General features: G+C 42.9%; 3 protein-coding genes across 4 annotated transcripts; 2 read left to right on the top strand and 1 right to left on the bottom strand.

Annotated features, from left to right (window-relative positions):
- Positions 1 to 32,043: 32,043 nt before the first annotated feature.
- On the top strand, positions 32,044 to 34,868 carry LOC147623110 (uncharacterized). Its single transcript, XM_086821172.1, has one exon. It carries the CDS (start codon positions 32,656 to 32,658, stop codon positions 34,666 to 34,668), a length of 2,013 nt encoding a protein of 670 aa, XP_086677298.1. The 5' UTR covers positions 32,044 to 32,655; the 3' UTR covers positions 34,669 to 34,868.
- Positions 34,869 to 39,064: 4,196 nt separating this feature from the next.
- Positions 39,065 to 99,240, bottom strand: DRL1 (KTI12-like, chromatin associated protein). Of its 2 annotated transcripts, none has more exons than XM_086821170.1 (9): positions 98,885 to 99,240; positions 98,677 to 98,780; positions 68,191 to 68,247; positions 67,968 to 68,053; positions 40,247 to 40,332; positions 40,030 to 40,142; positions 39,896 to 39,946; positions 39,704 to 39,790; positions 39,065 to 39,603 (listed from the first exon to the last, which is right to left on the bottom strand). In XM_086821170.1, exons 1-9 carry the CDS (start codon positions 99,030 to 99,032, stop codon positions 39,433 to 39,435), a joined length of 903 nt encoding a protein of 300 aa, XP_086677296.1. In that variant the 5' UTR covers positions 99,033 to 99,240; the 3' UTR covers positions 39,065 to 39,432. The 2 variants fall into 2 exon arrangements, with proteins under 2 accessions (XP_086677296.1, XP_086677297.1); XM_086821171.1 differs by having other exon boundaries at positions 40,030 to 40,139; positions 98,885 to 99,239.
- Positions 76,701 to 86,727, top strand: LOC147623109 (uncharacterized). The gene is made up of 5 exons (XM_086820971.1): positions 76,701 to 76,790; positions 77,210 to 77,482; positions 85,481 to 85,531; positions 85,652 to 85,703; positions 86,129 to 86,727. The coding sequence occupies exons 1-5, from the start codon at positions 76,701 to 76,703 to the stop codon at positions 86,716 to 86,718; spliced, it is 1,056 nt and encodes a 351-aa protein (XP_086677097.1). The 3' UTR covers positions 86,719 to 86,727.
- Positions 99,241 to 144,179: the final 44,939 nt, after the last annotated feature.

Genomic DNA, 144,179 nt, shown 5'->3' with positions numbered 1-144,179 from the left:
ACAAGATGGGCCACAAGTATGTGTGATTGATTTAGAGGGGGTGAGTGATATGGGTGATTCCAACAGTGATGTTGCTTCTGAAGCTGGTTGCCAAGGTTCTTTGGATTTGGGTTATTCTAGAATGCTAACAGGGTGTTCCAACAATAAACAGGGTGATGCTATGTCATCAGTGTCAGGGTTACCTTGCAACCACATTTGTGAGCAACAATCTCGAGCTTGGAAGCCTGTTTATGATGATGATTTGGAGAGGGAAATTGAATCTGTCTTTTTGGATCATACAGGGTTCAATGACATACAGATTCAAGGGTACTCGGGTGAGGGACCCATAAATCTAAGCCCATCTGCAGACAGGTATCAAGAAATACTGGGAGATAACATGTAGGATATGCAAAGTGTGGTCACAGAGCCTCATGAGGCTGCATATGAGCAACCAAATGGATATAGCTATGGGGGTATGAATGTTCATGATAATCAACATGTGGGATTGCAAGATGATAATGGCTTCAATGCGATTGATCTTGAATTGGATGCTATCCTAGATGACGCATTGGATGATTTCATGATATATAATAGATCCCCATCAGCTTTGGGCTCTTCTATGCTTGATGCTAGTCAACTGTCGGTTGCAAGTGAGGATGTGCAGGTGTTATGTAAGCCAAATGATTGTGATGAGATTGGTTCAGATCTGAAGGCTATTCTCGATGATGCCTTGTTGGACTTTGTATGTGTTGATGGTGTGGATGCTTTGCATACTTTGCAACGGCCTAAAGAAGAGGTATATAATAGCATAGAGGAAGCCAATGAAGACCATGCTTTTCCGTCTTTGGATGAGAAGAATGAATGTTTGTCAGTGGGTGAGCTGGATCCGGGCACGGTAGATTTGGATGGGATGTTACCAAGTGTGTGTTCCATGCTGTTAATGCAGTTGTTACTTGGTGTGGCCATACAATATGTGGTGCAAAGGCTTCAAACATGGCCTGAGGAAAATTTTGAAGCAAATCATTTTGAAGAGCATCCCACTTTGAATGATGAGGGTAATTATGCATATGCAGGGAATCTAAGTGAGGATAGGGCTTCATATGAGCAAAGGGTATGGCACATGTGCCAAAAGCGATTGGTATTTGATCCAGGTGGGAAAGCATAACCATTCAGATGTGATTGCTAAGATATAAATATCTTGCAGGCTAGGGGGTAGGTTAAGATGTCATGCTATGTTTCAACAAAGGATAATCCCTTGTGAGTGGCACTATGTATATTCTTCTACTGTTTCATGTTTACTAGGGTGATACCAATTGGGTCAGGTTTGACAGGATTTAAGACACCTAGTTGGATGCTTGTACATATACCAATGTTGGTGTGCAAATAATGCATGGACACTGAATTCCAGGACCTGTGTGGCACATACCAGAGGATGTGCAGGTTTAGAGGGGGTGGATGTCGTGCCACGGCACGTCTATGGTGTGAAACCATGCATGTGAGGCCATTAAATGCAAATCTAGATGCATGGGATTAAGTGCCTGTGTACATATGGGATGTATGGCGTGTGGAGGGTTTTGCTTTTGAGGGCGTCATGGATGCGGCAATCAAGCTAGGGACTTTGATGGAGTGTATGTGCAGGGACAATGATGAAATTCTGGGAACGCAGGCCTGTCCGGAACGAAGGTCGGCTGGTGATGATATTAGCTGCTCGGATGTCTGGATATGTGTATGCGTCTCCAAGAGAAGCGAGCATTCAAGGTTGCTATTTGAAGAGGCATGAGGTGCATGGGCAAATAAAGATGAAGTGGCCAAGGAAAGCATGGGCATTGGTGTGAAAAGAGATGTTATGGTGGCCATTTTTCAAATAAATAAAAATAAATAAAATAAAATAAGAAATGAACGTGCCCTCCTGAAAAGTTGGCGTGGAGCTTTACGTAGCCGCCAGCTCTGGAAATCCAGAAGCTTGGCGAGGCTGGCGAGTCGGAGAAGGGGCCGCCTAGAGATGAAACCGCCGGGGGGGGGGGGGTAGAAAAAAGGGGGACGCTTGCTGAAAGTCGGGGGTGTGCAGGAAAAGAAAAGATGTGTGTGTGAGCCGCCTGGTGTATAAAGGGCTGGCGTTACAGTGTGGGGAAAAGGGCCTTACGGAGGCACTGTAGGCAATCAGAAAAGAGGCCAGAGTTGTCTACAGGGAAGAATTAATTGATTGTGTGCGGCAAAGCACTTGGTACAGGGTGTTTCTATTTTCCAAATGGAAGCAGAGGGGCATGTTTGCAACATGCATGTGGATCGTTCAACTGCTGTTAATGCTGGGTGATAGAGATGCCCTCTTAGTTTTGTTCCAGAATACTACGAAACCTTGGCATCATACTACTTGCAACATCAATTGCAGTCCATTACACAATTAGAAGACACTGACACACAGATACGCACGGAACAGACATCAAGTGATCTCTTGAAGCAGTTAAAGACGGCGCTCTGAGAAAGGGCCGGGCTGGTAATACTGTGGGCCGGTGGGGGTGCATTAAGGAGAGGCAGCGGGGGTGCGCTGCTTTGAGAGCTGGCTGGAGGCTCTGATGGGCTTGCAGAGAGGAGGCGTGGAAGAAAAAGGCCAGTCGCCTTGCGTGAGCAGAGGAGAGTGACTGGGGAGGCCAGGCAACCTCAGCAGGCAACTGACGGGCGCTACAGCTGCTGCAGAAGAAAAGAGGTATAGTGGTATGAGCCGCCGCTTTGAGAGCTGCTGGGGGCATTCAGAGAGAGGAAGCAACCACAAGGCGCAGGAAGAAGCTGACGGGCTATGCAGGGTGCAGTGAAGGGAACTCTTTGAACAGCTACAAAAAAAATAATAACCAGAGGGGCGCTTTGAATTGATAGAGGTGTGTGTGCAGTTTTGGGGGGGGGGCTAGAGAGTCTGGCAGAGAAGGGCTGTCCCGGGTTGATGTGGAAGTGCTGAGGGTGGGACAGCTTACCCAACCATGTGGTTTTTATGCGATGCTTTCATGGGATCAAAATCATATGATTTGCTATATTTTGTTGGTGTGAAGCTTGGAATCTAACTCTTGGCAAATATTGTTGATGTGTCTATGATCCAAGGAATGCAAAGAGAATGCATAAGCCTTGAAGGCTCAGTATTGTGAATATGATGTGATGGTTCATAAAGTTGAGGTCCTATGTTTATGACATGTTATGATGATGTCAGCCTTGTCTTTGATATGAACTATGGTGCCAATGCTGGCCGTGAATCTTGGATGTATATACCTATGAGATGTTTTTCTGGGGTTTGATGTGTTGAGTTTAATGAATCAAGCTATGTTAATGCCAGTTTTTGGCTTGGATCATGAGGCTTTCGTTTGCTTTGACTACCCATGTATGGCTGAGTCTTAAATTTATGATGGTTCTAGCTTTTGCTGGTGATGCCCCTTGAAGTTCAACCACTTACTCTCACAGCCAGAAGTCCCGCACTTTCCCAGCAACACCGCCCACGTCGCGACAACGTGCTCGAGAGAGTTGCAGGGAAGAAAGCCTACAGCTTCCTGGATGGATTCTCTGGATATAACCCAGTGTTGACCGATCCAAAAGATAAAAACAAAACAACCTTTGCAACCAAATGGGGAGCTTATGCATACCGTGTCGTCATACCCTTTAGGCTAAGCAATGCCCGCGGCACCTTCTAGCATCTAATGTACACAGCCTACAAGAAGTATCTCTAGAAATTCCTTGAAGTTTTCATGGATGACCTTTGTGCTAATTCCATGTGGAAAGCACACATCCAATGTTTACGGAAGGTGCTAGAGAGATGTAGGCTCTACTGTATCTCCTGAGAAAACTGAGCCCAAACTCCTTGAGCTTTACTTCTGCACCATTTGCCTAAATCTACTCCAACATGATATCTTATCAATGAGCCCCTCTCCCAAGCCACATTCTCATATGTCCTCACCAAGCTCCCCCTCCACTCCATCTCCCTCTTGGCCCTCTTTTTCTTTCAAGGCCAACTTTCTTTCACACACCCCACCATCTTTTTTGATCTCCCTGCCCATCCCCTCTAAGCTAATCTTGTGAGCTGGACCTATCTTCTTCGCTTTGTGCAACCCATGGAGCAAACCGACCCCATCGACCTCGCAGTCCCAGGTGGGCTATTATGCCCTTATCCATACTCCTACCCCCTGCACCATCGATGCCCTCCGCTACCTCCATCGCACCGACCTAGGATGTTGTCTATGCTGCCTACAAGCTTCCACCACATACACTCGAGGGCCTCCTCATTCTTTACCAATGATGCCATCTTCAGCTGGAGATCATCCAGGCCACGGGGATCATCTAGTTTGATGACTCCCACGTGGACTTCCCCATGGAGTTCACCCCCCAAGAAGCCGTTGACGCCCGCACCTTCTTCCACTCCAAAAGCCTCGATAACACCTCCTCCAAAGATGACCACAGCGCTCTGATAGCAACGGAGGAGCCCCGGGCAATGGCCCCTCAGCAACCCCCACCCTCATCCCCCCTGCATCAACTCCCTCCTCCCAACCCATCTCACCCCAGCACAAGCACCCAACCCCCACTACCCTTACCCCTACCTAGTGTGAGGTGAAAAAAAGAAAGAAATACCTGCCTCTATAGCCCTTCCACCTCGCAAACTTGGAATAACACACACGAACGGGGGCACCACCAGCCACCACCGGCTGGAACAATTCTCTCACTCACCACCCAACCCACGCCAGACAGACAGCCCAAAACAGGGGCACCATAAACCAAGACAAACACCCAGCTTTATATTCCCAGATCAAAACATTTCATACAAGCTTCTCCCGACACAGAAGCCTACTCACACAACCCACAACAAAACACTCAGGCCTGTCAGCCGAGGATACACCACATCCCTGATCACCACAACACTCGCCTGCCTGCTGTACCAACCACACCAGAATGAACCCGGTCACTCTCGCTCCAGAAGGCGCCCACACCAGCTAACCCTCGAGTCCTCTGCGACCCATCACCTCTGCATGTGTCGTCAGCAGCAGCCACACCATCATCTCTCTCTCAATCTCTGTGCTGATCCTCTGTCAGCTCGCAAACCCAGGCAGCTTATCTGCCTTGCTACCGGCCCACCACCAAGCAGCAACACTTCTCTGTCTCTGCCTTCACTCGGCACCCTGCTCTCTGTCCACAGCCCTGTCTCCTAGGCGGCCCACACCAGCCAACCTGTCAACCTTCGACCACACTCTGTCAGTGCTTGACCAGCTACCTTGCAGCTCTTCGACGGCTTCCACACGGCCCATGTCCACTTCTTCACACGCTGCACTCCACGCTGCCAGCACCTCTACGCTGCACTTCTCAACTGCTCTCTGCTGCGCCAATGACCAGGCTACCAGCCCGTCCACGCACTCTTCAACACTGTCGACCAGCTATCTTGCGCCAACACAGCAGCGCCCCTGGCCAAGGCTCCATGCTGCTTGCACACGCTAGCCCACGTCCACTTCTTCACACGGGAGGGTCTCCAGCACTTCTGCAGCCCATCACCACTAGACCAGCTGCGCATCACCAATATCGCATCTGCAGCAGCCCGTCGCTTGCAGCAACTCGTCGCCCAAGAAGCCCCCCATCTGCAATACGGCGACCTCCTACACTTTCCTGCAGCACACGCCGCCTTCACCACCTTCGACCGGCTTCCAGAATGCAGTGTTGGCAGCACAATATAGTTCCACGCCAGCTTCTTGCTTTTTTTGCCATAAATTATATATATATTTCATTTTTACCTAGGAGATGGCCACTTCAACCTTTTCACACTCATATGTCCATGGCCACATTGGCCCCATTACCTCTGCATGCCCATGCTCCATACGCTTTCTAAATGCAACCCACAATCCTTGGGGACACGTACACAAACAAGCAACCGAGTGCTGATATCAACTCGAGCTGACCACGTTCCGGATCGGCCTCACGACAAAACCATCCACAAAATCACTCTGCACACGCATTCAAAGCCAACCTCTGCACACAAGCCATGCACACGTATATACACTGACCAAAAAGACGTCTCAGAAAAACGCCTGACATACTTTGCCACCCCCCCCATCTGCTAGAGCATTCATGCTCAGCAGCATTCAGCATAGTCCAATAATCATCCACCAGGATCAAAAGGGAACATCTCCTCACCATCCCATTCCCCAGCATCCATCAAACACCAAGGCTGCATCACTGCACACCAAACATCAACCACACGTATCACAAAATCATCCACGTCCACTTCATCCACAACTAACCTCCCCGTCTTCAAAACCTGTGGCATCCCAGCATTTAGCATCCCATCCATCAACACCAATGAAGGCCAGCTTCCAGCATCTTGACCCTTCTGCACACCAAGATCCGCATCCTCTCCAATGGGAGTGTCCACCAGCACTTCCAGCTCCTGCAATTCAGGCATCTCTTCACAACCATTCAGTTCAACTGGTTCAGAATCTTTGTTTTCCAGGGACTTTGCCTTTAGCATCTCAGCAATCCGTAAGGTAGCTTTAGCTACATTCTCGACCATATCAGCATCCATCTCCACCTCTGGCTCCTGTTCATCCAGGCTAGCAATATCCCAAATATCATCCTCAGGCACAATCCTCTCATCACAACGCTCTTCATTAGCCAAATCCTCATGCATACCTTCTTCAGTGTTGCCAACCCCCCTGGTATTATCGTCCAAAGACTCCCCAGCACCTAATCCATCCGATGGAACAACATCCATTTCATTCATCGCCGCAGGTACCATACCATCATCCAGCTGTCCCAGAAAATCCATAATAATAGGATCTTCCTCCACTCTCTCCACATCCGCATCACAAACCATCTTCACTTCATCAGAAGTCTCTACCCCATCCTCCACCCTTTCTGTATCCAGCAAAAAACCATCTTCAAAGTAACCTGTATCCAGCTTCTCTTCCTTCTTATCATCAGCCAATCCCAAGGCATCATCCTCTTTCCTTCCCTGTGCATGCATATTCTCCAGATCACTGTCATGTACAGCCACAACCTCCAAATCCAAAGAAGAATCCACTGGCAACTTCTCATCTGCACTTTGCTCCTTTACCTGGTTTTCATCCACCTGCACATGCTTTTCAAACTTTGGAAAAAAATCAGAAGGCAAATAGAACATACCCCTTTGCACCTGTCTCGGCCTTTGAGGCTCCTGTCTCATCAAACTTTGCATAGGACTCTTGTCCACCTCAACCAAATTCACCCGCTTATCCCTCACAGACACAACACCTTCATACGGATAAATACCCATCTCCATCTGCTTCAAAACCTTGCCTTCCTTTTCCCTAGCAATGCTAACAGCATCATCAAATGACCTGGGATTTTTCAACTCAACCCTGACCCTCAAATGGGGTAACAAACCATCAATAAACAAGCTCTTCTTCAAAAACATTGGAGGAACTCCCTGCTTCAATGTCACACACCACTTACCCCACAAACATGTAAATACCTTCACAAAATCATCCAGTGATTGCCCATGTACCTGCTTCAAGACGCTCAGCTCCTGCCAAAGCACACCAGAATCCTCCACTTGCTGAAATCGCTCCAAAAGCCCTTCTTTTAACCTGTCCAAGGTCAAAACACCAGTATCCCGTGCTTCAAAACCCTTCAGCCAGCTTCGGGCATCTCCCTTCAAGAAAATCCTTATCAGCCTCAGAACCTGCTCTTCATCTGTCACATGGTTGCTAATGCATGCCAACTCCATCTGCTCCAAGAAATCAACCACATCTTCACCCTTCCTGCCATGAAACTCAGGATAAGACCACATCATGACAAACCGGTATCAATCCCTGAGTTCTCCTCAGCGGAACACACGCCTTTCTAGGCAAAGAACAACGCCAGAGCTATCCTCAGTCACACTATACCAGAAAGAGCCACTCCTCAGTGGAACAATCCAAGAGCAATCCTCAGTGGGGGCACCAGAAGGATGTGAGGTGAAAAAAAGAAAGAAATACCTGCCTCTATAGCCCTTCCACCTCGCAAACTTGGAATAACACACACGAACGGGGGCACCACCAGCCACCGGCTGGAACAATTCTCTCACTCACCACCCAACCCACGCCAGACAGACAGCCCAAAACAGGGGCACCATAAACCAAGACAAACACCCAGCTTTATATTCCCAGATCAAAACATTTCATACAAGCTTCTCCCGACACAGAAGCCTACTCACACAACCCACAACAAAACACTCAGGCCTGTCAGCCGAGGATACACCACATCCCTGATCACCACAACACTCGCCTGCCTGCTGTACCAACCACACCAGAATGAACCCGGTCACTCTCGCTCCAGAAGGCGCCCACACCAGCTAACCCTCGAGTCCTCTGCGACCCATCACCTCTGCATGTGTCGTCAGCAGCAGCCACACCATCATCTCTCTCTCAATCTCTGTGCTGATCCTCTGTCAGCTCGCAAACCCAGGCAGCTTATCTGCCTTGCTACCGGCCCACCACCAAGCAGCAACACTTCTCTGTCTCTGCCTTCACTCGGCACCCTGCTCTCTGTCCACAGCCCTGTCTCCTAGGCGGCCCACACCAGCCAACCTGTCAACCTTCGACCACACTCTGTCAGTGCTTGACCAGCTACCTTGCAGCTCTTCGACGGCTTCCACACGGCCCACGTCCACTTCTTCACACGCTGCACTCCACGCTGCCAGCACCTCTACGCTGCACTTCTCAACTGCTCTCTGCTGCGCCAATGACCAGGCTACCAGCCCATCCACGCACTCTTCAACACTGTCGACCAGCTATCTTGCGCCAACACAGCAGCGCCCCTGGCCAAGGCTCCATGCTGCTTGCACACGCTAGCCCACGTCCACTTCTTCACACGGGAGGGTCTCCAGCACTTCTGCAGCCCATCACCACTAGACCAGCTACGCATCACCAATATCGCATCTGCAGCAGCCCGTCGCCTGCAGCAACTCGTCGCCCAAGAAGCCCCCCATCTGCAATACGGCGACCTCCTACACTTTCCTGCAGCACACGCCGCCTTCACCACCTTCGACCGGCTTCCAGAATGCAGTGTTGGCAGCACAATATAGTTCCACGCCAGCTTCTTGCTTTTTTTGCCATAAATTATATATATATTTCATTTTTACCTAGGAGATGGCCACTTCAACCTTTTCACACTCATATGTCCATGGCCACATTGGCCCCATTACCTCTGCATGCCCATGCTCCATACGCTTTCTAAATGCAACCCACAATCCTTGGGGACACGTACACAAACAAGCAACCGAGTGCTGATATCAACTCGAGCTGACCACGTTCCGGATCGGCCTCACGACAAAACCATCCACAAAATCACTCTGCACACGCATTCAAAGCCAACCTCTGCACACAAGCCATGCACACGTATATACACTGACCAAAAAGACGTCTCAGAAAAACGCCTGACACCTAGCACCACCAAACTTTCTCTATTCCCCTCACGATCCTCTACACCTCCTCACCTCACCTCCCCACTCCGCCTCCATCACCAACTCCTCCCATCTCCACTTAGGCCTTCCCATACCCCTTAAAGACATTCCCTCAACATTGACAAGGCCTCTCCCTCTATTTATTGCAACCCTCGCCATGCTTGCCTCATCATCATCCACCTTCATCAACCTCCCCTCGACATCCCTTTCCCCACACCTTTGGCGGAAGGAGAAATCCCCCCGCCCCCACCGTAAGAGTAGGACAATGTGGAACTCTCCCTGAACCCCCTCAACTAGTGCGATCCATTAGATTGCATGAAATGTGAGCAAGTAATAAACATCCTGCTTGGTTGATAACTCCAGGAGGCTCCCATCGCTAGGGTGATCGACTGCACATGGACATCCATGTCCTATGGCCCTACCTTGACGCCAAACATAATAGGTGGAAGCGCGAGCACCCCCTCGTCAACATGGAGGCTACCATAGACCCCTCGTTTGCTGATGCTTTCTCCATCATGTTCAAACTCATGGACGAGTAGCTAGCCTGACGTCATCCCTTCCTCCTCAAACCCTTCATCTAGGAACAATACTACAAGGCGTTGCGTCAACTAAGCATCGATCCAACCTATCTGCGCATCTGCCTTGCTGCCGCGCCGGCTAGGCTTGGGACCTTTTTCATCAAGAGTAAGCAAAGAACCCTAAGCTTCACTACAACTTCCCTTGGTTCGCTCCTCCGACGGCCTAGAATCCTTGCACACTGAGGACACCATGCTCAAATGCATACATGCCTTCATTGACAGATATAAGCAAGTGCCAAATCCTATAGTGGTGGCCACTATCTGGTTTTTTCACCTCATTATCACTCTCTTGGAAACATTCTCGGACTGGTGCCACTACCACGAGGGCAGTTTATGAAATATGAAAAGACACAATCCTATTGTGACAATTGAGTCTTGCCTTCTCTCTCTCTCTCTCTCTCTCTCTCTCTCTCTCTCTCTCTCTCTCTCTCTCTCATTTATGGTTGTATGCTTATGTTTGTGAATGACTACTTGCTTGATTGTGGTGTATGCATGGAGTGGATGGTGCTAGTCTAATCTTCTCTTCTCTTCTCCCTTCTCTTGTCTCCCTCTCAAGATCCCTCTTGCATTCACATTGGCACTGAGTGGAGGTGGAGTTTTCCATAGCTCCCTTCTTCCTGCTCACTACCTAGCTTGTGGATCTCCATTTGAGTGACACAAGCAGAGGTGGAGTGAGCCCTAGTGGCCTCACATTGGGGAGTTAACCCTCATTAGGGTTGGCTAAGTGCTAGACTCCGAATCGACCCTTGCATGGCATCATTGTCTTCTTCTCTCCCTCTCTTGTACAAGGTAGCATGTTTTGGCTAACACATACAAAACAAGGCTTGCTTTTCCACTTTTACAAAAATAACTCAAGCACTAAAGCTTGTTCACACACTAAGTGTAAAATAACCAAAATTCCTCTAACACATGCCAGTAAAATAGCAACGCCATGCATGCATAAATAATATATACAATCATTTGACAAATGGCCAACAAAATAACCCATATGAAATAATAATAATCCGAGATGATATAGAAAAGATCCTCTATGTGCAACACACGCACTACTCATCACCTATCTCATAAATGTAAACACATTAGTTGTTCAAATTAATTGCTATCACAACAATTAATCCCAATATGAAACATTGGCAAAAAAATGGCCCATGATCCTTCACGATACACTCAAGGATGCCCTAGATTGGTCTCTCACGAATCATCTCATTCCATAAAAAAATGGCCCATGATTTTGTAGCTCCCTCCAGTACTTCCAAAATTGACACTCAGCGCACCACAGGCAGGTCGAGCTTATTAGACATGTAGCCAAAACTTCCAAGTGCCATATCCTCTAGCAATATCAAGAGCTCAAGAGCTAAGATGCATAGATCCGGGAAGAGCACCAAAATCTTAGCCATTCCCAATAACTACTTTAGGGTGCCCATGAGAAGAATGCCCAGCTCAAAGCCAAGCTCAAGAAAGCCACACGTGAAATCCATTGGCTTTAGAATGAGCTCATATGGTAGCCACCTAGAGGGAGCGTGCATAAATAATATATACAATCATTTGACGAATGGCCAACAAGATAACCCATATGAAATAATAATAATCCGAGATGATATAGAAAAGATCCTCTATGTGCAACACACGCACTACTCATCATCACCTATCTCATAATGTAAACACATTAGTTGTTCAAATCAATTGCTATCACAACAATTAATCCTAATATGAAACGTTGGCAAAAAAAATGGCCCATGATCCTTCACGATACACTCAAGGATGCCCTAGATTGGTCTCTCACAAATCATCTCATTCCATAAAAAATGGCCCATGATTTTGCAGCTCCCTCCAGTACTTCGAAAATTGACACTTAGTGCACCACAGGCGGCGGGTTGAGCTTATTAGACATGTAGTCAAAACTTCCAAGTGCCATATCCTCTAGTCGCAATATCAAGAGCTCAAGAGCTGAGATACATAGATCCGGGAAGAGCACCAAAATCTTAGCCATTCCCAATAACTACTTTAGGGTGCCCATGAGAAGAATGCCCAGCTCCAAGCCAAGCTCAAGAAAGCCACACATGAAATCCATTGGCTTTAGAATGAGCTCATGTGGTAGCCACGTAGAGGGAGCGTGCATAAATAACATATACAATCATTTGACAAATGGCCAACAAAATAACACATATGAAATAATAATAATCCGAGATGATATAGAAAAGATCCTCTATGTGCAACACACGCACTACTCATCACCTATCTCATAAATGTAAACACATTAGTTGTTCAAATTAATTGCTATCACAACAATTATTCCCAATATGAAACGCTGGTTAAAAAATGCCCCATGATCCTTCACGATACACTCAAGGATGCCCTAGATTGGTCTCTCACAAATCATCTCATTCCATAAAAAATGGCCCATGATTTTGCAACTCCCTCCAGTACTTCAAAAATTGACACTCAGCACACCACAGGCGGCGGGTCGAGCTTATTAGACATGTAGCCAAAACTTCCGAGTGCCATATCCTCTAGCAATATCAAGAGCTCAAGAGCTGACATGCATAGATCCGGGAAGAGCACCAAAATCTTAGCCATTCCCAATAACTACTTTAGGGTGCCCATGAGAAGAATGCCCAGCTCCAAGCCAAGCTCAAGAAAGCCACACGTGAAATCCATTGGCTTTAGAATGAGCTCATGTGGTAGCCACCTAGAGGGAGCGTGCATAAATAATATATACAATCATTTGACAAATGGCCAACAAAATAACCCATATGAAATAATAATAATCCGAGATGATATAGAAAAGATCCTCTATGTGCAACACACACACTACTCATCACCTATCTCATAAATGTAAACACATTAGTTGTTCAAATTAATTGCTATCACAACAATTAATCCCAATATGAAATGTTGGCAAAAAAATGGCCCATGATCCTTCACGATACACTCAAGGATGCCCTAGATTGGTCTCTCACAAATCATCTCATTCCATAAAAAATGGCCCATGATTTTGCAGCTCCCTCCAGCACTTCAAAAATTGACACTCCAGTGCACCACAGGCGGGTCGAGCTTATTAGACATGTAGCCAAAACTTCTAAGTGCCATATCCTCTAGCAATATCAAGAGCTCAAGAGCTGAGATGCATAGATGTAGGAAGAGCACCAAAATCTTAGCCATTCCCAATAACTACTTTAGGGTGCCCATGAGAAGAATGCCCAGCTCAAAGCCAAGCTCAGGAAAGCCACACGTGAAATCCATTGGCTTTAGAATGAGCTCATGTGGTATCCACCTAGAGGAAGCATGCATAAATAATATATACAATCATTTGACAAATGGCCAACAAAATAACCCATATGAAATAATAATAATCCAAGATGATATAGAAAATATCCTCTATGTGCAACACACGCACTACTCATCACCTATCTCATAAATATAAACACATAAGTTGTTCAAATTAATTGCTATCACAACAATTTATCCCAATATGAAACGTTGGCAAAAAAATGGCCCATGATCCTTCATGATACACTCAAGGATGCCCTAGATTGGTCTTTCACAAATCATCTCATTCCATAAAAAATGGCCCATGATTTTGCAGCTCCCTCCAGTACTTCCAAAATTAACACTCATCGCAACATAGGCGGGCGAGCTTATTAGACATGTAGCCAAAACTTCCAAGTGCCATATCCTCTAGCAATATCAAGAGCTCAAGGGCTGAGATGCATAGATCCGGGAAGAGCACCAAAATCTTAGCCATTCCCAATAACTACTTTAGGGTGCCCATGAGAAGAATGCCCAGCTCAAAGCCAAGCTTAAGAAAGCCACACATGAAATCCATTGGCTTTAGAATGAGCTCATGTGGTAGCCACCCCTAGAGGGAGCTAGCCCACACTCACAAGTAGGATATGGATTCCCTCTAATTTCAATACAAAGCCCTAGAGACCTCCAACACTGCAAAAGCTGAGGCACATACAGCCCAAAGAGAGATGAGCTCAAACAAGCTAAAGCCTAGAGGCCTTAAAAAGATGCAGGGGAGAAGAGAGCTTGAGCTCTTGCAAGCACACACACACTCACACAAAACCTAGAAGAGAACACATAAGATGAGAGGCTGAAAATTGTTGTTCTTCTTCTTCTACAAAAGAGGTCTACAAAGGAGATAAAATGATTAACACACATACTAGAGTATATACAAGTGGTCCATAATGTGAACACGCTAAGTGGAGTGGATAGGTGTGGACTAGTCGGTGTAGTCCATTTGTAGAATCTCTAGTGAAGATATGTTGGTGCCAGCTACCAAACCCGCTAGTGATCTAAATATCGAATGGTTATGCAGGCACCTCGTGAGTGTCAGCACATGTTGAGCTTGACATCTCAACACTCGCCCTCCTCAAGCTCAACTCCAGCTCGTGAACTCCAAGCATATCTTGAAATTTGCGGAGCTTCTTAGCTCCCAAGGCCTTCTTGAAGATGTCAGCGAATTGATCCTGTGTGTTGACGTAGGCCAAGTCGATGTCGCCTACCAAGACTCTCTCCTTGATGATAAAGTGGTAATGTACCTCAATGTGTTTTGTCCACACATGGAAAATTGGGTTCCTAGCCAACTGCATACTGCTAAGATGGTCACAATATATGACAATGTTTCTCTCCACATGCAAGCCCAAATTAGCAAGTAGCTTGTGTAACCAAGCTACCTCACGCGCTACTACGTAGCTCCTCTGTACTCTGCCTCTGTACTTGACAAGGCAATTGTGGGTTGCTTCTTGCTTCTCCATGTCACAGTAGCACTCCCCAATGAAAACATAAATCCGTTGATAGATCTCCTGTCTGAGATGCTACGTGCCCACTCTGCATTTGTGTACCCATATAGCTCCAATGGTACACCTACTGCATAAAACAATGCATAGTCAACAGTGGCTCTCAAATACCAAAGTGTGCGTCACACACTGTCAAGATGTCGTTTGTGCGAAACCTACATAAACTGGCTCTCTAAGCCAACAGTGTAACTCAAATCTGGCGTGTTGATCATGGCATAGATCAAACTCCCCATAATCTTCCTGTACATAGTGGGATCCTCCAACATATAACCTACATCCGCACTAAGCTTGCATTTTGATCTAATGGCATCAAGATTGGCTTACAAAACCAACCATCCCATACTTGGACAACATGTCCAATACATATTCTCTGTGAACAGCCAAATACAATCAGGTGTGCGAATGACCTCAATGCCCAAAAAGTAGCGTAAATCTCCCAAATCCTTTATGTCAAACTTCCTTTTGAGAAGACTTTTCACATGTTCAATCTCTTCCAAGTTGTCACCCCCAACAATAAGATCATCTACGTAGAGATGGTGATGATCACAATACCCTTATCACTCTTTCGTACATACAAAGAGTGATATGCATCTGCCATATGAAAACCAATAGGGACAAGATACTCAGCAATCTTGTCATGCCATGCTCGCGGAGCTTGCTTCAGCCCATACAAGGCCTTATGAAGCTTACATACATACTCTGGGTGACCTGTATCCTCAAAACTAGGTGGTTGATCCATATACACTTCTTCTTACTTCAGCCTATACAAGGCCTTATGAAGCTTACATACATACTCTGGGTGATCTGTATCCTTAAAACCAAGTGGCTGATCTATATACACTTCTTCTTGCAAGCTGCAATGCAAGAACACATTTTTTACATCCATCTGTTGTAAAAACCAGCCTTTAACTGCAACCACCAGAATCACAGCTCTCATAGTTACCATCTTTGCAACTAGGGCAAACATCTCCTCATAATCAATCCCATGTGTTTGCATGTATCCTTTGGCTACCAATCAAGATTTGTACTTGCTTATGCTACCATTACTGTTATGTTTCACCTTATACACCCACTTACATCCAATAGCTTTCTTGCCTTCAGGCAATGGCACCAAATCCCAAGTCTCATTTCCATACAATGCATCCATCTCCTCATCCATAGCTTTCTCCTAATACACATTTCTAAATAGCCTCATCAAAACATGTGGGCTCTACAACGTGCAAAACTTTTGCCATATAAGCATAGTGATGTGCCACATAACCATTGTAAGTCAACCTCTACATAGGGTTTTTAACTCTTCCAGATCTTCGTAACTTTGCATTCATGGCTTCCAAAGCCTTCTTTACAACCAGGTATTCTCATTGTTGCTGGAATCCCAAGTTCCTCATCAAGGCTTATCTCTCCGAGCCACTACACTCTCCATCAACAAAGGAATGCCTTGCAGAAATATTAGAAATATCAGGTAGCATACCAAGGGGCTCAACCACTTTCTCTTTGCCTTCATTTGATGTACCAACTATATTTCCAGGACTAGTATTATGATGCAGCTTGCCACTCCATGGTCTATCAATAGAGCCAACACAAAAGGACTCTCCAAGTCTACTCAATGATTGTGATTGATGACTTGCATTATGTGCAAGAAGTGCACACACACGAGCACAGCTTTAGACCTTTGCCCATGCACATCACTTGCATATTTCACAACGTGCCTCATAATTTTTTCACATCTCGCAACTCGCACTTTGCACATGCATACATATCGCATCTCACGATTTGCACATGCACACATCTTGCATCTCATAGTTTGCACACCTAACCTCACTAATGAAACCCTCCAGGTACATCTTTGTAGGGGGGACCATGGTGGTGAGTGCAAGCGTGGACCATGGTATAAACCATCGCCTACCACCTTGCCCTACATCCACTTGCAAATATTGGTCCTAAACCATACAACTTAACCTCACATGCCAACTTCATAGCGCATCTTGGACCATCCACACTTCCACCTAGATAGCAACTTCACCACACCAACTTAGGTAACGCATGGACATGGTTACAATTAAAAATAGGGTATGTTAACCACTCTTTAGGTTAACATGGTTTCTCTGCCTAACCAGTGGGCACTTACCCTTTATAAGATGGTGCTAGAACATATAAAATGGTCTTACCTTATGCTTAATGTCAAATAGGGAAAGTCTACACAACATGTACTAGCTTATCATTTGTCACAGATTCATAATGGCGAACCTGCCATAAGAATTAATGACGATATCTTGGATGCATGCTTATTTAAGATTGGACATGGTGCCTGAGTAGAGTGATAAAATCTCACAATACCTTGCTTATGAATTTTTTGCAAGATCGACCATTGAATAAAGATAAGATGTGGTAGCTTATCAAGCTAGCAGCACTATAACCATCTTCTGGACAACTATACAAGTTGGGTAAAGATTATGTTCTATGGAGGTGTGTATATGAAGATGAATTTGTGTAATCCTAGAGGACGCACAGTCCAAAATCACTGGAGGACACTTCAGTGATTGGGGAAGTGACAACATAGAAGATTCTCCAAGTAGGCTTATGGTAGCCAACATTGTTTGGTGATGTGGTTGAATTTGTCAAAGGTTGTGATGAGTATCAATGATTTGATGTGCACCACATCAGAGGGACCAGATGCCCCTCACCCTAGTAATAGTCCAACAACCCTTTGAAAAATGGGAAATTGATTTTGTAGAAATCATAAGTCCTTACACACAAAGAACCCAAGCCCGCTACATAATAGTAGCCACATATTACTTTACCAAGTGAGCAGAAGAATGAAAGCTATAGCTATTAGGAAGACTTATACCACTACTAAATTTTTATATGAGCAAGTCATTTCCAAATTTGGATATTTATCATCTCATGAAAGGCTTTATGATAGTGCACATGAAGTCTTCACCCTACTTGGCCAAGCATAGAGTACAACAAGATATTATGTAGCATTCTAACAAAAATTGTTCAGGCAAGCAGAATAGATGGGGAGAGCACAAGCTTACAACGGCTCTATGGGCTTACGGAACATTGTACAAGAAGGTAGCAAGTTACACTCCATTATGATTATGGGGTTGGCGGTGATGTCCATGGAGTACATAGTTCCCAATTTGAGAATCATTGTGACAGATCGACTGTGAATGCAATGGTTGAAAGGCTTATTGATCTAGAAAAGTTGGAGAAAACCAGACTTATCCCCATGCATGGGTTGATGGTAGAAAAGCTCTAACATAAAAAATGGTTTGACCAAAAAGTCAAATACAAAGAGCTTAAGGAGTATAACTTAGTACTATTATACGAAACCATGACTAATAAATGAAAAAAAACTTAGGGGACTGGGACCTTTCTGAATCACTGAGATTACTCCATAAGGATCGGTTAGAATTGAGACCCTGGGTGGTCTTGAAAGACATGGGTACATTAATGGGAGAAAATTAAAAAATTATTATGGACCCTTGATGTAGGATATGCTAGCCCATATACATAAAAAGAAAGAGGAAAAGGAAGAATAAGATAGGATAAAAATACTTGCCCAAATGGAGCCCAAGAGGAGGCTATAGCTAGGATCAATAAAGCAAAGAATAGGTAAAACATGGCTACACTATCATCCTCCCTAGAAGATGATGGCCTGGATATTGAGCTTACAACAAGTGGTAGCACATTTAACCACAAGTCTCCAAGGTATCATTGCAATGAAATGAGGAGGCACTTGCCCATGTATTAACATAGCTAGAATCATAGGTATAAACCACTCCAGAAGCTATGGCCAAGTATGATAATCTTCTATAAAGGCACACAAGTAGAAGCCATCATGGTGCTCCTTATAGAAAAGGATTAAAGGATAACTCAACTCAAACAGTAACCAAGACAACAACTTCAGCCATATCCAGCAATGCGTAATGAACAATAATTAAAGAACCTCATAAAGCGAGCCTCGCAATAGCTTTGCTAATGGTTCCTCAGACCCCTCCATAAACCTTTACTTTTCTCTTTTCTACACTAACACTCTCATTCTTACGATATGACACTAGCATTAGTGAGGATCTAACCTAAGGTGACGTTGCATTAATACAACAGAGCTCTGATAGTGATATCAACCCCACTACAATCATGGCTATTCTCCATAATGATATATATATCTTATCTATACATATGCTATACATCCTACTATTCTTAATTTTAGACCATGGTGTAGAGTACTAATGAACTCTACAATTTTGGATGATAGAGAGTTGTTAGACCTTTATATGCCCCCTAACCTTCCCTCTGCTAACTTTGAAACCCTTTCTAACTCTTTTGCATTGTTCTAGACCCTGGGGTGGGTAGAGGCCTACGATGATACATTTACTTATCTAACTCTTCACGAAAGTAAATTATACCACCTATATGGAATCTTAAAACTTTATCAAAATATCTACAAACATCTAGAATAGATTTTGATATCAGTGGTATATGACTTTTCCGTGTTACACATTGAATATCCTATTGTTGTCTCTCAAGAGTAGTAGTTAGAACTTAATACATTTTTAAATACCACTAAGCCCCCTCCTCCCCCAAAGATTGATGATGATAAAGAGGGGGAAGGCGTGTATCTGTATACATATCCTCTACATAGGCCTCTATCTTCTAAGCTCCTCCCATCCCATGGGCAACAAGTCCCTCGGCCTTACTAACGCTAAGAGACAAAGTAACATATGATCTTATTCTATGTAACCTAACTTTCCCACTGACACTCTAGCCCACTGGCCTTGAAGCCTACAACAACAAGCTACACTAAGGAAAATCCTCAATTTGTGTAGTTGCCTACTGATGATGTTTTGTGATAGCTGTCACATACATATTATGAAGATTCAATTAGAGTTGGCTGCTAAGTCCAAATTTTTTCTTCAAAGTACTCATGCAGATGACTCCATTCCAACATTACCAATGGCAAGGGAGGGTACCTTATGGGAAACTATGGCAGTGTGTCCACCAAGTGTAGTGGCTACTCAAAGATAGACACAAGTGGAGACCAGCTAAAGATAGAAGATTTTAGAATTCAATTAGAATGGAGGAAGAAGTCCTCATCATTCCTCAATTTGGAAGCATTTACTTATGGTCAATTCTTACACAGAGATGGACCCACTATACATGCCAATCAAAACGTGGTTCACCCAAGCTACCTTTAGAGTAAAACAAAAAAGGGATTCTAATGCTTGTTATAACTTCCCACTTTTTGAGCTTGCAACTTTTGATTGCATAGAAGCTAGAGAAATGGGCTATTATTATAGATCACAGCATGGAGAAGGATCTCGGATCCAATAATAGTCACCACATCTATCATTTCTTAAATCTCATTATGGTTTTGTTGGATAAAAAATAAGATGCATTAGAAAATTTTAATAAAGAAGCACTATGCTTTGACATGAACAGGGAAATTGAAGAGCAAGGCATTTTGTATTACTATTATCGTCTTTAGGTTACGTGCATATCACTTTTGAAGAGCAAGGCATTTTGTATTACTATCATCGTCTTCGGGTTACATGTATACCACTTTTGAAGACATGATAGATACATCCTTTTAGACACCACTTCTATAAGTTGCAGCTAAGGAGAAATCATTACGGATTAAGCTGGGAGGTAGGGCATTTATGCCTTAAATGTTTTGAGGAAGGAACATACATTAGGTAGGAGGGGATGTTAACCCCATTTCAGGCTTTACAAAGGTTCTCTCTACTATCATGTAAACATCACCTAAAAAGTTGTATATATTATGAGAAAAGTTGGCAAATGACCACGCTTAGTAGATTAGGATTAAGTGTAGGTGACCAAGTGTGAACATGGAACAGTTGTATATAAGTGAATTTCTCGTAATAATGAAAAAATGCAATTTTCATTTGTGTGCCAATTAAGTTGTGCATGTCTCCTTGCTCTACCTTATTGAGAGAGAGAGAGAGTTGAGAGGAGTGTGTGATTCTTGGAGCATGTGCCTCTTTCTCATTGTGTGAAAGGGAATGAGAGTATGAGAGATGATTCCTTATAGGGAAGAGGAAAGCACAAAATCTTGGAGCTAGCAACCACCACTGGTGGAGCTTGGAGGCTATTAATCCCAAGTCGGAAGCAATGTGTCCCCTATGATAGTTACTATTTATTCCACTTTTTCTAGAATGGTAGAGTTATGGTGATGAGCTGTTTTGTAAATGAGCCATAATAGCCCTTCATCACATCTTTCTATAGTGCTTATTCCACTTTTGCTAGAATGGTAGAGTTATGGTGAATGAGCCATAACTGCCCTTCATCACATCTTTTTATGAGAATGATGGTATCTTTGGAAACAATGCAAGTTGGTAAGTCTCACCCCATGTTGAGAGGAGAGTGTGATTCTTGGAGCATGTGCCTCTTTCTCATTGTGTGAAAGGGAATGAGAGTATGAGAGATGATTCCTTATAGGGAAGAGGAAAGCACAAAATCTTGGAGCTAGCAACCACCACTGGTGGAGCTTGGAGGCTATTAATCCCAAGTCGAAAGTAATGTGAGTCCCCTATGATAGTTACTATTTATTCCACTTTTTCTAGAATGGTAGAGTTCTGGTGATGAGTTGTTTTGTAAATGAGCCATAATAGCCCTTCATCACATCTTTCTATAGTGTTTATTCCATTTTTGCTAGAATGGTAGAGTTATGGTGAATGAGCCATAACTGCCCTTCATCACATCTTTCTATGAGAATGATGGTATCTTTGGAAACAATGCAAGTTGGTAAGTCTCACCCCATGCTGAGCCACCATGTTTACTACTTTTTAAATTATTTATTGGCCCAAAGATGGCACAAAACCCTTATCTTGAGGATCCGCACAACACAATCTTCATGAACAAAGAGTCAAAGAAAGCAAAATTAAAAGAGTCAAAGAAAGTAACATGTTAGTGTTTTCACTAGACATAGCTTCTACACATGGGCACACCTTTAGCCCCATGCCCATGAATGACACATGCAAGACACACACACGTGATTTTTATTTAATACACACATAGCACCACTCTTTTAAGCACCTGCATTAAGCCTCATCACTCATAACTGTCTAGGTATATCTTTGAATGGGGGAACTATGGTGGTGGTGGCACGAGGGTAAGCGTGGCCCATTTTAATACCCATCTTAAATTAGCAAGAACCTATTGCGGCCTCGTCTTTGACCCCCCCCATTTCTTGATCCACCTTGCCTCTATTCCTAGTGCTCACTAATGCCAAATTCCTTGAGCTCTACAGCCTTGCTCCATTTGCAACTATGGACAAATCTAGCTGCCATGCATCAACAATGTAATAATCGTAACTCCCCGATAAAAAGGATGTTGTAAATGTTGAAGAAAGAAGAAAGGGAGTCACAAAAAGTAGTTGAGTAGAGAAATCTTTAAGTTGGAGGAGTACACACACACGGGAATACCTTTTGCTTGTTGCCCATGCATGTCACCTATCTATTTTACTATATGCATCACAATGTTTTCACATCTTGCATCTCATGGCACACACACACACATGGACATACAACTAACCTCGTCAACACTAACCCTCTAGGTATATATCTAAATGGGAGCACCATAGTGGGTGCATAAGCCTAGCCCATGGTACAACCCATCACCTGGAAACCCTTAGCTTTATAGGTCCCTCTATAGGTTTCTATACATACAACCTCTATTTTGACTTCATTCCCACATTTTCCATGGTCGACATATTCTCCACCCATAGAGAAGCCTAATCTCTGTAAGTATCCCATTATAATGTTGGGAAGTAATCTCATGTCAATTTTTAAGTTTGGTCGGCCTAGTGTAAAAACCAGTCACTTGTACATAAGTTATTTTTGAGACTAAGCAATGCAATAGAATACTTGTGAGCTCTTCTCTCTACTATTACTTGCTTGTGAGCTATTGGATTCATGTATGCTAGATGGATGCTTGCTTAAATAGGTTTGCTTGTAGGATTCCCTTTCTTACATTAGCTTCTTCTTCTTTCCTCTACCTTTTGTGAGACAAAACCACTATGAAAGATAATATCTATTTGCCTCCATTTAGACAAAGAGAGAAATCCCTTCACCCCATTGGCAAGGAGCATTCTGGTGTGAGAATAGAGTGAGGACATGATGGACAAGCTAGCGCACCTACATCAGGAAGTTATACTTGTGACTCCAAGGCAAGGTCCAATGACACATGCTTTGGCAAGGCTAAGGTAAGCTCTTGACTTGAACAACTGTCTCATAAACAATGCTCTAGAAGGGTAGAGGCTTAGAGCTATGGGAATAAAAAGGCAAAAACATTTGACATTGTGAAGACATAGTTATGACTATGTTCTTGAAAATATAACATACTGGAAAAACAAAACAAAAAAAGAAGGCCCGCAAAATTATACATTTGGGAGTTGGATTCGGAAGATTGTAATCAACTAAAAAAGCTTCCACATGGTGGTACTTATCGCCACATTTGTTTCATGTAAACAACAAGTTTGGGTGTTCTTTGGTATATAGCAATAGCTTCAAAGATAACATATTTGGGTGTGTATTTTATTGGTGTTTCAAAAGTAGCTAGAATTTAACAATTTTGATGACGTTTGTATTCATTGGTACATAAATAAAGAAACTGTACTGCATATTTACCATTTTATTTCAAAGTTAGAATTGTGCATGTCAACTTCGTGGACCTCACTTGGATGCATTAAATCTAATACGGTGGTCTATAAAGGTGGTATTATATACATTCCTCTAGGTCATCCTCTGACCGCAATGGGAACATTGGCCAATCACCACCATCCATCATGAAGGTGAGTGATTGGTTATTATAATCATGGAGAATAAATGATAATGATCATGAGTCTCCATCTAGGATGAAGAGATTCTCTATCTTTTTTACCATTTCTTAGATCTTATGCACATATTTAAGAATGTGGGGGAGTTCTATCTGGGAACACTTAGTTGGAGACACCACATATCCAAGAATGTATGGATTTCTATCTAGGAATAATAACATGGAGACAAAGATACTAAGGGTGTATGAGATGATTTTAAAGAGATTGAGAATATGGAATCTTTCACGTGACAGTTAATCAAATCCAAAGTGATCCTACCTAAATCCCCTTGGGTTTTATCTAGTAATACTTAGGTGGAGATAAAGATACTAAGGGTGTACAAGATGATTTGAAAGAGTTTAAGAAGATGGAACCTTTGAGACCATAGTTAATCAAATCCAAAATGATCCTGCCTAAATCCCCTTGGATTTAATCCAAGAGAGAAGAGACAAAATTGGAAAAGGAGATTGCATTCTTTTTCACTCCAACTGATCATATACATTGTCCAAAAAGTGCCTTCACAAAAAAACAACAAGCTAAGTGGTTTAAAGTCTAATGAGTGGCACAAGTTCTTATAAGTGTATATGTATTTGTAAGTTTATTTTTTCTTTATAATTACATGATTCACATAAACTAATTGCTCAATGCATGGTATGTATATGTAGTTTCTGTACTTCCTATTTTAACTAAAGATTACTTGATGGAAGACATCGTATATGCATGCAATTTAATTAAAGACTTCATGATGGAAGACATGAGGAGTTGTTCCATTTACTAGGTTAGAAAATTAGTAAGGTGATTTATTATATACTTATTAATTGCCTTAATATAGGTGTATACAAGACTTAAGAAAAGTGGTATGACATTGATCTCTTTCTTCTTGTTTGATTAGATGGATTTGTTCGAAGGAGATAAACTTGCCATCCATTGTTATGGTAAGGATTAATGTAAAAGAAGAATTGTTCTTATTTGAGAAGCACTTTTCCACAAGTATTCTAATTAAATATTGCATGATGGAAGACATGGGGAGTTGTTTCATTTACTAGGTTAGCAAATTAGTAAGGTGATTTATTACATACTAATTACCTTAATATACAGGTGTGTACAAGACTTAAGAAAAGTGGTCTCACATTGATCTCTTTCTCTTCAAAGGAGATAAACTTGAAATCCATTGTTATGGTAAGGATTAACTCAATGGAAGCATTGGGCTTATTTGAGAAACACTTTTCCTCCTCAAGTATTCTAAATATCTAGACACACCTCCTTGTATAGGTATAGTAGATAAGATTGTAATTGAAAATTATATTACATTTAATGAAATATTTATCATATCTTGATGAGCTTGCACTCCCCCCCAAGGATATGCCATGGATGGAGAAATAATTTTTTTTAAGGATTGGAGTTTGCAAGAGGATGTGATTGACATGTTAGTTTTACGTATGACACATTTGAATTAACATTAATGATACTCATCTAATTGCACTCCTTTCAATTTTTAGTCTTGTAAATTTGACGCATCACATAGAAGTATCTTTCGTGTGGAGTATATTGATGGCAAAAGAAAAACATTCGATTGTGAAGTAATGGCTAGCTTTCTACAAGATAGTTGAATGGTACAAATCTTCATACATCCGTGTTTAAATATTGTGGAATCATACAAGATATCATAGAAGTAGGGCCTAATTTACTATATTTAGACTTAATGTGTAAAGATTCAAAGTGATCTACAATGGTCTTAATGCAATAATCAACAAAGATAGAAATAAATTCTTTGCGATAGACTCAGTAGAGTTATGGACATATCTTCATGCTAATGGGGTGAAAGAAGAGCTCTTAGTGCCTAGATTGAAGCAAAAAGAGATAGCATTCATGATGGTTCTCTCTCACAAAAGACGGGGGAAGAAGAAGAAGCTTATGCAAGAGGAAAACCTATAAACAAACCTATCTAGCTTGCATCCATTAAGCATCCAACAACATCCATGCAAGAAACAAGAGAGAAGAGAAGAGCTCACAAGTATCCTATTACAAGGGAATGAGTGTTCCTTACTTATTGTAAAAATTACCTATATACAAGTGACTGTATTGTCAAACTCCAAGAGTAGGAGCAACCATTTTTGATAGTGTAAGGCTTATTAAAAAATATAATAAGGCTTGGTGATCCATAAAAAATACAATTTTGTTGGCCAAAAGATTATGTCTGACCTTTTTCATGGCATAAATCATGGCCAAACTGTTACGGTAATTAATTTATTATTGGGTGACCCAATAAGTGAAAAGAATATCTTGGGTGACCCAAGTGTGATTAAAGAATTATTTGGTTATGAGTGAATCCAACTAACTATGATGCATGTAAGAAATGTGTGAGTTTGATTGTGAGTGAATCCAATCAACTCTTTTGAATTAATTTTTGATAAAGGTGACCCTAGTTTGTTGTGAGTGAATCCAACCAGTAGTGACATATGTGAAACGTATGGTATACTCTGTGAATACGTGTGACACAAATGAAAACATTGTGAGTGAATCCGATCAACTCTAAGACATGTGTGACGCATGCCAAGATTATAGGAGTTTGATTGTGAGTGAATTCGATGAGCTTTAAGACACGTGTGATGCGTGTGAGGACATTGGGAGTGAATCCAATGTGGGAATGATTATTGTGTTTGATCACTCGTGTGTGCTGATAGTTACAACCAAGGACGATTGTCTTCTCACATGGGAGGACTATCACGGGAGTGAGGTTTTTCAGAATATTTTATCATGGGAGTGAATCTAATTAATTATGTGCGATGCATGGTTCATATATGAAGCATGGTAGTGAATGATTTCCATTTGTTAGAATTATTTTTGTGAGTGATTCCAAAGTATTTGTGATCTAACATTGTGGACTATGTTGAGTATAGATCATGAGTTTGGAACAACCAAGGTGGACATTGGACGAGATTATCTAGCCGAGCACATGTGTGCTAAATATTTGATTTTGTATGGTTTGGCCCATTGTACATATGTTGGGTAAGGTTTATTTTTCATGAGATACTTTAAAAGCATTGGACTAAGGTTCAATTTTGTAAAAAGCCCAATTTTGGAAAGCTATGCTATTTATGGCTCCAAGGGCTAAATTTATGATAATAGGATATAAATATTGCGCGTGGGAGTGGAGCCACACACGTCGGGGGGGGGGGGGGATTTCACCCAATCTTGTGTTCTTTGATCTTTATGCTCTTGAATTATGCTATGGTGTTTATGGTTTATTTCTTCTATTATTCAGTTTGTGAAATATTCAAATCTCCTTGTACCATGGTCCTGTAACACAAACCTTCTCTTTCTGTGATAGTGTAATTCATTTCTGCCTCATTGAGCTACCTAGCTACCTCCTGGTAAAACAAACAATGTAGTCTAATTTGTGTTTCCTTGATTGTGCTAGCACACACCCAATGGCAAAGTTTGGTGCATCAATGTGGTACCCGACATGTCCCATAAACCTTTATACACTCTTAAAATTTGTGGGTGATGAAAGTTCCAAAATCAACTTCACTTTGCTCTCATTTATGGAGATGCCATTTTTAGACACAATGTATCTCACAATATAATACCATCCTTGACACAAAATTGGCATTTCAACGGGTTCAAAGATATTCGATACAACCTACACCTTTGAAATACTTCTCAAGTGAGCTAGGTGGTCCTTCCACTAAGAGTGAGCACACAAGTAGTCAATTAAGACTTCCAACCACTTCTATTGATAGTCCTTGAAATCTATGCACATTAGCCTGCTCAAATGTCACAGGGGAATTTTTTAGTCCAAAGGGAATAACATGATTGGAAAACGTGCCTCCTATTGTCGTGATGAATGCGGTCTTGTGATGATCCTCAGGTGCGATAGAAACTTGTTTATAGCCAGAGAAGCCATCTAAGAAGCAATAAGCTTCTTTGCTAGCTACTCTTTCTAACACATGTGGTTCAGTATATAACATTGGGTAGTGATCTTTTCGAGTGGCCATATTGACCTTTTTCAAGTCTATACACACCCACACACCTTTTTGTTTTTCTTTAGCATAATGACAATGAATGATACCCAATTAGTGTGCTCAATTTCATAGATGAATCATGCTACAATAAGTTTGTCAATTTCCTGTTGCACAATAGCATAATATTTGTGTTTCATGTGGTAAAACCACCTTATTCTAATGCTGGTTGAGATAGGTATTCAACTCTTTGCGTAGGTCAATCCTTCATATTTATATGGATCTTTTAAAACTTGTGCAGGTCAGGTCCGATTGTATCTGTCCACCATCGGCTTTATTTACATAATCATGGAAACAAACATGCCTATCAGTTTTTCTGCCTTGTTTTGCGGATGTTGGTCGGCTTTATTTACATAATTATGGAAACAAACATGCCTATCAGTTTTTCTGCCTTGTTTTGTGGATGTTGGTGTACTACTCCACGTCATTGTTGAAGACTGTTTCTTTAAGCATGATATATCAAATGGAAGGATCTTCTTTTCCATGCGATGCGTGCAGGTGGTTGGGGGTAGCTGCATGGCTTCTCCTTTATCATCTTCATGGATTATTACCCTCCATGTGCTCCCATCTGGCAAGGTCACTTCGCTCGTCTTTGTTGTCCATTTTTCATAAGTTTAATAAGTTCAGTACACAGGAAGGCATTGATCACCTTTGAGAGCTACTCAGCGTAGTGATCAAGGCCAATGGCTTAGAGCTTCTCTTTGATTTTGGTGTCTCTAGGAACGGTCATGAATATCCATATATATTCACATCGATTACTTTTGGGTATTTACAACTCCCTGATTTTAGAGATTAGGTCCCAAGTAAGTACGCATGAAAAACCAAGAAATGGATTTTCATGGGCTTGAAAATCAAAGTTTTTCACACCAAAAATTAAGTGTTCAAATCTTGAGATTTAGGTTATGGTCGCCCCCAATTGTAAATTTGGGGTATATGTTCTCTTTTTAGAAGTAGTCATCACGGTGTGGAAAACCAAACTGGTTTTTCACAGGTATCTTCTATTGTTAGCAAGCTTTTGGTGGGTGATTTAGGGGTGCTTTAAAGACTTAATCAATAGATTGGGGAGGGTTTTAGTGTGGTTGAAGAATGAATCAATAGACTGGGGCGGCAGGGTTTCAACCAAGTGATTGTTTTTAGGGTTTTTCTTTTTGTTTTTGAGAAATACATGATGTAGGCCTTGTGAGTGGTGAGTTAGCATAGGAGAAGGGAGAGAAAGGTGCATTATGAATAGAGTATGTGAAATGAGGTGAATGTTAGGGTTGTCTGATTATAAAGGGGACGAGGGACTTCACACAAGATAATAAGGTAATAAGTATTGGGACACCAAGATAACAAAACAACAAGATAACAAGACAATAAAATTGGGAGACCATGGGAGAACCCCTATCTTGAGTGGTTAAGACTTCTCTACATCAGATAAGGGCGATAACTGTGGCAATGGAGAGCTCTAGGTACAGTAGGTGGTGGAGAGAAATATGCAGAAAGATGTTTGTAAATAGGGAAAAGAAGAAAGGACACGAGATCTTAAATAGATAGTATGAGTGCCAAGTATGGGGCGCGAATGATCTATTAATGGGGTTGGCGACATGTGTCAGGTTGTCAATAGTTTTTCCCACGTGAAAAATGTTTTTCACCCCACGAATGTGAAAAACTAGTTTTTTCATGCCAAAAAATATTATTCCGCCTTAGATATGCTACCGTAGAAACATTGGGCCTTAACATTGGTCGATATTAACGTTGGTTTTTCAAAGGATTCCTATGTTTCAAATGACATAGGGTTGTGATTGGCCCTTGTGTTAAGTAGCACTATGCTTATGTTGGTATTTCTAGCCATAGACACTTGAATACTAACCCTTGCGGAGGGCTCGATATCTAGGTCATCATCTTCCAAGGATGATAGTGTTGCCATGCTTATGGATAAGTTTTTACCGCTTTTGTCTTTTGCTTTATTGACCTTGGCGCTATAGCCTCCTCTTATGCAAGTCTTTTTATCTTGTTGTGTTCTTTCTTTTCCTCTCTCTTTTTATGGATTTGGGCTAACATGTCTTGTGTCAAGGGTCCATAATAGTTTTTCAAATTTTCACCCCATTGATGTACCCATGTGTCTCAATTTTTACTTGACCCTTGAGGAGTAATTTTAGTGATTCATCCCAATCCTCTTAGTTTTACCTTTTTTCGTTTGTTACTCCCGGTTTTGTACAACAATACTAGGTTGCCCTCTTTTAGCTCCTCATCTTTGATGTTTTGGTCAAACCATTTTTTGCAACGGAGCTTTTCTACCATCAAATCATGCATGGCGATAAGTCTGGTTCCTCCAACTTCTCTAAGTCATCAAGATTTTCAACCATTGTATTCTCCGTCAATCTCTCGTTGTTGCCTTCTTTTAGCTCCTTATATTTGACATTTTGGTAAAACCATTTTTTGTGAGACGGAGCTTTTCTACCATCAAACAATGCATGGTGATAAGTTTAGTTTCCTCCAACTTCTCTAGGTTAACAAACCTTTCAACCATTGTATTCTCTATCAATCTCTCATTGACAACGATTCTCAGACTGGGAGCTATGTACTCCCATAGGCATGGCAATAAGTTTGGCTTCCTCCAACTTCTTTAGGTCAAGAAGCCTTTCAACCATTACATTCTCCATCAATCTCTCATTGATAGCGATTCTCAGATTGGGAACTATATACTCCAGAGGCATCACTACATCAACCCTATAGGTTAACTGAAATACCGCTATCAACTTGTGCTCCCAATCCGTTTTACTAGCCTAAACAATTTTGGTCTAAATACCACATAATATCTTGTTTGTGCTTTTTGATTGGCGTTGGCTTGTGGATAGTAAGGTGAAGATTTCCCGTGCACTATCATAAAGCCTGTCTCATGAGATGATGAATCACCTTGTTGACAAAGTGGGACTTTTGGTCACTTACAATCTCCAGAGGACATCCAAATCTAGTGATGACTTGCTTGTATAAAGAGCAGCTGGCAAAGAATCTTACAACTTCGTAGATGGCTTCTCTGGATATAACCAAGCGCCTATCACACCTAAGCCTTATAAGACTACATTCACAATGATGGGAGGCACATTTGCCTATCGGGTTATGCCCTTTGGACTAACCAATGCCCCTACAACAATCTAATAGAATGTGCACAGCTTTCAAGGATTATCTACAGAAGTGGCTGGAAGTCTTCATTGTTGACGACTTATGTGTTTACTATAAGTGCAAGAACCACCTAGCTTGCTCAAGAAAAGTATTTTAAAGGTGTTGATTGTATTGAATATCTTTGAACCCATTGAAATGCCAATTTTGGATTAAGCATGGTATTATATTGGGACACATTGTGTCTAAAAATAATATCTCCACTGACGAGAGAAAAGTGAAGTTGATCTTGGAGCTTCCACCACACGAATTTTAAGGGAGAAAAATTATTTATTGGGTACTACAGAAGGTTTATAATATTCTATGCTAAGACTGCACGACCATTGTATTGACTACTTGTAGTCTTTGAATGAACCGAGGAATGTCCCTAAGCATAAAGAAGGCCTTAGCAAGTGCACCAATTTTGAGACCCCCTAATTGGGGCGTAATCTTTCATGTGTATATTGATACATCAAACTTCACCATTGGGTGTGTGCTAGCGCAACCAAGGGAGTACAAGTTAGACTACCTTGTTTGTTTTTTGATAGTAGGCAACTAAATGAGGTGTAAATGAATTACACTACCATAGAAAGAGAAGGGTTATCCATAGTATCATTAATCCTGCCGCTCAGAGAACCCAAGCCCGCCACATCATAGTAGCCATTGATTATTTCACCAAATGGCCAAAAGCTAGAGCTATGAGGTCCACTTGCTTATACTTTCATGTAGCCTCACTGTTTGCACAACTAAACACAAACATACATAGCTACAACATTCTAAGATGAAAAGGGTGTGGTTAAACATAGGCTTATGACGAACTAAACCACAATGAGAGACACCCAGATAAGTGAACAACGAATAGATATTGGCTTCTGACGAACTAAACCACAATGAGAGAGACACCCAGATAAGTGAACATCGAATAGATATGGGATTATGACGAACTAAACCACAATGAGAGACATCCAGATAAGTGAACAATGAATAGATATTCACTTATGACGAGCTAAACCACAATGAGAGACACCCAGATAAGTGAACAATGAATAGATATTGCTTAATAGAAATAAACTAAATAGCACCCACCAGCATCATGCAGATTCGTGATACGCAGAAGTAATGTAAACACATGTAACAACAATTCCGTCGCGACAGATTTGTTAGTGGAAGTAAGAAAACAGCTCTAAAGAATTCAATGTATGATTGAAATATTTCAATCATACATTGAAGAAAACAGCTCTAGAGAATTCAATGTATGATGGAAATATTTCAATACTCAAAATTTTTCAAAAAGCTCAAAATCACTACCCCCTCGTTTAACCCTCACAATGCCCTCCTAAAGGCAGGACCAAATAAGAGACATATGAGCAGGCTAACAGAGGGATGGGCATGGCGATGCTCACAACAGGTGAATTGAAAGCCATTTGCACATCCGTGTTTGAAGCTCGCCTGCTTTATTTTCGCTCCCAGGTAAAAGCTCTCCATTTCGGCTTTTTCTTAGCTTTTCCTTTCTCGCTTCAGCTCTGAGATCCCCATCGCTTTGCTCGCCTGCTTTTTTCTTGCGATCTGCTTTGGATTTGTCGAGTTCGAGATTCGTTTTGCTTTTTTCATTTTCTGGGTTTCTTTTGGTATCTTCTTGTTTCTGGTTTTCTAGGGCTTCTGCTTTTTCTAGTTTCCTAGGATTTCCTCAATCTGCTATCTGGGGTTCTTACATGTCTTTCTAGGGTTTTTATTTCTGCTTTGCAAGTGCTTCCCATATTGGTGTTTTCTGTATAGTTTCCCCTTCAGTTTTCTAGGGTTTTTACTGTAGTCTAAAGTTTATCTTTCAGTTTTCCTAGGGTCTTTCTGCTTGTCTTGCATGGCAAACATCCTTGCAATTCTGTTTGTGTTCTCTTTCCTAGCCCTAGAAGCACAGGAAAACACAGTTTACGGTTTCTATGGGATGGAATCTACCTTGTCTCAAGCTCATATTGATCCATCGGCTCAGAATGATTCCTTTCTGTCCCTGTCTCCCTCTCAGAGAAGGCTTCTTGGACAGAGTGGCTCCTTTGAGATACATAGCAAGATCAAGTCTCTTTTGTCTTTCGAAACCACGGTCCCAATCACTATAAAACTGGTAGGGTTTTCAAGTGAAGACAGGAAGCAGTTGGAGAATCAGTTCACTCACTACATTGATGTGGTAAGCAGAGATGAGAAGGTCAAAGTTGTAGGGGGGGATTCACATGAGCTTGTCGTCCGGACTAAAGCCTCTGTGATAGTTGAGCCAACGGCAAGACAACTGGCTGATACAATCTATGACGTCATTGCAAGGCAACTGGAGAAGCCATCCTCTCTTGCAAGTGCAAATCTGAAGCCAGTTGATTACACTGTGGTTGATGAGATTATCAGAGAAGACCTACCCAAACCAGTCACTTCCTACACCATTTACCTTCTGAATCTGCGAAAGCAGGCACGGTCATATGCATACTCTTACAACTGGAGGGAGCCCTCCCCTTCTTTTTCAAGATGCTTGGGGAGCATCTGGACTGGGAATGACAGGTACATCTGGGTAGATCTGGCAGCAGGCCCTGTTGAGTATGGTCCAGCTCTCTCCGGGGAAGGCCTCCTGCCACGAGGGGATGCCCATCCTCTGGCCACCCTGCACAGCAACAGGCAAGGACAGAAGGCCTTCATTGCAGACTTGGCATCTCTTGTATGGAGTGCAACACAGATGCTACTCGCCCCCCCATTGCGTGTTCCTGTGCATTTCGAGACTGATCTGGAGGTCCATTTCATCCATATTCAGGGCTCAGAACAGGAAGTGGACCTCAAAGGCTTAGATTGGGATCTTGTAGAAAGCACTTTCTCACAGGAAAGCAGAAATGGTCTGCTTCTGCATAGGCAACATTTGAAATTCCGCCACCATGTCCTCAAGATGTCTACATGTTCTGTTTGTGTGGCTGCAGTATCCCGATCCTTGCGATCCTATACATCCAGGTTTCATTTTGAGAATTATACATTGATTGTGAGTGATTACCTGGACTCCAAGCAACTGCACTGGGCACTGCGGCATTCCAAGCATGATCTGCTTACCAAAGCTGGCATTACACACTCATCTGCAGCCCGAGTTGTTCCTGTGTATGTTTTTGATCTCGATCAAGACAGGCATTTACTTCTAGATCGCTATCATCAGGCTATGGCTTTCAGGGATATGGTGATCGCAGTCCGAACAAGGTCCTCTCAAGGTGTTAGTGATTATACATGCAATGGGCGCCATGTTGTTTTGCAGAGTCGACACATGGAGCGCCCGATTGTTGGGGCACTTTTGCAGACGCTCTGGGGAGTGACTCCTACTCATCTTCGCTGGAGCACACAACACAATAGCTCCATTGTTGACTATACATGGGGTGTCGGCCAGACACCATTTGGCCCCTTTTCAGACATGCTCTCTCTGTCATTTGTGCAGAAAGATGCAGCGCCCAGAAACACTCTTTTTACCACACTGAACAATTCAGTATCCAGTGCTATAGACATGCTTCAATCTGTGAAGGCTCATGGAGGTGAACAAAAGCTGTTAGGTCCAAAAAGGCATGCAGAGTTCATGCAGAGGTGGAATGTTTTCTACTTTAAACTTGAGAAAGCCATGTCTGCAATATCCCATTTTGACTTTGACACTGCTTTGTACTTCATGAAATCATCAGACCATGATCTGCTCAGGTTGCATAGGCTTGTGTATGATTCTGCCGCTGAGCTGCAGACCACCTTGGTCTGTTTCAGGGACCCACCATTCCCCTGGAAGTCCATTGTGATATCAAGTTGTGTGCTGGGCATGGTTTTATACCTCTGGATCAAAAGAGAGAGACTCTTTTCCAGTAAGAAAAAGCGATTCTGAATAATTTGGAGGTAAAACTGTCTTCATCAGTTTCCTGGGACTGGTTTTAATCCACCTGCCTAGAACCTACAAAACTTTCAAGACAGTTGTCTTGTATTTGCAAATACTTGGCAAATGAACACTGGCTTTTAACTTAGAAAGAGACTGGGGGCAGTAGGTCTCATTCTCTGAGAAAGTAAGCTTCAACTTTGTTTTACCAACAGTTTTCTACTGATGATGTCTTGATAACCAATGTGTAGTGAAAACTTCCTAGTTTGCACAGCGTTGAATATTGTGTTGCTGAACTGCCTTTTTGGCTGGTACTGTGTGAACATACCTGCGCATAGTTGTCATTTCGTGCTGGACTTTATACATAGACATTTACAGTAATGTATTTGCATGGTATTTTGTCAACTTAATTGATTAGCTAAGATTAGTTCTAGGTGTGCTAATTAGAACACATCTATTATCTATCAATTTTGATGACAGCCAGACTTTGGTTCATTTCATTTGTAGTGGCAGTCGTCACCATGGGTAACTTTTGCAAGGAACATCTTGGTTCGTTAATACTTTGTGCAGCTGTTTCTGATTGCCATTTGGGTGTATGATCATGGGCTTCATCTGCTTATGTATTCACCTCTGTTTGGCTTCTAGAGTTGTCAGTCTTTCAAACGTCTTAAGATGAAAAGTCTTATGCTCCCATTTCAGACATTTGTGAACCTTATTTGAATTGATGTTCAGGTTTCAGGCATATGCAAGTTTCTCATGTCTAGGTGTAAATAGAGATTGGTCAGCAAAACCCTCCCAATTCTTTTCTAGTCAGCCACTGTATTTCAAAGCATTTTGGTGTCCTACTGTTAGTGATTGTTCAGTGTTACATGCGGAAGCTCTGAGATGCTTTTTTTCAGCCGTAAACACCATCTAGCACATGCTGACGCTAAAATGCAAACAGAAGGGAGAGAGAGAGAGCTGGAAATTTAGTATTTCATATGGTAACTTTTGCATGGAACATCTTGGTTCGTTAATACTTTGTGCAGCTGTTTCTGATTGCCATTTGGGTGTATGATCATGGGCTTCATCTGCTTATGTATTCACCTCTGTTTGGCTTCTAGAGTTGTCAGTCTTGCAAACGTCTTAAGATGAAAAGTCTTATGCTCCCATTTCAGACATTTGTGAACCTTATTTGAATTGATGTTCAGGTTTCAGGCATATGCAAGTTTCTCATGTCTAGGTGTAAATAGAGATTGGTCAGCAAAACCCTCCCAATTCTTTTTTAGTCAGCCACTGTATTTCAAAGCATTTTGGTGTCCTACTGTTAGTGATTGTTCAGTGTTACATGCGGAAGCTCTGAGATGCTTTTTTTCAGCCGTAAACACCATCTAGCACATGCTGACGCTAAAATGCAAACAGAAGGGAGAGAGAGAGAGCTGGAAATTTAGTATTTCATATGGTATAAAAAGGTGCATAAATCCTTGCAGCCATGGGCTGCCTTCAATGAAAGGGTATTAACCCTAATCTAGGCTCACTCTATGATCCAGCCAAGCCGAGGGGCTGAATCTTGAAAACGATTAGCACTTTGGCTATTTATAGGCCTTTTGGTGACCAAGTGAACTAGCCGATTGCTGGTCGGCCAGCTCCTAGACATAATAAATCATATGTTGCAGCCGACTTGTTCCTCCTCTTCTGTCCTACTGGTCGACAGCATCCTTGTCCTTCATTGGTCAAACCCCCTTACCAAAACAGCAAACAATGCCCCAAATTTGTGGTTCTAATCCTTCTTTATTTGGCTGCACTCTAGGATTAGTCTTGAGATTAGCATGTACATGTGTGTGCACATGACATCCCTCTATGCTAAACTTGATGACGGGATTCCAATCTGCTTCTTGGATGATTGTTATCATCCCATTCCATTCCCGCAGTCCCTCTGCCATCCTTCCTACTCTAGCAACCTTTTCGTTGAATGCCGAGCTCGGTCTCCAAATCCACTCTTAACTTTGAAGATCTATGCATCTGTTTCAACCAATCCCCAATCCGTTCTTGCCCTCTCTCTGGACACCATCTTGGTCTTCATTCCTGAGAAATGAGTCTAGCACTCTCACTTTACCCCTTGGAGGATCATCCTTCCTTCGAACCGTTGCCTGAAAGGCTTTCCCAACTCAGGGGATTGCGATCCCCTTTGGGCTTTGTGGAACACCACCAACCAACCTCCTGGGAGTTCTTCTTGGTCTTGTGTTCCTTGCCTTGGGCCTCGTACTTGTGCACTTTCTTGTACCTTGGACCTGTACACCTTCATATGGGATTGAATCAATGTTTAGCCTTGTTGAGCTTGATGCTTTGATACCAATGTTACATTCGGAAGCGCTCTGAGATGCTTCTTTTAACCCTAAACACCATCTAGAACATGCTGATGCAAAAATGCAAACAGAAGGGAGAGTAGAGAGAGAGAGAGCTGGAAATTCAATATTTCATATGGTACAAAAATGTACATACATCCTTGCAACCGTGGGCTGCCTTCAATGAAAAGGTATTAACTCTAATCTAGGCCTACTCTATGATCCAGCTAAGCCAAGGGGCTGAATCCTGAAAACGATGAGAACTTCAGCTATTTATAGGCCTTGTGGTGACCAAGTGAATTGACCCACTACTGGTCGGCCAGCTCCTGGACATAATAAATCATACACTGCAACCAACTGGTCCCTCTTCTGTGTACTAGCCGACAGCATCCATGTCCTCCATTGGTCAAACCCCCTTACCAAAACAACAAACAATACTCCAAATTCATGGTTCTAATCATTCTTTAATCCTCCTTTATCTGGCTACACTCTAGGATTAGTCCTGAGATTAGCATGTACATGTGTGTGCACATGACATTCAGCTAATATATGAAGTAACAATTTGCCTGTAACAGTCTGCTTGTTTCCGAAGTGAAAGTTGGTTTTATCTTCAATTTTGAGTCGTAGCTGTGGTCTGTAAGAGCAAGAGACGAAGTCGCAAACTACTTCACAACAATTTTTTAAAGAAGTTCAAAATATATCTTATTCAGTGGTTCCTTGTGGCACCTCCACTTCAACAATGTCCTTGGCTACCCTTACCTCCCATGCTTCTTCGTGTGATCCTTTGCTTTCATTTCTCATTCCTGCCTTGGAGCCCTTGGGCTTACTTTCTTCTAATGCAAGCTCCAACAGACAAAAGGGAATTGTGAAACTAACTGCTGAGACAATACAACCTCAAGATGAAATAATATTGCCAAAATATTCTCTGTGCATGTCACAACCATGCCTTTAAAAAGCCTTTTAGTAAAAGGTAATTTTGGCATGCTTAACCTAGACTACAAACCCAACATGATAGGAGCCCACAAGTTGACAAGTTTTCAATATTACGATTCATACATTTAGCTCATTTCTGTTTAAAGAGGATCCAAAGACTACTTAATAGTAAAATTTTAATACAACATGGTGCTACTTCCTCACAAATAGCACTCAAAGACCATGCAATTTGTATTTGTCTAGTCTCATATGCAAGGCTACATGATAATAATGCACTTGTCAAAACACCCCTAAGAAAGTGTGATGTAAGCTTTTTGTAGTTGCATAAATTTGGACTCTTCTGAGTGTTACAAAAGACTTGCGGAAAATTTTAACCAGAAACACATTATCATATCATTGGTCTCCGTCTTCATATCTACTAATTAATGTTGTGTACCACAAGCCATGTACTCTCTTCTAGAAAAGACAGAAGGCTATTCCTTATATCCTGTTAAGTATAGGGAGACTAATGGAAAATCAGTGTGTTCGAGTTTTAGTATTTTTTCGTTCTTGTGAAAACTCCAAACTTATAGGCCATCACAACCAGTGGTCTGCATCCCTAGAATCAAGTCAAGGTTGGAAAAAATTACTATGTTGTGTTAAGGCCTCTTTGAAAAGATTCATCACAATTTTGTGTGGTGACAATGTTGACCAACCTCAGGTGGGTTATTGACAAATGGGATTTTCCCTTATGCTTCATTAACTTTTAAAAGGCACTCATGCACGTGAAAGCAATCTGACTTTCAAAATGCATTGTCACTCTTGTGATTCAATAAAGAGGCTTTAAACCAAAAGCATCATTTCATAAGTAACCACAATATTCAAATCTACAAGACTGGATTCAGAAAAAGGACACTTACAAATCACTTTCGTAATTGATTGAGAACTGGATAAATTTCTAATCAAATGTATTACGAAAACAACAACAACAATGCACCTTGGGCAGCCCAATTGAAAGCTCAAGATGCAACATCTAAATATACCCCATTTGACGACAAAAACACACTAATGTACTACTTATCTACATCTATGTGCTTTAGACATCATGGCGCCAATAATCATACCACTTTCTTGCCATTAAGCAGTGTTCATATGTAGACAAAACATGTGTGTTTGTGAGTTCCAACAACAATAACTTCTCTATGAAGTTTACAAGATGTCCTCACGAGATGGGAACTGGCCTAAGTATCTTGTAGGGATACTTGCCGTTCTTTCTTTTTAGAAAACCTCTTGTTCTGCTGTGAAGTACACATGCTTCTCTTATCATTTGAACAATCCACTGGATTGCTCATTGTTGGGCCAAGACCCGTGCATAATTTCCCACACAACATTATTTTACACATGAGGTCTGTAGAGACCACAAAGACAACCCCAACCATGGAAAAATGCCACAAATCAAACACCATTGCAATCATGATGGCATAGGTTGCAACACTAACTGTTCCCTATCTTGGCATGGAAAAAAGGCCCACTTTTGCACTCATCCAGATGATGAAAGCTCCCTGTTCAAGTAATCAGCAAACATTCTCTTAGCACTTTGGGCATCCGAGGGCGGCGGGGGCCCAGAAAGACATGTTTGTCCAGCAAGTTTAATAAAGGTTCTTCTGTGTCGACGAAGTTCTGGCAGTCCAACAGCCCGTTGCATATTGATGTTCATAATGTAGCATTAAGGATTATCAATCTATATGATGCTATCGTGACAACATAGACAACTCCTCTCCAACAAAAGCAATCGAGATGGAAAAGGATATCAAAGGTATGCCTTCCCCCACATCAACTCTCCCCATGGCACCACCTAGACCTTGTGCCTGGGCTTCTACTAGAGTGCTGATAACCTCCTGCATTGCAAGGAGTTGATGTTAAAAATGATGTTCACATGGCCTCGAAGAATTAGAGGAGATTATCTGCTGAAAAGAATGCATGTCAAACTATTATATACATACTTGGGTTGCACGGTCAAGCTCATACAATGAATTTGTCTCTGAGGCACGTGCCTGTAAGACGTCTCCTTATTAGCACGACCTGTTTAGCAAATACAGGACAAAATAACTTGACAAAGGGAATAAACGCTGCACACGTTTTGAGTGGCCACAGTTGGCTGAAGAAAGGATGTTCTTCCTGCATGCTCGGTGGCACCCCTTATAAATGCAACCGCTTCTTGAACCACGGAGGTTGCCTCACTGATGTCTTCTGCATGCAGTAAAAACCAGGCACATTACTAACCATGGCAAAAGTAAAAGAGAGCCATTTAAAAGATGGGAAGTCCACCTCCAATAGCAATTTATTAGCCATACCTTCTCCAAGCTTAAGATGGAATAGTGGTGAATCCCAACGATTTCTCTTATCTGGCTCCTCAAATCGCCTCATTAAATCTTCAAATCTGCTTCACCACACAAAAGACAGACCATTTTGTGTTAACGCTGATAGTCGCATCATGCAGTTGTCTTGATTTAAATGTGCAAGTGCACTGCTTATGAATATTTATTTTTTATTTTTCCCAGAAAAAGATCCTTCTATGAGTTAAAAACAAACATCTACCCATGGGGGACTACAACCCTCCGTAGAGGTACAACCCTCCATGGAGGTGGAATGCTCAAAGAAAAGAAGGGGGTGCTCCCTCCATGTCTGGCTGCTCTTGGAGGGAGACTACATCCTGGGGGGAGGGGGGGAAAGCCTCACTAGGGCTTGTAATGCCAAGTGATATCCCCATAGTGAGGAAGGGATACTGCTCCAACTATGTAGGAAGGCCATATGGCGTACGGTCAAAGTTTCCTGCCAATCGATCTTTTTTTTTTTCCAGAAAGGAGACTTCTATTAAGTATGAAAATTTTTTACAAAATGGAGATTTCACACCAAGACAGGTGGAGATCTCAACCAATCAGGAGCCCTGTGCTGCCTTTAGGGTCCCGAGTGAAAGGACGTGAAAAAGATACCAATGTCCCACTCTCTCATAAATTGGCCGCGCTTCCTCTCCGTAGCCCTCGAAGATCCCTGGATTCTGGCCTAGGTAGCCATGATGGTGTGAATAATATCACTCCAAATCCTGCAAAGACATTGAGAAACAAGAACGGGAGTACCCTCAATGGCCTCGGTGCATCTAGCCTTCCAGATATTCCAAGCTGAGATGCTAGCAATAATCTCCCAAGAGCTGTCTAACCTCTGTGCCGGAGGGACTGTGTGTGAAAGTGGCAAATCCTGAAGACAACACTGCCGAGCAACTCCTTGCCTAACCATAATGGCCAAGCTCCTGTCAGCCCCCTCGAATCTCAGCTAAGGCCCAGACTGTGTCAACCAAATGATAGAACCAAAAGAAATGATAGCATCCCTCTTAATCCTACCAAAGAGGTGTGCAACTACAGACCAAACCCTCTGTGCTTCCCTGCATTCCCATAAACAATGGTAAACTGCCTCCGAAACTCCTGCACATCTAGGGCATGCAGGCAAGCACTAGTAACTGACCTCCACTGATTGGTGGCCAGACAACCATGAAGAGAAACCCAGATAAAGGAGGAAATCTGTGGCTTCCTATAAGAATGCCAATCTCCGCCAAAAAACCCTCTGAATGTCAGTCGAAATGCCGTAAGATTCCCAATGGGGTCTAAGAGTAGGGACACTCTGAATGTGTCCCAAGATAAGATGTCTCGCATTCCGCACCGTATAACTGAAAAAAGACATGCTTTTCAAGGGGTTACAAGCATCCTTCCACACCCACTCACCGAGGTCCCAATGCAAATGTCTGATAGGGCAGCCACCATACAACCAAAGGCTAACACTCTCTGTGATCATCCCAGGGGGGGGGGGGGCGGGGGGTCAACAAAGACGTGCTTCCTTAACCTTTAACAACTCTGACTGGACGAATCTGGGGGCCCTCAATAAGGTCCTGCACGTCACATCTCTCCATCTGTCATCCATCCTGTACAGAAAAAAAGACCGGTACATCATCCTCCCTAGGCAAGGGGAGACCCATAACCTGAAGAGGAACACCTCTCCCAAGAAAAAACCCCAAACCAAGAATGATGACGGTCTTCCAAAAATGATCCAGTAATCCAGTGGTTGGGAATGGCTGCATCAATCTGTGCAATCCTCCGACTAGAGCCTCTCAAATGCTGCGCGAGATCCAATCTCTGTACCTTGGTGAGGCTCTGAAATCTCTTCCAAGCCAACACTCTGGGGCAAAGGGTCTCCCAGCCAGCCCAAAGAATATGCATAGCTGCCCCAAGAGGCCTACCATGCACATCTAAGATCAAATCATTCCACAGAATGGACTGCCGGTTACCTTCCTCCGCTGAACGCGGGGAGATGTGTACCAAAAAACTCCTCAGGCAGTCCCAGGCCCGTAGGAGGGACCTAACCAGGGGGGATGAAGGGGAGCGGTGAGCTGCATCCGAAAAAATAAAGCGTGAGCTGAGAGTCCAGTCACCTCCATGAACAAGGACACACTTCGTGATTTGCTGCATCAGAAAGTCCTTCCACGGCTCAGTGCCTGGAAGAAAGCCCCTAACAACCAGCTTACACAGCAAAGCCTTACATTGCACCTCAGGGTCAATGATATTCAATCCCCCTTCTTGCTTAGGCCTGATAATGGTTTCCCAAGCAACTCTAGCCCTGGTGTGTGCATTTCCATCGAGCCCTGACCAAAGAAAGTTCCGAATAAGGCGACGAAGCTGGCCAATGCAGCCCTTACGAAAAATCTAGCACGAAGCGATAAACCAAGTCGTGGCTAGCAAAACTTGGTTAACCACCAAAGCTCTAGAGGCCAAGTCGAGCTTCCTCCTACTCCAGTGATGAAGTTTGCTTTTAATGCTTAAGAGCACTGGAGCAAGCTGTTGTGCAGGGGAGATGTCAACGCCCACCTGACAACCAAGGTATCTGGAAGAGCATCCTCTCTCAATCCAAGTAAAACCAACATCTGTACCCCAATTTGCAAGAGGAGAATCACTGATCCAAAAACCAACCGTCTTATGCCAATTGATAGAAGCTCCTGCTGCCAAACAAAAGACCTCCAAGGCTGTCCGGAAAGCACATAAACAAGCATGTGAAGCCTCAAGGAACAACACCGTATCATCTGCTAACTCAGAGTCCAAAAACTCAACCTGATACCCACAACACAAGGGGCAGCCCGAAGAAACTTGCTCATAACCTCAACTACAATGAGGTACAGTAAAGGGGCGAGGGGACAGCCCTGCCTCACTGAACGGGAAATCTGAAAACGCTCACCGTGCACCCCACAGGCTAAAACAGTGCTATGTGCCTCCCTGTATAGGCAAGACACACCTCTGATCCAGTTTTGGGAAAACCCCATGTGTGCCATAGTGCCCTCCAAAAAATCCCAATCCACTCTATCATAAGCTTTTTCAAAATCAAGCAAAAGAATGGCAAGAGGCTGCTGACTAGACTTTGCCCACTCGACAGCTTCCCACAAAAAAAAGATGTTATCAAATATACTCCTTCCTTGGAGGAACCCATTCTGGGTATCATGGATAGCCCTTTGGAGAATCGGCTGCAACCTTATACTCAAGGCTTTAGCTAAGATTTTATATGCAGATCCAAGGAGGGTGATGGGCCTCCATTCCTTGATGTCAGTCTTGTCCCCACTCTTGGGGATAAGGTGAATCAGCCCCTCCGTGAGGTATGGAGGCATCATACCCGACAACCACATTTCCTGAAGGGCAACAATGATAGCATCTCCAATATGATCCCAAAAAAGAATAAAGAAGGCGGGAGAAAGACCATCGTCCCCTGGGCATGAACCACTGGAAAGAGCATGCAGTACGTGAAGGAGTTCATCCTTCGAGAAAGGGGCATCCAGGGAAGAACACATAGCATCTGTAATGAGCCTGGGCATGCACTCCCAAACTTTCTGCCGTGCCACATCTCTCTGAGGGGAGGGCACCTCTGCAGTCAACAAAGACCGATAAAATTATGAAGCAATACCCCTCACCTTATCAGGCTCAATCTGAACCTCACCCTGTGGAACCTCACCCTGTGAATCCTGCAAGTACCTCACAGAATCCCTGCTATGGGAAGGCCTGTGTGCTGAAAAAAACTCTTTGTTGCATCTGCCACCCATCTGAGTCCAAAAGGCCTCGTTCACATGAAAGGCGAGCTCAGTCCTCCTGTCCATGGCCAATTGCAGCTTTGCTCTAACTGTGGTCAAGAGGTCTGTAATCCAAGTCGCATGTGGATGCTTTTCATGTTCCCTCTGAAGAGCAGAAATCCTACGCCTAATAGCTCTCTCCTTGTGCAGAGCCTCCTTCTTCTTAGACAAGGCAGTGCTATGATAATGATGGCTGGTCCTCTCAAGAGCTAGCGCAATATTATGACGAGGATCAGGACCGTCACAAGATCTCCATATCTCTCTCATCTCAAGGGAAATGTCAGCATCTAGATAAAGAGAGTCAGGGATACGGATACGGGGAGAGGCCGAGCGAGCCCCAGGCTCCCTGAGACACAAAACGACGGGGCAATGATCGGATTTGGTGGTGCCAGGCATAATAGCAATGGTGCCTCCTCTGTCCAAGGACCAATCATCCACATAAAACCTGTCCAGACGTGCAAAGATGATCTCATCCCCGCTCCTGCGGTTATGCCAAGAGAAAGATAAGGAATTTGGCCTTCTCTCGAAGTCATCCTCAGTCCAGCAATCCTTGCCAGAAAAGGAAAGCGTGAACCTCTCCCATGAGGCTCGCTCCAAAGGGTGTAAACCCCCTTCACGTCCACCCTTCTTGTCAGAAGGTTGGTCAGCCATATTAAAATCTCCTCCCACTATCCAATGATCAACCTGGGGAATGACATTTGTAATGGTGTCCCAAAAGGCCACCCTTTCACCTCTCACGTTAGGTGCATAGATATTCAAGATTCCCAATTTTTGATCCTCATGCATGATCAAGATCCATTGCGCTCTAGCAGGGATGATAACACCGTGCCTAATAACATGAGGTATAATAGATGCTGCCACTGAAATACAAACACCCCCTCTAGTCCCAACTGCCGAGGACCAGAAGGTGTGGCCAGAAAGCATCTTACCAGTTTTGCCACATTGAGATCTATCCAATTTGTGTTCCTGCAACAAAAGCACATCCATAGACCCTCCTGTAACAGAAGGGTGAAGCTGGTACTTCAGAAGGCGCTTCCCTCCACGGGTGGGAAGCCCTCCAAGGCCCTGAACATTCCATGAGACGATTCTCATGGAAGAGAAGAGGGTTTGACCCCCGATCTAAGAAGACGATGGGCAGCCTGAGGACGCCGCTCATAATGCTGGAGAATGGGAAAATCCACGCGGCAAAGTCCACTGATATGCCCTTGTCCGAGGCCCTGCACCGTGCCTACATATGTACAAGAAACCTGTTCGCCTTGCAGGGCATCAAGGGCAATGGCATCATGCTGAAAATCTTGCAATACATGATCCCCACTGTGCTGAACATCCTGCATATCGCCCCCTCCAAGTAGAGAGGACTCCACAAAGTCATCCTGATCTGAGATATCATCTCTCTGCAAAGATGCATCAGCTGACACATCCCTTTGACCAGAAACATCATCTATCTGTACATGATCTGAGGAAGCCTTCCCATCAATCGCACCAGGGGGGCGGACGTGAGAGAGAGCTCGCCACACTTGGCGGACTGAAGGACGGGAAGGAACCAAGGGAGGTGGTGCCTGAGAGGCACGCTTACGAGAACTCCTACGACCTCGAGCCCGAGGACAATCTCGAGCAAAGTGACCTTGTTGGTGACAAACCCAGCACTGATCGGGTTTACCTGCAATCTCCATACGTTGCTTCAAAGGGCCACAAGGGCCCAGAAGCAAAACATAGTCCTCAAAGAGCTCAATGTCACGGGCAAGAACCATGACCCTAGGGACAGCATCCGCCAAGGCAGTGACCACCTGGGTAGAAGATGTTGGCAAGGCGTGAAGGAGGGGCACTTGAAGAACAACCCCAATGGCCTCTAACATAGGCCAATATGCGCGAGGAAGACCTAGGAATCTGAGAGTAATCGGGCAACGGTTCCGGTCTTCCTCAACAGGGTCAAAATAGCTGGAGTAGGGAAGAAAGAATATCTTCCTCGTGCCCAATGGCAAAGGGCTGTCCTTCAAAACCTCTGAGGCTGCATCCTCAGAATCAAAATCCACTTGGAAGAAACCTCTTCCAAGCAACCTGACATCTCGAAAGTGTAGAGCGAGGTCAGAGGGAAGAGCCGCCAGGACCCAATCCCGAGCCTGGAGACGGGACGGGTGAGATCCAAAGATTCTGGCAATGAGAGTCGGTTTGGAGTCTTTCTCTATTTCGGCGTAGAGGACCGCGAGCTCGGCTTCGGAAAATACAATGGTTCGCCCGGCCGAGAGAGAATGATTAGCCATGATGATAATCGAAGAAAAAGGCCGACTTGAACCCGGATGAGGAGCAATCCGAACCAAGGGGAAGAGGAAGGCAATGAGGTGGAGGAAAGGAAAGGAGGGTGGAAAAGGGAAAAGCAAAAAGGAAATGGAAGCAAGGGGGAGATGGCTGGACACAAAGGCGAAGAGGGGCGGGGGAAGGGTAGCACAACAGGGCTAGTCTTTGGGCCGGTCCAACCACTTGCATCGTCACTTTAGACCAATCTAGCCCATTGCATTGACACTTCTTTGCCCGACACGCTGGACTAGGACGGTGTACACCACAGTGAAACACAGGGTTCATTCTAGGGCAATATGCCCTCAAGAGTTATCACAAGCTAGGGAGACGTGTGCTATGCGGCGCATGCATAGCTCACTAGTACACAGAAGACACGGATGAGCATGAACAGTAAGAATGGCGAGAACACGAGAACACAATGCACAATACACATCACACAATGTGCAATAGATAGACTCAAGTTGAAATTGTATTAGCCCACAATGATCCCCATCACAAGTGGTGCATGGTGCTCTAGTGGCCCAAGTGTCAATCCAAGTGGTTTGACCGGTCCAAAAAACTAAAATGAACTATAGAGTGGACGGTACTGGTAATGTGGGAAGTTGGCACTTTTGTCCTGTCAAAAAGTGAAGGGCCAAACAGTGACCGGCAAATAGTGGGCAGCCGGGATGGCTACAGATTGCCCACCATTAATCGATTCACTGTCCTTGGTGAATTGCAAAGAAAAGCCAATGGAGAGGATGGAGAGTATGGAGAGGCTGCCACCAACATTGAAGGGATTGTTATGAGTTCAAAATAGATATTACAACAGAGATAATGTGATCAACATGTTCAAGTATATGTACAATGAAATGAAATAAAATAAATCTATGAAATGTAACAGTAACAAAACTGAACTAGAGGCCTTCAGTGTGAGGAGGATCGGTGGAACCATTCTGCCCCATAGATGGTGGTCCACTAGTAGCTGCACTATGACTCTGGGTCGGACCGACAGCAAGGATGGCCATGAGGCCTCCAAATGCAAACTGCAAAGTCTACCTCACAGCTTGAAACTAGGCAGCCTGCTCCCAGAGAGGGGAGTTGTGCAAGATCCATATCAACAATAGCAAGGTGTGCTCTAGTAGACTGAAGCTCTACCTCCATCATGGCCGCGTGATTCTGTGATGTTGTGAGAGAGAACCTGAGAATAGCAACTTTATCACGAAGTTATGTAGTAGCTTGTGTTAGCTCCTCTTGAAGACGGGTTACTTCCTGAGAGCGTAGTTGCTAGATGGTGCTATTGGCGACTGCAACTCTCCATGTAACTTGGACCACTCCTCTGAAAGTAGGATGAAATAATCTGTCAAGTACTCAGAGTAGATGCGTGCCTCGATGGACACTGTCAAAGTTCTGCACAAGTCGTCGGGCACGTGTGGCATGTAGAAGATCCAAGGGCTGCAGAAGCCGGGTGAAGGGGAGCTCATTCCATAAGAGGTCCGGAGTGGCATCTGTAAAAGGAGATTCACGCGGATCCCGAGATGTGGATGAGGAGGCTCCAGAATCTGAAGAAGATGCCCGTGACGAGGATGGAGATGAAGATGGTTGGTGCGCAGAAAGAGCGAGGGTCTAAAACATTAGGACCTTGTACAATGATAGAACACACACAAAATGCATCATTTTATATTTTAAAACATGTTAAAACCTCAAGTTTGAAGTGTCGTGTGTTGTTGCACCTGCCAAGTCTACCGTGTCAAGGCCCAAGGTTGAAGACACAGATTCACAGTTCATTTATTCATTCAAACTTCAATGATCATTAAACAAGTGAAGATGTTTAAGTTGTAAAAATTGTAAAGCCCATGTATGTCAATTCATGCACAAGTGCTCTAAAAAGAGCTAAAATAGGAATCCAGAAGTCTATATCATTAGGCTGCTGAGCATCTAATCCTTCCTACTCTCTCTTCCATCGTAGGAGAAAAATTTTCTTAGGCCAATCCCTTCCCCTTTCAAACCCAAGAAATGGGCCTTCACAATGGTAATACTACCACCAGAGATTTTTCCGCATTTCAATTTGCCATTCTGAGAGAGCAAGAACCCAATACTTTGCTTGAAAAGTGACGTAACTTCGCATGGCATCCCTAGAGTGAGGCATTGTAAAGAGATAAGGACAAACGACGCAGCCTGGCAAACATATCCCAAATTTTGGAATCTGCTACCTCAAAAACAAGGTGCACGAGGCCTAAGGACCAAGGAAGAAAGAGTGGGCCAGCGGCACTATGTAGGTGCACTTTTTCTTTGAAGTGTACATTAGTGGCCGCTATCAGATAGGGTCCCCATCAACATGATTAAAAAATCAGGGTTAAAAAAAAACTCATACGAAACGCTTCATCCGGTTTCCAGGGTATATAACATGTATAATTGCTACTATGGTTGGGGAAGGTGATGTCAATGGTGTGGAAGGATGCACATGCCAGATACCTATGGGTCTAGCTACGCACACAGCCCTGCCGTGTACGCCAGCAACCCCTGCTTCCATCTGGACGTGCAATTTCTAGCGCCCGAGTTCCAACCAGCTGCCTACATTTTTCTGTCGCCTGTACAGTCCATCCAACACTACCGTCCGGCACTGGACTTCCATCACCGCTGTGCGCCTCTGTCAACGTCCGGCCAAAGCTCCGTTCTGGCGACACCAACCTCCACTCCGCCCTCTCCACTACCATCTGGCGCTAGACTTCCATCACCGTTGTGCCCCTCTGTCAACGTTCGGCCAAAGCTCCGTTCCGGCGGCGACACCACCACCACCCCGCCCACAAGAGAAGAGGCGGTCCCCCAGCCCCACCTGGGGCTTAGCTGGCATTTGACAGAATTGCGAAATTTTGTGTGTTTATTTCCGTCGCCATCGCCACTCCAGTAGCAGATCCGTCAAGCTGCTCCCGTCGTCATCCAGCTGCTTCGCTCCCGTCGCTTGCTGAGCTGCTCCCCGTCGCATGCTCTGATCAGGCTGCCTCCTGTACCTCCAAGGTCCATCAGACCCAGTGGATCAAATCCAAAATCACTAGGCAGGCTGCCATCCAAGTAAGCCACCCTTCGTTTTTGGAATCAAACCATAGCTGCCTGTCAGCCTTCACTGGCTTGTCGGAGGCAGCTCGCATGGCCATAGAGGAGCGCTTGGTAGAGGAGAGCACAGAGGGAGCGGCGATCTGGAGAGCCCTACCGCCCAGAAGAAAACAACAACGCCTTAGAAGCTGCAGCAACCCTTCAAAATCAAGTACCTATTCTTTGATTCAAATCAAAGGGCTTTTGTGAATTCATTGCTTCATTGCAACATTCAAGTGCAAGCAGCACTGCAAGGCAGCATTAGGGTGTAAGATTTAGGAAAAATTTGGGGATTTGTCAGATTTTGGGGATTTTCAAAATTTGGGGATTTTTTAGAAATTGCACAATTGCATTTACAGGACACAGAGAAAATTGGGGCTTTCGTGAAATCATTGCTTAATCGCAAAATTGAAGCTCATTGGTACACAAATTTTTGGGGCTTTTGTCAATTATATGCAATTGACACATAAATTAGCCCATTGGTGCTCAGAAATTAGGGGATTTTCAGCATTGCAGCCTGAAATTTGGGGCAAAACATTTGAACAAGACATTGTGGTTGTCTGGCATTGCACTCCGGTGCATTTTGGATTTTGCCTGTTGGTGCTTTTTACAACATATTTGGTTGCCCGTGTTTGCATATCTCTTGGTGAAGAGATTTGAGCAAATGGCTGGAAATACGATCGACATATTCATGGTTTTGGCCCAAAAGGACAAATTGGATGGCAGTAATTACTCCCTCTGGAGTTTCATGGTCCGAAACCTTCTTGTGGCCAATGGATTATGGGGCTATGTGTAAGGTGAAGATGTACGCCCTATTGACATAGCACCTAACACACCTGGCCATGGTGCTCAACAAGCAGCAGTACCCACTCCTTCCTCACAAGAACAGAAAAGATGGGATACTCCGAGATGCCCAAGCGATGGCTTTGATTGCTTTTTCAATAAAGCGATCAATCATGCAGCATATTCGGTCTTGTAGGACCTCACGGCGAGCTTGGAATGTACTTGAAACCATATATCATGCAAAAAATGAGGCCAAGGTTGCATTTCTCAAGAAAAATGTCATGACCCTGTGAAAGTGGAATAGCATGAGTGTCAGCATGGTGGTTGGTGAGCAAGATAAATATTTGATGATTCATATTTGGGGTGCCCGGACAAATGGTATTATGTGTGGACATCCTCAAATGTGAAGGGGGACCAAGGACTTTAATATTTTTAATGTTTTAACCTTGGGTGGCCCCTACGCATAAGTGACCCTTAGAAAATTAGATAAATTTGAGAAAGGGGACACTAGGATATTTTTGGGAAAAGGGGCAACTCCACTTTGGGAGATACACGCCTCTCTCTTGCTTTTTGTGGAGTCGTGCAAGCTACCTGCGTGGAGGAGAAGGGAAAAACACCATCGACTGGCTGCATAGAGTGTTGTTGCTGAGTTTGCTGTGTGGAAAGCAGGCCGTACAGAACACAGGCCGTACAGACCAGGTGGCTGCAGGCCATACAGAGCAGGCGGCTGGTTCAGGCGGCGCTGGTGACCAGGGTACGGACAACAGGCGGCTGCAGGTTCAGGCGACTGTTGTGCAGGTGCAGACTTGTACGGTACAGGGGCTGCAGGCGGGTACTGTACCGACATAGCAGTATGGTCATTGCCATCTGATGCAAGCTAGTCCACTGACGCAGGCTGGTACATTCCTATACGGACAAGTACAGGCAAGTACAGTCCGGTACAGTCCTATTCAGTTTTGAACAGTTGCAGGCGGCGCATCATCAGAGTACAGTCGGTGCATCAATCAGGCGGCTACAGGGAGAAAAGTACAGATAGGCTATTGCAAGTAGAGACTGGTACGGTCAGTCCCTCTGGTGCAGAACCACGCATTAAAATTGGTAAGCTCTTAACTTATCAATCTTGCCTTCTTTCCACTGGCTTATGTCTGCTGAGTTGTTTCATCTGGCCCTTTGTGAGAGGAAGGGTATGGCAGTTTGAAGGGTGGAAACAGAGATTAGACAGTGGATGTGTATTTGAGCTGAGTTTGAAACCATGTTCATGGAACAACCAGATGTGTGCTCAAGGCTGCCCTGTTGAATTGCCTTGGTTGATTAGAGAGAGTGTTGCTTTTGTGGGACACAGATCTGTGTGTGAATCCTCTGTGCTAAGAGGTCTTGAGGGCTGCCAAATTGGACATGCAGGTTTACTTTCCTGGACTGGCTTTGTTGTACTCAGTTATACATTTCATTGAATTTGAATAAAGAAATACCGAAAGGGGCGCCAAGCTTTGGGGCCAACAGGTGTCGATTTCCTTTCAGTTCTGGAGCATTCTAGCTCCTGTTAATTTGTTATTTATTTGGACTACAATTGGAAGGGTGACTGCTAGTCTACCACACTTTGGTTTCTACCAGAGGCCGGTTTCAAGGTTCCGTTGCCAGGACCCATCATCAACTTTCTTAAGGGGGTGAGCTCGTGGTTGCCTCGAGGAAAGTCATTGCTGAAAAATTCAGCAACATGTCAGACACAGAAGATGAATATTTTTATGATGAAGAGGAAGAGCAAGAGACCTCTCTTGAGAGAAATGAATCTGAGGATATTCTTGCAGGAGAAAAGGCTGCAGATGATGCACAATATGAGGATGTAACACAGCCAGAAGATATGCCTAGTAAAGAGGAAGATGATGCTAAGTTTAAAAATCGTTTGGCAGGTGTAATGGATGTGTTTATGCAGCTCACTCAAAGTGAGAAGTTTGCTGAATTTATGAGATCCCGTTCTGAGCCTAAAAAGAAGAAGAAGAAAGTGCGTTCTAAGAACCCACCTCGGGGCAATAGTGGTGCCTTCCCACAGGATCCATCTTTTGGACAGTTTCCGAACATGCAACATGCTTTTGGTGCCAACTCACAGAGTTCCTTTTTCGGACAGCCATCTATTCCTCAGCAGTCTATGCATCCAAGCTATTTTGGTGGTGGCTCTGTGTTCCACTCCATGACTGGGGGTTATCCTCAGGGAGGCATGGGTATTCCAGGGAATTTCGGAGCTAGTTTTCAGCCTGGTATGCAAGGGAATATGTATGGTGGTATGCAGTCCGGAATGCAAGGAAACATGTTTGGAGGCATGCAGCCCGGAATGCAAGGAAACATGTATGGAGGCATGCAGCCCAGTATGCATAATGGTATGTTTGGAAACATGGCTGGAATGTATGGAATGCCAGGTGTGGGAATTGGTAATGTTGACCCTATGATGGGCATGAATGCTCGGGGTAGCAATCTTGTGAAGCCAATTCCTTACGATAATCTAACGACTATGGGTAAGGCAAAGGATTATAAGGAAGGGGGAGCTGCTGTGAAATTTGACACATTCAGTGGGGTCAAAGATAAGCTAAAGGCACTTACCTTTTTACAGTAGTTTGATGCTGCTTTTTCTGGTGGTAATTACACGGAGTCCTCTAAAGTGAGAAAAGCTGCGAATTTTCTCAAGGGCAATGCATTGCAGTGGTGGTCCACTCTTCTTTTACAGGGCATAGCACCATCTACTTGGGTACAGTTTAAGCAGGTGTTCTCTTCTGTATGGCTCACATCTACTTTTGAGGTGGGTGTAATGATAGCATGGCACAAGTTGGATGCATCAAAGTGTGAAAATCTTGAGGAATTACAATAAGAAGTTTTGGGAAGCTTTACTCCCAGTTACTTCTTATCGTGCAGTGCCTTTGTCTGAGCAGGTGGAGAAGTATTGTTGTCGGCTGCCTAAGGAAGTGCATGACTATTGCATAAAGACTCGAGTAACAAATATGTCACAGATGATAGAGAATGCTATGACAGCAAATGCATTACTCACTGGGGTCTCATCTGGATTTAAAGGAAGTAAAAGCTCAAGCAAGAAATCTGAAAAGTCAGAGCATGCTTCGCGTGATGCAAAAGGGTCTACAGAGAAGCGGTATAAGAAGTTACCAATGCCCAAGAGAACTCCTGAGGAGAGACAGGCTTTGATGGATGCTCGGAAATGTTTTTACTGTACAGAGGAGGGACATATGCCTTTTAATTGTCCCAAGCGTAAGTCCCAAAAGGACTCTGACACTAAAGGGGAGCCCAAGTCTAAGAAACCAAAACCTTCTGCAAGGTTAGTTCTTGATCTTGTTGGGGAACAGCCAGGTGGTGAAGAGACTGAGTTGTGCAGGGCATGGGACAAAGTGAGAGATCAAAATGCCTTGATTTTCTTTGACACAGGTGCTAGAGCCAACTTTATTTCACCGGATTTGGCTGGCCGATTGGGGATCCGTGCAGAGGAGATGGGACCTTTGCATGAGGCTAATATGGCTTGTCCTGGGTATGCAGAACCCGTCACTCCTATTACTGGGAAGCTCAGGCTTCATGTGCAGGGTTATGTGGACAGCGAAGAGTTTTTCATCATGCCACTTGATGGATGTGATGTTTTGTTGGGTATGCCATGGTGCCATAGAGTACATGCGGTGGTGGATACATACAATAGGAAGATTACTTTGACTCATAGAGGGAAAGAACATATTTTGGATGTAAAGCTAAAAGGGGAATCTGTTCCTATTGTATCAGCTTCCGCAATTTCATCAGTAATGAAAAAGCATCTTTCCGCGTACTTGCTTTTTGTAAAGGATGCAAAAGATGATGAGTCTAAATCTAGTTTGTCTACGTTAGATAAGGACAGGACTGATTTCTTATGTGAGTTCCAAGATTGTTTTTCCGAGTCATTGCCAGGAGAACTTCCTCCGGAAAGGCCAGAAGATCATGCTATTGATCTAATCCCAGGGAGTACTCCACCAAATAGACCGCCGTACCGTGTTAGTGTAGCTCAACAAGAAGAAATTATGAGTCAAGTACAGGAGTTGTTGAATAAAGGGTTGATTCAGCCTAGCTCATCACCCTTTTGCTCACCTGTGCTCTTAGTGCAAAAGAAAAATGGTTCTTGGCGCATGTATATTGATTACAGGGCACTGAACAAGAATACCATCAAGAATCGATTCTCCATTCCAAAGATCGATGACATTTTGGACAGCTTACAGGGCTCCACAGTCTTTAGTCGGATAGACTTGAAAAGCGGGTATCATCAGATACGTATTAGACCCGAGGATGTGCATAAGACAGCATTTCGAACCACTTTTGGGTTATATGAGTTCTTGGTTATGCCCTTTGGTTTGACAAATGCACCTGCCACATTTAACAGAATGATGGACAGAATTTTCCGGCCTCATAGAGCGTTTGTGGGCACATTCTTTGATGATATGATTGTGTATTCACATACTGAGGAGGAGCATAGGAAGCATTTGGCCATTGTGTTTGAAGAACTCCGGAAGCATAGGCTGGTCATTAATGGCAAGAAGAGTGAGTTCTTCTTGAAAGAGATACACTTCTTGGGGCATATTGTGTCTAAGCATGGAGTCCGTATGGATCCTTCGAAGGTGGAAGCAATTCTTAATTGGCCAAATTTGAGGACCGTGCATGATGTACGCAGCTTTTTGGGATTGTGTTCCTATTACAGGCGGTACATACGGTATTTTGCTGAGATTGCTTCGCCTCTTCATGCCTTAACAAAGAAGGCAACTCCGTTTAGATGGGCTGATCAGGAAATTACAGCCTTTAAAAAGCTTAAAGAAAAGCTTACTTCGGATCCAGTATTGGTATTACCGGATCTCCGAAAGGCTTTTGTTGTCCAGTGTGATGCATGTGGAATAAGCATTGGGACAGTTCTCATGCAAGAAGGACATGTGATAGCCTATGAGAGTCGAATATTGCAGAATGCCGAGAAGCATTTACAGGTTTATAAGAAAGAGATGTTGGTTGTAATTCATGCTCTTTCTACATGGAAACACTATTTGCTTGGGGCTGATTTCACTGTGCAGACAGATCATCAGACCTTGCGTTATTTCCTCACGCAAACTAAACTTTCTGAGAAGCATATGCGATGGGCCAACTTTTTGTCTATGTTCCACTTCCAGATTGTGCATGTGGAAGGCAAAAAGAATGTTGTGGCAGATGCTTTGTCACGCAAGCCACAGGTCTCAACAGTTTCACTTGCTTATCATCATGAGCTTGATGAGATGAAAGAGCAATATGCCCATGATGAGGCTTTTGGAAGGCTCTATGATCAGATGTCTGAGGGTCAGCGGCATGATCATTCTACTCTCAAAGATGGGTTTTTGTTGATGCATGGTAGATTGTGTGTTACCAGGCAATTACGACTCAAGGTTATGATTGAAAGTCATGCTCCACCGTATGCAGGTCATAGAGGAATTGACGCCACGGTAAAAGCAGTTGAAACTTTCTTTTATTGGCCAACCTTGAGAAGAGATGTTGATGCTTTTGTTCGGCAATGCATCGTATGTCAAAAGGTGAAGTTTGACCGTCAAAAGACACCAGGGTTACTTCAGCCTTTACCTATTCCAGATAGACCATGGGAGAGCATTGCCATGGATTTTATATTTGATCTTCCACGGACACAAACGGGGAATGATGGCATTTGGACTATCATATGCAGGTTCAGTAAGCAGGCTCATTTCATTCCCGTGCGTAAGACGATCAAAGTTGATCATATGGTGAAGTTGTTCATGGCGAACATCTTCAAGTATCATGGCTTGCCTTCGTCTATCATTAGTGACCGTGATCCACGGATGACGAGTTTATTCTGGAGAGGGTTGTTTGATAACATGGGTACTGAAACCGACCTCTGATAGAAACCAGAGTGCGGTAGACTAGCAGTCACCCGTCCACTTGTAGTCTAGATATGAAAACAGAAAAGATTGGGGCTAGAGTGCCCAAATCTGAAAACAAAACGACACCTGTTGGCCCCAAAGCTTGGCGCTCCTTGTGGTATTTCTTTATTCAATTCCAAAAGTATGAAAGGCTGAGTACAACCAAAAAAATCAGCCAAGAGATTACACCTGTATGTCCAATCTGACGGCCCACAATACCTCTTAGCACAGAGGATCCACGTACACAGATCTGTGTCTCAAAGCAACACACTGTGCCTCCCTCTGATCAGCCAAGACCACTAAGCAGGGCAGCCATGAGCATACATCTGGCATAACTCAAGCACATGATTCAACATCTCAGCTCATACATACATGTACTGTTCAACCTCTGTCTCCACCCTTGTCAATCTGCCATACCCCTCCTCTCACAAGGGGCCAGATAGCTCAAATCTGCAACAACAGACATAAAGCAGTAGAAAGAGAGATAGATGAGCAGATGCGGAGCTTACCAAATTCAGCCCGTGTATCTGCACTGGAGGAAGTAACGGTACCAATCTGTACTTGCAGGTACTTGATTCCACAACCCTGCTTCACACGTGTGTATGTACTTGTCTGTACCCTCCTCCTTGCATCCAACTCTATGCTGTACTTGACTGTACAGATCTGAAAAACAGCACTGTACCAGTCTGTACTTGTTGGTACCTGTCCGTACAAGACTGTACGGGCTGTACCTTCAGTAACCAGAAGTAGCCGCCTGCTGTCTTGATGCTGGTCGCCCGCGCCGCCTGCAACAGATGATGCCCAGCACCTGTACTTGCTGTTGTACAGCAGACACCACCTGTACCCGACTGTACGGCCACCTGTCAGCAGTCGTACAGGTGTCTGTACCTGCTATACAGCCCCTGTCAGAGCCCACAGCCTCTGTACCTTCTCTGGCTGTCTGCGCCGCTTGCACCCAGTGAAGAAACTGCTGCAGAATACAGCAGCCGCACTGTACTTGCAGTCGTATAGTGCTGTACGGACTGAACACGTGGAGTGTACGTGCAGAGGAAAACAGCAGCCACACACCCTTCAGCAGTTGACCAGTTCTTCTCTGCTTTTCCACGCTTCTCCACAACTCCTTTTGCTCCACGTTTTTCCAAAAGCTAGAGAGAGAGAGAGGAGAGAGAAGCACACACTCCAAAAGTGGAGTTGCCCCCTCTCCATAATAATCCTAGGGCCCCCCCCACTTTAATTATTATTAAAGTTCCCTAGGGGCCACTAAGGCCTAGGGGCAACTTTAATAAAACATTAAAATTCTAATGTTCTAGTTCCCCCCTTCACACCTAGGGATGTCCACACATCATTAACTCTGTCCGAGCACCCCCCATGTGAATCATTCAATATTCTGACTCAGCAACCACCAAGCCCACACTTGTGCTGTTCCATTTTCACAAGGCCATGACAGGTACAACTCTCAAGTTTTCATCTTCATTTCATCCACAAACAGATGGTCAATCGGAAGAGGCTAATTCTACAGTGTTAGATCTTCTTAAGTGTTATGTGTCAGAGCACAAGCAACAATGGGAAAAGTATCTTCCTTTAGTGGAGTTTGCTTATAACAACACAGTCCATACCTTGACGGGCAAGGCGCCTTTTGAGATTGTGGAAGGAGGGAAGAAGGTACCACCCATTTTGCACACAAAAGATAAGATCTTTGAGGCTGATCAGTATGTGGAGAATATGGATGAAGCTTATCGGAGAGTTAAGTTGGCACTCCAAAAAACTCAGCAAAAGCAAAAGAAAGCAGCAGACCGTCACAGACGTGTATTAGAGTTTGCATTGGGTGATTGGGTTCTTTTGCGATTTGAAAAAGCTAGGCTCAAGAAGATGAAGGGTAAAGAGCGCTTATTCCCTAAGTTGAGCATGCGCTATTATGGACCTTTTCAGGTATTGGAAAAGATTGGTGAGGTGGCCTATCGCTTGAAGCTATCAGATCACTGGAGAATTCACAATGCATTTCATGTGAGTCTGCTTAGACCTTTCCGTGGGGATGTGCCTGAGGATGTATCAGATGAGGCTCAGCCGGAAGTTGAGGAACTTTATGAGGTTCTTATTCCAGAGCAGATACTGGCACATAAGGAAAGAAAGGTACGAGGTAAAGTTTCCCGTCGCTATCTTGTGAAGTTCAAGAACTATTTCCCGATGGATGCGAAGTGGATGGAGGAAGGTGACTTAACAGATTCACCTCAGGTTTTGCAGCTTTATCTCGATGCCTTTGAGTTGGAGCCGACTCTTGTTACAGCTCATTCAGGTTCAGCAGAGCATGGGTCTGGAGCATTGCCTGATGCTCAAGAGGGGGGTAGCACCTCCACTCCCTTGATACAGACATGCTCAGATGACATCTAGAGGTCGCTTGGTGCAGCTTTTGTCTCACCCGAAGGTACTGATGGCTGACAGTACATCTGTTTATGGGACTTCTATGATATATGTGTACTAGTCACATTGGATGTCGCTTGGTGCAGCTTTTGTCTCACCCGAAGGTACTGATGGCTGACAGTACATCTGTTTATGGGACTTCTATGATATATGTGTACTAGTCACATTGGATGTTGTGGTTGTGTATGGTTCACAGTGGTATACAACTTGGACTACTACTACACCATTGATTTGCAGTGAATGTTGTTACATATGTATGGCTTAGAGAGATTGGGACGCTGATCTTGTCAAATTGTACATCTCACTTTGGATATTTTGCTATATCACCAGATTGCAATCGAGGACGCTTGCCATTTTTCAAGAGGGGGGTATGTCATGACCCTGTGAAAGTGGAACAGCATGAGTGTCAGCATGGTGGTTGGTGAGCAAGATAAATATTTGATGATTCATATTTGGGGTGCCCGGACAAATGGTATTATGTGTGGACATCCTCAAATGTGAAGGGGAACCAAGGACTTTAATATTTTTAATGTTTTAACCTTGGGTGGCCCCTAAGTATAAGTGACCCTTAGAAAATTAGATAAATTTGAGAAAAGGGACCACTAGGATATTTTTGGGAAAAGGGGCAACTCCACTTTGGGAGATACACGCCTCTCTCTTCTCTCTCTCTCTCTCTCTTGCTTTTTGTGGAGTCGTGCAAGCTACCTGTGTGGAGGAGAAGGGAAAAACACCATCGACTGGCTGCATAGAGTGTTGTTGCCGGGTTTGCTGCGTGGAGAGCAGGCCGTACAGAACACAGGCCATACAGAGCAGGCGGCTGGTTCAGGCCGCGCTGGCGACCAGGGTACGGACAGCAGGCGGCTGCAGGTTCAGGCGACTGCTGTGCAGGTGCAGACCTGTACGGTACAGGGGCTGCAGGCGGGTACTATACGGACAGAGCAGTACGGTCGCTGCCATCTGACGCAGGCTGGTCCACTGAACAATCCTGTACGGACAAGTACAGGCAGGTACATTCCGGTACAGTTCTATTCAGTTTTGAACAGTTGCAGACGGCGCATCATCAGAGTACAGTCGGTGCATCAGTCAGGCGGCTACAGGGAGAAAAGTACAGACAGGCTGTTGCAAGTATAGATTGGTACGGTCAGTCCCTCTGGTGCAGAACCACGCATTAAAATTGGTAAGCTCTTAACTTATCAATCTTGCTTTCTTTCCACTGGCTTATGTCTGCTGCAGAGTTGTTTCATCTGGCCCTTTGTGAGAGGAAGGGTATGGCAGTTTGAAGGGTGGAAACAGAGATTAGACAGTGGATGTGTATTTGAGCTGAGTTTGAAACCATGTACATGGAACAGCCAGATGTGTGCTCAAGGCTGCCCTGTTGAATTGCCTTGGTTGATTAGAGAGAAGCACAGTGTGTTGCTTTTGTGGGACACAGATCTGTGTGTGAATCCTCTGTGCTAAGAGGTCTTGAGGGCTGCCAGATTGGACATGCAGGTTTACTTTCCTGGACTGGCTTTGTTGTACTCAGTTATACATTTCATTGAATTTGAATAAAGAAATACCGAAAGGGGCGCCAAGCTTTGGGGCCAACACGTGTCGATTTCCTTTCAATTCTGGAGCATTCTAGCTCCTGTTAATTTGTTATTTATTTGGACTACAATTGGAAGGGTGACTGCTAGTCTACCGCACTTTGGTTTCTACCAGCGGCCGGTTTCAAAAAAGCTTGAGAACTTGGACATGAATGAAGGTGATAGTATGGCTGATCATCTTACGAAGATCCAAGATCTTCGAGAGCAACTACTCAACATTGATGAGGTCATTTCCGAAAAGGAGCTCGTTTCCAAAACATTATCATCTTTGCCAAAAACCTACTTGAATTTCCACACATTGCTCACTCTATCTATGCGGGGTGACCTTGAACCAATCTTGCTTGAAGAGTTGGTTGGTTTGTTGCTACAGGAGGAGCAGAATCGGAAGAACAAATCTTCCAGCATGCATGGTGATGGGGCTTTTGCTGCCCAAGACAAGGACAGCCTTCACAAAAGGCTAAAAATGATGTAGGCAGCCCATAAAGAAGAGCAAATGTCACTACTGCAAGAAGCGAGATCATTACTTGAAAGAGTGTAGAAAGAGGCTCACAAAGGAGAAGAAAAAGGAAAGCGGCATCGCTATAGATTCTTCTTCATCACCTACAGGGAAAGATGATGCATCAGTAAATCTTGTGCAAGATGAGTGGACTTTCATCACTTGCAGTTATGATGCGTCTTTGGAACATCACCTCACGGAGGGATTTGTTTAAGAAGCTTATGGCTGCCCCAGAAGGCAAGCGGGTAACATGTGCAAACAATTCTTCTTATCCAGTTCAGGGTGTTGGTGAGGTGATCCTCACAACACCAGATGGTGCAGACTTATGTCTTTCAGATGTATTGTATGTGCCAGGAATTGAGAAGAACTTGTTGTCCGTCTCCTCTTTTGCTAAAAGAGGATATGCAATGAAGTTTGAGGACGACAGATGCACAGTGAAAGACTATGAAGGTGGCTATGCATTGGTCACTTCCGGCACATTGTACCATGGGTTATATCAGCTTGACAGGTTTGACAAGAGAGAGCATGATGCTCATGTGGTTACCACTCTTACACCTGCCATGCATGAGGCGGAATTGTGGCATGCCAGGTTTGGGCATGTGAATTATGGCAATTTGATGCTATTGCAAAGGCATAATATGGTACAAGATATGCCTCATGTAGAGCTGCCACCAAAACATGTATGTGAAGGGTGCATATTGGGTAAGATGCATAGAAATGCATTCCCAAAAGATGGATCAACAAGGACTGTCCAAAAATTACAACTTGTGCACAGTGATGTGTGTGGTCCTATGCGGACACCGTCTTTTGGAAAGCAGCTATACTTTGTAACCTTTATTGATGACTACTCCAGATTTGCATGGGTGTATCCCTTGAAGGCCGAATCTAATGTATTTGCATGTTTTCAACATTTTGTGGCACAAGCTGAAAATCAAACAAGTTGCAAAGTGCACACCCTCCGTACAAATCAAGGAGGAGAATCCATGTCCATTGCTTTCAAAGCATTTATGGCAAAGAAAGGCATAAAGCATCAATGCACGATGCCATATTCTCCTCAGCAAAATGATGCTGCTGAGAGAAAGAACAGGTCTTTGATGGAAATGGCTAGATGCATGGTTAAAGGCAAAGAATTGCCTCACAAATTCTGGATGGAGGCAATAATGTGTGCTACACGTGTTGTATAGATGCTCTACCAAAGCATTGAAAACCATCACGCCATATGAGGCTTGGCATGAAAGGAAACCTAAAGTTCATCACTTTAGAGTTTTTGGATGTATAGCATATGCACATGTACCTCAGCAAATGAGAGGTAAGCTTGATGACAAAGCTACTAAGTGCATATTTGTGGGTTAAAGCAGTGGCAGTAAAGGCTACCGTCTCTTTAATCCTTCCACACAAAGGATTTTGGATAGCAGAGATGTTGTATTTGCTGAAAATTCAAACCAGCCATTGGCTAAATTTTTTGGGCAGCCGCCTTCGGGCCCACAACATGTTTGAAGGACTTCTTCCATTGGGAATTGATGGCTCTACAGATCAGCCATCAACTTTGCCCAATGGACAGCATTTGGGTCCTCCAAATCAACCCATGAATGAGCTCATTACACCTCAAAATGTGGAGGAAGCAGTGGAGCAAGAGGGGACAGCAACGAGGAGGCTAGAGTTGTGACTCGTTGGCTGCTCCGTACTTACAAGAGAGCAAACTCGCAGCTCCACTTGGTAGCAGGACACGGGCTGGTTCACGTAATGTAAGAGAACACGCAGATGTTGCTTGCATGAGTACACTTTGTGATGTAGATGAGCCAAATTCATTTGAAAAGGCTCATGAGGATGAGCATTGAATACAAGCCATGCAAAATGAGATGGATTCTATCCATAAAAATAGCACTTAGGATTTGGTGGACTTGCCTGCTGGCAAGAAGCCCACTGGCACAAAGTGGATTTACAAGTTAAAAAGAAAGTCTGATGGTACCATTGACAAGTACAAGGCCAGGCTAGTTGTTAGAAGTCATCTCCTATCTATTTTTATACACCATGGCCTTTGTTGTGGGTGTGCCCGCCCTTATGAGGTGTTTTCTCATTTTTCCCCACTCTCCGTATTTTTCCCTCAATTTTCCCTATTTTTTCTATGGCTTGGGTGGCTTCCCTGTGTTGGCAGGAGGGCCTTTGTGCTGGCCGACTGTACCTTCAAGAACCCAACTCACAACAGCTGGCCGACTGAGTGTGTTTGCTGGTCGTGGAGGTTCAGGGCCAGTCGGCTGCCTTTAGCACAGGCCGACTGGGTATTTGGAGCCATATAAAATGGCCCCATGGCCCCCATTCCATTTTGTATCATTCTCGGGATCTTCTTGTGTATATAGAGCAGAGTTACACGCCTCTATCTCTCTCTCTCTTGTGCTGTGGTTTTCTGCACTACGTTTTGCTCTTGTGTTCCCAGATCTGGTCAACATCTCCGCTGCGTATTTTGACATGGTATCAGAGCCTAGGCTCTAGATAGTTCTTGGGATTTGTGTGAGCAAGAGGGGGACTGTTGTGTTGCTGATTGGTGGACTGTTTGGGACTGTTCGGGAAGAGAAGAAGCAAGAGGACGGCGGGCTGATTTGCTGGACAGCCACTTGCAAGTGTTAGTACTTCTTTGTTCCCACCCACTTTCAGAGTACATCCCCGCAATGGCAGATTTGTTAGAGATGGCTGAGAGGCACGTGAAGATCCCGACACTCCCCACGTTCCCGGTGGACGGTCAGTTGGACGGGAGCAACTACGGCATATGGAAGGTTATGATGGAATCTGTTCTGGAGTCTTACGACCTCGCTGATTTCGTCGTTGTTGGGGTTCCACGGCCGGAAGTAGAGGAAGGGGAGTTACCGTCGATCCGAAAGGACCGGGAGACTCAGACACAGATGTGGGATCGTGTCAACGCCAGGTTCCGTTCGTTTATCTTTCTCAACTGCACACCGCAGGTAATCAATCATGTAAAGCATATGACGCTAGCCAGAGGTATATGGCAGCATTTGGCCTCTCTTTACAACAGGGTATCGCCCATGAAGAGGATTTCCTTGGAAGTACAGATGCGGGTTATGAGCCCTGCAAAGTCGTCGACGATGCGGGAGCATATTAACAAGCTGCAAGCTCTTCAGCAGGAAGTTCTTCAGGCTGGGAAGGAGATATCGTCAGAGGACATGGCCATAACGTTGCTGTCACACTTGCCCTCTCAGTACTCAGCATTTTACTCGTCTTTGATTACCAGTGGTGGCAGGCTCAGCACCATCACATGGGAGGGGCTTGTGCCCATGGTCTTGGACCAGGAGGAACGATTCACGAACCCTCCTCAGGGTGGAGGTTCGTAGGCCTTAACTGGCCAACGGTCGAAAGGCCGTAACACGGGCAAAGGGAAGGCTTCGTCGAAGAAGTCTTCTGAGGAGAAGTCCGTTACTGACCGCGAGAAACTAAAGGCAGAGAGGACCTGTAATGATTGTGGCGAGAAAGGCCACTATTGGAGGCAGTGTCCCAAGCGGAAGACCGAGAAGGGTGAAGATTCCTCACCAGCAATCATGAAGACTCTGGCTTTTGTGCACCTGGAGGTGGTGGACACCGATGTTTCATTTTCTTCAGGCAAGGAGGAGATTGGAGGATTCTCTGCAACGGATACTCGGGAGTGGATTCTAGACAGTGGTGCTTCCAGGCACATGACTCCTTCCCGTTCTGATTTACAGGATCTCTGCAGGTACTCTGGTCACATTCTTACTGGGGATACATCCACTATCCTAGTTCACAGTGAGGGCAGGATGGAGATAGTTCCCGATGGCACAGGGGGCAAGCATTCCTCCCAGGTGTTGTATGTTCCGTCACTTGGTTTTCATCTGTTGTCAGTGCATCAGGTTTGCAAGACTGGCGTACGGGTGGAGTTTGATGAGCACTTTAATGCTCTCCGGGACAAAGCAATAGGCCAGGTAGTTTGGGAAGGCGGAGAGGAGAATGGAGTTTACAAGCTTTCAGCACTCTCTCTCCCAGGTCCTCAGGTTTGTGTGATGAGTGGCAGTCTGGTAATGGCCACTTAAGTGTGGATACGCTGCACGTACAGGCTTTCCAAGACCAGATGGTGGATAGCTTGCCAGTGGATGGCAGCAGTTGGCACGAACTCTCTAGTACTGATGTTGGTAGTTCTTGTGTTCGTCAGTCAAAGGAAACTGAACAAGTAACTTATGCTCTGATGTCTCATAGTATTCGGAACAAAGAAACTCCTGTAGATGAGGATGTTCTTTCCACGGGGACCTTTCGGAAAGCCAAGCAGGTGGCAGTTGATTACTTGCAGAAGGAGGTGGTTTCTCCAGGCTTTGTGGTTCCGGATTCAGAGGGGGTGGTTGACAGGTTTAAGAAGGCCTTGCGTGGTCTTCAACAGGTTTCCAAGACTTGGTTTTGCACCGTAATAGGTGTTGATCCTTGTGAGCAGTGTGATGCCTTTTTGACTCAGAAGCAGAATGGTTCATTGATCTGGTTGATGGACACCAGATTGGATGGGAGCTTCCTGATAAGGCAGTTGAGCTCATGGTTGCGGATGACTCTTTGGGAGGCAGGATTGCGTTTTCTGTGGTTTCTGCGGCATGCGAAGGATCATGGACTCTTGTACACAGGAGGGGGATTGATTGATGGAGTCCGACTCCACGGTTGGAGTGACTCGGTTTGGGGAGGAGATCCGGACACGAGGAGATCTACTTCAGGCCCAGGAGCAGTTTTACGTAGCAGTAAGAGGCAGTCATCTTTTGCCTTGTCGAGGACAGAGGTAGAGTACCAGGCTGCTTGTGATGCTGCTTGTGAGGTGGTGAGGATGCAGAGGTTGCATTGCAGGTTTGGGCTTCCACTGGAAGAACCCATGGTCATCCAGAGGCACTTTGTTCGTGAACAGATCGTTGCTGATGACATCTTGCTAGAGTTCTGTTCGACGGAGGACAGTACGATGGACCTCTTCACGAAGTCGCTATCTCAGGATTTGCTCAAGCGGCACCCCAGCTCCCTGTGGTTGGTTACACAGCCAGGAGCTGAAAGGGGGTGTTAGAAGTCATCTCCTATCTATTTTTATACACCAGGGCCTTTGTTGTGGGTGTGCCTGCCCTTATGAGGTGTTTTTTCATTTTTTCCCACTCTTCGTATTTTTCCTCCATTTTCCCTATTTTTTCTATGGCTTGGGTGGCTTCCCTGTGTTAGCAGGAGGACCTTTGTGCTGGCCGACCGTACCTTCAAGAACCCGACTCAGGACAGCTGGCCGAATGAGTGTGTTTGCTGGTCGTGGAGGTTCAGGGCCAGTCGACTGCCTTTAGCACAGGTCGACTGGGTATTTGGGGCCATATAAAATGGCCCCATGGCCCCCATTCCATTTTGTATCATTCTCGGGATCTTCTTGTGTATATAGAGCACAGTTACACCCCTCTATCTCTCTCTCTCTTGTGCTGTGGTTTTTTGCACTGCGTTTTGCTCTTGTGTTTCCAGTTCTCGTCAACATCTCCGCTGCGTATTCTGACACTAGTAGCCAAAGGATATGCCCAGCAAAAAGGCATCGACTATGATGAGACTTTCGCACCCACTTCTCGTATGGCCACAATTAGATGTGTTGTTACATTGGCTACCCATCATGGATGGAAAGTGTATCAATTGGACATAAAATCAGCTTTTCTCAATGGGAATTCGCAGGAAAAAGTGTATGTAAATCAGTCCATTGGTTTTGTGTTGCATGGTCAAGAAAACAAAGTATGCAAGCTTCGAAAAGCACTTTATGGTCTCAAACAAGCTCCTCGAGCTTGGTATGAGAAGATCCATACTTATTTGACCACGCAGGGATTTTGCAATAGTCCAACGAGCACCCTCTATGTGAAAGAGGATCATGGTACTTTGATTATGGTCATTCTTTATGTGGATGACATGTTGCTAACTAGGAATGATATGGATAAAATTTCAGCATTCAAAGCTGAATTGCAATCGTCATTTGAGATAACAGATTTGGGATTGTTGCATTATTATTTGGGCATACAATTTGTGCAGACAGTTGTTGGGATTTATGTACACCAATCAAAGTACATTTAAAAGCTGTTGCACAAATTCGGGTTTCAAGATTGTAAGCCTATATCTACTCCAATGGATCCAGGGCTGAAATTGAGCATGTATGATGTTGGAGAGCCTTTTGATACAAGTGTTTACAGCCATGCAGTGGGCTGCCTCATATATTTATGCAATACACGCCCAGATATTCAGTTTGGGGTTTCCTAGTGTAGCAAATTTATGCGCAGCCCAAGTACAAAGCATTGGCAAGCAGTAAAGCGGATCTTCTGCTATCTTCAGGGCTCCCTGGATCTTGCGTTAGTATATCCCAAGGGGGGCAGCTTGCAGTTACATGCTTACAGTGATTCAGACTGGGCTGGTGACTATGATACACAGCAGTCCATCAGTGGAAATTGTTTCTTTTTGGGACATTCATGCATATCATGGCTTAGCCAAAAGCAACCCACTGTTGCCACATCTACTTGTGAGGCTGAGTACAGGGCAGCCTTTACAGCCACAATAGATTGTGTATGGCTGAGGAGATTGACGACTAACCTTCGTGAGTGTCAGCAGACACCCACCACCATACTCACTGATAGTCAGAGTGCTATAGCCGTGGCACGAAACCCAGTGTTTCATGCACGTACTAAGCACATAGAGATTCATTATCACTATGTCAGAGAGAGGATTCATGGAGGGGAGATCACATTATCTTACTGCTCTACACAGGACAATGTTGCAGATCTGTTCACGAAGGCGTTGCCTCGAGAGAGGTTTGAAGCTTTCCGCAAAGCTTTAGGCTTACTCTCCTACAGAGAGTGATCTGCTATCAACCTTGTACATGTTCACATTGCCACTACAGGGGAGGTTTATTGGCATATATGCTATGACTCATGAGTTATGCCACATATGCTATGAGTAGCGCCACATGTGAACATGGGCTAACCAAGGGCACTTTTCTCCCTTTGGGTTTTTCCCCTTGGATATTAGGTGTGAAAGGACACCACACTTATTTGATTGTATTATGATATTGTGGAGCCAACTCCCTTGCTCCACACATCTTGTATCTATCTACTTTGAGTAGCAATCACCATCTCTCTCTCACTCACTTGAGAGCTTGCTGCTGTGTACCATCTTGGTGTGTGTGTGTGTGTGTGTGTGTGTCTTTGTTTCTCTGAAACCCTAATCCCCAACACTGAGGCCATTGTTTGGATCTTTTTAGCTTCGTCGAGATATATGTATGCCATACCTCCTCCATGGCCCATTGTCCAACTTCACAGAGACTAATGGAAAAGGCAGATATTGACAGCACTGGAAACTTACATGAGATCGTTATAAGTAGGCAACCCCTGTTCTGAGCGTGCTTTATTCCATGTCCTGCAAGTGCTCTCCTCAGCATCACAATACAACTGCCAAACCTCATGTTACTGCAAATTTTATGAAAATAGACCGAAAATACAACTAAATCAAACACTAAAATCAATGTTACAAGCTGTTTCAACCAACTACTCAGAGACTCAACTATGCTTGTTGTTTTAATGCTTACCAAACAGTAGCGAATAGCAGCTGCCCGTGCGATACACCAGAGCTCATACCTGTAGCCCTGAGGAAATGAAAATTGGTGTCGTCATTTGAAAAAAAATAACAACAAAAAATAATGTAAAGAAAAAATAATGGATTCTAAATGACATAAAGCGTATGCTGTTAAAAAAAAAGTGCAAGATATTCTGTTAAAAAAATTTGCTTTATATTGTTTTGATATAAGGCAGAGGGGTTATCACCATTACCTCTCATTCAATGCACGAGGACATATTGGCTAGGGCTAAGCTAAGGAAGGATCAAACGAACCTAAATTGAGCTAGGAATGATGACCAACTGTAGGCAGGAAAGCCTATATTTGCAAATCAAGGACGGATGCAGCAACACGAGACAAACAGCATCAGCCAAAGGAGGAGGGGACAACATAGATAGGTGCCAAAAATAACGTTCAGCTAGGACCAGCCAAAAGTCATGCAAAAGAACTAGTCAGACATGTCACATGTTGGAGCTGCAAAATACCCTTTGCATGCCGAGTTCGACACTTTCACAAGCTTCAAAATTACCTAATATTAGGTTGGACTCAAAGTGTATGCATGATGTACCAAAACCGTAACACAACAGCACAATCAACGAGCTCCCTCCCACAGAGCCTCCCCTTGGATAGCATCGCCCCCCGTTGCGTGACACAAACCCTGGTCACTAGCTGCACCAGAGCTCATGTGCTGCACTGCCCCTCCTCCCTTACGCATGCTGCTCCCATCCCTCCAGCACATGTTGAGCTGCTGCCCTTGGGTTCTTCATCCTGCTTCTCGCCTGCATGGATCTTTAGCTTCTCTGAACTCCCTGCCCTGCTGCTGTTTCAGCCCAGCGTTCTTCCTTGACTGCAGCTTGCAGCTCCCCTCTTCATCCAGCTTCAATTTCTTGCTTGAATGCTTTGCCCTTTGCTTTCCTTTCTCCGTCATTTCTTATCTTTGGATTTCTCCCTTTTGATGTGCTCTTCCACATAGTAGAAGTAATAGTACTCCATTAACCTTCAACCATCTTTGGTCCTGCCTCCAAAAATGCCCATGGCAACCACTCCCTCTACCCCAACCCAGAACACACTCAAATGCAATTCAGCAGGGGGACCTCTGGCTTATCCCTTTCAGCATTTCTTCCCTTGAAGCTATTACTTTACTGGGGAGATTCCCTAAAGGCAGAGCAGCACTCGGCAACATACAAGTGGGCCTCTTGCTCGAACAAGGGTACATTGCAAACATTCAGAATTTTAGCTTCACCACTGCTGTTTCTACTTCACGGAGGAATTTCTACTGCTGGATGCACTTAGATGTACGATTCAATGTCAAGAAACTCTGTCCGAAGCAACAAGATCAAAACAATTAGAACTTAAATCACTTGATTGTATAGACAACGGAATTGAAATATGCAACAAAAAACTGAGGCCCAACAAAGAGGATTATTGAAAGACTGAATTCAGCATTGATCGACAACTTCTGGAGGGATGCAATAGAGGAGTGATCAAATTATTGGACAAAGAAGGTGATAAAACTAATTTGGGCAATTGGACACCCATCAGTCTTCTGAATGTCTCATATTAGATTCTAGCTAAAGCCATGGCTCTTAGATTAAAAGAATGTACGAAGGAAGTAGTTAGAAGAGAACAGAAAGGCTTTATCATGGGTCACTACATTCTAGATGCAATCATAACTATATGGGACAAGAATGGATTAGCCAATCAAATCCTAACCCCACTACTATATGGGAAGGACAAGACTGGATTAACCAGTCAAACCAGACAAGCAGCTTCTTGACAAAGCATGAACTGGGCGTTGAAAGTTGATATGCTGCAACTCATTGGATTAGGCCCTTATTTCATGAACCTAGTCCGACTGCTGGTGAAGGACTCTTTAAGTCTCACGTAGACATCAATGAGCAATGGTCTCAACAACCAATAACTTTACAGAAAGAAAAGAAAGAAAGAAAGTTATGTTAAACATCTCCCAAAAACCCAATGGGTCTATAAGACCAAAGTAATACAATGCTATCCATGGTAAGTCTCATCATGGAAAAGAAAAACAAAACAAGTACAAATAATATAGCTCTATCAAAGTAGAGGCTGATACAATGATCATCATGGGGAAGTACATGGGGTATAAGCACTAGTACAAGAGAGTCTCATCATGGAGTACATGAGGATATGAAGCATGTGGGGCACATCATCCTCCAGAAGAGAGTACACCTCTCTCAAGTATGTCGAGCATGGGGTTACTGAGTATGTCCCCTTCTGTCACAGTACGTTGGGAAGGTGGCGTCATGGCAACTGGGCATGTCCTTGATCTGGAGCTGATGGGAGGATCATGGTTGTGTCCCGTGGACTTGGGACGCAGGGTACATCAAAGCGCGCAAGCCCGTTCCGAAGTGACTCCTCCGGGACGGGGTGGAGCTCTCCCTAGTAGTGGTCCATGAAGAACATCAGCCATGGGGCAATCAAGGGCAGCTGCCAAGAAGCCACCTAGGTCCACCAAGTAGGATGGCTGAGTGGAAGTAGTTTGGTGCCACTGTAGGATGTCCTGGATCTGGATCTGTAGACCAGATGTCTGCTGTGGGTGGGGGGCGCTTGGTGCGTTGTAGTATTGTTGCTCGCTCTTGTGTGACCTTATTCTCCTCATGGAGGTACAACTAAAAAGATGAAATCAGAGTGTGGTCCTTGACTTTCTAGAAGCCTCCTCGTTATCCTAATCATGAAGTGTACAACTAGAAAGATGAAATAGAAGATTCATCAAGAAGAATATTCAGCTAGGTAAGATTGTCTATAGTTTATCTTATTGTGCATTAGAAGGCCGTCAACAGCATAAATAATAGATTACATTGGAAATGGGGATCTAATTAAGAAGAAGAACTTTCCCTTCTAAGCTCAGCATTATTCTACACTAGGGGAAGTATTTCTTACGGGCGACTTCAATGCCCACACACACAGCAGACAGTGTGAGGTGTATGACTATGATGACATGGAGATCCTCCACCCTGTGGATCCAGAGGAGATAGGGGCTAGTCGGGCATCAGAGGACACTGGACCAGACAGAGGACATTATGGGGACCACTTACTAGAGTTGGTAGCCAGGCATCGTCTCGTTATTTATAACGGGATGCTACAGTGGCCGGGATCAGGAGGGCTGACATGCTTCCCACATGGGGGTCATACACGGACCGGAGGCGCGGTGGTAGACTACATTATGGGGTCTTTGGAGGCATCACAGCTTGTCACCTCATTCTCCATTCCACCTCGTCCTATTGGGGCAGATCATACATACTTGGCGTTTTCACTAGCCGGATCACCAGTATCACCAGCCCCCCACATACCCACGCCACACACTACCATCTACTTCACACATGACATGGCAGACATATACACTGGCAGAGTAGAGGATGGGCTCCTACTCATGGATCCCCTGGCACCTATGGATACCATTACAGCCCAGCTAGCATCACTCCTACACACGGCTGCATTACAGAGCTTCCCACATCGTGTACACTCAGGAGAGCCTGTGAGATCTGGGACTATGCCCCAGAACAGATGGTATGATGACGAGTGCAGAGCCCTATACTCACGGCTCCGCATACAGAGAGCCTTGGGAGCCATCACAGAGCAGGAGTCGAGGAGAGAGATGAGAAGACTTACTCGCCGCAAAAGGCGGGCCTTCGCACAGATACAGGAGCTAGAGATCTTTCATTTCTTCATGAGTAGAGATAGCCCTGTCTCATGGCGGCACTTTAGAGAGCCCCGGACACCGACACCTATTGCAGACCCACAAACATGGCACACATATGCAGAGGGCCTATACCACGCCCCACAGCAGCCACCTATACCTCAGCCACAGGAGCCTCGACCTACCACAGCTAGCTTCTTTACCCACTCGATGGTACAGGAAGCTATCCGCCGCCTACAGCATGGACGGGCCGCCAACCATATGGGCCTGCAGGGTGAGCATCTCATATATGCAGTAGATTCTTTGGCTCCTTTTCTTGCACACCTGTTTAACAGGGCACTAGCAGAGGGTTTGCCTGCGGAGTGGACGATGCACACCATTGTGCCGATTCACAAAACAGGGGATATGCTCGATCCGAGCAACTACAGGACGGTTATGGTTGGCCACGTGCTGGCCAAACTCTATGGTGCAATGTTGGAGCAAGAGCTTAGCTTATATGCTGAGCGAGCAGGTTTACGCTCATCGGGGCAGGCAGGCTTCAAGAGAGCTTTCTCTACCACTGACCATGTATTCACTTTGAGATGTATGATTGATCAGGCCAGAGTGAGGAAGAGAAAGCTCTATTGCTGCTTTGTGGATTTCCGCAAGGCATTTGACACAGTACCACGAGAGAGGCTCTTTCAAGTTTCAGCGCCTGCAGTCTCTTGGCATACCAGCAGATATGACATGGGGCATCTATGCATTATATGAGCAGGTTTTTGGGCGAGTCAGATGTCCAGGAGGTATGTCCGAGACTATTGCTAGCACCATTGGTGTGAAGCAAGGATGCCCACTTTCCCCCACGCTATTTGGGTTATACATTGATGAGGTGGCTGACTTCATTACACGGGGAGGCGGAGATGGAGTTGATTTAGCAGGTACCTCAGTACATATTATGCTTTATGCTGATGATATTGTATTAGTGTCTGAGTCTCCAGGTGGTCTACAACAGCATCTACATGCACTCGATGATTTCTGCACACAGAGGGGTCTTACTGTGAACCTTGGGAAAACCAAGGTTATGGTCTTTCATACATCGAGATAGGGCAGGAGTCGGCTGACATTCACTCTCGCAGGACGCCAGGTGGAGGTGGTGACATCATACGTGTACCTAGGGGTTACCTTCTCTGCAGAGCAACCACACGCTTCACCATGGGTTCAGCAGCCAGAGCTAGATTGACACGGGGATATGCAGCATTGGCTATGCTAGAGAGACAGTGCCACCAAGCGCATTTTCAGGAGCCTCGGACGAAGGGGTGGCTATTTGACACATTAGTCACACCGGCATTGATGTATGGAGCAGCGGTATGGGCGCCAGGCCTTGCTACCCATTGGTGGACACAGATAGAGAGACCACATGCCCTCATGATGGCACGCATGATACGCAGCAAACCGTCAGTACCTCATGACATTATCCGAGCAGAGTTTGCTCCGCCTCCTATGATGGTAGAGGCCATATTCCAGACTATATGCCTGCTAGACACATTCAGAGAGATGCCACAGGACAGATTGTCATACAGAGCTTTTGAGGCATCTAGACAGCTGGCTGAGGCAGGAGACAGAGGATCATGGTATGCACAGGTCACACATTGGTTCTCACAGCATGGCCTAGACATGGATCATCTACCACCATTCCAGTATGACGAGGATGCACCACATATCCGTCTCTCTCATAGTGAGAGGAACAGAGTATTGAGACAGGATCTATGGCAGCTCTATACACGAGACTCGAGAGACATGGATATCGCCTACATAGCCTCTTCCACCGAAGATGCTATACTACAGAGATCACTTCATGAGTATCACTGATGATGGATTTATAGAGAGGCCTAGATACATGGAGGGCTGTTTACCACACGGCTCCCGAGTGGCTATTGGTCAGCTTAGAGTTTCATCACACCGATTGGAGATTGAGACTGGCAGAGCAGCACGGATCCCCCGAGAGGAGAGGGTATGCAGATTGTGCAGAGAGGAGGTGGAGAGTGAGGAGCATTATGTATGCAGATGCAGAGCATATACAGCCATCAGAGAGAGATATCCCATTTTATTCAAAGAGCCACATTCCCTACGCCAGATCTTTGAGGCAGCAGACCAACGCATACTGGGGAGATTCATTCTAGACATACAGCGCCACAGAGAGACATCATTACAGGCTCAGACAGCTCCAGAGGGGGGACGACAGACACAGATTACTACATTTTTTCAGAGATCCATCCCACTCCTAGCCCCTACACGGCAAGGAATTACTCTCCAGAGAGCAGAGACACTCAGAGCCCGCAGGAGACAAAGGACACCTGGCTTTCGGACACCACGCCTATACCAGAGAGAGATGACAGAGATCAGAGCTCAGTTTCACAGAGAGGGTGCGGAGCGACTGGCTCGCTTCAGAGCACACCCAGCATGTTCTTCAGGGAGCTGTGGACACCCCCTTCATTGATGTATACCATTTTATACCCCCAGTATGGTACAGGATGGAGCTAGCTAGGTTGCATATCATGATTGTATACTCCATGCATATAGCTTTGCATTCTCCTAGTAGTAGAGCTCCATCCCCTTCACCACTCATTGTACTTATTGCACACCCAGATTCAGCTTTTTAGTTCAGTACTTTTTCATTTTGTTGGGATGACAGAGGATACCCCATACAGGTACACCGATTTGTCTCATAGGCCGAGTTCGGTCTTTTGGAAGACGCTAATAAAATCTTTCTTTCTTTCTTTCTTTCTTTCTTTCTCTCTCTCTCTCGCACTCTCTCTCAGCACACTAGTGCTTGTATGCTTTTGCTCTGTGCACTCTTTCATGGTATCATCGCTCCTGGTTCAGCGTTCCTCTGCTGCCCCAGATTCTCCTCAGTCTTCAGCACCTTCTTCTCTGTGTTTTTCTTCTCAGATTTGCTGCTGGTCGGCTGGTCACTTCCTGGCTCTTCTCCACTGCAGCCCGTGGTCTTCCATCATCGGTTTGACCCCTGAGACCCCCCTACACACCTGTCAGCTGCTCTGTTTCAGGGCAGCAGCATCTGTTGTGCAGCGTTTTCTCCCCTACATGTGTTCTTTGCAGAAGTTGGTGTTTTGATTTGAGGATTGGTGGCATCTGGTACCTGTGGTGGACACTTCTTCCGAGATTGTGCGTTTTTCTTCTGAGATTGAGCCCGAGCTTTTGTGATGGCTGCCCCGACTACTCTTCATATGTTCTCTGAGTCTGCAAAGTTGGATGGCTCCAACTACATTTTGTGGAAGGTGAAGGTAAAATCAGCCTTGCGTGGAGTGGATCTCTGGGATTGGCTTGTCACACCTACCAATGCCACCCCTCCCACCCTTGCTTCTGTTGGTGTGACTCAGGCACAAATTGATATTTGTGCAAGCAAATGATCGTCATGTTTTCTCTTTTTTGATGTTGAATTGTCAAGATTATGTTCTCTCTCATGTGCGTACAGCAAGTTTGGAAGGCATTTGCAGATCTTTACAAGATTAAGTCCCCGGGTCGGATTTTGTCTTTGGAAAAGCAGCTTATGAATTTGTCAATTTCTGCCTTTCCATCTTTATCTACTTTCATCTCGAAGATGAAAGATCTCCGAGACGAGCTTGCTGTTTGTGGCAAGGATATCTCTACAGAGGATACGGCTATTCGGCTTCTCTCCAAGCTTCCAAAGAGGTTTGATGCTTACTTTCAGTCTCTTGTTTCTTCTCCTCATCCTATTCTAGAACCCAGTTACTTGGGAAGAAGTTCTCCCCTCCATTATGTAGATTGAGTCTCGCTTTGAGGAGCAGACTAGCACCTCTGGTGGTTCTGATGGAGCTTGCCCGCATGAGATAAAGGGAAGAATCAATAGAAGAAAGGGAAAGGGGGTTCTAACAAGAACTCCAAGGATAACAACAAGGATAAAGACAAAGACAAAAACAAATTTTCTAAAAACAAGGACATTGAGTGTCATTACTGGGGCAAGAAAGGTCATAAATCGCCCCAATGTCACAAGAAGAAGCGGGATGAAGAAGCAAAGAACTCTACCTCTACAGAGGTGTCTCGGACCAAGAAGGATGATGGTATTCTTCTATTAGTAGGTACCCATCGTGTACTTGCTCTTGTGACTTCTCAGTCGTGGTCGTGGATTGTGGATAGCGATGCTACTGCTCACATGATGCCTCATCGGGATTGGTTCGAGGACTTTACTCCCAGGACACGTGATATCACTTTGGGTGATTCTTCTTTTGTGCCAGTTCATGGACATATCCCCATCTTTCGCTCCTCCAAGGACAAGAGGTACTTCTCTGACGTTCTGTACAGTCCAGATTTGGCATTTAATATTTTGTCAGTGAGTGCTCTTAAAGCTCAGGGTGCGGAGGTGATCTTCTCTCGTTATGAGATTACCATTCATGATAAGGAGACTGGTAGCATCTTGGCTCAGGGAGTCCAGGATAGTGGCTTGTACAAGTTGATAGCTTTGCTTTCTTCCGGTTCTTCTTCAGCTCTTTGGCATGCTCGGTTTGGCCATTTGAGCTATCAACTTCTACAGCGAGCTTCGAAAGATGGGTTGGTTGAGGGTTTACCGACCATCAAGGCTCCATCTTCTGTTTGTTCCTCTTGTTTACAAGGGAAGTAACACCGAGCCGCCTTTCCGAAGGAGGCGACACGCAGATCTTCGACATCACTTGCTCTTGTTCATGCAGACTTATGTGGTCCTATGAGTACCGCGTCTTTGAGTAAGGCATTGTACATGCTCGTGATGGTGGATGACTTCTCTAGATATACTTGGGTCTTCTTTCTGGGTCCAAGGATGAGGCTTTTCAGCACTATTGTGATTGGAGGGTTGACGTGGAAAAAGAGACTGGTTCTTCGGTCAAGGTTCTCAGGACCGACAGAGGAGGTGAGTTTACATCCCACGAGTTTCAGCAATATTGCAAGGATCATGGCATTCGGAGAGACAGCTTACTACAGCATATACTCCATCACAGAATGGAGTTGCAGAGAGAAAGAATAGGACCATCATGGAGATGGCCCGTGCTATGCTTGAGCATTCTTCATTACCTCGACATTTCTGGGCTGAGGCAGCTTCTACTACTATCTATATTCAGAACAGGTCTCCTACTGCTGCTCTTCCAGATAAAACTCCATATGAGGCTTTCCATGGTGAGAAGCCCTCTATTTGTTCATTTCCAAATATTTGGTTGTTCGGCATATGTACATGTGTCTAAGGAGCATCGCTCCAAGTTGGACTCGAAGTCTGAGCGCATGACTTTTCTCGGATACAGTTTGTCCAAGGCATATCTTCTATATGATTAGCAGGCCGGCAAAGTTGTTGTGAGCTGTGATGTGGTGTTTGACGAGACTCCTATATCTTCAGAGGGGGGTGGTGAGCTTCTTCTTCCTCCGCCTCTTCCTCCCTGCTTCCGTTACACCTCCAACTGTGGATTCTTGTCAGATGATGACGATGAGTCTACTCCTCCTCCAGCAAGTTCGAGCGGATTTGTGCTCGATGGTATTTTCAGACAATTCATGATTCTGGGTTACGAGCTTCCTTCTGCTCCTCCGCCTGGTTCTCTCAAGCGATCTTCCAAGGTTTCAGGGAAACAAATGCATGAGGGCAACATGTTTGTTAACTATGCTCTTATGTCCTCTATTGTTTATGGTCCTTCTGATCCCACTTCTGTGGACGAGGATCTTTCACATGAGCCTTGGCGTCGTGCTATTCGGGTAGAGCCAGATGCCATTGAACGGAATGGCACTTGGATTTTGGTGCCTAGGCCACTGCAGCGTAAGGTGATTGGTGTGCGCTGTCAAAACAAAGTACAAAGCTGATGGCAGATTGGACAGACACAAGGCGAGGTTGGTTGCCAAGGGTTATGCTCAGCGCCCTGGAGTCGACTCCAATGAGACCTTCACTCCGACGGCCCGGATGACTACCATTCGCACCGTTCTTGCTCTTGCAGGACATCATAGATAGCCTGTATTCCAGATGGACGTCAAGTCGGCATTCCTGAATGGAGAGCTTACACAGGAAGTGTATGTTGATCACCTGTCGAGATTTGAGGTTCCAGGCAAACAGGATCAGGTGTACGGGCTGAAGAAAGCTTTGTATGGTCTCAAGCACGCTCCACGGGCTTCGTACCAGCAGATTGATGAGTTCTTTCAGAAGCTTGGCCTGCGCCGTTCTCATGCAGATTCGAACCTTCATATCCTCCTTGAGAGGGGGTTGATTGTTATCATTGTGGTCTATGTTGATGACCTCATCTTTACGAGTCTTATTCTGTGAGGATCCGTTCAGTCATGGATGCTTTGGAGACAGAGGACAGATCTTGGTCTTTTGCATTATTTTCTTGGCTTTGAGATTTAGCAGACCCCTAAGGGTATTCTCTTCTCTCAGCAAAAGTACACATGGGAGATACTTGACAGGTTCCAAATGACTGGATGCAGATCAGTATCTTCTGCTATGGATACTAGTGAGAAGCTCTCTCTTCTTGAAGCTTCTCCAAGGATTGATCAAGGACAATATCGGGTTCTCATCGGTTGTTTGGTTTGGTTGACCTACTCTCGATTGCACATTTGTTTCACAGTCAGCTTATTGAGTTCTTTCACATCCAAACCCCGTCAGCAGCATTGGCGGTGTGCGCTCAGGGTTCTTCGGTACTTGCATGGTACTTTGGACTTTGGCATCTTCTATGGCCAAGGGTGCACTCTTCTTGGATGGTCTAATTCAGATTGGGCTGGAGATCCAAATACTCGGCGCTCGACCACTAGTTGTGTTTTTTCACTTGGGTCAGGAGCCATTTCAAGGAGCAATAAAAAGCAACCTACTGTGGCGCTTTCCTCTACAGAGGCAGAGTATCGTGCTTTCCTCTACAGAGGCGGAGTATCGTGCAGTTTGTTATGCTGCATGTGAGGCAATTTGGTTGCGGAGATTATTTGGGAAACTTGGCGTTCCTCCTACCGGATCTACTCTTCTTTGGTGTGGCAATCAGAGTTGCATTGACATCGCCAAGAACCCTGTGTTTCATGCTTGTACGAAACACATTGAGATTCAGTATCACTATGTTCGTGAACGGGTTCTTGCTGGAGATTTGTGTTTGGAGTATTGTCCTTCAGCAGAGAATGCAGCAGATTTGTTCACTAAGCAAGTTTCTCAGGCTTCCTTGGCTCCTCATCTTCGGCTTCTCGGAGTTTGTTCAGCATCTCGTGTTGAGAGGGGGTGTTAGCACCTTCATCCCAGTTTCTGCTCATGGTTGAAGTTCCCTTTTGGTCCCTTTTCATGGCCCTTGGTTGTGGGTTGGCCACCCTATTTTTTCCATATTTTTCTGGCATTTTTCCCAGGTCAGGTACTTCATGTCCAATCGGCCAGCTTCATATTGTCTAGTCGGCCAGTCCTCTTTACCTATATATAGATGGGCTTGCCTCTCTCTTTTTTCATAGTCTAGTCTTCCTTTTGTATCCCTCACTTATGAGACCTTTTATGTCTCTTGCTTGGGACTGTTTTAGTGCAATATATTCAGCATAATTGCTTCATATTTCTCTCTCTCTTGCACTCTCTCTCAGCACACTCTAGTGCTTGTATGCTTCCGCTCTCTGCACTCTTTCAACTCCTACCTCAGTAGTATCATAGGCAAACTCGACCATAGGAATGTACCTCTCCTAATAAAATGGTCACCTAGAGCCGTATGCACAAAGCATTACCTCCAAAACTTGATTCCACCCTCTCCGGCTGCCCATCGGACTGAGGATGATCAAAAAAACACAAGTCCATCGAATCTCGGGATGACCTGTTGTAGGAGCATCGCGACAATCATAAGAGATCTCGATCTCTCCCCTAATCTTAGCACAATCCAGCACACAGACTAAATCATGCTAGAACAACTCCTCGTTCTGAATATGGTATTGACCACCTTTCACTCTAACAACTGGAATGATCCCTTAGTCTGGTCTAAATCAATGGAGCTCGCCACCTAGACCTTCTACCAATAGCAAATAAAATACTCATTGGCCCCACATACCCTCTCAAGGAATCATGTAAGTCAGCACAAAACTGGGTAAAAGATTCACCCACCCAATCCTAGCAACCCCATCCAAATTACCCTGGTTTGGAGAGGGGAGAGAGGAGAAGAGTTTGAAGGTAATTGGTAGATTTTGAAGGGCTACCTCCTTTGTACAACGACTAGCCACCCTTCCAGTATGAAGTTCATGGGCAGTAATAGGCACTGTTCTCTAGCCTATTTACATGGCATCCATGTGTGCCGCTCGGGATTGCAACTCTCTGAATCTTTGTATGTATGTGTCAAAAGTCATGTTCTTCATGTCCAAGTCCGTAAACTTGGCCAAAATATCAAACTCATCCTCTGCCTAGAGGAACTCATCTTGGTTTATTCTTGAGTTCTCTTCACCATGTCAGGGCTTTTTCCTTCAGGAGACCCCTAACCATCTGAATCTTTCAAGCTTCTGGGAATGGGTGGAACTCGAAGTGTACTTTCCAACGGTTGAGCCAAGAGTCAACCACCTCCTAGGACCTCTCCTTTTCCTCACCCGCAAAAGCCTCGGGTGCGAAAGAAGACCATCTGAATCTTTCAAGCTTCTGGGGATGGGTGGAACTCGAAGTGTACATTCCAACGGTTGAGCCAAGAGTCAACCACCTCCTAGGACCTCTCCTTTTCCTCACCCGCAAAAGCCTCGGGTGCGAAAGAAGGAGCTACTGTTGCCAGTCCCGCACAAGCCACTGCACCAATCACCACCCGCTAAAGTACAACCACCTACCTCCGCCAAAGTTGGATCTCTTCCCGGAACTCTACCCGGAGTTGTGCCGTCCGCTCCTCAAAGTAGGTTTTCTCAACCCCTTCTACCACCTCCTGCTGCAAATGTTTCCCTCACTCTTGAGGATGACCTTCCTCGTGGTCAAAAACCTCAACAAGGAAGTGGAGTTGAGCAAGCTTTTTCTGAAAATCAGCCCGCCATTTTCTCTGCTCTCTCTCTCTCTCTCTCACTGTCTGCTGCTCACCAGTCTACCACGGTCTTCTGTCACGTGCATCCCGCACTTGGATGCCACGTAGACATTTCTGTACAAAAGGTGCAGGACCTGGGATGGTGAACTGGTCCCATGTGAGCCCAGTCCGGGACGAGTCAGCCAGGGATCCCTCTCAGTCGTCCGAGGTCAGGTGTGCATTGTCCTGCACATGAGTCCAAGGTCAGGTGTGCACTGTCCTGCACGTGAATCAGTGAGTCCGCGCTGTGAGTCTCCCCCTGGAATGATGTCAGTTGTTCTGTATGTTTGGTCTGTCACCAGATATCAGACAATTGTGTAGATGTAGGTATGCAGCAGATCTAGACACAGGGAAGGCTTTGGGCCACCCAAAAATGGGGCCAAGCAGCCCCAGGACTTGCCCACCAGCCCAAGGAAGGGCTGGGCAGGCTGTCGGCCAGCCCAAGAGGGCTTGGCCAAGCAGCCGACTGGCTCTTGGGAAGTTGGGCCAGCCCAGCCAGTTGGCTAGCCATAGGGCAGCCTAGGACTGTAGGCGGCCAGTGCCCAGGCACTGCCCAACAGCCTGTGCTGGACTGGACAGCAGCCCACAGGGGCAGCCAGGATAGTCCAGTGTGAAAGCATGGCTTTTTTCAGCATTTAATATCATTAAAACCAGTCGTGGAGGAAAAGTGAACCAGCCGACTGCTCCTGATGAGAAGTATAAATAGTGGAGGCCATAATCCCAATGATTCATCTCATTATTCACCAAGAGCTCAAGCCAAGGGAATTGCTAAGCAAAGGAGTGGAGAACTGAAGGTCAAGGGCAGGATTTTCCAGCCAAGAAAAGGTCTAAGATTGCTGTATTTTCTTTCAGCTTTCTCCTCATTCTAATAAAGCAAATACACCATCCGTGGTGGGAGCCCTACAGAGGGTAATTGGGACCCAATACTGTGTCCTCTCCATCTCTCCCTCTCTCTCTCTATTTTTTGCACTTCTCCATTCAAGTTTGTGCGTTAATTTCTGTCGCGAAAAGAGTGCTGAATTTTGAGTTTTTTAAGTTACCGAAGCTTCTCTGAAACTTCCGCATATTACAGTGGTATCAGAGCCTACTTCAAATACAAAGATTCAGCAAAGAAACCAGAATTTTTTCTCACTTGTGTGGTTGGTTTTTAGACGCCGGTGGACTACCCCTTTCGGAGTGACTCCTGTCCCTCGAAGGACGGTTGGTTTTTAGCCTCCGGAAGTCTCCCACACAGATAGTGGATGGTCAGATTGCGTTCTGGAAAGGAATTGCATTTTCCTGCTATGGCGAGCTTCGACGACGAGAGAGACCAAGAACCATGGGACCAGAGTGCACCAGGCAGCACAGCTAGGACACCAGGCTTGAGTGTCACAGACATGTTCCAGCAGATGATGCGAGCAATCGCAGAACAATCAGCCAAGTTGGATGAGCAGAAGGCGCAGATCTTGGCTCTGGAGGAGCGTACCCGCTCTCCAGCGTCGCGTTTTCCATCTCCTCCTCCCTCTCCTTCCGTATCCCAGATTCCAGATCCTCGTCACGGGGTCACAACCGCAGCCAAGCTCTTTGCTTGAGTTGCAGATGCGTGCATTGGAGATCCGACAACGAGAAGACAACGCCATGCGACCATATGACAAAGATCAATGTCCCAATCTTCCTCAGTCATACCTTAGTTCCAAAGGCAAAAACCATTCATAGTTGCAGTTATAGTTCAAGGTGCGGCCGACTGTGAACCATACCCAACTTTACCATCTCATGTGACTAGTACACAACATCATAGAAGTCCCATAAGCAGATGTATTGTCAGCCTCAGTACCTTCGGGTGAATACAAAGATGTCACCAAGCGACTCCTAGGTGACAACTGAGCCTGTCTGTAACAAGGGAGCGGAGGTGCTACCCCCCTCTTGAGCATCAGGCAATGCTCCAGACCCATGCTCTGCTGAACCTGAATGAGCCGTCGCAAGAGTCAGCTCCAACTCAAAGGCATCAAGATAAAGCTGCAATCCCTGAGGTGAATCTGCTAAGTCACCCTCCTCCATCCACTTCACATCCATCGGTGAATGGTTCTTTAAACTCCATAAGATAGCGACGGGAAACTTTACCTTGTACCTTTCTTTCCTTATGTGCCAGTATCTGCTCGGGAATAAGAACCTCATCAAGTTCCTTTGCTTCCATCTGAGACATCCTCAGGCACCCAAAACCTGCTTGCACTCCACCCAAGTGGTAAGCACAAGTTCCTAATGAAGCATAGTAGACCACCACTGCTAAACATAGAAAGAAGCTGCCTTCCGAACCCATGAAGCCTCCGCAAAGACACCACCGGTGACAAAGTGTCAAAATCCATAGCCTTCAACCCATCTCTTGCACCATAACTCTTCAACTGCTTCTAACTCCTGGCTGACTACTCCCTGTCCTTGGTGTCTTTTCTCCTGAGCCTCATCTTTAGCTTTTGCTCTTCACCTTATATAGGCAAAGACACTATCTCCTGCACTTCCTTTTCACTTTCCCATGTTGAAGCTTTTGATGTGACAACCATGGACTTGCCTCCTTGAGAAAGTCGATGATATCCCGGCAATGGAACCATGAAACCGACCTTCAGAAATCTGACGAGCGGTGAACACTCGCACACAAAAACACTTCATCACCCATGGGCACCTGGAAAAGGAAACAAACAAGGGGAGCTAGAGTGCTCCTGCAAAAAGTACTAGGACACCGATTGGCCCCCAAAACACAGTGGCGCCCCTTGCAGTATTTCTTTACTTGAACAAAATTTGAGTACAAAGTACAACTTGTCGAATCCTCTACCAATTGGATCCCTCGAAGCTTTCACCCAAGACTTCCAAATAAGAACTCTCGTTATTACAGCAAAGCATTCCATAGAGAAGGCACACCTGTACAACACCTCCCTGCTTGAAAAGGTCTTCTCCATCTCTACCATGGATCCCACAAACCCGTTCCCAAACAGCAGTAGGACTGTACCAAACCATATGTCCTTCCTATAGTCACAACTTGCATGTAACCTCGAGAAAACTAGAACATATCCACATGAATCCAGAGACATGCTTTCCACATGAAACCAAAGACCTGTATCCGATAAACCATAGACCTGTATCCCATAAACCAAAGGCCTGTTTCCTCGATACCAAAGTCCAGAGAAAAATAGGGACGTGTCAAGCAATCCCTGAATACACATAAGTCCAAGATGAAGAGCAACAACACATCTCTTCCAAGAACATCATCCTGTGCATATGTAGCTTGATCCTCTGCATCCTAATCTCGTAAACAAAACCTGCTTGCGAAGAGAGAGAGAGAGAAACCCCTTGGCTGTTAGCCCCTCGACGCCTCCTTCAGCTCACCTCCTTCCAAGAGAGAGATAGAGTCAAGCGTGCTGTTCAGCCCTTGCACCTCTGTGGCCGCCTGCAGTCCTTATGGCTGCCCGACTAGCTGTAGAGAGTCTCCCACCTTGCACCCATTGCTGGCTGAAGCCCATACGTGCCCATACATGCAACCACCTAGCGTAGAGAGCCTCCACTTGATACCCGCCTGGCTGCCCTGACTGGCTGCAGCCCACTTGGAGCCCGTTAGCTCCCTGTAGCCCGCCTGCATGTAGCCCATGCGTGCAGCAGCCGCCCTGTAGCCCATGTGTGCAGCAGCCCCGGTAGCCCATCTGTGCAACAGCCGGTAGCCCATGTGCAGCAGCCGCCTAGCCTCCCTATAGCCCTCGCGCAGCAGCACCCTACTATGGCCCATGTGCACAGTGAAAGAATGTGCACAAGTGGAAGCAATGAACATGAGAGAGAGAAAGATTGCAACCAAGAACTGAGCTTTATTAGCTTGAGGTTACAGAGTACAAGAGCCAGCAAATAGGGCAATGAATGATATGATAGAATGAATAAAGGGAGCAACTCTTATATACTTGTGCATGAAGCAGTCGGCTGTAGGAAACAGGCCGACAGCTCCACGACACCATAAATAGAGAAAGATGCAATATTTTAACACCCCCTCTTCATCTTGAAGTGTGCAAAAAAGTCAGAAGAAAACTGATGATGAAGGTGCGACCATGGACACCTCAGCATGGCCAGTACTGAGTGTTAGCACATTCATCCCCAGATTCTGCTCTTTTATGGTGCCCATTTGGTCCCTTTTGCATGGCCCTTGCTTGTGGGCTGGCCACCCATTTTTCCCAACCTTTCTGGCATTTTCCAATCGGCCATGTCCAGTAGCTCCAGTCGGCCTGTTTTGCAGCTCCAGTCGGCCAGCCTTCCCCTACTATAAATAGTGGGTGCTGGCCTCTCTTTTCTCATTCAGTCTTGTACATATTTTGCTCCCTCGCTTATGAGACTTGTATTGTCTCTTGCTTGGGACTGTTTTGCTTCAGTATATTCAGCATAGTTTTCTCCATATCTCTCTCTCTTGCACTCTCTGTTCAGCATATTCTAGTGCCACTCTGCTTCCGCTCTGTGCACTCTTTCATGGTATCATCGCTCCCGGTTTAGCAACCTCCTTGCTGCCCCAGTTTCAGCACTGTTTGCAGCACCCTCTCCTCTGCGTTTTCTCTCAGATTTGCAGCCCTTTGCTGCTGCGTTTTCTGGACAGCACCTGCTGGTCACTTCTCTTCAGATTGGCTTCACCAATTGCAGCCATCAGGTATTTTCTGATCAGCGTTTTCTTTCCACGTGGAGATTGGACATAGGCGGCCTGTTTTTCTTCAGGACAGTAGCCTTCTGTGCTGCGTTTTCCTGTCCACTGGGGCTTGCTCCTTTGCAGAGGGGGTCTGTGGTGTTGGAGGCTTTAGTGGCACTCTTGGACCTTGGTACCTGTGGGGAGGACACTTCTTCTTCAGAGTTTGTGCATTTTTTGAGATTGAACCCAAGCTTTTGTGATGGCTGCACCGACTTCTCTTCATATGTTTGCTGAGTCTGCCAAGTTGGATGGTTCCAACTACACCCTATGGAAGGTGACAGCAAAATCGGCCTTGCGTGGCGTGGATTTTTGGGACTGGCTTGTTATACCGGCCAATGCCCCCCCTCCCACCCTTGCTTCCAGTGGTGCGACTCAGGCACAGATTGATATTTGGAAGTTAAATGATCGACGCGTTTTCTCCTTTCTGATGTTAAACTATCAGGATTCTGTTCTCTCCCATGTGCGTACAGCAGATGCTGCACCCCGATCCACATCACATCACATCCATTTCACACATCACATCTCATCTATTCGCATCTGAAGTTTGGAAGGCTTTTGCAGATCTCTATGAGATTAAGTTTCCGGGTCGGATTTTGGCGTTGGAAAAGCAACTTATGAACTTATCAGTTTCTGCCTTTCCATCTTTATCTGCTTTCATCTCAAAGATGAAAGATCTCCAAGACGAGCTTGCTCTTTGTGGCAATGACATCTCCACAGAGGACATGGCTATTCAGCTGCTCTCCAAACTTCCAGAGAGGTTTGATACATACTTTCAGTCTCTTGTTTCTTCTCCTCGTCCTGTTCTAGTTACTTGGGAGGAAGTTCTCCCCTCCGTTATGCAGATTGAGTCTCGCTTTGAGGAGCGGACTGGCACCTCAGGTGGCCCTGATGAAGCTTTGGCAACGCGAGATAAAGGGAAGAATCAACAAAAGAAAGGAAAAGGGGGTTCTGACAAGAACTCCAAGGATTCCGACAAGGATAAAGACAACAAATCTTCAAAGAATAAGGACATTGAATGTCATTATTGTGGCAAGAAGGGTCACAAGTCACCCAATGTCACAAGAAGAAGCGTGATGAAGCAGCAAAGAACTCTTCCTCAACGGCGGTGTCTCAACCCAAAAAGGATATGGCATTCTTCTCTTAGCAGGTAGTCGAAGTATACTTGCTCTTGTGACTTCTCAATCACGGTCTTGGATTGTTGATAGCGGTGCTACTCCTCATATGACACCCCATCGGGATTGGTTCGAGGACTTCACTGCCAGATCAGGCAAGATCACTCTATGTCATTCTTCTTATGTGCCAGTGCATGGACATGGCACTATCCCCATCTTCCGTTCTGACGAGGACAAGAGGTACTTCTCTGACGTACTGTATATTCCAGATTTGGCTTTTAACCTTTTGTCAGTGAGTGCTCTTACAGCTAAGGGTGCGGAGGTGATCTTTTCTCGTTATGAGATTACCATTCGTGATAAGGCGACTGGTAGCATCTTGGCTCAAGGAGTCCAAGATAGTGGTCTCTACAAGTTGACCGCTCTGCTCTCTTCTGGTGCTTCTTCTGCTCTTTGGCATGCTCGGTTTGGCCATTTGAGCTATCAGCTTCTGCAGCGAACTTCGAAGGATGGGTTGGTTGAGGGATTACCGACCATCAAGGCTCCATCTTCTGCCTGTTCCTCTTGTTTTAGGGGAAGCAACACCGAGCCGCCTTTCCGAAGGAGGTGACACACAGATCTTCGACATCATTTGCTCTCATTCATGCAAACTTATGTGGTCCTATGAGTACCGCGTCTTTGAGTAAGGCGTTGTACATGCTCGTGATGGTGGATGATTTTACCAGATATACTTGGGTTTTCTTTCTGAAGACCAAGGATGAGACTTTTCAGCACTTCTGTGATTGGAAAGCTGAGGTGGAAAAAGAGACCGTCACTCGGTCAAGGCTCTCAGGACCGACGGAGGGGGTGAGTTCACATCCCAGGAGTTTCAGCAATATTGCAAGACACATGGCATTCGGAGACAGCTTACTACATCATATACTCCATCACAAAATGGAGTTGCCGAGAGGAAGAATAGGACCATTATGGAGATGGCCCGTGCTATGCTTGAGCATTCTTCATTACCTCGACGTTTCTGAGCTGAGGCAGCTTCCACTGTTGTCTACATTCAAAACAGGTATCCTACTGCTGCTCTTCCCAATAAAACTCCATATAAGGCTTTCCATGGTGAGAAGCCCTCCGTTGTTAATTTTCGGATATTTGGGTGGTACGGCGTATGTTCATGTGGCTAAGGAGCATCGCTCCAGATTGGACTCGAAGTCTCAACGTAGGACTTTTCTTGGATACAATATTGTGTCCAAGGCATATCGTCTTTATGATCCTCGGGCCAGTAAAGTTGTTGTGAGCCGTGATGTGGTGTTCGACGAGACTCCTACATCTTTAGAGGGGGGTGGTGAGCTTCTTCTGCCTTCACCTCCATCTCCGCCTCCTTCTCCTCCTCCTCCTGCTCCCGCTGCTTCTGTTACACCTCTAGCTGAGGATATTCAGTCAAATGATGATGACCCTGCTTCTCCTCCGGCGAGTTCGAGCAGATCTGTACCTGGTTGGTATTATCAGACAGTTCGTGATTCTGGGTTACGTGAGCGTCCTTCTGCTCCTCCGCCTCGTTCTCTTCAGCGTTCTTCCAGAGTTACAGGGAAACAAATTCATGAGGGCAACATGTTTGTTAATTATGCTCTTATGTCTACTATCATTAATGGTCCTTCTGATCCCACTTCTGTAGATGAGGCTCTTTCACATGAGCCTTGGCGTCGTGCTATGCAGGCACAGCTGGATCCTATCCAACAGAATGGCACTTGGATTTTGGTGCCTCGACCACTGCAGCGTGAGGTGATTGGTGTGCGTTGGATTTTCAAATAAAAGTTCCGAGCTGATGGCAACTTGGACAAGCACAAGGCGAGGTTGGTTGCCAAGGGTTATGCTCAGCGCCCTGGTGTCGACTTGATGAGACCTTCGCTCCGACGGCCCGGACGACTACTATTCGTACCGTTCTTGCACTTGCTGGACATCATAGATGGCCCGTTTTCCAGACGGACGTCGAGTCGGCTTTCCTGAATGGAGAGCTTACACAGGAGGTTTATATTGATTAGCCGCTAGGATTTGTTGTTCCGAGCAAACAGGATCATGTGTACCGGCTGAAGAAGGCTTTATATGGTCTGAAGCAAGCTCCGCACGCTTGGTACCAGCAGATCGATTAGTTCTTTCAGAAGCTCGGCCTACGCCGTTCTCACGCACATTCGAACCTTTATATCCTCCTTGAGAGGGGGTTGATTGTTATCATTGTGGTCTATGTTGATGACCTCATCTTTACAGGTTCTTATTCTGTGCGGATCCGTTCTGTTATGGATGCTTTGGAGACAAAGTTTGAGATGACGGATCTTGGCCTCTTGCATTATTTTCTTGGTTTTGAAATTTGGCAGACCTCGAAGGGCATTTTCTTCACTCAGCAGAAGTACACTCCGGAGATTCTCGACAGATTTCAGATGACTGGGTGCAAACCAGTATCTTCTCCTATGGATATTGGTGAGAAGCTTTCTTCACTTGATGCTTCTCCAAGGACTGATTAGGGATAGTATCGGGTTCTCGTCGATTGTTTGGTGTGGTTGACCTACTCCCGATTGGACATATGCTTTGCACTCAGTTTAATGAGTTCCTTCTCATCCAAACCCCGTCAGCAGCATTGGCGGTGTGCTCTCAGAGTTCTTCGGTACTTGCGTGGCACTCTGGATTTTGGCATCTTTTATGGCCAAGGACGACTCTTGTTGGATGGTCTGACTCAGACTATGCTGCAGATACACGGCGTTCGACCACTAGTTGTGTTTTTTCACTTGGGTCTAGAGCCATTTCTTGGAGCAGTAAAAAGCAGCCTACTGTGGCGCTTTCCTCTACCGAGGCGGAGTACCGTGCAGTTTGTTATGTTGCATGTGAGGCGATATGGTTGCAGAGATTATTGGAGGAGCTCGGCTGTCCTCCTACCGGATCTACTCTTCTTTGGTGTGACAATCAGAGTTGCATCGCCATCGCTAAGAACCCTGTTTTTCATGCTCGTACGAAACACATTGAGATTCAGTTTCACTATGTTCGTGAACGGGTTCTTGCTGGAGATTTGCGTTTGGAGTATTGTCCTTCCGTGGAGAATGCTACAGATTTGTTCACCAAGCTGGTTTCTCAGGCTTCCTTGGCTCCTCATCTTCGGATTCTCGGAGTTTGTTCAGCATCTGGTGCTGAGAGGGGGTGTTAGCACATTCATCCCCAGATTCTGCTCTTTTATGGTGCCCATTTGGTCCCTTTTGCATGGCCCTTGCTTGTGGGCTGGCCACCCCTTTTTCTAGTATTTTTCTAGGATTTTTCCTAGCCTTTCTGGCATTTTCCAGTCGGCCATGTCCAGTAGCTCCAGTCGGCCAGCCTTCCCCTACTATAAATAGTGGGTGCTGGCCTCTCTTTTCTCATTCAGTCTTGTACATATTTTGCTCCCTCACTTATGAGACTTGTATTGTCTCTTGCTTGGGCCTGTTTTGCTTCAGTACATTCAGCATAGTTTTCTCCATCTCTCTCTCTCTTGCACTCTCTATTCAGCACATTCTAGTGCCACTCTGCTTCCGCTCTGTGCACTCTTTCACTGAGTACACCTCAGAAAATGCACATGTCAGCTTGTTGTCTTCAAAAACATAATGCCACTATAAAGAGCAAAAGAAAATCTGCTTGGCTCCAAACTCAAAGTAGAACTGTGAACACATCACATCCAATAACCTCGAACAAATGAACATGGAACACATCTTGTCCATAGTCTCTGCTGACCAATAGTTCTGGAACTCATCCGAACCATGAAGGAAACTTGGTTGATCTTGGAACTCATCCGGACCATCAAGTGAACTTGCATGTCTTTATACTTGGAACTCCGACACACAGGTCCCATGCTCCAGATTTAATATAAGCCCCCTCTCCCGCCCACAAGCCGTTTCTGGAAGACAACACGTGGGGGGATGCCATTAGGATCAGAGTAGGACACTAGTCATGTTCTCTCCAGACTGTAAGGCCTTGGGAGAGTGGGATTGTCACTAGACGAGTCTGTGTCAGTGTCATGTGACTTGTCTTTGCCCTTCTTTGACGACTTGCCCTTGTCCTTGGCTTTGCCTTTGTCCTTGGACTGACAATCCTTTGACAGGTGGCCTTTCTTCTCACACTTGTAACACCGACTCCGAACTTTATTCTGCACCGTCGAGAGTGCCTGATCAGGTCCAATAGACAATGAAACTTTCAATCATGCTTAGTTCCGTACGTCGTACGGATCAGGTCGTACGTACGATTTGTACCGTACCGTACCGTGCGTATCCGTACGATCAGGTACGAGTTTTTCCTGTTTCTGCCCGTTGGAAGTAGCCGTTTTTTTGGCCGTTTTCTGCCCGTTTTTTCTGCCCGTTTTTTGGCTGTTTTCCTTTCATCTCTCCTGAGTCCTCCTATAAAAGCCTCAAGGACCAAGCCTCTCCTCCATCTACTCCAAGCCTCTCCTCCACCACCCTCCATCTACTCCAAGCCTCAAGGACCAAGCCTCTACTCCAAGCCTCTCCTCCACCCTCCTCCAAACTCCTTCCATCCCACTTGAGCCTCTACTCCAAGTTCTCTTCCTCCAAGCTCTTCCCATACTTCATCTTCTCTACGCTCTCTCCTCTACTCCATGCTTTAGCCCTTCTCTTATCCATCATGCCTCGGGAGAAGCATGAGGCTTTTGATGTATCTCAGTTTCGGGGCAGAATTACCGCCAGACATATTCAGTGGAGAACTCTCTCCTTTGTGTGTACGCCGTGTTGGCACTATCTTTGGATGGTGCTGTGTATGGTTCTATGTGGAGACAGGACAAAGGTTTCAAGGGGAAACAGGCCTAAGGGTTTCATGTGGAAACACGTCGTAGGTTTCTCAAGGAAACATGTTTTTGGTTTTCTCCAAGAGATAGGTCACATGCAGGCAATGGTTACAAGAATGGACACATGTTTTGTACAGCCTTGCTGTGCTGATTGGACAGGGTTCAGGGAATCCATGACTGAGATGGATAGTACCCTTGGACGGCAGAGAGGGATGGTACAGGTGTGTCGACTGTATGGTATGATATGTTGTAATGCGAGTTCTCTTTTGGAAAACAGTTTGGAGTCTTTGTCGTGTTGCAAGAGCACTGGATGTGTCAGGGTGTGATGTTGTCCATAGGGTGAGGCAGCCTTGATCGAGGGAGAAAGCTTCTGTGTACAAGACTCATGTAAAGAGTCTTTGGAATGTGAACAATAGCTTGAATTGTTTGTGGATGCCGAGTGAACATGAGGCCATGATGCAAGGTCTTTGCAGGCTTCAGGAGTTCTATTATGACAGCTGAGTTTCCAGCCTTATTGTAATCAAAGCTCTTATAATCAATTAAAGAAATACCGGAAGGAGCGCCACTGCATTTTGGGGCCAATCGGTGTTCGTGTAATGTTTGTAGGAGCACTCTAGCTCCCCCTGTTTGTTTTCCTTTTCTAGGTCTTCAAATGTGTTGAAGTGTTTTGTGTCCCAATTTGTTTTGCACCACCCTTTGGTTTTGTCTGAAGGCCAAGGCCGGTTTACAAGGCCTGGAAAGCCTGCCGCAGCGTATCCACTTTCAAGTGGTCATGACGAAACTACCACAAATCACCTAACTGAGAACCTGTAAGAGAGAGTGTTGAGAGTTTGTAAATCCCATCCTCCACTCCGCCTTTCCATACAATCTAGCCTGTTACTTTGTCCCGTAGAGCAACAAAATGCTCGTCAAACTCCACCCGTACGCCAGTCTTGCAAACCTCATGCACTAACACCAAGGGATGGGACATAAAGAAACTGGGAGGAATGCTTCCCCCCTTTGCCATCGGGAACAATCTCTAACCTTCCCTCACTGTGAATAGGGATAGTGGACTTGTCACCAATCAGGATGTGACCTACATGCCTTCTAAGATCTCGTAATAACTCTCAGGAAGGAGTCATGTGCCTGTAAGCACCATTGTCTAGAGTCCAGTCTCGAGTGTCCCTAGCGGTGAGTCCAACCGCCTTCCTACTCGAAGAAGATGAAAACGCCAGTGTCCATAATCTCCAAGTGCACAAAAGCTGGAGTCTTCACGGTTACTGCTGACGAATCTACACCCTTCTCGGTGCTCCGCTTAGGACATTTTTTCTAATAGTGGCCTTTCTCGCCACAATTGTTTCAGGTCCTCTCTGCCTTCAAGGCGTCACGATCCAAGTTGGGCTCCTGCTCAGAAACTTCTCCTGTGAAGACTTCCCTTTGCCCTTACTACGGCCTTTCGACCATTGGCCAGTCAAGGCCTCAGAACCTCCGCCCTGTGGAGGGTTCGTAAAAAGCTCTTCCTGGTCCAAGACCGTAGGCACAAGCTCCTCCCATGTGATGGTGCTAAGCCTGCCACTGGTGATCAAAGGAGTAGAAAGCTAAGTACCGAGAGGCCAGATGAGACAGCAAAGGAGTAGAAAGCTGAGTACCGAGAGGCCAGATGAGACAGCAAAGTGATGGCCATGTCCTCTGAAGATATCTCCTTCCTAGCCTGAAGAACCTCCTGCTGAAGAGCCTGCAACTTGTTAATGTACTCCCGCATCGTCGAAGACTTTGCAGGATCCATCACCCGCATTTGCACTTCCAAGGAGATCCGCTTCATGGGTGATACCTTGTTATACAGAGAAGCCAAATACTGCCAAATCCCTCTGGCCAGCGTCATATGTTTGATATGATTAATCACATGTGGTGTGCAGTTAAGGAAGATGAAAGAACGCACATGGGCATTGACACAATCCCACAATTGTGCCTCAGCCTCCCGTTCTTTCCGGTAGAGAGTAAAAGCTCCCCGTCCTCCAACTCCGACCGTGGAACACCAACCACAATGAAATCAGCCAAGTCATAAGACTCCAAGACAGACTCCATCATTACCTTCCATATGCCGTAGTTGGTCCGGTCCAACTGTCGGTCCACCGGGAATGTGGGGAGAGTAGGGATCTTCACGTGCTTCTCAGCCATCTCAAGCAAGTCTGCCGCCATCCCGGGGAGTGATCTTGGTCTTGTGAACGGAGGGTGGATGGGAAAATTTTTGAAGAAGAGGTTGCCTTCCTTGCTTCGACCCGCTTCTCCACGTCCCGCACAGTCCACCAAAGTCTCCAATCAGCACCAATCACGAACAATCCCGAAACTCTCACAAGCTCTCCAAGGTCTTCAAGGTCTTCAGCAATCCCGCAAGCTCTTCAATATCTCCAAGGTCTTCAAGCAACCTCAAGCTCTGATACCATGTCAGAATACGCAGCGGATATGAGACAAACAACTGAGAGCAGGAAAACGCAAAACTCCACGCCGAAGATGTGCCCACGTAGAAAACAAATACAATAGAAAGAAAAACACAAAAGAGAGAGAGTAAGAAGTTATATAAACTCTCCTATATACAAGATCCGGTACAACTGATGAGTGGGGGGATCATGGGTGGTATTTATACCACCCATCTATGCTGGTCGGCCAAGCAAAAGACAGCCAACAGGCTGCTAGACATGTCCACAACTACACTCATGCAATCGGCCACCAGCAAAAGAACAGTCGACCAGGACAGTACAAGTCGGCCAGCAAACAAGAGTCCCACGACCAAAAAAAACATGAAAAAATGGGGAAAAATCAGAAACACCTAAAAGGGCGGGCACACCCACAACAATGGCCCTGGTGTGTAATGTACAGACAGGAGATGACTGCTAACACTCGCTTCAAGGGAGATGGTGCTCAAATCTAGGTAAGATTAGGGGATGGCTTAATCAAGATGTCTGATTGTTGGAAGCCACAATTAGTGGTTAATGAAGATGTACTCAAGCCTATATAAAAGGCCCCTATCTAATGGAATGTGTGGAAGATTGTCAACTCCTAATTAAGCATATTGTCCATTTAAGTTTTGATTAATGAGATTAGATTTTGATTAGTATGTCATTGCATTAGCTACTATTTAATCAAGTTAATCTCTGAACAATGAAGTGTGTCATTTGTTTTAATCCACCATAGCCATGCCTGGATCCATGTATTTTATCATGGTATCAAAGCTAGTCACGCATAGATCTATGTTAGGATCAAGATAGCATAGGTAGGCTCCTTGCAAGCTCAAATAGCAATTCTTAGGGACTAATTAGTTTTTGCTTAATCTTTTTTCCTTGTAGTAATAGACTATGCATCTTCATTGTTTGTTAGACACAGCAAATTTTCAAGAGCATCTTTAGTAAGAATCAGTTGCTCCAAATAGGTCTTCTTTAGCAATAGCAAGCGCAGCTGTTATAGGGCTCATATTTCCTCTTGTTGGTCTGTTTACTGCAGAATTTTGGGACACTATGCATGTTGTAATTGTTGCAACACCACGGATCTCCTAAACACAAAACACAAGTGATTAGGTCAACCAAGGTGCAGACTAGCTCACCTCCCGACCGTAGGTTCTATGCTTCAATCATCCCCCAAGCTAGGGGCCAAGGTCTGAATCCCACGTATCCATGCCAATCTGCCCCATAGAGGCCTTCAGCATGCCGATCTATAATATGCCACATGTGTGGCCAGAGTCTTGGTCGAACTCTAACCAATAGTGAGGTTAAGACAATAATAACCCATGTTTCACTCATATAGCGTCCATTGCTCCTATAAACAACCATCCGATTATAAATAGCCAGTACACCTGTGTTTATCAATAATAACCTTAGCCACGTAGACAAAGGTGGAGAGCACCAGACATCATTGAGGACGTGCCCACCTCCTTTTCCATAGGGTTCATGTATTGTAGCATGCTAGGCATCATTGATGTGGTTGTGGCGAGCACCATGCCTACTTGCATTGGACACACTCAACCGCACAAACCCCCTTTTACAAGAAATGTTGTGGACTCTTGAGTTTTTCCTCCTTGGATACCGAGGGTGCTTCCACAAAGTCCCTCTAGTGTCACTCTATCTCAACATCACATAGTAATGGATGTCGACTTTCACTACTTTCCCAAAGTTGATCAGGTTATCGTAGCTCCACCTTCCTGATAGTCATTACCAAGTGAAAGAGAATATGCGTAGCTCTGTCACCAGCCTGGACATTTCCCAATATGAGAGGGGTCTGGTGGACTCCAGGATGTCTAAATATTTGGAAAGTACAAGCTTTGGGAATAGGGGATTATCCTAGAATACAAAGGACCACACTCCTAAAATTTAGGAGAGTTGCTATTTTTGGTCTAACTCCGACGGAAATTCTATTCGCATCATTATATATGGAATTGAGCAGATACCAAGAGTTGGCAAAGTACCTATGACAGAATGTCTACCAGTTGGGATATTTTTAGAGATAAAGTTTATGGAAGGACCCATCTCTTAGATTGGGACATGTGGCAAGAAAGTGGACCAAAGTGAGACAAGTGACCTCACACTTCACTTCAGCTATTGTGTGGCTCTCCACTTGTCATTGTAGCCTTCTCTTGCCATTTTAGCTCATGGGAGGCCCAAATCTATAAATTGGAGCCCTCTCTTCATTAATGGAGGCTCTCTTGCTGCACACTAGCCTCTACCACCGTTATACACGCTGCCCTAATGATGGCTACTCTCTTTCTCTCTCTCTTGAAGGCTGCCCATGAAGAATACCGGCTGTTGGGGACTGTTTTGAAGGCTTCCATCGCGAAGAAATACTGAAGGCAAGGGTATTTAATCATTTATTATGATTTCTAGCTATTGTACTTGTTGTACCAGCCCTTGTACCAGCTATACCAACCATTGTACCTACTCTACCAGTCACTATACCTGCTGTACCAACATTTATACTTGTTGTACCTACTTTACTAGCCATTGTACCGACTATACCAGCTTTTGTACTTGCTGTACCAGCCACTATACCGACTGTACCAACCACTGTACCTGCTATACCGGCTGAATGGAGAGCTGTACTTACTTTACCAGCTCTATTGCATGAAGACCCGTGGTTTTTGGGAAAGAATCAGTACCCACACGGAGGTATATGGATTATATTGTTGGCTCGGCATTTCTACAGCCTGTGTTCCGGCTTGGTAGCCTCGTGTTGGGCTGTGTTATGGCATTTGTATATGGATAATCCGGCATCTCCCGTGGGGAGAGTAAGGCCCTCAAAGCTTGTACATGATATTATTCTCCTTGGGTAATAAAATACTCCAAGGGGGGGGGGGGTCGGCCCATTCCGGCCTCTATGTGGTGTCACATGTGCAAGCTCCATTTTCAGCATTTGTGGATGTTTTGTCCAGCTTTAAGTTTTATGCAAAGTGATGATGGATATATGTTAAGGTTGTGGCCATGTTTAAATGTTTTAATATGCATTGATGGTATCAACAAGTGTGTCAAAGGCCCTAGTCCCCCGGGCACTGCCGCCGCGAGTTACAAGCTCCACCTGCCTGATAGTCGTTACCGAGTGTAAGAGAATATGGGTAGCTCCACCTTCCTGATATTCATTACCGAGTGAGAGAATATGGGTCCACTTACCGAGTAAAAGAGAACATGGGTCCACTTACCAAGTAAAAGAGAATATGGGTCTAGGATTGCCAGTAGCTTGCGGCTACCCTCTAGAGTGGATGCTCTTGAGTACTCACAGACCTATAACTCATTTACTAAGATTCCTTAAGGAGTATGATCACTTAAATTGCTTGGACAATTTGGATTTACATTGCACAAACTTTGATTTCCAACAATATATTGCATAAAGTACAAATGTATTCTATATACAATAGAGATGCTCGACTACTCCATGAATTACAGATCAACACAAAACTATCAAAGCTCTCGGAGAACTATCGGAAGTTCAGAACCTCAAAAACCCTACAATGATGGGCCACCCCCTACTTATAGACTCACAGCTGTCACTGAACTTCCAAGATTCCCAATTCTAGATCCTTCTATAGACTTCACATTTAAAAGCCTAGGTCACAGCTCGATAGGTTCTTTTTTTTGGGAAAATATTTAGATTATATATATATATATATATATATATATATATATAATCTAAATATTTTCCCAAAAAAAAGAATATATATCAAATATGAGACCACATCCATGAATTCAACATTACATCCAGGAGCTGCATCCATCAACACAACAAAAAGCAAGCATCTAGCCTATCTCTTGTTATGCTTTTTCGAAATTTCAATCTCACCTACATAAAGAAACTGAAATCTTAGGATTTTGTTGCCCTCTAAGAACTGTGCCTCTCACATCATAAAAAATAAGCATCTTGACCCCTTCCTTGTCCTCTAGGTTGGCCAGAATTCTGAACTTCTTGAGGATCAGATCATACCAACCAACTACCCCCCCAAAGTCATCCTCCTCACACATAGCCTCCTGTGAACCCCCATCTCTATAAGGAGGGAGGGGCTCATCTTCTTTTTCCAGTTTCAAAACCTCTTTTCCCTCTTCACTCACCACTTAATGGGTTCTCGCACTGACAACATCCCCCCCACGGTGGCAGTAAGGTTCTGGCTGCAGCCATATGCATGCAGTACCGTGGGGTATCCAGCCACCCCATGGGTCCCGGTAAGGTGCTGCGCCAGACCCTCGCTCCCATAAGCTCCTCGTCAGGCCTCTTCAAATGTCCTCCAAGAAGTTTTGAACCCACAACTTCCAATGGACCTTAAGTTAGGTGGCAGTAAGGTTCTGGCTGCAGCCATATGCATGCAGTACCGTGGGGTATCCAGCCACCCCATGGGTCCCGGTAAGGTGCTGCGCCAGACCCTCGCTCCCATAAGCTCCTCGTCAGGCCTCTTCAAATGTCCTCCAAGAAGTTTTGAACCCACAACTTCCAATGGACCTTAAGTTAGTGTCTTGGGGACAAGACATCTTTTGCTATAAAAGAGTTACTACTTTGTAAAGTTGGCCTCAACTGAAAGCTTTGTGAGGGCAAAGAAGCTTCTTTTACTCTTTTTCTTGATCTCGTTCATGTGAGATTCCCATACCAGAACCAAATGGAGCTCTCACAAAGCCTTGCTACAATGTCACTGACCATAATATTTGGCAGCAAAGTGCATGCTTTCCTTGAATATGAAGGACTAAGGTTCTTACCTTGATGTTATTTAACGAGTCCACCACAATAATGCTTTCTTTTGAAACAGACCTATCGACTTCAGACCTCAATAAGCCCCGTAAATTCTTCTCAGCCGGCATGCCTGGAACGAAGAGCATAAGCAGAGTAAATGATTTGCCATACACCTCTCTGATTCAGGATTTCACGAATGTCCAAGGCTCAGAATCAAGCTACAAAAAGGCTCACCGCTATAGCTTTCATTACGATCCAGGTTTAAGGTAGGCTCATCAATCAGTTTGATTGATAAAGAGGTGCCACCGAGAGCTTTGATCAAGCATGCTGCAGATGTGGACTTGCCGCTGCACGGCTGTCCACAGATAATCACTAGAGCCATCTCCTTGCACCACTGTTCCTAATGCGTTCAACTGCCTTAGTTCACCAGATTATTCATTTAGCTAACGTGATGAACCATCAGAACACATAAGTATTGCATAAATAGATCATTTCTCTGATGTCGCTATACATAGAAGCGCCCTCAAGGTCTTCGATCTCAGTTAAAGCAAAATTAAAAATATGTACGTACATTACTTCAATATAATACAATCTCCCAAACTTGCTCTAGCCACCTTAAATAACTATCTATACCTTGATTACACTCTTTTACTAAGGCTATCCCTAGTCACCAAGGGGATTCTTGCTATACCATCCGCATGTTTGGCCCTTGTACATGAGTCGTTCTGCTCTACCCTTTTCATTGGACATACAAATGTGAGAACCCTACTCTCAAACAATGGCAACAGAATCACACTAAGGGTATAGTGACTCACTCGAGGCCTCACATCACAATATTCGAATGCTTGGCTATCCCATCAGTTCCTCTCAATATGACCAGAGTAAAGCTTACGCCACAGGAAACGTGAATGATTTCTCCAAGTGTATGCCCTTCATAATTCTCATAAGGAGGTCACATCAAGCTGCTTCTGCTGTGCAGGCTCAACAAGATGTCTTGACTCCTCGATTATGAAGACAATGTGTCTATCCTCGTTCATGATTTGCTAACTAAACTATTCATCCTCCCAAGTTTTTTTTTCTCGTTCTATAAGACACAAATTTATTTCGGTTTAGAAAATACCCGCTTCTCGAGTCCACCAAGCCACCCACTTTCCAGTGTTTAATCCTCTTTCTACTTCGACCAGATCCATAGGCTCAACCTAGCCCCGTCCAATCCCATGGGCCACCCACCATTAGACCTATGAGGTTGAGCCCCGTCCAATCCCATGGGCCACCCACCATTGGACCTATGAAGCCGAATGTGAACTCACACACCCATAATTAAAATTGCCACTTTACTCTATAAGATCCCTACCCCCTCTTTCTAGTCTATGATTAGCCAGCAGAGCAGCAGGGAGATGTCTTTACCTTGGAGTAGAGAAACTTCACTATGTGCCTCCCTTACAAAATAATTTTTACCATTGGCTATTCTGGCGACTCGTCGAAGTTTAACCACGAAAATCCCTTAGTAGAGAAATGCAATCGATTCCTCCAGATGTTTAACTTCAACTTTACTCATATCATTTCTCCCTTTAATTCTCACAAGCAGATCCCTCCAACAGCTCCTTACTAAGGCTCAACAAGACAGATCATACTGCTCGATTAAAAAGAGACAGTTTTATTGAGTGCTTTATTTCACAAATTTTTCTAAGATTTTGGTTTTGGTTTGGAGAGTACTACCACCCACTTTCCAATGTTTTTGCCTTTGCTACTTAGACTAGTTCTATAGGCTCAACCTAGCCCCGTCCAATCCTGTGGGTCTAGCCTTCCGCCTGACCCACTGGGTCTATAAATCTAGCATTTTCTTAATTAATTGAGAGGTTGTTGGGGCTGTGCCCGAGTACAAAGGAGTATTTTCCTAGCCTCCTAGCCGGTTATTGTGGGATCATGCAAAAATACAAGCACACCATTAAAATTTAAGAACACATACACACCTCAAGGATTTTTCTCACATAAAGATTTCCTTATTTTAACTTCAAAAAATCATTATTTTAGAAAACCATTACAATTATCGAATCCTTGAGAATTTCTTTCTATTATCAATTCATCATTTCCTAGGCACTTCGTCTAGGTTGATATAACCTACATTCCCATTACTTGAAGTCATCGGGCCCTTTGGCATATAACTTGTATTCCCATCACTTGAAGTCATTAGGCCCTCGGCCCTCATCCCAAAAGTGAATCGGGAAACTCCCTTTATACTGCTACTACCAGGGGAGTTACATCCCCAGTAGACGGTTAAATCACACACAATCCCAAGTTAACACGATCCCAAGTTAAATCACACACAATCCCAAGTTAACACGACTTGACAAAACTACCCAAGGAGTCCCAATCCTAGATAGACGGTCGTACATGGCAACCACCCTCGTTCCCATGCCAACAGGACTTACGCGCAATGAGTCCTTACCCCAAATAGGCAATTGAATATAGCAACCACTTTGGGTCCCAACCCCAAATAGACGGTCGAATATGGCAAACCACTCTGGGTCCCAACCCCAAATAGACAGTCAAATATGGCAACCATTCTAGGTCCCAATATGGCAACCATTCTAGGTCCCAATTGTAAATAGACGGTCAAATATGTCAACCACTCTGGGTCCTAATCCTAAGTAGACAGTCGAATATGGCAACCACTCTGGGTCCTAATCCTAAGTAGACGGTTGAATATGGCAACCACTTTGGGTCCCAACCCTAAATAGATAGTCGAATATGGCAACCACTTTGGGTCCCAACCTCAAATAGATGGTCAAATATGGCAATCACTTTGGGTCCCAACCCCAAATAGATGGTTGAATATGGCTACCACTCTGGGTCCCAACCCCAAATAGATGATCGAATTTGGTACCCATAGCAAGAGACTGTAAAAGGGAGTCTGTAATTAAGTGGGTAGCAGTGAAAAGGGGAGAAGAATCTACTGATGAGAGAATCAAGGGTAGCATGAGTGAATATAGGGGTGTGGAAAGATTCTAGGAAAAGGTGCCCCCAGATGTAGGAGCAGTGGCACAAATCAAGGAGAAATCAGTGGGATTAGATGCTTGGCATATTGTGGATGTAAAACCTATAAATTGAGGCATTGACCTAATGAGAAATTGCTGGTTTTTGAGTATCCATGCCTACATTATCCTATTAGATTAATTGCTCACTAATCTCATCTTAATCATCATCTAATCACTTACTAATTATGTTGATTCTTGCATTTGATCCACCATAGCTCATCACATTTCTGCAAATTTAACATGGCATCACAGCAGCCAAGCTTAGGATTCATCCAATTTTTGAGCCTCATTATCATGCCAATCATAATTAGGAATTAAACCCCCTTTTTAGTCTATTTTCAACTAACCTTTGCACCCCCAGCTGGTGGAGGAGCTCCCTCTCACTCTTGCCTCAACATTAGCCCAAATGCTCTTAGACATAGTTAGCCACAACCCCCATGCATCAGCCTATCAAATCAATTCGTAAAATCGTCTCAGGAGAAGCTACCGAAATTTGTGATTTTGCAGGCGCTAGTTCTCTGAAGCAATTTACAGATCTACTCTTCCACAAAAGGAATTAGTCTAATTCCTCTTAGCCCTAGGGGTTTCCAAGGGTGCTCTACAAGCTTATGAGCTCAGAATCTTCGAAATTGTTCAAGGAGAAGTGGAATCAAGCTGTGCATCAAATCTACAAGTGACTTTGGTAAAACAGAGATTAAGCATTCAATGTTTGGTTAAATCTTTTATTTCTTGGCTTGATCCTCTACTAGAGTAACTGCTATTGATGCCTTTGAAAGGATTTGAGCTCATTTGAACTCCAAGGCACCAGATCTGGCCTCCTTGTACACTCTATTTTTTGCACACAAAACAAGAGATTATTTCACTAATCAATACATTTCGGTGCAATCGATGGTTCAAATTTACCATCAGATATCTGATATAGATCTCTATCACTTTATATTGCAATTTGGAGATGGTTTGATATTCCAACCATTCAGTACAAATCAATTACCCTTGGCTTTATGTAATTTTTTGGTGAATTCATGCTGATAAACTTGTCGCGTAATCATCATTAAACACCAGATTTGAGTTGTAAAAGGGTAGACACTGCCCTTGAATCTTGAATTGTATCAAGAGGTAAGACCCCCTTCACATCATCATGAGCACTGCACAAGAAATAGCTAAATTTAACCAAGGAGCAGTTCATACATGGCAAACAAAGACCATGTATTTCATCATGAAGAAGAATCTGTGGAAGAGCCTGAATGGCTTCTACAATACAGCCCCTACTGCCCCACTGTTGGCTAGTTGAGGGAAGAGATGAATGTCCAGAGGAGCATGGGAAGGATGAGTGGAAGAGAAAAAATGAGAAAGCATTAGGGCTCATTATTGCACTTAGCTTAAATGATGAGATCATCACCACATTGCAGGGATACAACAAGCTAAAGATGCATGGGATGAACTTAACAAATTATTTGGCACTCAAGCAAAAAATTGAAAGATAAATCTTCTAATGCAATTATACAAACTTGACATGAAAGAAAGTGAACCTCTAACCACACACTTAAACAAATACAAAAGCATTAAGCAACGACAACTGGCAGCCATTGGGAAGAAAGTAGAAGATAACAAGGCACTAGCATTGCTTCTGAAGAGTGTGGACAAGGGAGAATATGAGAACATTGTGACAACCTTAAAGAATGTACCACATTTGAAGCTGCATGAGATAGAAGGAGATCTACTAGAGCAAGAGAACAAGGTCAAAGAGAAGAAAGGGTTGGACCCAACAACTGGAGAGGAGAAAGCATTCTACACCCGAGGAGGCCTCGCACAAGGTTGGGGACTCATGAAATTGCTTCAGACCTCGCAAAAAAAAGTAGTGGATTTTGACATTACTTACCTAACTTGAAATGCCCACCTAGATGCCTTATCTAGACTATAAATTTTGTTTTTTTTTTAATATGGTATTAGAAATACACATCCATATTCCTAGAACTGAAGAAGAGTTCCCAATAATGGCTATTACCCTTCTTATGAGTAGTATTTCCTGCCATCTCTTTAGGCTTTATGAATAAGGTTCTTGGCACCCCTGGCCTTTGGCAAATCCTTCCATACTTTCTTCTTTTGGACATAAAATCTTTGGCCATCGTTACTTCAATTTTTACTTTGTATGTCACACACACACACACACGCACGCACGCACGCACGCACGCACTATTTCTTCAACACAATTTATATTGTAGGTTTGCCCATAAGAATTGAAGTTCTTTTAATTGCATATTGTGTAAGTAAATAGGTTTAATGTTTCAATGATCTTGTAGTTTAATAGCTCACCCTTAATCGTGTGTTGCCATAATCTTACTTTATTGTGGAAACCACAGATATTGTCTATCCCAAGTAACATTGTGAGTTATTCCAATGTCAATAATTAGTTTGACTTAAATATCCTAAACTATTATTATTTCATATCAATTAAGGTCAGTTAAGTCTTGAATAGAATAGTCCCATTTAAAATCAAGATTTTTGAGTTTCTAATCTCAATTGGTTATTTTTTTTATATTTCAACAATCTTTTTGAACCTTATTATTTCACTAGGTACTTACAACTCTTACAACTTGATCCTCCCAAGATAAGTGCTTGTTTCTTCTTATGTCTTTCCCTTTCCTAATCACTCTATTTTGTGGAATATAGTTGTTGAGTGAGTCCAACCAATTCCATGGCAGAAAACCCTGCACACTATTCTGGTGTGCTGCCCTTCTTTGGTGCCGGTGCACTACCCTATTTATCAATGTGTGTAAGTGTGCAACCCGTGTTAGCCCTTATCGGGATATGAGTCGTGTGCTGGGTGTTGTCCCCTTGCACGACTGTGTGAGTGCCAATAAAAAACACCAAAAACCTTTTTGATATCCAAATCCTGATAGAGACTAGTCGTGCTCTGATACCACTGTTACGGAAATTATGAACAAAATTGGGTACCAATACAGCCCTCCCAAGTGTGTGGCAAAAGCATTCCCACGTGTATTTTTTTAGCTTTATTCCACCAAAAATATATGTAGGGATAATTTTTCCCAAGCTTGCTGTGCAAACAATCTTTACAAAAAATGATTAAATAATTTTATATAACAGCTTACCGACAACTACACGCATACATGATGTGTTCCATCTCTCTCAATTGAAGGCATATGTGGGGCTAATATTGGAAGTACAAGATGAGTTGCCTCCCATGAATGAGGAAGGTATGGTAGAATATGTTCCGAAAAAAGTGTTGGGCACAAGAGAAAGGGTATTATGCAACCATTCTTTGGTGGAATACCTCATCAAATGGAGGGGCTTACCCAACAAAGAGGCTTCATGACACCCACCTCGGTCTTGGAAGGATATGAGGAACTTTTGGGTTCATTTGGTGGGACGAATGAAGAGTAATAATAGGTTCAACAATATAGACTTTTATCTTTCACATTAGTGTGATGGTTTCCCTTTTGGTTGGCAAAAGTGGCACCCGGTCTCACTAATGTCAATGTTAAAGATTTTCCCCTTTTAGGTCTCATGTCTCATTGATAGTTTCCCTCTTTCTTTGATGAGAGTGTCATGGTGTGATTTGATATGTTTTAATGTGATGTGTTTTAATGTCTCTAAGTCATAACTAAATTAATAACTATTACCTAAAGAATCTTGTTTCTCATCATACTAGTGTTTGCTAGTGTTTCAAAGGTCTTAGCTACTTGATTATACTTAAAGTTTATTCTTCTAGAGAAGAAGTGCTTGGTTGTACTTAAAATTAATAACTATTATCTATAGAAGTGCTATTTAAAATCTTGTTTCTCATCATACTAGTGTTTACTAATGTTTCAAATATATTGACAACTTGATTGTACTTAAAGTTTATTCTTCTAGAGATATTATTATGAATACTAAAATCTTTTGCCAAAGTTGCTAAACTATAACAAGTCTCTAGGCAACTATGTCAAGTCTCAATAATTTATGGTATCATACTAGTGTTTACTAATGTTTCATGGAAATGTCAAAGATCTTGATAGCTCGATTATACTTAAAGTTTAATATTCTAGAGATACTATTATAGCGTTATATGGTTGAACACACTTAGGACCTCCGAGGCACTTTTTCCCTCACAGGAGGTTTTTTTCCCTCTGTGTATGTACACCCTCTTATCTACTCATTTTGGGGTGTGTACTTATCTTTTGTATCTGGCACACATTTGTTTATTCTAATCTAGTGAGTTTGTGTGCTCTCAAGCTTCTCTATCTTGTGTGTGTGTGCATTGTTGCAACCCTAACCCTAATTCTAACAATTGGTATCAAAGCTAGCTTTCTTGACACTTGATTTCATAGTCTGCCTCCCTCCTCACGACCTTGTTTTTCTGTCTCCGATTGAGATACCCTCTTAGGAGAAGAAAGTATATACTGTAGTGTACTATATACGAACATGGGATGCACTTGCTGCATTATACCATGTGCGCAATGAGCACATGTTGCATATCTGCGCAAACAGTTAGAGTCTGAGCACATGAATGAGGGAGACTCAATGGACAGCTTCTTGACCAAGATCAAAGATTTTAAGGAGCAGCTCGCTAGTGTGGATGAGATATATCCTGATAGTACATTGGTGTCCATAGTTCTTAATGCATTTTCGGATTCTTATTAGAGTTTTTCCTCTACCCTTATGCATGATGAAGGGAAATCCAAATGCCCTTACATTTGATGAGCTGGTTTCAGTACTCTTCCAAAAAAAGAGAAGTCTAGGTAAAACATATCTGTTATGCGAGTTGGTGACCAAGATTTTGTTGCCAGTTAGAAAGGCAAAGGTAAAGCTTCTTCGCATGGTGGCTATAATCCAAAATCAGAATCCTCAGGTAAGGATATAGAGAAAGAAGGTGATAAGCCTAAAAAGAAGGGCAAATGTCTCTATTGTATGAAACCAGAGCACTACATAAATGAGTGCAATAAAAATCTAGAGAAGGAGAAAAAGAAAAAATCAGGCATGGCTGTGGGACTGATGCATCTACACCAAGTGCAAAGAAGAAGGAATCTGTAAGTTTTGCTCAAGATAATTGGGCATAGACTGTATATTGCTATTATGACCCTTTTGTTCATGATGTGTGTCAGTGGTGGCAGAATCGAAAGCTTGGTATTTTGACAGTGGTGCTAGTAAGCACATTACTTAACAAAAAAAAAAGGTACTTTGACAGTGGTGCTTGGAAGAATCTGTCCCAAGTCCAGGAACCGTCACATGTGCAAATGGTTTCTCATATCTTGTTAAAGGAGTTGGTAGAGTTGTGTTCATTGTTGCAAATGGGGATGCATTTACTCTAAAGTTTTATATGTGGCACGCATTAAGAAGAACTTGCTGTCAGCTTCAGCCTTAGCCTTGTCAAACTTGATGATGAAATTTGTGGATGATAGAAGTACAGTTTAGGATAGAAATGATGGTTATTCTATCATTGCCTCCTCAGGTACCTTGTTTCATGGCCCCTATACAAGATGGATGTATTTGAGAAGTTGCAGCATGATGCTTGCTCAGTCTTTACGACTTGTGCTATGAGTGATGCAGAATTATGGCATGCACGATTTGGCCATCTGAATTACAGTAGTTTGTTACGCCTTCAAAGGCATGATATGGTGTCTGAGTTGCCAACTCTTGAGACCCCTACTAGACATGTATGTGAGGGGTGTATTCTTGGTAAAATAAATCGGGCATCGTTTCCAAAGGATGGATCTGTGAGAGCTGTTAAGAAATTACAGCTTATACATAGTGATGTATGTGGTCCTATGAGGACACCATCTATTGGGAGATATCTCTAATTTATCACTTTTATTAATGATTACTCTAGATATATCTGGTTGTATCCATTAAAGTATAAGTCAGAGGCTTTTATGTACTTTAGGCACTTTGTATCCATGGCTGAAAATGCATGTGAATGTAAAGTTGGCACCCTTCCAAATTGAGGGGGGGAGTATATGTCCAAGGAATTTCATGCATATATGGTTGAAAAAGGCATAAGTCATCAATGTACCGTGCCATACACACCTCAACAAAATGGTGTGGCTAAGAGGAACATTTCTCTCATGGAGATGGCACGATGTATGGTGAAAGCCCAAGATTTACCTCGTGGTTTTTGGTTAGAGGTAACTATGTGCGTAAACTATGTGTTGAACAAATGCCCTACCAAGGCCTTACAATCTAAAACTCCTTATGAAGCTTGGCATGGCAGGAAGCCTTTATGTGGCTCATTTGCATGTTTTTGGGTTGTCTTGCTTATGCTCTTGTGCTTGAGCAACAACGTAGTAAGCTTGATGTGATAAGGCAGTTAAATGCATATTTGTGGGATACATATCATGGATGGAATGTACATCAGTTGGACATTAAGACTGCATTCTTGAATGGTGATTTACATGAGGAGGTGTATGTATTGTAGCCTCCTGGTTTTGCTGTGATGCTAGTTTATATGTTCCTTTTGTGTGTTTGTAGATTTATATATAATGTAATCAATGTATGAAAGTAAAGAAAAAGGAAAAGGAAAAAAAAGCTTATCTAGCTCTTGAATTATTTGGTGATTGCGAAATTTGGTTGACTTATGTTTGTTGATATAGCATACTTGAACCTTGCTGGGTCATCTTTGAACTGATTGGTGATTGCACCAGTGATGTGAAGTTTGGTTGTTTTGATTAGTTGGCATCCATTTGTTGAAGCTTGTCAAGTCACCTTCATAGCAATATCAATTGCTTTATTTATTTTTGACACTCGGTTCCCTTTGACTTGTAATCTCAGTTTGTAGGTTCAAAGCTCCTTGTCACCACCACCTTTCTTCTTCTCGAGCTAGTTGGTTGAACCCTTTTTCCATAACAATCCTCCCACATAATGGCATGGCTCAGAGGCTTGGGTGAACATGGAACGATACAATAGACTTATAGGCCAAGGAATAGTGGAAAGTGAAATTGAATATTGCAACCACTTATAATGTGAATTTGAATATTGCAACCACTTATAATGTGTCTGCATAATAGCTGGAACACTAACGCTGAGGTTTTAGTAGAGGAGTTTAAAAATCTATAAATATCAGTATTATTTAAACATGAGGGTGTTGTTATGTTAATAGCATTGTATTATAGAAAATGAGAAGGTACAACATTATCATTGACAATTTAAAATAAGAGTAACAAATTAAATTTTTGGTAAAAAATGTGAGACCCCCGCCCCCTTCGAGGGCACTGGCGGCGGCGGAAGCAATGTTAATCTCTCGCGCGGGGTAGGGATCCACACTCGGGGCCTCGCCCACCACCCACGGATATCTGGATAAGAGACTAGCCCGGCGGTTCCGAACGCAGAAATACTTCCCTCACCCGGAAGGCACGGGTGATTCCACCAGAAAAATCATCTAATAGGAGAATTGATCTAACAAGTCAAGGTCTTAACTAACCAAACTGATCCGACCGAACCCGAAAGTCACATGGTCAGATCAAAGAAGAGACTTGCACTTGGTCCATAGAATCACCGCTTTTTTCCTCCTTTAGAGGCACATCCACCATTGATTCCCTCCCACAGAACAAGGGTCTTCTAGGATTTAATCTAACTAATGTAACTTAATCCCTCGATCGAGCCTACCCATGGGTTTGCCAACTGCCCAACTGCCCAACCACTGTATTGGTGGGATTCCTTTATAAAAATTTGGTTATGCTTTGCCCAGGTACCGAGGAAAAGAGTTCCCAGGCTCCCTAGCCGGCACTTCAAGCAAAATTAAGGTAGGCATACCACTTACACACCCAATATGAAATTGCCATTATAACAGATTCGACTATCTTTAAAATAATCTTTCCATGAAATCATAGTATTACTAATCATAATCCTCCAAAATATTGAGTCCATTGTTTTACAAAATATATCATTCGGACTCTCCAGACCAGCTGGTCAACCAACGAATCCAATATCAAAATTCCATTCACAAAAGTCATTCTTTCGGTTCATTCGTATCTTCCTCGACGTACGCATGGGTGTCCTAGCAACTGCGAGCCCGTGCATCACCTAGTCAGAACCCTCTAGGATCCTACTTAGGTATCCTAGCACTTCACTCAGGGACCGCTTCGTCGGTCCTCACCCATCGTACTAGAAGCGCACCATTTTAACCATACCGAGGCTGGTTAAGACCTCGGCAGGCTTTGCCGCAAGCGACATCCCTCGACGACTCCCCACAGCTGTTGCAATGAGTCTCTCCTTAGTTAAACACATACCAAATGCTTCCTCCAGCATTCTGGCGTAAAAAAGTCCTTTAAAAGAAAATAGAGATTCTATGCAAGTAGAATTCTCGGTTCGAGATTGAACCCTTTTCCCTTAATCCAATTTTTCTTAATGAGAATCATTGATCTCTCATCAGGGTAATCTACCCATCATTTGACTGAATTTTTAACTAGATTCTTGGTGATTTCGGTTAAGGGAAAACTATGCTAATTCAACGGTAGTCTATTCTTTGTGTCAAGAATTGAAATTGGTCACAAGGTTTTTGCTTGATTCAGATCGAGAGATGGACAAGTAGTTTACTCGCCGCGTCGCTCCTCTCACAGTCGTGGTTTAACCAAAATTATTCGGTTTACTTCTGACTTTGATTTCTAAGGATTTTCTTCAGATAAAACTCTTGAACTTCTAACCGTAAGGAAAATTCCAACTTTATGAATTTCATTCCTTCCTAACCAAAATAGATTAAGAAATGGTTCTACATGAGAATATCAAATTTTTATAAAAATACTCTTCTTCCATTAATCTAATTTTGGATAAATATCAATTTGGTGATTTATCCGCATAAAATATCTAAGAATATTATTTCTACCAATTTAATTATCAACCCTAATTTTTAAGGTGGATTTATAGTGAAAATTTTTCTTTTGTCACCAAAATTTAATTTAAACCTTTCTCTACTTAAAATACCATAAAATTCTTCTTTTAATTAAATACAAATATCCATTTTTTTAATATGCTTAAAATTTCTCTTTTTAAAATTAAATAAAAATATCCATTATTTCAAATATACTAAAAATTTCTTTTTTTTTGTATTTAAATGATTGAATTCCAAATGTCATGGGAATTCCTCTTTTATCATTTAAAAATTTCTTATTCATAAAATAAATTTACCAAAAATTCCTCTTTTCTTTTAATTAAATATTTATGCATAAATACTAAAAATTTATTTCCCATGAATATGATGAAAATCATTCTTTTTGCATAAGATGTCCAATCCTAGAATATGGTAGGAAGTCCTCTTTTAGCATTATGCATAAAAATAAGATATGTATTATTTTATGAAAATTTTACCATAGCTTCGCTGCTATTACTGATAATTTTTAATTTTTTTGTTAAAAGAATAAAACATTGTAATGCAAATATGATAGAAGATCTATTCTTAAAATTAAATCTAAACTATGAATTTAAATCATAATTTTAACCATAATCATAAACTTAATTATGATTATTCTACTAGATTAAGCTATTTCCATTTTTTCTCTTTTCCCAAATTGATAGGATTATCTCTTTCTCATTTAGAATCAATTAAAGTAGTTTTTAACTACTTATAAATAATCTAAAAGAATTAACCATTATTTTGTTAGCATAAAAGCATAAAAATACCATTTTCTTATTCTCTAGCTTAACAAGCTTAAAGTTTGGTTTTGAAATAAGAATTTATCAATGAGAAGCATTCTTTTGCTAAAGAATTAGCCATAGGAATGACTATTCTTTTTGAAGAGAGAGATATACATAATAAAGCACTCTAATTAAGCATAAAGATTGACTTTTTCTTGATTACACCTTAAAATTCTTAGAGAAAGCTTGATTTGAATTTAAAACAACCAATTAGAAAACTTCTCAAGCTTGAGAGGGGTTGAGAAGAGAAGTCATTTGAGAATATTAACAAAAAACCATAAAATGCATTCTTACCTCACGGATTAGCTTGCTTCTTTTTCTAGAAGTGAAGCCCCCAACCAATCACTTGGTTTAGCAAGTGGAGAAGAGAGCTCCAAGAGTTGTTGAAGAGAGAGAGAGAGAGAATCTCCAAGCTCCCCAAAAGTAGAGGATTTTTAAGGGATAATAGAAAATATGATTATTTTAATGTAATACTGGCATGGTATAGTTCACAGATGAGAATACAAAAGAATGAGAGTCTATTTATAGGTGAGGGAGGCCACTAACTGAGTCCAACTGGGTTCTATAAATTTTCAGCTTCAATTTGACTGAATTTGGACAAGATTTGGACCAGTTTGGCTCCCCTTTTGATCTAGTTTGATCCAAGAGAGAGGAGAGATAAAAATATCACAATTTTTTTGAATTAAAAAACCCTCCCACACATGTGAAGGAGGTGCCTACCTCAAATGTCCCCCTCTCCTTACCAAGGTGTCAAAAATTTATCATTTCTTGAAAATACCTCATTCTTTTAGTAATATCTCTTAATTTTTAACTAATAAACCTTGTACTCAGTCAACTCTTCATCTTATGTGAGCATTTACTCATTTTTTTATATTTTCTTTTATTCTATGGATTTATCTCATCCCAACACTTGGATTAATCCTATTGGTCCATAGGAACCTTAATTGGACCATAATCCAAAAATTTCTGAAAATCTAGACCCTTAGGCTAAGGTCCCTTCCACCATTTTTAATTGATTTCCAATGCACATTGGAGAATTTATTTTGAACTTCTATTTCAGGGAAATATATTTTAGATATCAGGATAAATTTTATATTTAAAAATATCTCAATATTGAGTTATCTCTCTCTAGAATTTTTCTTCTCTCTAGGCAAAAACAAGGAAAAATAATATTTTCTTGTATTTAAAAATAGGGAATGATTACAGGGGATTGAGGTAAAAGCTTATTCATTATTCGGGCTGAGGAGGAATCTTACATCCTCTCCCACTTGAAAAACGCAAGATGTCCTCATCTCGCAAAGTGGGGGTAATCTTTTACCAACTCTTCTTCTTTCTCCCAGGTGGCGTCTTCTAGAGGGAAGAACTTCCACTTGACTAAAAACTCTCTACTAAAAACTCTCTAAGGACTTTGCTCATGAGAACCTTCTTCTGAACGTCAAGGATTTCTTCAGGTTGGAGTACCATCTAGCCTTGAGTCGGAGAAATTAATTGTTCATCAAGCACGTGACTCAGCCTGGGTACATATTTCTTAAGCAAACTAACATGGAATACATTATGTACCTTGAGATGGGGAGGCAGAAGAAGTTTATAAGCTAGATCACCTACTTTCTTTATAATAGCATACAATCCACAGTATGTGGGAGAGAGCTTCTTGTACTTCCCTAAAGATAAAGAACTTATTTTTGGTCGTACTCGAATGAAGACCATATCTGATTCTTCACAAATTCTCTCTCTGATCTCTTTTTATCTGCATACCGCTTTTGCCTATCTTAGGCTGCCTTAATATCTTTACGGATTGATTGCATTTGCTGGTCCATGTCATCAAGCATTTGTCTAGACATTTTGATTCTGATTAATGGGTCGGCGGACCAAGTCAATGCTATAAGGCAATCTTGTCCATACAGAGCTTTGAAAGGGCTCATCCCAATGCTTCGATGATAAGAAGCATTGTAAGCAAATTCAACTAGATGCAAATGGCTTAACCACTTCTTGGGTTCCCTGCCACCACAGCATGACCGAAGAATATCTTCTATTACCTGATTCACTCTTTCAGTCTAGCCATCTGTTTCGGGGTGATAGGCTATACTGAGATCCAAGAAAGTTCCTATTGCTTCAAAAAATACAGTCCAGAATTTTGATGTGAACTTGGGATCTCTGTCACTTACTATCCTCCTGGGTAAGCCATGCAATCTGAAGATTTCTTTAAGGAAAACTCTGGCAACATCCACTACAGTGTATGTTTCTTTCACTAGAATCAGATGGGCAACTTTGTGGTAGTCTGTCAACTACCACAAAAATGGAGTTGTAACCTGATTGCACTGAAGGTAATCTAGTGACAAAGTCCATACTGATACATTCCCACTTCATCTGTGGAATGTCTAGAGGCTGCAGTTTCCCTGGCATCTTGACTCTCTCTGCTTGACTCTTTGACACATTAAGCATTGCCGCATATGATCAAGTACATCCTTTTTGAGTCCTGGCCAAAAGAAGCTTTTCTTCACAAACATATAGTTTTTTATAAACCCTGGATGTCCAGCTATCAGGCTACCATGGGCTTCTCTCAGAATCCTTCCCTTTATTCCCTCATCATTGTGGGAATGCTTTGCCGATTATTATAATACATGCATCCTTCATCCAATTTGTACCTAAGAACTCGACTCATTTCTTGAGGAATCTTGCTTTCCTGCATCAGAAGGGTAGCAATAGGGGCAAAGAATTTGTCCTGCATGATTCTCTCTCTTGTTTCACTGATTAATGGATTTGACACCACTGTAATTGCAAGCAAGGGGCTTTTCTACTGAGTGCATCTGCCACCACATTTTCTTTCCCTAGTCGATACTTAATTTCAAAATCGAATTCCTACAAGGTCTGCATCCATCTCCTTTAACACATGTTGAGATCCCCTTGGGTGAAGATCCACTTCAGACTTTGATGATCTGTCTCATCAAGGTGAACCTCTGTCCCAAAAGATAATGTCTCCACAACTTCAGAGCATAAACTACTGAGAGTAACTCCAAGTCATGGACGACATAATTTCTCTCATGTGCTCTAAGCTTTCCAGATTCATAGGCCACTGCGTGACCTTCTTCCTGCATAAGAGCACCGCCTAAGGCAAAGCCACTGGCATCAATAACTGCCTCAAAAGGTTTGGTAAAATCTGGCAATTTAAGGACAGGGTTGGTTACTAAGGCTGTCTTCAGCTTATCTCAAAGGCACTTTGACACATAGCAGACCACTGAAATAGGGTACTCTTCTTGAGAAGGTTAGTTAAAGGGGATACTATCTAATCATACCTGGGTATAAAGATCCTATACCATCCGGTTAATCCTAGGAATCCTCTGACTTCCTTTACCGTCTTGGATTCCGGCCAATCTACGATGGCTTGGATCTTTGCGATTCCACTCGGTCAACAGAGAAAGAACACTTGCTCTTTTTTGCAAAGAGTTGGTGCTTCCTTAGGATTTCCAGGACCTTGTGCACATGATCTTCATGATTTGCATCATTCTTTGAGTATACCAAGATATCATAAAAGAAGACAAGAACAAAATCATCCAAGTATTCTCTAAGAATATCTTGCATAAGACGATTAAACATCGCCGGGGCATTAGTCAATCCAAACGGCATGACTGTGAACTCATAATGCCCATAGCGAGTATTGAATGCTGTCTTCGAGATGTCCCGTTCCTTGATTATGATCTGGTAGTACCCGGATTTGAGATCTATCTTTGTGAACATTTGGGTCCCACTTAACCGATCCAGAAGTTCATTAATCCTCGAGATAGGATACTTATTTTTAATTGTTAATTGATTCAATCCTCTGTGGTCAATACAGAGTCTTAATGTTCCATCTTTTTTCTTTTGAAAGAGAACGAGCGCACCCCAAGGTGAGACACTTGGTCTGATGAATCCCTACTCTAACAGTTGTCTTAACTGCACTTTAAGTTCTATGGCTTCAAGGAGTGGCGTTTTGTATGCACGTTGGGCTACTGGCTGAGCTTCGGGGGTTAACTCGATCTCATGATCTACTTTGCGAGACAGAGGCATCTCAGTCAGCTCTTCTAGGAACACATCTGCATACTCACTTAACCACTTTGGTTCTTTACCCTTGCATTTTATATATACCAGATTCATCTTAATGACATAAATAGCTTGCCTCTTTTTGAGCCCTTTTAACAATTTTGAAGCATTGTGACTAATTGCAGCACTGGGGATCCGAAAATTCCAGTTCCTTGAACTTTATTCCCATGAAGGTCAAGGAAAGAGATGGTTCCATTGTGACAATGAATGTCAGCCTTGATTCTTATGGAGCCAATCCATTCCAAGGATCATAGATTCCCAAGGGTAGGACTCTGAACTGGCAATCTATTACATTCCCATCTAGACTAAACTGAATAAGGTCTATCTCAAGGTGTGTGAAAAGAATCTTTCCACCACTGGCCAATTCCACTTGCATAGGTTTCCTTGATTTTTGATTTAGGACTAACTTACGCAGACATCTTGGGGAAAAAAAGAATGAGTACTGCCTGAATCAATCAAAAGCTTAAATTGCTTACCTTGGTACTCTGTTGGATTCTGGAGGACTTAAAATTGATGATTATTCCCCTGATGCTCAATTGCGGCATAGATCTATCCTTTTTCTTCCTCCACATCCTCAGCTATAGTGACGGCTCTAGCTGCTGCTGCTGTAGTCTAAGGTGGAACTCTCTCTCTTTGGTTTTCCCAATTCTTGGAGGGAGTTCAGAGACTGCTTTGCATGGAGGCTGCAGGCTGAGCTGGCACTCTTCTGGGGTTATCCTGATTTTAGCGCGGGGGACCCTGACTGGAGTGATACGAAGGAGTCTGTCTCTGAATTTTGGGACCCTGGCTTCCTTGGCCCACAGAAGGAGATGGGAAATCCTTGAGCTGGTGCCCAAATCCCTAACATCCGAAGCACCTGTTCTCACTTCAAAGCTCTTCCCTTTGCATTCTTAAAAGAGCCAGAGTTCTTGAGAAAGAGCTTTGAGGAAAAGGTCTTCCTTCATTCGTGAAACTTCCTGACTCCAGATTTTGGTTGGGACCTTGGTGTCTCTTTGGAGGCGGAAGGTTGGAAGAATTTCCCGGTGTTTGGGGAATCTCTTGAAGGATGAGGGAACTAGCTTTGGCGGGACTTTAACGATGAAGGCTTTGGCAAAGTCCTTCGCCATTCTTACAGCTTTAGCCATGGAAACTGGCTTGGCATTCTTGACCAAGGTGTCTAAAGGTTCGTTCATTCCCCGAATGAACCTGGCCATAAGTTGCTCTTCGTCTAGTGGTGGTTAGTACTTGAGGAGAAGAGAAAATGCGTGGTGATATACTTCAATAGTTTTGCTCCCCTGGTTTAGCTCTAAGAATTCATTCATCTTGGTTTCTAAAAATCTGAGGGACAAAATCTCTTCCTTAGATAGGCTTTGAGATCATTCCAGGACTGGGTATTCCTATCTAGATGGTTAGTGTTGCAATGGTTTCTCCATGCCACCCTGGCTATTTCCACAATCTTCAGCCTAGCGAGAGCCATTTTGCTCCTCTCGTTGTATCCGGTGACAACAAAATATTCTTCCATGGCCTCAACCCACTTCTCTACAGCCTCACCCAAGTTCTCCCCTTCACCTTTGAAGGGTCATGGCTAAGTTCTGTGAAGAGCCTTGCGAATGTCGGGGTGAAGCTCTTCCTCATCAGTGAGAGAATCTGGTTGCCACGATTCGCTTGCCTCGTGATTCTGCCAAAAATGATACATTATTAAATTTTTATTTTGATTTCGTCAACGAGATCCTAAGACTTAAGAGGTTCGAAAAATAATTTATTAAACATGATAAAAGATCTTATTGGAGATCTATGACATATGTCCGAGTAGCAGATTTTGTTTCATCAATTCGTCATATAATAAACAATCACTTATACAACATGAAATTTTTCCACAAAACATTTCTTTATTTATATAAAGGTTGCAATATGTACATAGAGCATCTCGGCTCCAGAAAGTCAAAACCTCCTCGGGAAATGCATAAGACAATGATACTGGGCTAAAAACATGTCCCGGTACAAACATTCCCTTACTGCCAAGGGAGCTACTATCTTCTCCTTTGGAATAAAGCATCTAAGAAGTCTATAGATATGGCAAGAAAGATTGAAATCTCGAGGCGTGGGGTGATACAGAATGACACCATGAATCACTTTTAGCCTCATCAAAATCATGGCCAACGAGATATTTTCCCTCAGCATCACGCGCTGGTCGCAAGAGGCGTGGACATACTGCCCTGCAAACCACTTGTGCCGTCGTCTCTCCGCTGGGTTTGGGAAATATAAATCCTCAAAATGGCTTGCGAGTCTGGCTCGGCTCCTTCGAGTTGTGGAAGAGATGAGATGCTTGAAGGTGAAAGCAGTCATATCTTGTGACTGGGTGAGATCGGGAATACCGGATAAGTGTGGAACTTCCATCTATAAAACCAAATTCTTAGATTAAAAATCTTCATTAATGAAGCTTAAGGAATGAAAATACATAACATAAATGCTCTTTCTGAGTTTTTATTATAAAATTTTGATAAGAATTCATTTTTCCTTATTAGCTTTCAACAAAGCTCTAATACCAGCTGTGAGACCCTCGCCCCCTCCGTGATGCCCCCTCCGAGGGCACTAGCGGGGCAGAAGCAGCGTCAGTCTCTCACGCGGGGCAGGGATCCACACTCGAGGCCTCGCCCCACGGATATCCGGACACAAGAGACTAGCCCAGCGGTTCCTTCGAAACCGAGAACCCAGAAAAACTTCCCTTGCCCGAAAGGCACGGGCGATTCCACCAGCAAAATCATCTAACGGGAGAATTGATCTAACGAGTCAAGGTCTTAACTAACCAAATTGATCCGACCAAACCCGAAAGTCACATGGTCATATATCAAAGAAGAGACTTGCACTTGGTCCATAGAATCACCGCTTTTTTCCTCCTTTAGCGAGGCACAGCCGCACTGATTCCCTCCCACAGAACAAGGGTCTTCTAGGACTTAATCTAAATAACGTAACTTAATCGTAATTATTTGTATCGCAAGAATCCATTATTTCAAATATGCCAAATTTTTTTTTTGTATTTAAATGATTGAATTTCAAATGTCATGGGAATTCATCTTTTATCATTTAAAAATTTCTTATGCATAAAATAAATTTACCAAAAAATTCTCTTTTCTTTTAATTAAATATTTATGCATAAATACTAAAAATTAATTTTTCATTAATATTATAAAAATCATTCTTTTTGCATAGGATATCCAATTCTAGAATCTGGTAGGAAGTCCTCTTTTAGCATTATGCATAAAAATAAGATATGTATTATTTTTTGAAAATTTTACCATAGCTTCGATGTTATTACTCATAATTTTCAATTTTTTTCTTAAAAAAATAAAACATTGTAATGCAAATATGATAGAAGATCTATTCTTAAAATTAAATCTAAACTATGAATTTAAATCATAATTTTAACCATAATCATAAACTTAATTATGATTATTCTACTAGATTAAGCTATTTCCATTTTTCCTCTTTTCCCAAATTGATAGGATTATCTCTTTCTCATTTAGAATCAATTAAAGTAGTTTTTAACTACTTAAAAATAATCTAAAAGAATTAACCATAATTTTGTTAACATAAAAGCATAAAAATACCATTTTCTTATTCTCTAGCTTAACAAGCTTAGAGTTTGGTTTTGAAATAAGAATTTATCAATGAGAAGCATTCTTTTGCTAAAGACTTAGCCATAGGAATGACTATTCTTTTTGAAGAGAGAAACTTTTTCTTGATAACACATTAAAATTCTTAGAGAAAGCTTGATTTGAATTTAAAACAACCAATTAGAAAACTTCTCAAGCTTGAGCTGGGTTGAGAAGAGAAGTCATTTGAGAATATTAACAAAAAACCATAAAATTCATTCTTACCTCAAGGATTAGCTTGCTTCTTTTTCTAGAAGTGAAGCCCCCAACCAATCAATTGGTTTAGCAAGTGAAGAAGAGAGCTCCAAGAGTTGTTGAAGAGAGAGAGAAGCTCCAAGCTCCCCAAAAGTAGAGGATTTTTAAGGGATAATAGAAAATATGATTATTTTAATGTAATACTGGCATAGCATAGCTCACAGATGAGAATACAAAAGAATGAGGGTCTATTTATAGGTGAGGGAGGCCACTAATTGAGTCCAACTAGGTTCTAGAATTTTCTAGCTTCAGTTTGATTGAATTTGCACAAGATTTGGACCAGTTTGGCTCCCCTTTTAATCCAGTTTGATCCAGGAGAGAGGAGAGATAAAAATATCACAATTTTTTGAATTAAAAAACCCTCCCACACATGTGAAGGAGGCGCCTACCTCAAAGGTCCCCCTCTCCTTACCAAGGTGTCAAAAATTCATCATTTCTCGAAAATATCTCATTCTTTTAGTAATATCTCTTAATTTTTAACTAATAAACCTTGTACTCAATCAACTCTTCATCTTATGTGAGCATTTACTCATTTTTGGATATTTTCTTTTTTTCTATGGATTTATCTCATCCCAACACTTGGATTAATCCTATTGGCCCATAGGAACCTTAATTTGACCATAATTCAAAAATTTCTGAAAATCTAGACCCTTAGGCTAAGGTCCCTTCTATCATTTTTAATTGATTCCTAATGCACATTGGAGAATTCATTTTGAACTTCTATTTCAGGGAAATATATTTTAGATATTAGGATAAATTTTATATCCAAAAATATCTCAATATTGAATTACCTCTCTCTAAAATTTTTCTTCTCTCTAGGCAAAAACAATATTTTCTTGTATTCAGAAATAGGGAATGATTACAGGGGATTGAGGTAAAAGCTTATTCATTATTCAGGCTGAGGAGGAATCTTACAAAAAAATTGGCCAATTAACATTAAACATAAAATTATTGAAACCAAGTTTAAGAGTTACAATTTAAGTTTTAAAAATGGTATAGTAAAATATTTATCATGTATGACTATGCCTATTCAAAATGCTTACTTGAGTTTCTCAACTTGTAGCTCAACAAATTGGACAATAACTCAAATGAAAAGATATAACGGAGCAAATACATCAAAAGCTAAAAATTCTACAATATTAATTTGACTAATTTTAAGCAGCAAGAATATGGAAAGGAACAATTATAGGATTCTAGATTTTAGGTATTCCAAACATGCATAGAATTCCCCGTTGGATGTAGTTGGATCATCTTCAATATCATAAACTTGGATAATATCATAGTACTCCATATTAGAATTGAATATTTGGTCTAAACACCCAATAATTATCAATAGGAACCATGATGAAACATACTCATCATTGGTGAACCTTATGTATCTTATATCAAAACCCCCACATATGACATCTTGGGTTGAGGGGGACCTAGTTCACATACACACACATAAACATAGAGTGAGACACATGAGAGAAAGAGAGTTGGAATAGTTCTTTTGTATAAAAGATTTTAGAATTTACAGTATAATACTCTGGGGTACTTAAGTATCACCACCCAAGAGGGTGGTGGTCACACGGGGAAAAAAACCCTTCCCAGCAAGAAGTTAAAAAGTGCCTCTATACAAGAGTCCACTCACACCAGAATGACCAGGTGTGTACAAGAGCCCACTCACACGAACAACCACAAGGTATGCACACCACATGTAACAAACCCCCTTAGATTAAATGATGTGACATATATAGGGAATAACAACTTAATCCCGAAATGGTAGTAATCCTAAAGGCTTGCAACAATGAAAGACTTCAAACTTTTCTCTTGGAAGAGCTTTCATAAATAGGGGATGGTCACTGAGGGAGCTTAGTGGAGGGAGCTTTTCTTGGCTACCCTCTAGCTCTACTTGAAAAATATCTTTCTAACTATTTCCACCGCCATCTCCGCCCACCATCGCCTAGCCCAGCCTAGCCTACACCACCCTCTCTGTCCTTCTCCCACCCTCTTCCCTCCCCCTCTCTCTCTTCCCTCCCTTTCCCTCTCCCACCCTCCCTCTCTCACTCTCTCTAGGAGAGAGAGTGTGGTGTGGGCTATATCCATCTCTATATTCCTTCTCCCACATTGCCTCTCTCTCTCTCTCTCTCTCTCTCTCTCACCCTCCCTCTCTCTCCTTCTCCCACCCTCTCTCTCTCTCCTTCTCTCTCTCACCCTCCCTCTCTCTCCTTCTCCCACCCTCCATCTCTCTCCCTCCCTTTCACTCTCCCACCCTCCATCTCTCTCCTCTCCACCCTCTCTCTCTCCTTCTCCCACCCTCCATCTCTCTCCTCTCCACCTCTCTCTCTCTCTCTCTCTCTCTCTCTCTCTCTCTCTCTCTCTCTCTCTCTCTCTCTCTCTCTCGTTGTCCCACCACTTCTCCATGTTTAGAGGTTGTTACTGGATCTATGAATTGCATTTGTTTGTAGAGTCTTTACGTAGCGCTCTTTGATAGTGCTTGGTTGTATTGGCTCTCCTTGTACCTGGTTGGTGTAGCGTGAAGCTTTCCATGATGTCTTTATTGAGAAAGAAAAAGATTATGGTGCTCAACACTTGATTTGGCCGAGGTGAAAGCCCAGTGGGAAAAAGTGCCCTAGCTTGTCAATCTTATTGAGTATGTACATGTGCTGGGGTTCTCTTGAGATAGTATCTCATGTGAAGATGGTGCATGGGTGGAAGCAATAAACGTGCTTAATGCATGTGTCCAAGTGTGGGACACCCTAGTATGCATTCACAGAGTATGCAATGAAAACAATATGCTATGCGAGAAGAGTTTTAATGCATTCTTTTAGAAGTATATGTACTCCTCCCTTTTCCTTTCCCTTTCCCTCTCCCACCCTCTCTCTCTCACTCTCTCTATCCTTGTCCCTCTTTGCTAACTCTCTCTCTCTCTCTCTCTCTTCTATTACCACCATCCATTTCTCCCTTTCTTTCACTCTCCCTTCTCCCTTTCACTCTCCCACCCTCCTACCCTCCCTCTCTGTCCTTCTCGTACATCCTATCCTCCTCTCCCTCTCTCGCTCTCTATATCCTCCTCTCCCTCTCTATCCTTCTCTTACCTCTTATGCCCCTTCCCTTGTATGAAGCTATATATATACATTCCCTCGAATTTGGAAGTTACATGGTCAGGGGGGGGAGAAGGTTAGGGAGGAGTGTCCATGTGGATATTCTATCCACTTCGTTTAATGAAGGCCCTACTAAGCTACCACCTTCCGATGCTCTTCCTAAAGTAGAGGTCCCTAAAAGCCAATTCATAAGAAGTGACATTACGTCCACTTCAAGAGAACCATTTGGCACACCAAGTCTGGATGGGATATTTCTTAATGAAAATTGGGAATATGATCTACAGACAGAGACTCTAACTGACCTATACACGGGTTACACATACCATGTAGGTTGGTTAGAAGTCCTACGATCTACATCTAGCGCCACTAATCTAGAGGAGCAACAACAAATGATATGTGAGGTTATTCATAGAATTATCCAAATTGAGAGGCAAAAAAGGGAAGTGAACCTAGTTTCCAATGGCCCTATGAGGTTTTTGGATACAGGCAAGGCCAAACAACCAACCCTATCACAATTGGAGACTCCCTCGGTGAGTCCCATAGACCCTTCGTATGTTGTTTTGCCTGGAGTCTCAATGCAGGTTGAGCCCACGAGCAGTAACTTTAGCTTTCCAACCTTGGCTCAACTTTCCATTACGGAATCCACAATGCCTACCCCAATGATGAGCATGACGGAAGGTGCACCTGTTACCACTGTAGTTAGTATGACACCGCTACCTGGTGGAACAGTACCTACAACAGTGCGTGGCAGTGCCTATCGGCCTTATGTACCTATTGCTACTCATGCTCATGTACCTCCTATGCCTGTTGGTATGCCAATGGCGTATGCTCCACGACCACCTTATCATAACCATTATCCAAGGGGAGCTAGGCCTAGTCACATATCATATCCTACGTCATTTGCCAACATACCCAGACCAATGCCAACTCCTATCAGCCAGGCTATCCTAGAAGTGCCTCCACCAGCTATGCCTGCTCACCTAGGTGATCTCGCAGCATTTGCTCAGACGATCGGACGATCTATTGCGGAAAACATGCGGGGCATGCCTGAGAGACAACCCAGAAGCAAGGCGGTACAAGTGGCCAAGCTCACTCAAAACTTCAGTGGTAACGAGGATGCCACGAAGCACATTGAAGTCTTTGAACACGTGTGTGATTCCTTGGAAGAGCACAATGAGCTGCATAAATGCAAAGCCTTAGGCTTAACCTTGAGTGGGAAGGCTGGAGATTGGTATCGAACCTTAAGGGTTGAAGAGCGCACTCACTACCCCACTCTCAAGAGATTGTTCTTGAAAGAATACATACGTGAGGGTGTGCTTTGGGGAGTAGCATCTCAACTCCAAAAAGCTGAACGTGAGGAAGGTGTAAGATCCCTATTTCCACCGCGCAACGGATTCGGGGTACTAGCAGCGGAAGTAACACTTCTCGCGCAGGACAGGGGTCCCACACTCGGGGCCTCGCCCCCACGGATATCCGGACAAGAGACTAATCCGTCGGTTTGTCCAAAACCGAAACCGGAAAAACTTCCTTTACCCGGAAAGCACGGGCGATTCCACCAGGATAACTCTTTACTCTAACGTAGTCAAGATCATTACTGATCAAACTGATCTGACTGCACCTTTAACGGTACTTGGTCAAATCAAGGAAGAACTTGCACTTGGATCATTGGGATCAACGCTTTTTTCCCCATCAAGAGGCACAGCCGTTGATTCCTATCCATAGAACAATTTCTATCCGGGATTTACTTCATCTATCGTAATAATAGAAATTAAATCTCGATTTACGGATCCATCAGTCCAGCCTAACCCCATCCGATCCCATGGGTTAGCCAACTGCCCAACCACTGTAGTGATGGGATCCAATTTGGAATTTGGTTAGGTTTTGTCCCGGGTACCAAGGAAAAGAGTTCCAAGGCCCCCTAGCCGGAAGTTCATGCAAACATAAAACTAGTCATACCACTTACACACCCAATATGAAATTGCCTTTTTCTTAGCATCAGCTAGCTTTAAAACAATCCTTTAATAAAACCATTATGTCACTGATGACAATCCTCAAAGTCTCTGGTTGAATCCTTATTTCCAGTCATTCTTTCATCGGTATACTTATGGCATCATTGGCAACCAAAACGCTCACCACCTGTTCTCTCAGGGGCCTTTTCCATGGTTCCTAGCTCATAGTAACCGGCAATATATTCATATAATAGAATGGAGTCTCCGTGGAAGATCAGCAAGATCAACCCACAGATCCATATAAAAGAGCCATGGACTCATCTGTTGAGGACCAGCAAGGTCAATCAACCAGATCCATGCCCGGTTTCAGAAAACAACTCTTACTCCTTATTCCAATATCTTCCACGACGCACGTGTGGGTATCTTCGGCGTCCCAGAGCCCGAGCACCGTATGGTCAGCACCCTCTAGGATCCTTCGCAGGTGACCTAGCGCTTCACTCATAGGCCGCTTCCTTGGTCCCTCATCCACCGTACCGGAAGCTCACCATTTAAATCGAGCCGAGGCTGGTCAAGACCTCGATCGACCTTGCTACGCGAGACGTCCTCCATTGACTCTCCGTTCAGCAGTTGCAACTTTATCAGTTCAGTCTTCATGACCTTAATCCTCAAGACGGTCAAAATGCTTCTCCAGCATTCTTGACATAAAACAGTCATTTACAAACAGTCACAAATACAGTTTCTATAACGAACTCTTGTCTTTCCATATTATCCACTCTCGGACCACATTACTTATTCCACATTCCATTCAATGTGTACTCGTTCTCATCCATTCACTCATATAGACTACACATTATCTCACATACACCTTCATATTCATTATTCTACATACATATCCATGTTCGTACGTCCACATCATACATCCAATTTCACATTCATACATACGCATCTACATGCATACATCCACATCCACATTCATACATCCATACCTCCATTTCCACATCCACACATCCACATTCATATTCATACATCCACATTCACATGCATACATCCATTTTCACATCCTCATTCATACATCCACATTCACATACATACATCCACATCTGTATCTACATCTATACATCCACATCCACATCCACATTCACATTCATACATATACATCTACATGTATACATCCATTTTCACATCCTCATTCATACATACACATCCACATACATACATACACATCCGTATCTACATCCATACATCCACATCCACATCCACATTCACATTCATACATATACATCTACATGTATATATACACATCCGTATCTACATCCATACATCCACATCCACATCAACATTCACATTTATACATATACATCTACATGTATACATCCACATCACATTCATACAACCATATTACATCCATTCTCGTCCTAACACATCCCATATACATCTTAACACATCCTAACTCATCTTAACACATTCTATCACATCTCATACACATCTTATCACATCTTTTTACATCTCATACACCTCTTATCACATCCTATCACTTTCCATACGCATCTTATCAAATCTTATCACATCTCATACACATCTTATCACATCTTTTTACATCTCATACACCTCTTATCACATCCTATCACTTTCCATACGCATCTTATCAATTCTTATCACATCTCATACACCTCTTATCACATCCTATCACTTTCCATACGCATCTTATCAATTCTTATCACATCTCATACACCTCTTATCACATCCTATCACTTTCCATACGCATCTTATCAATTCTTATCACATCTCATACACCTCTTATCACATCTTATCACATTTCATATCTTTTTTTTAAAAGAGAATTCTTATATTTGATATAAGATTTCTCTACACATTTATTTATACATAAATTCCATTTAAGGAGACTAACACTTTCGAAATTAAAATCAATCTTTTATGTATCTTCTTATGCATAATTTCAATTTGGTAGGGAATTACACTTTTAGAATAAAAGAATTTCTCTTATGCATCTAAGTTAAGCATAAAATCCATTTATGAGAAAAATCACACTTTTAGTATAAAAAGAATATCTTTTATGCATACCTATATGCATGAAATCCAATATGATAAAAGTAACACTTTTGATATAAAAATTCTTCCTTTATGCATACTTCTATGCATGAAAATTGAAAATGATAAAAGTAACACTTTTGATATAAAAAATTTTCCTTTATGCATACTTCTATGCATGAAAATTAAAAATGATAAAAGTAACACTTTTGATATAAAAATTTTCTTTTATGCATACTTTTATGCATGAAAATTAAAAATGATAAAATTAACACTTTTGATATATAAAAATTTTCATTTATGCATACTTCTATGCATGAAAATTAAAAATGATAAAAGTAACACTTTTGATATAAAAAATTTTCTTTTATGCATACTTCTATGCATGAAAATTAAAAATAATAAAAGTAACACTTTTGATATAAAATTTTTTCCTTTATGCATACTTCTATGCATGAAAATTAAAAATGATAAAAGTAACACTTTTGATATAAAAATTTTTCCTTTATGCATACTTCTATGCATGAAAATTAAAAATGATAAAAGTAACACTTTTGATATAAAATTTTTTCCTTTATGCATACTTCTATGCATGAAAATTAAAAATGATAAAAGTAACACTTTTGATATAAAAATTTTCTTTTATGCATACTTTTATGCATGAAAATTAAAAATGATAAAAGTAACACTTTTGATATAAAAAAATTTTCTTTTATGCATACTTCTATGCATGAAAATTAAAAATGATAAAAGTAACACTTTTGATATAAAATTTTTTTCTTTATGCATCCTTCTATGCATGAAAATTAAAAATGATAAAAGTAACACTTTTGATATAAAAAATTTTCCTTTATGCATACTTCTATGCATGAAAATTAAAAATGATAAAAATAACACTTTTGATATAAAAATTTATCCACTATGCATACTTCTATGCATGAAATAAAAATGGTAAAAATAACACTTTTGATATAAAAATTTATCCATTATGCATACTTCTATGCATGAAATAAAAATGGTAAAAATAACACTTTTGATATAAAAATTTATCCATTATGCATACTTCTATGCATGAAATAAAAATGGTAAAAATAACACTTTTGATATAAAAATTTATCCATTATACATACTTCTATGCATGAAATAAAAATGGTAAAAATAACACTTTTGATATAAAAACTTATCCTTTATGCATGATATTAAAATTCAATTTCTCCATGATTGTAATGAAATTCTTTCAATTAATCTAGGATGATAATTCCTAGAATATGGTAGGAAGTCCTCTTTTTATGCTTTGAATGAAATTATTTTATGCATAATTTTTATAAAAATTTTGCCATAGCTCCGCTGCTATGACTGATAAATCTCAATTTTTCTAAGGGATAATGCTTATCATTAAGAAAATAATTAAAATAATCTCTAATTGGATTATTAATCCATAATGGATTGAATCATCAATATACATAAACTAAAAGCATAGAAAAAGCCATTAATTTGACCTCAAGCATAGCTTAATCTTGGGTTAAGGAAAAGCTTTATGAAAAGCTTGATTTGGATTGAGAACGGGTCATGAGTATGACCATTTCTTGAGTGAGAGAGAGAATTTACATAAAAATCATTAGAACTTAAACATAAATGAAAATTAACTTCAATAGCATTTATTAAATTATGTAACTCTTCACTACTATTCAAACTTCAATAGCATTTAAAAAACCATACCAATTAAACTTCTCAAGCTTGAGAGGGGTTGAGAAGAGAGAAACATTGAGAAATTATAGAAAGATCAATATTCACTAATTACCTTACAACTTGCTTGATTCTTTGTTCACGGTAGAGGCCCCCAACCAATCAATTGGTTAAGTATGTTGATGGAGCCACTAATGGGGATTGAAGAAAGAGGGAAGCTCCAAAAACTAGTGAATTATTAAATGAATTCACAGTTCTTGGCTTAGGTGGAGTAGAGTAACGATGCATAAACACTATCTATTTTTCAACAAGGGGGAGGCTTCTATTTATAGGAAAAATTGAGCTCCTAACCAAACAAACTGATTCTAGAATTTTCTAAATCAGTTTGGTCAATATTTGACCATTTTTAGGTCAGTTAAGCTAACTTTTTGGAACTAGACTTGAATGAGGAGAGAGGAGAGATGAAATATCTCAATTTTTATGAGTTTAAAACTCATTCAAGCATGTGAAATATGCACCTCCTTTAAAGAACTCCCCTTCCTTACATATGTGTCATAATGGAATCATTTTAATATTGCTCATAGTTTTTTTACTAATAAACCTTGTACATTTTCAACTCTTCATCTTATGTGAAATATGCACCTCCTTTAAAGAATTCCCCTTCCTTACATATGTGTCATAATGGAATCATTTTAATATTGCTCATAGTTTTTTACTAATAAACCTTGTACATTTTCAACTCTTCATCTTATGTGAAATATGCACCTCCTTTAAAGAATTCCCCTTCCTTACATATGTGTCATAATGGAATCATTTTAATATTGCTCATAGTTTTTTACTAATAAACCTTGTACATTTTCAACTCTTCATCTTATGTGAAATATGCACCTCCTTTAAAGAATTTCCCTTCCTTACATATGTGTCATAATGGAATCATTTTAATATTGCTCATAGTTTTTTACTAATAAACCTTGTACATTTTCAACTCTTCATCTTATGTGAGCATTTACTCATTTTTGGATACCCAAAATATCTCATATTTTTAATATTGCTCATAGTTTTTTTACTAATAAACCTTGTACATTTTCAACTCTTCACCTTATGTGAGCATTTACTCATTTTTGGGTATCTTCTTTTTATAAATTTGGATTTATCTCTTCCCTACACATGGATTGATGCTATTGGCCCATAGGAACCTTAATTGGACCATAGTCTAAAGATTTCTGAAAATCTAGACCCTTAGACTAAGGTTCTTCATACCTATTTCCAATTAATTCCAATTGCACATTGGAAAATTCTTTTTGAATTTCCAATTCAGGGGAACTCATTTGAATTATAAGAGATATTTTTCTATCTAAAAATATTCAAAATCTGAATATTCTCTCTCTAGAATAATTTTCCTCTCTCTAGGCTAAAATAGTTAGCAACAGGGTCTTTATATTTCTGAAGAGGGCTGATTACAGGGGAAGATACTAGACATCAAAGAGGGGTTGGGGGAGGAATCTTACATTCTACCCCACTTAAAAAACGCGAGATGTCCTCATCTCGCAACTTGTGATAATTTCGCAAGATTCACGAATATGAGACTTAGAGAAAAATTTTAATCAAGATTAACCACCAAGATAAGTCTTAAAGAGAGCAAGATTCAAAATACGAACAAGATTTAAACTTTATTCATTCTCGGAACTTATACAGTAAAGATAGAGAAACTCTTTACACTTCCATAAGCCCGTCCATCATATGGTCACAAAAGCAGTCCTCACAAGCTGCACAAGTATAAGGTAACTCATCTATGGGAATGATTCTGTGGGTTATTGCTGCGCCTATCTCAGTGGTATGAGGTGTTCTAACAAAAGGACCTCTGAGAGGCAAGCCAAAAACGGGGTAAAGGCATATCTTCTCATGAGGAAGAAAACACGCCAGTAAGAAGACCCGCTCAGAAAACCCCAGATGTCTTGATCTCATGACGCAGTAGTATCGAGGACCCAAACCCAAGGCTTCGATAACCATGGCCAAGCGGACATTGTTACGAAAGTGCTGCTGACCCCAGGGTGTTACCCTAGTTATGTCTTGATAGGTCCGCCATTTGGTCTGCGCTACAGAAGTTCCTAGGTGAGGAAAAAGTGAGCGCTCATACTGTTCTATAAAATCCTTCTTCACAGACTCACTTGCGTCTTGAAGGTGAGGAATCATTATGGATAAAACTAATTCTTGTTGCCAAGCCATGAAGGAGATTAAGAAAGAAAGGAGATCGATGGGAGTAAGATTACTGTGAACGACAAGTAAAAGTTACGACTTATATAAAGGAAGGAGCTAGCGTAACTTTGAAGCCAACGGTAACTTGCCACTGAAGTTTTACCGTCTTTCCATGATTTGGGTTTGGCATATTTTTCTATAGAAGGCATTTAGAACTTTGAGATGAGGAGATAAAAGAAGTTCGTAAGCTAAATCACCTACTTTCTTTGGTCCACAATATCTGGGAGATAACTTCTTATACTTCCCAAGAGATAAAGAACTTCTTTTGGGCCGTACTCGAATGAAGACCAAAACCTTGATATCCAAAACATCGATTCTCACTTCTGAACTCATTGTTCTGAATCTTAAAACAGGTGGGACTCTTGAGAAGTATTCAGGGAAAAGGTTCTTCCTTTTTTAAACAGAATCTTTCTTTTATTTTAGAGAGAGAATAATTATAAGATCAGAAAGGGAGATTCTTACTCCTATATACCTCGAAGGCTGGGGGAGAATCTTACATTCTACCCCACTTGAAAAGTGCGAGATGTCCTCATCTCGCAAGGTAGAGGACAACTCTTTTTCTTAAGGTCCAATTTATTCTGGGGTTCCTTATATTCTGGTCAACCCAACAGAATACGGGGATAATTATCCCTTATATAGAACTCATCATTAAATAACAATTCATTCAGATCATATCATTCATATCTTTAACACGATAATGGTCCATTAGACTGAAAATTTTCCTTCTGAACATTCCTCCAACACAGGAATTTTAGTTAAGCAAGTTCTCAATTTGTCATCCCTTAACTTAATCTACCGTCTCAAGTGTTAACAATAGCAATCTGACAGCACAATCCACTAATCTCATAGTGATTTGGTGAAATCATTATCATCATTCCAGTTATGAATATCATCACTGGGACTCGTCCCATTCATCCTCATTGTGGTTTCGCTCAGCTTATTACATTTCAACTAAATTTCGAAAATCGTCATTTTTCAATCAGAATCCAATTCAATTCATCAATTCTCAAACAGAATTAAAAATCATATCAACCACATTCGAAATCATCATCTGGATAGCATTAACGCTTATAATTTCAAGTCTTAGATTTACTCGTATATACTGTCAGTAAAGAGCTGCAGTTATACTCTCGGTATATACGGGTAGTCATGATACTTGGAACTATAAGATAGATACCATCATGTCTAGGCCTCAAGCAAGTCAGGGTTCCATACAATTGCGGCATCTGAAAACCCAATTACTAAATTACAAATTTTTCAGTTTGAATATCAAATTGTATGAATTATATCACACAATTACAACCTTTTTGTGTTTCTTGATAAATTTTTGACATATTTGGCTTCGCAGTTGATCTTTATTAGCCAATTGCTCTGATGATTGTATCCTGTGACATCAAAATACTCTTCCAAGGCTTCCACCCATTTCTCCACAGCCTCACCCAAGTTCTCCCCTTCTCCTTTGAAGGGTCCTGGCTGAGACCTATGAAGAGCCTTGCGAACATTAAGGTCAAGCTCGTCATCTTCAGAGACAGGGTCTGGCTGACGACCACGGTTTTCTCGTCTCATGATTTTGCCAAAATTTATATATTATTAAATTTTTATTTTGATATTATTCACGAGATCCTAAGACTTAAGAGTTCGGAAAACAATTTCTTATACAAGACAAGATCTTAATGGAGATCTATGGCATATGTCCGATAACAGATTTTTTTTCTTTATCAGTAGTAGATCGTTCGCCATAAACAATCATTTATTCAACAGGAATTTTTTAACCGGAAAACGTTTCTTTATTTATATAAAAGTTGCAATATATACATAGAGCAACTCGGCTCTGAGTTCAAAATCTCCTCGAAAGACATATAAGAGGACCGTACTGGGCCATAGTCATGCCCTGTTACATAAGTTCTCTAACTGCGAAGGGAGCTATTATTTTCTCCTTAGGGATAAATCGACTAAGGAGTCTATAAACTCGGCAAGCACGTCTAAAATTTTGAGGCGTTGAAAGATATAGAATGACACCACGCGTCATTCTCAGCTTTATCAAAATCATGGCTAATGAGAGGTTCTGCCTCAGCATTGCACGCCGGTTGTAAGAGGCGTGGATATATAGCCCTGCAACCCACTTATGCTCTTGTCTCTCCACTTTTAATATATAAAAATTTTCTTTTATGCATACTTCTATGCATGAAAATTAAAAATGATAAAAGTAACACTTTTGATATAAAAATTTTTCTTTTATGCATACTTCTATGCATGAAAATTAAAAATGATAAAAGTAACACTTTTGATATAAAAATTTTCTTTTATGCATACTTCTATGCATGAAAATTAAAAATGATAAAAGTAACACTTTTGATATAAATTTTTTTCCTTTATGCATACTTCTATGCATGAAAATTAAAAATGATAAAAGTAACACTTTTGATATAAATTTTTTTCCTTTATGCATACTTCTATGCATGAAAATTAAAAATGATAAAAGTAACACTTTTGATATAAAAATTTTCTTTTATGCATACTTTTATGCATGAAAATTAAAAATGATAAAAGTAACACTTTTGATATAAATTTTTTTCTTTTATGCATACTTCTATGCATGAAAATTAAAAATGATAAAAGTAACACTTTCGATATAAAAAATTTTCTTTTATGCATACTTCTATGCATGAAAATTAAAAATGATAAAAGTAACACTTTTGATATAAATTTTTTTTCTTTATGCATCCTTCTATGCATGAAAATTAAAAATGATAAAAGTAACACTTTTGATATAAAAAATTTTCCTTTATGCATACTTCTATGCATGAAAATTAAAAATGATAAAAATAACACTTTTGATATAAAAATTTATCCACTATGCATACTTCTATGCATGAAATAAAAATGGTAAAAATAACACTTTTGATATAAAAATTTATCCATTATGCATACTTCTATGCATGAAATAAAAATGGTAAAAATAACACTTTTGATATAAAAATTTATCCATTATGCATACTTCTATGCATGAAATGAAAATGATAAAAATAACACTTTTGATATAAAAATTTATCCATTATGCATACTTCTATGCATGAAATAAAAATGGTAAAAATAACACTTTTGATATAAAAACTTATCCTTTATGCATGATATTAAAATTCAATTTCTTCATGATTGTAATGAAATTCTTTCAATTAATCTAGGATGATAATTCCTAGAATATGGTAGGAAGTCCTCTTTTTATGCTTTGATTAAAATTATTTTATGCATAATTTTTATAAAAATTTTGCCATAGCTCCGCTGCTATGACTGATAAATCTCAATTTTTCTAAGAGATAATGCTTATCATTAAGGAAATAATTAAAATGATCTCTAATTGGATTATTAATCCATAATGGATTGAATCATCAATATACATAAACTAAAAGCATAGAAAAAGCCATTAATTTGACCTCAAGCATAGCTTAATCTTGGGTTAAGGAAAAGCTTTATGAAAAGCTTGATTTGGATTGAGAACGGGTCATGAGTATGACCATTTCTTGAGTGAGAGAGAGAATTTACATAAAAATCATTAGAATTTAAACATAAATGAAAATTAACTTCAATAGCATTTATTAAATTATGTAACTCTTCACTACTATTCAAACTTCAATAGCATTTAAAAAACCATACCAATTAAACTTCTCAAGCTTGAGAGGGGTTGAGAAGAGAGAAACATTGAGAAATTATAGAAAGATCAATATTCACTAATTACCTTACAACTTGCTTGATTCTTTGTTCACGGTAGAGGCCCCCAACCAATCAATTGGTTAAGTATGTTGATGGAGCCACTAATGGGAATTGAAGAAAGAGGGAAGCTCCAAAAACTAGTGAATTATTAAATGAATTCACAGTTCTTGGCTTAGGTGGAGTAGAGTAACGATGCATAAATACTATCTATTTTTCAACAAGGGGGAGGCTTCTATTTATAGGAAAAATTGAGCTCCTAACCAAACAAACTGATTCTAGAATTTTCTAAATCAGTTTGGTCAATATTTGACCATTTTTAGGTCAGTTAAGCTAACTTTTTGGAACTAGACTTGAATGAGGAGAGAGGAGAGATGAAATATCTCAATTTTTATGAGTTTAAAATTCATTCAAGCATGTGAAATATGCACCTCCTTTAAAGAACTCCCCTTCCTTACATATGTGTCATAATGGAATCATTTTAATATTGCTCATAGTTCTTTTACTAATAAACCTTGTACATTTTCAACTCTTCATCTTATGTGAAATATGCACCTCCTTTAAAGAATTCCCCTTCCTTACATATGTGTCATAATGGAATCATTTTAATATTGCTCATAGTTTTTTACTAATAAACCTTGTACATTTTCAACTCTTCATCTTATGTGAAATATGCACCTCCTTTAAAGAATTCCCTTTCCTTACATATGTGTCATAATGGAATCATTTTAATATTGCTCATAGTTTTTTACTAATAAACCTTGTACATTTTCAACTCTTCATCTTATGTGAAATATGCACCTCCTTTAAAGAATTCCCCTTCCTTACAGATGTGTCATAATGGAATCATTTTAATATTGCTCATAGTTTTTTACTAATAAACCTTGTACATTTTCAACTCTTTATCTTATGTGAGCATTTACTCATTTTTGGATACCCAAAATATCTCATATTTTTAATATTGCTCATAGTTTTTTTACTAATAAACCTTGTACATTTTCAACTCTTCACCTTATGTGAGCATTTACTCATTTTTGGGTATCTTCTTTTTATAAATTTGGATTTATCTCTTCCCTACACATGGATTGATGCTATTGGCCCATAGGAACCTTAATTGGACCATAGTCTAAAGATTTCTAAAAATCTAGACCCTTAGACTAAGGTTCTTTATACCTATTTCCAATTAATTCCAATTGCACATTGGAAAATTCTTTTTGAATTTCTGTTTTAGGGGAACTCATTTGAATTATAAGAGATATTTTTCTATCCAAAAATATTCAAAATCTGAATATTCTCTCTCTAGAATAATTTTTCTCTCTCTAGGCTAAAATAGTTAGCAACAGGGTCTTTATATTTCTGAAGAGGGCTGATTACAGGGGAAGATACTAGACATCAAAGAGGGGTTGGGGGAGGAATCTTACAGAAGGGGAGTCAGTGAGAGACTTTATAAGTCGATTGAAGCATCTAAATTCTCGCTGCACTCCCGATGAGCGCTTCAATAACAACCAACTGCTCGATAGATTCATCCGAGGATTGCGCCACGAGGACATATACAATGGCCTAGTCATTAGAGGTCTTACAACGTGGGAAGCAGTCACTGCCAATGCAATCCAGTTAGAAGACAACTTGATGATTGTTGCAGGTAAAAAGGTGTCTTCGGAGACAAAATCCGTTAGTTCGCAAGTATGTGGGCATGAGCCAATGACGGTGAAACCTATTGCCAAGGAGCCCAAGATATCTGAAATGTTTGTGATCGACCTTACTAAGGCTCTCCAAGAATACTTTAGGGGTAATCGAGCTCCTCAGAATAGCCATATGTACCCAAGGAGAGAGCAACAATGGTGTTCGGTGTGCTTAGGACCACATAGCACGAGTGAATGTCCCACATTCAGAGTCAAGTTCAATGGGAATTGCAATGCATGTGGTAAGTATGGCCATCAATCTAAAGATTGCCTAGTACTTAAGCGAATGTTGGCAAACCAGGCACCACTAGCCTGGTCAAACACACCTCAAGTACCCGTGCTAATGCCTGCACAACCTGTCGAGCAACTGTCACAGCACATAGTTCTAAGGAATCCGAATGTAGTCCAGGCTGTGCCGTTACCACTGCCAGTGCTAGGACCACAACCTCCACATCCAAGGATTACCCCAATAAACCAGATGGGTTGTGAGTCACATAGTGCATGTGGGGATTATAAAGAGGAGATAGACCCCACTGTTCCATATGGGATTGATACGTTTGAAATGATTCCCCAGTACTACATGGAGGATCATTTCGGGCAAGTCAAGCCTGTATATCAAGCGGCTGCTCTCGCCACAAGAGGCCAAAACCTTAATACCTTGGCGAGGAGACCACCTCTTCAATGCTACGATTGTGGTGGACCGCATCGTGTAGCGGAGTGCCCTAATAGGCTACAGAAGATCGCTACTCAAATGCAACCAAATCAAGGGAGCACATCGGGAATGCCGGTACTTACATGTAATCGTTGTGGCATAGATCATTTGATCGCTCAATGTCCACATAATCCTAATGCACCCAAGATTACGCCATTGAATTTGGTTGGGGTCACCAACCAAGCACGAGGAACCACACCCGTTGTACCCGCGAATGTAGTTACACGGTCAATGCTTCAAAATCAAAACTACATTCTTGAAGAGAGGGATACTGCATCAATCGCTCAGGCAAAGAAAAAGAAAACACGACAGAAGAGATCGCTTAATGCCACGCGATATCTCGAAAAGTACCGTTGAATGTGTCCAAGCTAATGGATTTCATGTCCTCTGAGATCAAAACCACGATCATATCCAAATTATACGGAGATCCTGAGCTATTCTTAGCTCTTCGGGCATTTCTCAATGGAGAACTAAAGGCGGGGCTACCACAATTTGCAAATATGGATAGACCCGACACGCTTCAAGACGAGGAGGAACATTGGGATCTACAACCCAACCTAGATGAAAACTCGGTCGTGGAAATACCTGTTAACAAGTTGGGACAGTACTTTGAAGGTGACGAATCTAATGCCACCCTCCCCATTACTACCAAGGGATTAACTCTAAAGGGAATCCTTGATGGTGGTGCTGGAGTGAGCATTGTGACTAAAAACTGTTGGGAATCCATGGGAAGACCTCACCTCGAAGTCACAAACATAGTGGTTAAGATGGCAAACGGAACCATAGCTAAACCTATTGGAATGTTAAGGGACCTTAAGATCAAGGTCCTGGGATACAAGGTAAAACATACTTTCATTGTAATGGATTTCTCCAAGCATCCTATGTCATATCAAATGATCTTAGGACGTCCTTTCATGAGGGAGCACAAATGGTGCATGACTGGTCGAAAAACCATGTCTACCTACAATTCCAGGACTCTGTCATTCGAGTTGATCTTGAGAATGGTCGTGCGCATCCCTTAGGAAGTAAGGTTATCATCGATAATCGATCGGATACCACTATTCACTCCGCTCCATTAAGGTATTGCTATACATGCAAAAAAGAGACTGATGATGGGAAAGATTCTCCTTATATGGATGTCCTACCGGGTATGACTGAGTCGGATAACGTGGATTGGGTACACCTAGCGGCAACCATAGACACATGGGAAAATAGAGGCACAAGTTGGGTAACACCTGAGGGGCAAGATATGCCACCATTAGTGCCAATAAACATGATAGGTGTTATGCACTTGACTCCTGATGGCGAGAAAGTGGCAAACTCCACTGACACTGAAAGTAGCGAAGACTCTGACCAATGTAGCTCTGAGTATGAATCTCAAGAAGAAACTGACCCTGAGCCTGATGGGAGAAATGAATCAAATATTCACCCAAATGTGGAAGCAAGGTGCTCAAGGCCTAGGACAGTGACCTCCTGGAGTTCATCCGAAAGTGAGGGGGACACAAGTGAAGATCGACCAAGTGAGCCCGAATCTGATAGAAACAAAAATCAAAAACTTGGTAAGAAGAAAACGAGACATAAGTGCCAACGCTATCGAGCTAATGTACGAACTGCAATAAACAAGGAGAGATCCACCGTAGAATGGCTTAGTTATGTAGGAGCTATTGACGCTAATTGGAAGTTAGCAGATAATTGGGGACAATACCTCCAAAGTGTCGTGGTGTATTCCGCAACCTCATGACGTCGCCCAATTAGAAATTGATGAGAAGCCAAAACTAAGTCGTACTGCAAGGAGGCGGCAAAACCAAGAGTTGGCTCAGCAGCAAAAGGAAGCGGAATTGAAAGAAAAAAACCTGGCACAACAAGAACCAGTAGACTTACACCCCGCACCCGAGCATTTCAAATCATTCACCCCACAGGGGAACGTAAAGTGGTCTACACAAAAGCCCAACGAACGCCTACCAATGGGAGTAGCGGTGTCTACGATGGCCCTGCGGTAGTTAAGGAGATAGACTTAGCAGATCCGGGTGAGGAGTCTAAACCAGTTTTTATTGCTCAAGACCTCACCAAGGCGGAAGAAGCTGCACTTACGAAGCTTTTTAAAGAATTCAAGGATATATTTGCTTGGACATATCATGATATGAAGGGTGTTCCACCCTCGGTGGTGCAACACACGATTCCAATGATTAGCACTGCTAAACCAGTCCAGCAATGTCCCTACCCAATGAATCCTAAGTACGCAAAGATTGTACAAGAGGAAATTGAAAAGCTTGTAAAATGTGGATTCATATACCCTATTGAGCACTCAGAATGGATTTCTCCGATAGTCATCGCACCAAAGAAGAATGGGAAACTCAGAGTGTGCGTTGATCTCAAAAAGGTTAATGCAGCCACCAGAAGGGATCATTACCCCCTGCCATATTCTGAACATGTGCTTGAAAGAGTGGCAGGCAAGGAGGCATATAGCTTTTTAGATGGGTACTCGGGTTTCAATCAGATCACAATTGCAGTCGAGGACCAAGCTAAAACAGCATTTATCACGGAGTTTGGAGTGTTTGCCTTTCGCGTCATGGCTTTTGGCTTGACCAATGCACCTGCAACATTCCAACGATTGATAAACACGGCCTTTAAGGAATATTTAAGGGACTTCTGTGAAGCTTCTTAGATGATCTTTGTGTTCATTTCTCTTGGGACGAGCACTTGATGTGTTTACGAAAAATATTTGAAAGGTGTAGATTATATCGCATCTCCTTGAATCCTTTCAAATACCAATTTTGGGTTAAACACGGAGTTATCTTAGGGCATATAGTGTCCAAAAATGGGATTTCCACGGACGAGAGTAAAATCAAGGTCATTCTGGAACTGCCACCACCCACCAACTACAAGGGAGTCCAACGCTTTATGGACCACGTTGGTTATTATCGAAGGTTTATTCTCTTCTTCGCCGAGATAGCTCGACCATTGTATAAGCTTCTCATCGAGTTTATTTGGACCGAAGAATGCGACTGTGCCTATGAGCTATTAAAGAAGGCCTTGGCGAGTGCTCCAATCTTGAGAATGCCTAACTGGGATTTACTCTTCCATCTGCATATTGATGCATCAAACTTTGCTATTGGGTGTGTGTTAACTCAACCTGGAGAACACAAGCTAGACTACCCCATTAGCTTTGCCAGTCTCGCCAGTTGAACGATGCTGAGATGAACTACACCACTACGGAGCGAGAAGGGTTGGCAATGATATATGCAGTAAGGAAATTTCGTTATTACCTCCTTGCCACCAAGTTTGTTTTCTATGTGGATCATCAAGCATTGTTGTATCTAATAAACAAACCATGCTCCACAGGAAGAATCACACGATTGCTATTGATTCTTCTTGAGTTTGATTTCACTGTTGTTGTGAGACCTGGCAAGAAACATGTTATGGTTGATCATTTGTCTCGTATACCTAATGGTGAGGCTCCTACGGGAGTTGATGATGACTTACCTGACACTTCCCTGTTCATGGTGGAGACAATGCCTGAATGGAGTGAGAAGATTTGTTAACTTTTTGGTTAATGGCTTTCCACCCAAGGAGCTTCGTAAAGATCTAGCTCAAAGGCTGATCAAAGAATGCGAACCCTATTGCCTGATAGCTGGGACTCTTTATAAAAGAGGAAAGGATGATGTTCTTAGGCGTTGTGCCCGAGAGGATGAGTATCTATACATTTTGCAAGAGGCACATATGGGCGTAGCCGGTGGTCACTTCTCAGGAGACTTAACTGTGCGAAAGATCTTACAATCAGGGTATTGGTGGCCCACTATGTTCCAAGATGCATCACTCTTTGTGAAGGGTTGCGATGAATGCCAACGATACAAGAAACCCTAACGGAAAGATCAGATGCCCCTATATCCAATCAAAGTAAACCAACCATTTGAAAAGTGGGGTTTAGACTTTGTAGGTCCAATTAGCCCAGCGGCACGAAACACACAATCTCGCTATATTATTGTGGCCACTGACTATATGACCAAATGGGCTGAAGCGAAAGCGACACGTAAGGCAGATGCGAGGACAACAGCCAAGTTCCTCTTTGAAAATATAATCACACGCTTCGGTTGTCCTTTTGAACTTGTGAGCGACAATGGTACGCATTTTATAAATGAAGTGATTAAGGAGCTCACAACAAATTTCATGATATCCCATCATAAATCTACTCCTTACTATCCCCAAGCGAATGGCCAAGCTGAGAGTACCAACAAGACCTTAATCTCTGTTTTGACAAAGACAGTTGAAGCTCACTGCACGGATTGGGATCTAAAGCTTACGACAGCTTTATGGGCCTATCGTACTGCGTACAAAGTGGCTATTAATTGCACACCATTCAAAATGGTATATGGCCAAGAAGCAGTCATGCCGTGGGAATTTGTCATTCCAAGTCTTCGTGTTGCTACTCAAGAGGGTTGGGATGGTAATCCCTTAGTAGAGCATCTATATATCCTTGAGCGACTAAACGAAGAAAGACAATTGGCTGTATACAATGCCCTTGTGGAGAAGGATAGAAGGAAAAAATGGTTTGATCGCCACCTAAAGGACAAGGACATCAAGGTTGGGGATAAAGTCCTGATGTATGGAGTGCGAAACGAAAAGAAGAAGCTCAAATATGCTGGTAAGGGACCGTATAGAGTATGTGAAATTACCCCGCAAGGTACCATCAGAGTGGAGACTCTCGACGGAGTTGAAACCATTGGATTCCTTAATGGGAGTAAATTCAAAAGATACTATGACCCCCTGAGCCAAGAGGAGTTACATGCAATCCATCAAAAGAAGGCAGCTAAAGAACAAGCTAGCTTAAAAAGATACAAGCGAGAGTCGAAGCCAAAGAACGTCAACAGCGTGCTAGGCGACAACGAGAAGCCAACTTGGGAATTACGCAAGTATTTTTCGAGGAAGCAGAGGAGGATGCACTAGAATCTGACCCGCCTCTAAGATACCCAATTGAGTTACAGAGTCCTTACGGGGAGGTGCTATATAATGCATTATTGGATACAGGAGCTCAACACAATTTGCTATCATATGGAGAGTACTATCCAAGTTCAAGGTATCAACAAGAAGAAAACCCCTGTCTCAGGAATTCTGCACACTCCGGTTGCCTATGACAAGGGGACCGTAATTCAAAACTTTTTGGTTATGCCTGCTGGTACCATGGAAGGCACTGTAAACTTAGGGTGCAAATGGATGTTGGCCACCAAGTGCAATATCGATTGGGCAACCAGACGAGTCACAACGCAAGAACCAACACTCAGTATGACCGCTCAAAATCCTGCTCCTAAGCCATCGACTTTGGACAAAATGCTGGATAACGAAAAATCACCTAGTCTAGTGGCAAAACCATCTTTAATTGTTTGCCACCCCTCTAACGCTTCAACGCCAAGAGTGGAAACATGCAGGGTGGTCTCTAAAGCTCCGCTTACTATGCCAAAAAATACATACAAATGGGTCCCAAAAGCTTCTTTAACAGCTACTTCCCCTGCTCAATCTCGTTCAGACACGAAGCCTCGTAAGAGGAAAGCAGCTACCCACCCGAGAAAGGGCAATGTAACATCGCAATGGATCCCTAAAAAATTATTAGTGGCCCAAGGGTACTACGAGGGGAATGACCAGATTTGGGTCCCTAAACATAAGCCGAATCCCTCTACATCACCTGTGAAACCTTGCAAACCAATTGTTGCCACCCCAACGACAATTCAAGATCGTGGTAAGGGAAAGGTAACAGAGTGCTCTGCACCACTTCTTCCAGAGTTAGTTTGGATTCCCAAACGATATCGATCATTACCACCTAGCTCAGGAAGGGGAGAGCCACATGAAGCTTCTAGCTCCTCATGCCAGGCACACGCTGATATAGAAGTTTCTACATGCTCTACACCTACTCTTGTCAACACCCAACAAAAGACCGATGAGTCTACGTCTCTCCTTGTAATAGTATCGTCGGAAACCATTTCCTCCATTCGTCAATGGGAGCGCACACTACCATCTCTGCAATTGGATATGGCCACAAGGGTCATAAAAAGCTATCTGCCCACATCACAACCTATGACCCGCTGGACAAATTGGTTCCAAGAGACTGCAACATCATTGCAAATAATATGATCTACCCAAGGAAAGGGGGAGCATGTACTCACGCTCGACATTCTAATGCTTCCTCCTTAACCTTCTCCCCTAACCATGTAATTGCCAAATTCAAGGGGATGTATATATATAGCTTCATACATTTTTTTAAAAAAAAAATTAAGAAAAAATAAAGTAAAAATAGTAAAAAGAGCAAGAGCACAAAAAGAGGAGAAATATCCGTATCCAATCAAGAACTAGATTGACCTGTCATAAACCTACTGATGCTATATCTGTGTTTGCAGATATGGCAGATACACGATCATCATACACTTCATCCACTCCCACCTTTGGTGAGAGGTATCATCTGTACCTTTCTCATATTTCACATGTGCTATCCTATAGTTGAAACTGAATGGGATCATATAGATGTACTAGCCAGAGAGGAAAATGTTGAGGAATTAGAATGGCTAATTCGCCTATTGACCACCATGACTGACCTACTCCGTAGAGGAAATATCCCCGATAGCCCAATGCTTTCCTTTTCCACAAGATGACTATCCTCGCATGGTTACATTCTTGATGAGTTTATGTGGATGAGAAAATGAAAAGGAAATATCTGACAATGATGAATGGACGGATGAAACTCATGGCACTACTGAGGTCGACTTTATTTATTTGGATGATGCGGATAGAGGCTTAGCCTTAGGGCTAGAGCCAGGACTCTACAACATCCTCTTACCATATCCTCAGTAGTAGTGTGGTGATTGGTAGGTAGGTTAGTGTTTTCAAGTTGTTTTTAGTTTGGAGTCCTTAAACGAGTCTTGAATTTTTCACACTGATGTGCCTCTCGAGGTATAGTGCTTGTTAGTTAGTTGTACAGGTGGAAAAGTTTGAGGTGGGTTCGCTTTCAAGTCCTGAGATAGCCGCAACACTCATACATAAATATCTCATCAAATTGCGGGCATTTTTCTCATCGAATCAAGGAGATCTCCAAAATACAGGTGTAATTCTTCCATACCCACTCTCTTTCGTTTTTTCTGTTCAATTAATTGCATGAACTATAATGCATGACCACATGGAAATTGTCAATGTACTACTTAGTTTTTGAAGTTGCCTGACGTGCTAGTGTAAATCATTAATGAGTTTAACCTTATTGGATATATTCTTGAGAATGCATGCAGTCTTTAGTTAACCTTGGAATACGATTGTCTTAGGTCTAGGATCAAACCATCTTAATGTTTGGCACCTGGCCATGTGTGTGTTGACCTCTAGGACATAGCTTTTACCCCTTTGTCGAAAGGATGCAAGACAAATTATAGTTCAGGAGCGAAGATCAAAAGAAATTTATTAAAAAAAAAGCCTACAATAAATGGCAATACAAGTCTATGATGTGCTTTAATGTTGGCCTATCGCCTTATTGATACTTGGTAGGCGTATTCTACTTCTCTAGACCGATGCCTTGGTTAATAGGGGGTAGCCGTGCCTAAGGTGAACTAATAGATTCCTGGATAATGCCTTGTGTTAAACATGGTACTAGGATCGATGTTAGTTTTGCCTTAGGGAGGTTGCCATTGTATGTAAAAATTATCACGTACATAAAGAAAAAAGGCAAAAGGCTCCTGTAACTCTGATGTTTCTTGTGTCCCTAGGCTCGTGGTATTAACTTGTTCTTAGAGTAGACACAGTGTGGT

The sequence above is a fragment of the Cibotium barometz genome, chromosome 27 (assembly GCF_041138505.1).
Source record: "Cibotium barometz isolate CiBa-2024 chromosome 27, ASM4113850v1, whole genome shotgun sequence".
Classification (NCBI taxonomy): Eukaryota; Viridiplantae; Streptophyta; class Polypodiopsida; order Cyatheales; family Cibotiaceae; genus Cibotium; species Cibotium barometz.
The sequence above is the reverse complement of the archived record's forward strand: the minus strand, read 5'-3'. Positions and strand labels throughout refer to the sequence as shown.

Coding starts and splice junctions, on each gene's coding strand:
- DRL1 (XM_086821170.1), bottom strand. CDS start 99,032: ATGGCTCTAGTGATTATCTGTGGACAGCCGTGCAGCGGCAAGTCCACA. Junction 68,054..68,190: donor CTGCTATTCGCTACTGTTTG/GTAAGCATTAAA, acceptor GAGGTTTGGCAG/TTGTATTGTGATGCTGAGGA. Junction 39,791..39,895: donor AGCTTGACCGTGCAACCCAA/GTATGTATATAA, acceptor CTTGCAATGCAG/GAGGTTATCAGCACTCTAGT.
- LOC147623110 (XM_086821172.1), top strand. CDS start 32,656: ATGGCAAACATCCTTGCAATTCTGTTTGTGTTCTCTTTCCTAGCCCTA.
- LOC147623109 (XM_086820971.1), top strand. CDS start 76,701: ATGAGGCTTTTCAGCACTATTGTGATTGGAGGGTTGACGTGGAAAAAG. Junction 85,532..85,651: donor TCACCAATTGCAGCCATCAG/GTATTTTCTGAT, acceptor GCTCCTTTGCAG/AGGGGGTCTGTGGTGTTGGA. Junction 85,704..86,128: donor ACTCTTGGACCTTGGTACCT/GTGGGGAGGACA, acceptor AGGCTTTTGCAG/ATCTCTATGAGATTAAGTTT.